This window comes from Ceratotherium simum, chromosome 9 (genome assembly GCF_057802395.1).
Source record: "Ceratotherium simum simum isolate JZ-2026a chromosome 9, ASM5780239v1, whole genome shotgun sequence".
Classification (NCBI taxonomy): Eukaryota; Metazoa; Chordata; class Mammalia; order Perissodactyla; family Rhinocerotidae; genus Ceratotherium; species Ceratotherium simum.
Window position 1 is genome coordinate 58529121 of NC_141908.1, and position 144179 is coordinate 58673299.

Here is a 144179-nt window from a genome sequence, read left to right on the forward strand (position 1 = left end):
AATGGAAGAAAATACAGAGCTTTAGTTTTAGCTATCATGCCCATTTACTCTAACCTGGGCCCATTTCTCCCCAGCATAATGGCTGCAGTCGCGTTCTCTCTGGCCTTGTCTCTGCTCGGTTATGCTGCGTCTGTGAGAGGATATGGCTCCTCAGCATGCCTTGTGAGGGAAGCATATGAGTGGGAAGCAGGAGTTCTCCTGTCAAATGCCATCTTGGCCTGCTTCCCAGTAGCAGCTCACGCATAGATAAGGCAAGTATTTCATCTCTCCTATTTTAATGGAGTTATTAAGAACTACTATAAACACTTCCTTCAAGTAAACTAAGAGAAAAAAAGGATAATACATCACCTTCTGTGTTTCTGATACCTTTACAGTTCTCTTTTTACACAAATGGGGTTTAATTTAGTTGGTCCTGTGCTCAGGAGTGGAGCGAGGGCAGACCACAAAGGCTGGGTCCAGGTTTGAGGGCTGGGTGAATGCTGACTCAGGCTGGTTAAGGCTGCTGTCTCCTGTTTTAGTGTGGAACCAGCAAATAGGCTGTGCAAGATGAAGGATACGCAATGCTGTGAGTAGATTTGGCTCCCAGGGCTCCTTTGTTCTTCAGGATGAATTCCCAAAATCTGGAGTCCTGGCAGACGTGCAGAGTGAGGAATCCACCGGGTCAGAAAATCCATAGGTGTGCTCACTGACTTTTCTTTTATAAAAGGGATGGGGAGAGTTAGGGCTGCAGGGGCCTAGCAGCCTACACAACCCAGGCCTAATGCCCAGGTTTTGGGTTCAGGATTTCTTGCTGCATTGCAACTGCATTATCACCCACGTCCTCCTCTGATTCTTGTTGAGCTAAAGGGTTTACTTGGGACTTCAGTGCAACCGGCCCGGCCGTGGCCTATTGCGGTTGTGAAGGACAAATAAAACAACAAATAACTGACTCCAAATTCTTTGTTATTTCCACCAGAGAAATCCTAAGGTAAAGAGTAGCAATCTGTCACAGTAAACATCTCAGAGCAGTTACCCCTGTGACAACATTTAAAGGCAAGCCTTGTTTGATGGCTAATTCAGAGATGTGATTCAGAGATCTGTCTTGATAATCTAAACTCTCTGGTTGTTCTAAGGGCTATTTCATCCATCAATTCCCCCATGTACACCCTACAGTAGACTTTTTCAGTGACTGGAATAATCACATCTGCCAGACGAAACCTTGGCTAATACTGGATAACACCTACAATTCTTATTACCCACCTTACCTTCTTTTCTGGGTTCCATGGAGACCCTGGCTCATTTATGTAGTTTCTCCCATTCTCCAGAATCAGGACTTCACCCCATTGATTTGATATTTTTAATTGATCTTTTGGATCATATTCATTCATATATGTACTAATTCATTTCTTCAGGATACAGGTATAAAGTGTCCATTATTTATCTAAGCGGTATTCTAGGCACTGGGGGAAACACAGAGATAAAAGATACCATTTTTACCTTCACAGTATTCACATTCTAGTTCGGAAGGCAGATAGAAAAAAAAAGAAAAAAAAAAAAACCCTGATTAGAGGTCTGCAAATGTTTCCAAAACTATGTTATATATTATTTTTAAATCATCCTCATTTTGGATGGTGTTGTATCCAGTCTCCAAGATGACCTCCAATGTCCTTACCTCCTGATCTTTATCCTCTTATAAGGCCCCTTTAATCAGTGCTGGTCTATGTTACCAACAAAATACAGCAGAAGTGACTTCTGAGGTCATAAAATGTATCTCAACTTCCACCTTGGTCTCTTGGATTGGTCACCAGCCTGCCACATATTATGAGGACACTAAAATGGAAAGATTGCTTGAAGAGGAATGGAGACCCCTGGCCATAGCCAGCATCAATTGACCAGTCATATGAGTTGAGCACCTTGGCAGCAGATACTCCAGCCCTAGTGAAACCTTCAGATGAGCAGCTCTGGCCAGCAGGTGATTACAACCTCATGAGCGATCCCAAGCAGAACTGCCAGCCAAGCCAATCCCAAATTCCTCATCTATAGACACCATGAGAGATAACAAATGATTATTGCAGTTTTAAGCAAGTAAGTTTGGGGTGTGGGGGGTGGGGAATTTGTTACACAGCGTTAGATAACTAATACAGATAGGCTATGCTTCTGTCTTCTATTATGAGTTTTTCTCCTGTGTGGATCCCTCTGTATATGTCTCCAACTGCAGCTTTCTCACCTTTTAAGGCACAAGAAAAATATTACCTATTCTAAGAATGCTTTTCTTAATTATAATGCTTTGCTTAGTTATTTTACCAATCTCAGATCTGTACCAGTTATTTGGCACACTAAAAATATTACAATTATTACTTGTCTATTTGTCACAATTATTTCTAGATTATAAGCAACCTAAGGACAGGCTGTGCTATATTCCAAGTTTATATCATAGCACTAGTCTAGGGTCTTACACATCATATGTGTGCAATAAATATTTGTTAAATGAATGATATGAGTGATCAATGATAGACTGTGGCATGTACACAAAATGCATTGTATTAATTTTTACATTTTTATGTTTCATTTCAAGGGCTCTTTTGTCTTTTAAATTTATTTTTCCTGTATCGAGGTTAGACTGGAGCATGAACCTCATCTATTATATCTTTTCTGCCTGCCTACAGCATCTAATATAGTGCTGGATACTCAATGTGTGCTCAATAAAGGTTGACTGACTAAGCATTTAATACCTTAAAACAGAAATTCAATAAATGTAGTCCCAGTGACCTGAAAGAGTAATGTTTCTCCTTGTGTGTCTAGTGGATTACCAAGGAGTATCTTAGAGCCAGGATTTTAGAAACAATTGTCAATGCCAAACTCAAGGACACAGCTATCACCAGAAAGGGCCTGCCTCAGAGAAAGATGATTCCCAAAGGATAACAAAGAGCTGAAGAAATCAGCCTGTACTCAGTCCATAGAAACCTAGACTCCTTAGATGTAAAGGACTCCCTCTGACCCCTACACCTGCCATGAAATCAAAGATTTCCTATTAGGAGAGTGAACATCCCATGCCAGGGCAGGGAACAGTCAGAGCCTCAAGTCAATATTAGTAACGAAGCTAAGAAGTATCTGAACCGCCGCAGTGAAAGGGGAGCTCTCCGCTGAGAATTCCTGTCAAAGCAACACCCACGAACTCCAGCGACAGTCTACTCAGTGGGCAGCGTTGACGCTGCTCACCAAGAGGGCTCCATGCCTCTTGCTTCTGGTGCTGCCCCTCAGCACATTGTCCTAAAGAGTCACCTTTACCCCCTAGGATTCAAAGCCCTTAGCTCAAGCCCTGCCCGTGACCGGCTTATTTCTCTTCATTTTCCTTCATCCATGCTGTCTTAACCTTGACTCACTGGTTTACGTCTCCCGGATGAATTTCCTTTCATCCACTCAAGTGCCACTTATGAACCTGTGAGTAATTCATTCATTCTCAGTTTCCAAAGTAGGAGTTTTATTAATTGGGGAGTAAATGCTGATATTATCCAAACTTTTAAATAAGGAATCAACTGACTTTTTATTTATTTATTATTTTTATTTTTTAGTGAGGAAGATTGGCCCTGAGCTAACACCTCTTGCCAATTTTCCTTCTCTTTTTTTTTTGCTTGAGGAAGAGTGGTCCTGAGCTAACATTTGTGCCCATCTTCCTCTATTTTGTATGTGGGATGCCGCCACAGCATGGCTTGATGTATGGTTTATGTTCGCGCCCAGGATCCGAACCCGTGAACCCCGACTGCCGAAGGAGGGCACACTGAACTTAACCACTACGCCACCAGTCCAGCTCTCTCAATTGACTTTTTAAGAGAAGGCAGCCTGAGTTCTGATGATGAAATTATTCTTCAAAGATACTTATTTATGATATTTGGTATAGTCAGGGTTATGGAAATGATAATATTTTTGTCAAATGAGAGAAAAATACAAAAGCGGAAGGAATATAATGAATATTCAAGCCTTATAACATACTAACATTTGCCATTCGGATTTTCAATAGTTTAATAGAGCACCAAAGCAAGTTTTTATTATTCAACATATTTGCCTCTGGATTATCCATCAGATATATAAATGCCTCTAATTCAATCATGTGTATCTTGTAGATATATTAATAACTTCACTGTCGATGGCTTTTGGATTTGTATTCAACTGTATATTTGTTATTATGAGAACAGTATATATATTTTTATAAAAAAAAGAGACAAAATTATTTAAAGTGGAATTATATCTGAAGGGAATGGAATAAAGTAAAAATTATTAATAGAAACAGAGCTTTAGGAAATACATTGATTTTAAAATTAATGTAATGGTACAGAAGGTTTTTAAAAATCTGTATACCCTACAAAGAATTAAAATGATTCATGGGCATCTTTTGGCTCTGAAACTTCTGAAGTTTAATAATTTAGCCTGAAAAATCCTTGGTATTTTATTAAAAAGTTCAATAAAGAATAGCAAATAAATAAAGCACGATCATTACAATCTTCAAGTGGTATTTGTTAAGCTCTTGTCTGCTTCCTTTAAAATCATATCAAGTACATAAGTAAAAAATAGGAGTGCATTAAAAATTGACCTTTGTGTAGCTTCCATGTTCATTCTCATTCCTGTCTTCATTTACAGCATTTCCTACCTCCACCACCACATTTATACAGCACCCTCCATGGGTCGACAATTGTACTAGTCACTCTAACGCATAATCTCAACTAACATTCCAGACAACCCATGGCTAAGTGCTCAGTATGCTGCAGATGGGGAAACTGAGGCATAAGGAAGTTAAATAATTTGTCCTAGATCACACAGTTAGAGGTGGCAGAGCCAGAATTCAAATCATATCTATTTGACTCCAAAGCCTGAGCTCTTACTCATTCTACTATGAGAGTGATTAAAAGTGTAAAGTCTCCTTCAAAAGATCTGCCCACTTCCCCAGCCCACACAAATCTCACTCCTTTTTCTAAACCAAAGCTTTTTCCATGTATATCATGTTTTCATTATATACTGCCTTATATTGTTATGTACATGTTTAAAGTGTGTAAAATTTGTTCTTCAACTAGACTGTAAACTTTATGAAGGTAGGCTTATGCCTAATACGTGCCATATTACTATCAAAAAATAAAAGATAACAAGTGTTGGCAAGGATGTGGAGAAAAGAGAATCCTTGCACACTGTTGGTGGGAATGTAAACGGGTACAGCTATTAATGAAAACAGCATGGTGGTTCCTCCAAAAATTAAAAATAGAACTGCCCTATGATTCAGCAATCCCTCTTCTGGGTATATATCCAAAGGAAATGAAATCAACACCTCAAAGAGATAGCTGCACTCCCATCATCATTGCCGCATTATTCATAATAGTCAAGACATGGAAACAACGTAAGTGTCCATCGATGGATGAATGGATGAAGAAATTATGATGCATATGATGGAATATTATTCAGCCTTAAAAAAGAAAGAGTTCCTGCCATTTGCAATGAACCTGGAAGACATTATACTAAGTGAAATAAGCCAGACACTCACTAATAGATAAAATCTAAAAAAATTGAATACATAGAAGCAGAGAGTAGAATGGTGGTTACCAGGGACCAGGAGGTGGAGGAAATGGGTGGATGCTGGTCAAAGGGTCCAAAGGTGCAGTTATGTAGGATGAATAAGTCTAGAGATCTAATGTACATCATAATTATAGTTAATAATACTGTATTGAACAATGGAAATTTGCTAAGAGAGTAGATTTCAGGTGTTCTCACCACAAAAAATGAGGAGATGATATGTGAGGAGATATGTTAACTAGCTTGACTGTAGTAATCATTTCACTATGTATATGTATATCAAATCAGCATGTTGTACACCTTAAATATATACAATTTTAATTAAAAATAAATACATACAAAAAGTATGTGCCATATACTCTTCCAATTTACCAAACCACTATTCCATACGTAAGTACTCAATAAATACTAGATGAACTGAATTGAGTGTGACCATTTAAAATAGATGTTGATGGTTAATAAGGTATTTAGCACATTTATCCTAGCATTGTACTAAATGCATATGTTATTTCATTTAATCCTGGAGGTAAATTGTGAAGTACATTTCATTATGTCCATTTACAAACGAAGAAATGGAAGAAATATTAAATAATTTGACCAAGGTCACAAAGATAACTAGTGGTAGTCTGGGATTCAAATCCAAATTGTCCAAAAAAAAAAAAAAAAACCATGTTCTCATCATCTACTACACTGTTACATTAGGACATAGCTAGGGCAAGTGATATTAACAAAAATATTTTTGTTTCTGGGTAAAAGGTGAACAAGAATTGATCAAATAGGAAATACATATCATTGTTATATACTATGTGTCTGAGTACATGGGATTGAATATCAGGGACACAACTGACTGATAATTTAATACTTATTATGGAGTAGGAGAGAAGGAGGTGGGTAGCAGAGAGTCTTTCTGGATATATCACTCACCTGGGGGAGAGAAAACTGAATTCAGTCAAAAATATTATCTGTAATCCTTCTAGAACTGAAGGCTGACATTTAAATAGCCTCTGATTTCACCTGAGATTGCCAATCATTTATATTGGGGAAGTAAAGTTACTTTTATTTTACTTCTACAACCTGACTTTTTGAGATGAATTAGCTTTAATATAAGAGATATTCAGATATTCCATAATCCATTGTTATTGCATTATTAAAAATAACATCTCAAATGTTCTCTTTTTGACCACAAATCTCTTGGGAAACATCACCTACTCTTCTTACCTCAAGTTTGCATTATGTTAAATATTTTATTCTTTCCCAGGGGTCAACCTGGAGCTATCCTTCACTTCCTCTTACTTTGTCCTTTCCTGATAGATGATTTACCCAAAAGAGATTCAATCAAAACAAGTCACAGGGCAGCAGGAGAGATGAAGAGTGTACAGCAAGCAACGACTGACCTACATTGTAATTTCTCATAAACCGATGACTCACTTCTGTTGCAAACGCTGGCTTCACTGAGTACTTCTGCTCTTCTGTCTCTATACCCTTGCCAAAGACAGCAACAATGGACTGGCAATATCTTTATTTGCTGGGAAGTAATACTTTTGATAGTTTACAAGGTGGCCATATCAATAGTTAATAAAGTCATCAATATCCAGGAGCAAAATTGTTTTTAGTGAATACAGAACTGGAAAAAAACTTAGCAGATTTTTCCTTTGGTCTTTTTAAAAACTGCATTTAACTATATATTCCTTCATGGTACCACTTCTTAAATGGTTAATATATTTAGCTGACAAAGCAAAAATATAGATCTATAAAGGATTATTAATGATGAAGAATTAGAGATACAGTAGGAAAAAGTGAGTTGCTGCAGAATGAGATACAGCTGAGCAAGGCAGAAATAAGAAAAGAGAAAAATGGTCTAATACTATAGAGGAAGATGGTTTCATTTCAAAGACAGGAGGAAAAAAATTCATTGCCCCAGGGAACTGACTAGAAGCACATCTTTATGTTCATTTTAGCATCATTTATAATGGTGAAGATTTAGAAAATAAATGATGAGCTGCTACGGTTCACTCATGTAAGAGAACACTATGCAGCCATAAAAACGGGTTGTAGAGGAATATTTAATGACATAAGAAAAATTCGTTAAATATTATAAAGAAATAAAAACCAGATTACAAAATGGTAGATACGGCATGATAGAAATTAGATAAAAACACATAGAGATACTCACATGCACAGACATAATATAAAGATGGGAAAGATAAGGACCAATGTGTTATCAGTACTTAGCTCTAGGTTATGAGCTTATGGATGATTTCAACAAGCTTTTCTTTACTTTTGTATTTTTCTCAAATTTTCTACAATCAACATGTAATATCCTTACAATTACAAAATAAGAACAATACATGGTATTTTTAAAAGAGAAGATGAAAATGAAGAGAACTTCTATTTTTGGCAATAAGGTGTATAGGGCTAAAATAAAAATAAAATAAAACCCCTCCTTTTAAAACATATTGCCAAGCTGGTAGAGATAGACCAAACCTAAAACAACGTCAAAAAGGAAATCCAGGCAATTAAGTCATGTGTCGCTTAATGATGGGACTACGTTCTGAGAAATGCGTCTTTAGGCGATTTCATCACTGTACAAACACCAAAGAGTGTACTTACACAAACTTAGATTGTATAGCCTACTACACACCTAGGCTATATGGTATTAATCTGTTGATCAAAATGTCATTATGTGGAGCATGATTGTACTCAACTGTCTTTCACTCTGAGGGATATACCAAATTCTGGCGAATTGAGCTTCAGTTTTCAGAGCCATGTAGAGCATCAGCAGTAAAGTGATGGAGCTGCCTACCACCAGCCCCAAGAGCTGACTGTACACATCTCTTCCCAACTTCATGTAGACCGACATTTCATTGGTAGTCTGAAACTGGCCACGTGAGTATGTGCAACGCAGATACAAATCTTTTCTGTGGAAACACGCTTATACCTCAGTCTTAAAGATTAGCACAAGTGAAAAATATTAGTTTACATTAACAAAATGAAAATAATACCCAAGAAAATAAGACAGTAAGAAACAAGATAGCAAAATAAGACCTGCAAAAGTTTTAAATATTTAAGCTAAGCACAAAATAGAAACAAATTTAATATAGTTAAAAAAATAAAAGAAAGAATTGTAAATATGAGAACAGAGTGAAAGTCTATTAAAGTAGAAGAAACAAACAGACTTGAGGGAAACAAATAGAACTTCCAGAAATAAAAAATCAAGCAATGGAAATTAATTCAGTGGACAAGTCCAGCAGAATATTAGACACAGCTGAAGAGAGCATCAGAAAAATCAGAAGGCAGATCTAAAGAAAGTAACCAGAATGCACCAAAAATTGTCAAAAAGTGGCAAATATGTAAGAGAGATTAACAGATGTGATAGAATGATTAGGGGGGACACGTGGTAAATCCATAAATAAAAGCATGGGAATGTCAAGTATTAAATTTAGGATAACAGTTACCTGTGGGATGGAACAAAGCATTAGATTACGTGGGGCATTTAGGGCTTTATAAATACTGGCAACATTCTTTTTCTTAAGATTGGCAGTGGCGATGGTGGTGATGGTGGCAGTGCAGTAGGGAGGCAGTGGCCTGGCTTAGCCTGGCCTGGTCTGTCAGGGCACAGGCAGTGATGGTGGCAAAAAAAAAAAACAAACTTGGCAGTGGGTACACAGGTGTTCTGTTTTATTGTTATTCTTTATGGCTTAAAATATATTATAAATATTCTTTTTTACGTTGTCAGTATTTAATAAAAAAACATTTTTAAAGTTGTCTGAAAGGAAATACTCCATAGTGTTAATTGTAGTTGCATTTGTGTCATGAGACTATGGGTATTTTTATTTTCCCACCTTTTCTGCTATTTGCAAATTTTCTTTCACGAAAACTGTATTAAATTTACAATGAAAATATAATAATAAATACACCTAAAAAAAAAAAAGCATATGGTTTTCCAACATGATAAATGCTTTTGCATAAAATAGAAAACTCAGATGATCCTATTATCTAGGATCTTGTCTTTTATTTAAAGATACATAGACAAATTTTTAAAATGCTACATACAGAAGTGGAAAGGCTCCTTTGGCTTCTGTTTTTTACTCTGGTGAGTAAAAACATAATACCAAGTTTCCAGTGAATCAAGGAAGCTTTTTAATTACTCTTTGGAACTTAAGCAGGATCTTAAACTGAGTTACTTCAGTTTCTTAATTATATTTAATGACAAATTAATTAGAGATCTGGAACTGGTAAAATTATAATAGACTGGTAAAATATAAAAGACTACTGAGATTTAAATTTGTTTCCAACAGAGTCTGTGGCAGAGATAAGACTGATTTAATTTTTCACTTAATGTATTTATAGAAAGAAAGGGTTAGAATAAGGCGCATTGGCAAGAGAAGCACTGACACCAGTGGGTTTTTAGATAGAGAATTTGCTTAGGCTTCAAAGCATTTTTAATAACTAGTTGAATAATCAAATCATAAAGAGGAAAGAAAAAGGATTTTTTAAAGTGCCGAATTTAACTTACTATAAAATTACAGTTTGCAATATCATGTAAGGGAAACAACGACATAAAATTTTTTAAAAATCTCATTGAAAGTTGCTTCAGTTTTTCTAACATAAACTATTTTTCTATTTTCTAAAAAAATTAGCTATCTTATAATATGCTTACGGGTGAATACTGTTTCCTATTTGAAAAGGGTAGCTTACCTTGCAATTTTTATCTTAACTATTTTTAAGTGGTCTAAATTAAGCTGTCATAAGTATTCTTTTGGTTTCCAGCTATATTTGGGTATAATCATATACAATGAAATGCACAGATATTAAATGTACAGTTCAATCCAATTTAATGAATACATATATCTGTGTAACCCAGACACTTATAAAGATATAGACCCTTTCCATCACCCCAGAACTTTCCCTTGTGCCCCTACCCTGTCAACCTGCAACCCCACACAACCACTGTCCTGATTTCTGTTATCATTGATGGGGTTTGATTTTTCAAGAATCATGTAATATTCACTCTTTCGTGCCTGGCTTCTTTCATTCAGCATAATTTCTAAAAAATTGTTTCATGCTTTTTATTTCATTGTATACCACAATTTTTTTATGCATTTACCTGTTGATGGCCAACTCGGCTGATTTCAGTTTTTAGCTATTACAAGTAAAGCTGATATAAATATTTCTGTATAAGGTATTGGTGAAACATATGTTTTAATTTCTTTTGGATTAAATACTTAGGTGTAGAATTGCTGGATTATAGAGTAAAAATATGTTTAACTTTTAAAAAAAACTGCCAAAGAGTTCTCCGAAGTGGTTGTACCATTTTATGCTCCCACCATGATCGTATGAGAGTTTTGGTTGATCCACTCCTTGCCAACATTTTATATTGTCAGTTACTTTTGTTTGAGCCATTCTAGTTGTATATAGGGAGCTATAATTTTCTCTTCTTGACTGTTCTTGTCTGGCTCTGATAGCAGGGAAATCTGGCCTCATAAAACATACTGGGAAGTGTTTCCTCTTCCTGTATTTTCTGAAATTGTGGGAAGTTTTATACTCATGTTTTAAATGAAGGTTTTGAGGTCTTTAACAGATATAAGGCTATTGAGTGTTTCTATATATTATCATGTTAGTTTTTGTAGTTTGTATCTACTTTGAATTTGACATTTCATCTAAGTAGTTTAACTTATTGGCCTAAAATTGTTTATAATATCCCTTTTTGTCCTTTAACATCTGCAAAATTTTTAATGATGTCCCCTCTATAATTCCTAATATAGGCTATTTGTGCTTTATCTCTTTCTCAGTAAGTCCTGTTAGACACTTATCAATTTTATTAATCTTTTCAAAGAACCAATTTTTGACATTGTTCATTTATCTGTTTTTGCCCATTTTCTGTTTCACTGATTTCAACTCCTACTTTGTTAGATAATTTCCTTTACTTGTGTTGGGTTTAATTTGCTCTGATTTTTCTAGCTTCTCAAGTTAGAAACATAGGTCATTTAATCTACATCTTTCTGTTTTTTCTAATAAAAGTATTTGAAGCTATAAATTTACCTTTAAGCAAAGCTTTAGCTACCTCAATTGTTTCTTGATGAAGTTACTTTCAATATAATAGAAGGTTCATGTATTATCATGGGGATTATGTCTAATATAAGTGAACCTTACCCTAAGCAAGTCTCTCAACTGTGAATCCTCTTCTCCCTCCTAGTGCCTCTCCACCGTCCTACTCTGTCACCGAGCGCCCTCCTCTAACCTGGCTTGTTCTCCAATCCCCTCTGCACACTGCTGAGACAGAATTCCTAAAACACAGAGCTGACTCTGTAACTAGCTTTGAAGCCCTTCAATGGCTCCCCACAGCGCGGTTGATGACGCTGTTTATGATCTGGCCCTGCAAATGTCTACAATCTCTCCATGCTAGATCACAAGATATGCAATTTTATTTTCATCCCATGACTCTTTTGAACTCTATTTTATTTAGTGGTAGAAAAGTTAATCTAGTCAATTTGGGGTAAATCCAGTGAAGTCATGGTTTTCTTGCTTGCCATTTTCTCCCCTGGATTGAGTTTCTCATTCTTTATTGTCATAGGTCCATCTTGGAACGTTTCACTTATCACCACTCTTCTACACTCCCAAATCCTGTGATGTCTGAGTTCTCGTCCAGCCTCTAATTGTGAGTTTCACACTGCATCTGCTGCTGTGCCTTCTTGTCCCTCTTATGAGGTCCCAAACCACAAATCCACAGGTTCTGTGTCAGATTCACAGAAAAATCTTTCGGCTACTTCCCTTTCCTGTCTGAGTCTTTCAAGGAATCTATAAGGCTTTGTAAGATTCTTTTGTCTATTCATTGTATTCAGACATTTCTAAAGTACTCACCAGTTCTGTGGTGATATTGAATTCTTTGGGGCTTGTCACCTTCCCAGGAAACACAAAAGGGCAGCAGGGTACAGAACTCCTTAACTCTGAGAATTTCAAATTTATATGGGATCCTCTGTTCCCCCTTCAAGTTCAAAGAATCTTTATCTCAGATGGGGGCGATAAAAACTAAGTCCGCCTCATCACATATTCTTCCAAATATCTCTGCCTTACTCTTGAACTACAGTTCTTGAAACTCAAAAGCCAAACTCTGGTTCTACTGGGGCAGCTCCCATTGAGGACAAGAGGTTGCCTGTCTAACGACTTAAAGGCTGAAAAGGGTGCAATTGGTAATAGAAAGTGACGGGAGGGAGGTGAAAGAGAGAAACATACCAGTTAATATTTCAAAACATTTACCACATAAATTCATTTTTATCCTTTTCAAATTTAAAGTGGTTGAGACCAGTAGAAACAGCGAGAACCGAGATAGCAGCATTTGCTGTGATACCACTAGGGGTTGGTTTAAAGATGTGCTTTTGAGCCTCTATCAGTAGAGCATATACTTGGGTAGGTTTTCCTATTGGGGCCACATAATTATGTTAATCATTCACCAGAGTGTCCTTCATCCTGCACCTCTGATCAGCAATACACATCAGGACAGTGGCCAAGAGATAGGGGTACAGTCTATAATGGTACAGCCAACAGAACTAATTGCTTATATAGCATTCGCCTAAAACCTGAGATTACAAGCCACAATTCTCTTAGAGTTAAGAACATTATAAAAATTATTGGCAGTCCCACTACATTGCAAAGAGATGCATGTCAAATTTTCCTGGGCTTGATTCTTTTTTTTTTTTTTTTTTTGGTGAGGAAGATTGGCACTGAGATAATATCTGTTGCCAATCCTCCTCTTTTTGCTCGAGGAAGATTGTCACTGAGCTAACATCCGTGCCCATCTTCCTCTATTTTATATGTGGGATGCCGCCACAGCATGGCTTGATGAGCAGTGTGTAGTCTGTGCCTGGGATCTGAACCCGTGAATCCTGGGCAGCCAAAGCGGAGTGTGTGAACTTAACCACTATGCCACCAGGCCGGACTCTCGGCTTGATTCTTTATGGTGTGATGGTGGCATAAGCTGAAATCATAGGGTCTGTAGGGATTGAGAGATCACCTTTAGATACGCCCAAAAGGGAGAGGTCTTTCTTTCAAAGCTTAAAGGAAAGGAGATTCCACAACCCTCACAGTAAATTTGTTCAACATTTCTCTGACAGGGAAGGCATTCCTTTAAAAAAAAAAGAATCATGTAGCTGCTAAAGAGCATTTTTGACTATTATCTTCTAAACAGAAAACTGTGATCAGCATGGTTTGTAAGGAAAATCTTAACATATCTGAAGGTCATTCCTGGAGCTTTCAGAGGCTGCTATAGTAAAACAAAACAAAACAAAAAACCAGATAATGACAAAAACAGTACAAAAAGCATTTTAAATATTTTAACATTTGTGAAGCTAAATATTGGGGGTTTATGTTGTAAAACTGACTACTTAGGAGAAAAGACTAGAAGAACAAGAAGAAATCTCCATCATTATTAAAAACATCTGTTAAGTATGTAATAGTATGTAGTGTTATACTACTCGCTAGGCAAAAAGTTCAGGGATCATTACTGTGTGTACCAGTTAGCTTTCATTGTGTAGCAAACTATTCCAGAACCTGTGGCTTGAAAGAGCAAACATTCATTAGTACTTAAAGTTCTGAGGGTTGGCTGGGTGGTTCTGGTCTATACTGGCCAGGTCAGGACTTGCTCATGTCCGGTGCTTGGCAGGCTGGTTGGTCTAGAAGGGCCTCACTTATACATGTGACAGTTGGCTCAATGCTGACTAGGAAGATGGCCACGGCCTCTCATCATCCAGCAAGCTAGCCTGGACTCATGCACTCGGTAAAGGAAGGATTTCCAGCATCAGGAGACGCCAAGCGCCAATGTGCAAGAATTATTCAAGCCTCCCCAGGCATCATATTTGCTAATGATCCATTGGCCAAAGGAAGTCATATACCCAGATTCAAACCTCTCACAGAGGTGTAAAAATATATTACTGATGTCAAAGTGCTGAAATTCTAACTAGGGTTCAGATAAAAACTCAGATTCGGTGTTGGGTATCTCTCTTGGTTCCAACAGTGGAGAAATAGATCACAGCTCTTAATGATAAGGGGCATGCGGAGAGAGATTAGAGAAATTCGTGGCCATCATGCAATCTCTCACATCATGCATCTTTGTTTATAGTTAACAAGAGGCAATAATTTTCACTATTTTTGAATTGGAAAGAGGGTCAAAAGCACAATTTACTATAGCAGATTTTACAGTTTTATATCTTTTTTCTTTTAATTTGCTTTTGCTACTGAACAGAAAGTGTGCAAATCCTAAGGATTTACAAGTCAATGCATTAGCACAAAGTGAAGACACTTGTGTAACTAACACCCATGTCTGGAAATAGGACAGTACCAACACCCCACTAGTCCCATTTATCCCTTCTCCCAACATCATCCCACTCTCCTCCCCAAAAGTAACCCATTATTCTGACTAGATTAGTTTTGCTTGTTTTCCTACTTCATATAGTTGAGATCATATAGTGTGTGTTCCTTTGAGTCTGACTTACTTTGATCAACATTTACGCCTTTTAGATTTATCCATGTTGTTGAACATAGCTGTTGTTTTATCATTTTCATTTCCATACAATATTCCGTTGCATGAGCAAACCACAAATGTATTTATCCACTCTACTGTTGACGGATGTTTGGGTTGTTTCCAATTTTGGGCTATTATAATGCTATTCTGAGCATTCTTGTACATATCTTTCGGTGCACATTTGTACACATTTCTGTTAGGAAGAAAGAAGATTGAAAATGTTCTCGGTGTTCTTACTGTTCAGGTATCTAAGTACCCAACATGCAGTACTCTTTTTTTTTTCAGCTTTACTGAGGTACCATTGACAAATAAAATTGTAAGATATTTAAAGTGTATAAAGTGATGATTTTACATACATGTACATTGTGAAAGGATTTCCCTCCATCAAGTTAATTAACACATCTCTGTTGTTGTTAGTGCCGTCGAGTGGATTTCGACTCCCAGAAACCCTGTGTACAGCAGAGCAGAACCCTGCTCAGTCTTTTTCTGCCACCCTCTCACCTTCTGGCACTTTCTTAGACAATGCTCTGCTGCTATTCACAGGGTTTTCATGGCCAATTTTTTTGGAAGTGGGTGGCCAGCTCCTTCTTCCTAGTCTGTCTTAGTCTGCAAGCTCTGCTGAAACCTGTCCACCCTGGGTGACCCTGCTGGTATCTGAAATACTGGTGGCGTAGCTTTCAGCATCACAGCAACAGTCACCACAGTATGACAACCGACAGATGGGTGGTGTGGTTCCCTGACCAGGAGACGAACCTGGGCCACAGCGGTGAGAGTGCTGAATCTTAACTACCAGACCATCAGGTCTGGCTTAACACATCTATCACCTCACATATTTACTTTTTTGTGTGTGTGAGAACATTTAAGTTCTACTCCCTTAGCAAATTTCAGTTATACAATACAGTGTTATCAACTATAGTCATCATGTTATACATTAGATCCTCAGACCTTATTCACCTCATAACTGAAAGTTTGTACCCTTTATCAGCCTCCACCTATTCAACACGCAGTGGCCACTGTTCTGTTGAGCAGCTAGGAGTGGAACTGTTGGCTCGTAGGGAACATGTATGTTCAAATTTGCTGATACAGTCAAACAATTTTCTAAACTGATTTTATTCATTTATACCCCCACCACTTCAATGCATTTTTTTCTCTTTAACACACTTTCATGCATACATTTTATCTTCATTTTGGTGTCTTAGGTTTTAAGCTAATGCATTCTTGCCTTCTACTTTCTCTTGCTCTACCTTAAAATACTTGCAGTTAGACTCCAATTGGGTTAGTAGTCGTTGAACCTCCCCTTAAAATTTCATAAAATCCCAAGAATCCCAAAGTATATCAAATCATTCTGCCTAGCAATAAATGAAAGTAATCTAACTCTTCCCCCATTCATTTATCAAATGCTTATTCAGCACCTAGAAGAGATTTTAGATTTGAACCTGGAGATACAAAGGCATGTGAAATTGAACTTCTGACCTCCAAGAAGCGCCTACAGCAGTAGATGACTCTCGTCATCAGTAACTGCCTGCTCCTCTCTAGGGCCTCCCACCTGTCCTATCACTTCCCCAATACTTGCCTCCAGCCTAGGTGAGCAAGGCGGGGGCTTTCATTAACCACAAACACAATTTTCCCTCCTCTCTTTTCCCTCTTTGGATAACTACCCATAAGAGCTTCGTTTTCTCTTTTTTTTAGACAAAAAATAATATTAAGGACACGAGCAAAACTGTTCACAAAACTTGAGGAATAGTGGCAATGTTTACTTTCCACATTTTTTCTGTCTTTTGAGGAAGAGTCTGTGCATGTATTTGTATATAATGGGACTTTCAGACTGCATTTATATTGTGTAAGGCGATTGCAAATGTCTGCAGTGTTCTGACTGTTCAGTATTTCATATTGTAAAATGATTGGGAGAACACATTAGTTGTTAAGGTAATGTGCTCAAGTATCTTTGTGGCTTAAAGGAGGTACTACAGCTCCCAGAACAGCTGCAGTTAGTCTTTTTCACTGGTAATATGAAACCAGTTCTTGTTTGTGAAGCGAATTGTTGCATCTGCACAATATATTTCAAAGCCCAAGAAGAATGCTGTAGGAAAAGTGACGTTCTGTTATTTATAAAAATAGAGCACTAGTAATAAAATTAACCTCATTTAAAATTACTAGTAATAAAATTAACCCCATTTAAAATTAACCTTATTTAAAATCACTAGTAATAAAACTATTCACATTTTTTAAAAAATTTTTTAAATTTATTTATTTTTCCCTCCAAAGCCCCAGTAGATAGTTGTAAGTCATAGTTGCACATCCTTCTAGTTGCTGTATGTGGGACGCGGCCTCAGCATGGCCGGAGAAGCGGTGCGTCGGTGCACGCCCGGGATCCGAACCTGAGCCGCCAGCAGCGGAGCGCGTGCACTTAACCGCTAAGCCACGGGGCCGGCCTACTATTCGCATTTAAAATCACTCATTAGATGTTTCTGTAAAGTATTAAGAGCCACCCAAAGGTCCTGTGTTGTATTTTTTCCACAGGTCATCTTTATCGGGTGTATACTTATTTCCATCTATACTCAAAAGGAAGGGCTGCAAGCAAACGTACAGCAAGGTGGGAAGCTGTCCTTACACCCAAATGATTCCAATCTGTCCATCAATAGGAATCACCCTGAATTAATACAGATGCTTTTAGTGCAAGTGGTACAAATCCAAATCAAAGTAGCTTAAGTAGAAAAGGGAATTCATTGGCTCATGTAACTGGGAAGTCGGGCTTCAGCCACAATTCAATTTATTTAAGGACTCAGAGTTGTTAGGACTCTCCTCCTCCATCTGGGCGCTGCTTGCTGTTGAGCTGCGCTGATCCTCTCTATTGCAGATCGGCTTTTTCCATGGGGCAGTGGATGCTCCAGCTTCAATAAACCCCCTTGTTGCTCTGTGTGCCCTTAGACATGGCCCTGTGTTTCATGCTCCAAATTGAAAAGCGACTGGGGAAGGACTCTGAGTGTCTCAACTTAGGTCACAGGCTCACTCCTGAACGAATTACGTTGCCCAGGGGATCAAGCCACTATGTATTGGCAGGTTCACCAGAATTATCTGATCAGAGAGAAGGAACAATCCTCAGACAAAAACAGTAAATGTTCAGTACAGCCCTCACAGGGGCTTCACATGTACTGGTCATAAAAATAGTGTTAGGGAAGGGAAGATCTCTGAGTAAGCAAAACAGGGTACTATAAAAGTATGGGACTCATAGGACGCCTAATTTATACCAGAAACTTGTTCCAGGATTTTTTCCAGGAAGGAAGCTAACTGGCAGGAGATTCAATCCCATTTGGCCAATCTTTTAGATCTCGTAATGCATGAAATTACTGATTAAATGTCAGTTAATTCACTTTAAGAACCATTTAACTGTCACTGAAGTGTTTGATCAAAAATTAAGGTGTTTGAATATTGGATAATCTAATTCTCTAATACAGGATTAAAAATAATGCAATAGTCACAGCTGGTTGTTTTCCATTCCTAAAATGTGTTCGTTATAATAAACAGCTACAGTGAGAAACCAGAACATAAATGAGACAATTATATTAACAAGCTAATCATGCTTCCATTTGCAGAAAAGCTACCTCTTAAAATGTCGACCAGAATGTCTTCCCTAGAATGCGATATCAAAATATTTTGCCAAACAAAAACAGTTGGAATACTGCTGTCCACCACTCTAGTAAATGGTGATTTCTTCATTTAAAACCAATCTTGCCCGCACAAAAATAAGAGGGCAGTGTAAGTAGACACAACCTTCTATGAGTGGACACAGTCACGTTCCCAGAACGAGCACTATACTGAAGAGTATTTCCTTCGTGCTAGGTCTACGGCAATGGTAGTCAACCAGAGACGATTTTGCCTCTGAGGGCATATTCGGTAATGTCTGGAGACATTTTTGATTGTCAAGACTGGGAGATTGGTGCTGCTGGCATCTAGCAAGGCCAGGAATGCTGCTAAACATTCTAAAATTCATAGGACAGCCCCCCACAACAAAGAATTAACTGACCCAAGATGTCGCTAGTGCTGAGGCTAAGAAACCTTGGTCTACAGCAAGGTGCAGACAGAAAGGCAATGTTTAAGACAAAACTCCCACCCCTGATGAACGTATAATCGACTTAGCGGGGTAAGATAAAAATAAATGATCTCACTGTACAATATACAAGTGTTAATTACAAGGCCTTTACCACGTGTGCCTTGAATGGCATCAAGCACTACAGAAGGAAAAGCCATTGTTGGGTTCTACGTCAGAGCAACCTTCATGTTAGTAGCAAGGTAGATGTGTGCTGAGTCTTGAAAGATGTGGATAGACAAACAGAAAAGGATATTTCAGGTGGAGGGTGTGAGGGGTGCAGAAATCCAGAGACGAGAAAGAGCAGTATCTTTTCAGGGTAGTAAATAACCAGCTTGGCTACAGCAGAGTTTGTGTGGTAGGGCAACTTTAAGAAAAAAGTGCTTTCACCTACTATGTGGGAGAACGTGGTGGATGGAGTCCTCGCTTTGCCACATCTTAGCTAGGTGGACACCATCGTATGAGCTATAAAATTGAGATATCTCTTACCTTACAGCTGTTGCTGTACAAATTAGGTACTCTAAAATGCATGCCTCACAGCAGTGCTCAAAGGATGGCACTTCCTAGAACAAACATTAAGAAAGACAGGTTGAACTTCAAAGAAACTAGAGAAACAGTCTGTGAATTTACATTTACCCTATAGGCTAGAGGAGGCACTGGACTTCAGTGTATAAGGGAGCGAGAGGATGAAATAATGCTTTAGATTAATCTGAATCTAGGTAGATGGTATATAGGTGGTCACTGCATTATTCTTTTGGCTTTTCTGAATATTTTTCAAAGTTCAAGTTTTTATTTCCTAAGCTTTATTTTCTGTTTTCCCTTGCAAGAGTTTAGGCTCAGTTGAAAACAGGTACCCTGTTTGTTTGCTCTTCGCTGTCTCCTCAGAACAGTATGTGGCACACGGTAGATGATCAATAAACTATTATGGAAGGGCAGCCACAAAGTAAAGAGGGCCAGAACTATGGTGGTGGTGGCAGTTTGAGTGGGAAGATAGGGACATATACCAAAGATTCCCAAAAGCCACGTTGATAGCATTGGTGACCAGCTTTGAAAACTCACAAGTGACCGGAGATTGGTGGAATCAATTGCAGTTAGAAATAGTGCAGAGCTGAGAAAAAATGAATTGTATTTTGGATACATGAAATTATAGGCAGTAGGCCAATGAAATGCAGAACTAAAACTTGACGAAAGTTTTAGCGCAATTCAGCTACAGGGGACTGCTGAGGTTAGAAAAATAAATGAGGTTTCTCAAGGAAGATGAAGGGCTATGACCTCTCACTACCATGAAGAGCAGAAACTAAAACAATGATCTTTGTATAACAAATAGTGTCATTTCAAAATTAAGTAATAAATAGTTTTTGAGGGTCTAGAGTAGAGTCACAAACTAGCTACTCAAAAGCTAATTTACCTGTAGATATTGTTTTGTTTGGACTTTTAATAAAATAATTTCAGGTTGTTTTAAAAAAAAATCACCGTCAACATTTAAAAACCAGAAGCTATATACACATGCTTATTCTTTAATTCTCTGGAAAACCAGGCAGATTTGTCAACTCCGGTCTTTTCTACAGGCACAACTGAATGGAGGTGAGGTATTGTTGCTGCCCTTCAACGACTCCAATTCACTACCTAAGTCGATTTGTCTCATTTGTACTATCCAGTTGGCCCCTGTAGACATTTGAGTTTGCAATTCCTGGTCTAGTGGTACTATGTCAGCTTTAATGACAATAATAACAGTAAAAACAGCAACACTGAGCACTTACTTCCAGGCCCTGTTCTAAGCATGCCACAGAGATCATTCACTATTTGAGGGAGTTACTCTTATACCATTTTACAGATGAGAATACTGAGACACAGAGGTTAAAGGACTTGCTAGAAGGTCAACAGCCAGCAAGTGGTATAGGTGAGATAAAAACCCAGACAGACTTAAATATGTAGTTAGCCAGACTTAAATATGTAGTCAGCCAAACAGTATTCAAATTAAATGGTAATAAATTACTCAACATGAAACTGAGTCTTTTTCTAAAAGCAAGCACCTCTACTTCAGCCACAAAGACTTGTATTCTTCTCTGCAGCGTACACACAGACACGCACACCCCATGCAATTTTGGGTAGCTGGGCATCTCCTTTTTCCACCTGTGCAAAGCTGGCCGAAGGTGAACTCCACAGTTTGATCCCTCCCCATAAAGCATGGCCTTTGGGTGGTGGGGAGGGCAGGTGGTGGTGGTGAGGAGACTGGTCCTCACTTTCATCTCCAGAAAAGAAAAAACGCATAGATGGGGCGAACTTCAAGAAATGTTATGTTCTAACTGGAGATAGCCAACGTACCCAAAGGTTTTTAAGGACATTTGAAAAGAAACATGTGGGTGGCTATAAATAGAAGTTGTAGAGCACATCCCAGGCTGAGGGGACATGAGATCAGAATAAGGAGAGCCAGGGAAACCACTTGGAAGTGTTTCAGTCAGGGTTCGGGAGTGTGTGTGAAGATGTCCAAGTTAAGGGAATAGGGTTTCCTGGAGGTCACACTGGGCACTTCGGGCTCTCTCCTAAACCGTCGGTGGACGTTAAACTTTGTTTGACTGAAGAAACAGTCAGTGGAATAAACACAGAACAGAATGAAAGAATCTGAGAGATCAGAAAGGGCACTTGACTACATTGGAAAAAGTGAGTTGGATTGGGAAAAAAAAAGCATCAGGGTTCTAAAAAATCTTGACACATGAAAGTATAAAATTATGAGGCAGACATCCATTAGGAAAAAAACACATCAGTTGAGTCAAAATGAAAATGGCATAAACAAAGCATTAAAATCAAGAATCAGAAATTCACTCATAACTATCAGAGGTAACAAAAACTTTTCCCCCTTTCTGACAACACATTTGGGAAATGTGAAAAAAGGGGTATAAAAAGCGGTTTGCTTGAGCTAAAAGAATATATACACCTGGGAAAGCACTATGCTAGAAGAAGAGTGATGGAGAATTACTCTTTGTCACACCTTGACTCCAGAAAAATCCATTCATTTTCTGTGTAGCTATTTTAACATAATTATTTTTTTTTTCTTACAAAGAACTATTACAGAAACAAAGCAATCATGAGTCAGTCAATGAGCCTGAATTTTCTTCTAAGTCTTTGCTGCATACTGGGAAAAAAGAAAACTAGTATTTATTGAATGCCCACTTTGTGCTCCATACTATTCTGGGCCTTTGACTGCATTATTTCATTTAATCATCACCACAACCATGTAAGGTGGGCACATTTTAAAGATGAATGTGAAGGTCAGAGGTGAAATAGTTTGTCCAAGTTCACACAGCTGCTAGGTGGCCGAGCTGGTACTCAAATACTTATCTCAACCTTCTTTCCATCCTCCAGCTGTGCTTCGGAATGAAGCTGATCTGGGTGAAAACCTGGTCCTGTTACTTACCAGCTTTGTGGCCTGAGCCTAATTAACCTCTCTGGACTTCAGTCTCCTCATCTGTAATGTGGGGAGACAAAACCAATTTTCATAGGACTGTTTTGTGAAAATTAGTTTATTCTTTCATTCATCTATTCAAATGACAGACCACGGAATAATGGAAGTGAAGCAATGCGGGCAGGGGGATAACTAATTATAACAAAGTCAATAGATCCAAAGTTTTGATAAAGTGAAAAGATTCCTAGAAGAGCAGTACTAAAGAAGGTGAACTGGTTGGGCAGTGGTCCAAGTGTGATGCTTAAAGGAGACATGTCAGAGGTAGTCTGGATTTTGAAGTCAACATAATGGGGATGACCAGGGGAGCAGGTGGCTAGGGATGTAGTAGGGATGGAAAAACCTTGGAGGCAAGGAAATTGAGAAACTGAAAAACAATGAGTAATGCATGGCAAATATCTGGAACTCAGCTGATCCTTAAGAAATGCTAATCCTAAAAAGTAAAAAACTTAGAAATAGCAAACACAGGCAACATGTTTCTTGTCCACACATTAAAATGATGAAAGTGAAGAATGTGCCTGAGCAGCAGACAGTGCACGTGCACACTCCTATTTGATGCTGTAGGCATGCATTGTGAAGGCACAGTCCAGTTCCTCACCCAGGCTCCTATGCACTGAGTCCTGATACGACTCACTTACACTCAAATGCTTCTGCTTGAAGGTGGTTAGGTGTTCCGTTAACTGCTTTTGTTAAAAGTAAAATAGTAAGGAGCCAAAAGAAAAAAAAAAAAATCCAAATAAGTATAATAGGAAATGTTAACAAAAATTTCCAGACCATATTTACTACAGATAAATGTCTATGCCTGAGTAGTTCCTTCTCCCTCAGTTCCGCCCACAGCAATCCTCACTTCTTCAACTACCTGGGCAAACATGACCTCATCAGAGACCTTCTCTACCTTCCTATGGACAATCACCCTCTCCCCATATCATATACTCTCTCCTTTCACTGCTTAACTGTTTGTTCATAGCACTTATCACCTCCAGACATGTTAGACATTAATTTGTTTACTATCTGTCAGCACTCTATCTCCAACCAAAATATAAGCCCCTTTGTTTTGTTTACTGTTTTATCTCTAGTTCCTAGAACAGGCCTGGGCACAGAGCTCAATAAATATTAGTTATCTTTAAATAAATAAGGTACTTTAATAACACTTTAAGGTCTTAAGTACTCAATAAAAAGAATGGTTGCCCATTTTTACATTTAGAAGAGAAATTATGAACTAAGGTTAGAGTGAAGAAAATAAACTAAAATTCCCAGTACTGTTTTTTCTTTTCTAACCACCCCTGGAGATCAGTGTTCAGTCACAAAAACAAACTCTCATTTATTTCCTTTAGGGCTCATAGCCCTAAAGGAGCCCACATAGTGCTCCTTAAATCCAATTCGCTGAGCTTCATAGTCCTGTGAAATGCATGATGGCCACGCTAGTCTCTTCTAATGACCACTCCCCACCTTCTAACCACCACAGTAGGAGAAAATGCTAAAAGAACTTTTCCAAGCTGACATATTCAACCAATACTTTTTTTTTGGGGGGGGGGGAGATAGGAGGAGGAGAGGATAATATTTCTTTATTTACACGGACTTTATTGTTACTTATACTCAAGTTTTTAAACCACAAAAATAGAAAACATTTTGAATCAGAGGCTGCCTGAAAGCCAAACATTAAGATGGTGGTCTCATCATTCCTGAACCCAGATATCAGCTAAAATGGATTTTATGTTCTTCGAAGTGCACAAGCACAAGTAGTCTATTTAGTAAGTAAGGTTAAATGCCTGTCAGCAAATCTAAAATTTCAGAGGCAATATTTTATTTCAAAAGTAATAAATAATATAGTCGCATATTAATTAGTGAGAGTTACAATGAAGGAAACGCTTAAAATTCTTATAAAAATTAGAATTATTTCATAGTTAGGCTGTTCACATTTCTCATGACCGTATGTTTTTCAATGACCTATTAATCCAATTTAAAAATTAAACACACATTAACTCACCAACAGTGATACAACTTCAAGGCTGAGAAAAAGCACTAATCACAAAGAACTTCAACATTAACTAGATTGCAGTCCAGAGAGAAGAAATGTCATCAATGAGAGAAGTCCTAATTATAAATAGCTGTGTATCTGTTTAAAGACTAACATACACCTAGCTTCACCAAAACACTTGTGAAAAAAAATTACACACACCTATTTTGTTCAAGACATAATATGAAACTTGAACTAATTCCTGTACTTTAAAAAAACGGTGACTCCTAAAAAAGGTTCATTGGCATCTCATAAACAAAGCAAAACTGTTAAACTGAAATGGTTCACCTATTTGGGTCTTCAGTTACAAATAAAAAGCCACTAATAATTCATTATAATAGTACTATAAATAACTGAAAACGTTATTATCAAAAAAAATTGTCAATGAAAAAAATGACTGATTCAATGAGCATTTGATCATTTTATTAACAAAATATAAGCAAGAATTACATCCCTCTCTGGTGAAACTTTTCAAATAATTTTACGTGGAGGGTCTTGAGATGTATCAGTTATAAAACACGTTAAAATGAAAACATTTTTTAAATGTACAAATACAAACCAGTACTTTATACAAGAATTCTCTATAAAGTTCGTCAATGTAAAAAATAATTTGTTTCAACTGAATATAAAGCATGTTCAGTTTCTGCAATTTTGTAGAATTATTTTTTTTGCTTTGTTGGAGACTTTTCTCTTCGCCGGTCCTGATTTTTCTTTGATTCTCTGGATTGTTCAGAGTATCTGCTAGATTTTTCCCATCGTCTCTCGGCACCATTCTGATACCTATCTTCGTCACTTCTAGAGCTGGAATGTTTTTTATTCCTTTCTCTTGACTTCGATCTATCTTTTCTTCTAAAATTTTCACTGTCTTTATTTCGGTGTCTGTGTTCATTTTCAGAAAAAGAATTTCTTCTCTCTCCTCTCCTCTTTCTGGGATCACCATGCTTATTTTCCAAATCTACGTGCATTTCTTGGTCTCTGTCATTCCCGACTCTACTGTAACTATTTCGTTCAGAAGGAACCCCCCTGTCTGCAGTGTTTTTTGTTACAGGATCCCTCCAACTTGGATCTCTTGAATTTTTATCTCTGTGTCTTTCTGACCTCCTTTCTCGTTCAGTGCTTGTTTCCTGGAGCCTTTGCTCTGGTTTTCTTTCTTCTTGTTTCCTATCATTTGTTTGTTGTTTCCTGATCAATTTATCAACTTCTTTACGTCTGATGTTCCCTTGTCCCTTCTTTCTTACATCTTTAGCTGCATGTGTAAAATGAAATATAGTCAGCTTCTATTTTAATCTAAATTTCATAATTTAACAATCACATTTATCGATAACATTGTAAGTTTACTAATTCAGATAAACTGCATGCAAAGCTAAACTGATTGAATGGGAAGTCTGATGACAGAATATTTTACAAAATATGTAATTTTAAACAATATACAATATATCAACATTAGTTACTAAAGTTCTATTTTGATCCTTAGACTCGAAACAGTAAACAGGAACTTTACACTATAGCAAATGTGGTGAAATTTTTTATGAAGTGACTAAAACAGTATGTTTCCACTTACGAATTTTATCCAAAAACAGAAATACCAGCCCATGTGCATTATGTCATATGAACTGTTATGTCAGTTCTGGTACATAATCAAAACACAGTGATCACACACGCCGGCAACATCATTTCCTAAAGGTGCAGGGAGCAGGATGACTGGGTTTGCATAACAGCATGAATATATAGTTTTCCAATAAAAACCTCTTCCTACAAAAACAACTATTCTGCTCTCCAGGGCTATCAGAGAAGCACTAACTGCACCAGTAAGAGAAGCTAGGTGAAGATATACAATCATAGGCTCTAGGAGAGCCATGACGGCTTAATTTCTGAGAAAACTCTTCTAAAAAGGCCTTGAACATTTAATTTTACTGATATAACCACAAATATAATTATTAATTACAGTGAAATAACTTACCATTTTAAGCTATAAAACAAATTTAATCACTTTATCTGTGTTATTTAGCTTGGGTACATAAATCAAAGGTGCTGAGATGACCAAAATTTCTGTCAAATTCATATATATATAGAAAGAAGAAAATATAGTGGAAAACTGCCTACCCTCATCCTACCTCCACCCAATCTCACTGTACCCACCTGTATTTCTTCCGCCAAATGCCTACGCTTGGCACGGTCAGTTGGTTTGCCCCTTAGGACGTATTTCTCTGGTTCCTATCAAGCAGCTCAGCTGAGCTGCAGCTATCCAAGCAGAAACCATCTGGCTCTGCACTAAATCAACGTCTCTCTGACCCTACTCTGCACCACTCTCAGTGCTTTGTTGACTCTAAAACCCGAGCCATATAATAATATGCAATTTCCTCTCTCTCTGGTGTCTGCTTTATAATTTGAGGGCAGTTCGTACTGCTTTTACGTTATTTTATGTTTTATTAATAAAATTGAAAGCTCTCTACTGAAATTGTATGATGAGGCAAATTAATTTTGAATCAGCAAGCTTCCTTCTTTCAGCAATTCACGCTGTGTTATCATCTGTTCTCAAAATGGATATCATGAAATAACAAACTCTTTAGAATTAAAAGAGGTGAATGTTAAATGAACAATGTCAGTATATTTCAATTCAAGAATAGACTTCCTATGAGCAAATGGAATCCTACTCTAATAATATAAAACACTGAGGGCCCCACAATTTTGGATGCTACATGGTACGTAATACACTGAAGTGACATAAGCCAGAGAACAAGAGTGTGAAGACTAGCCTTCCAATTTACTCAGGCTGCAGGGAAAAGTGCTGTCTCTCTGAAATATGCATTAGAAAACAAGAAACGACATGCATTTTAGACAATTAGACTATCTCTTATTCAGACTAAGACACTGTGATGCAAGACAGCAGAGTTGACCCTGGGGAAAACAACAAAGACCTCTTCAGAAAACGGCACATTTGAAAAAACTCCTTTACTACAGCACTTCCATTTCCAAGTAGGATGGAGACGACTGTGGAAGACCAGAGCTCCTGCTGAAAACGCTAGAAATGCTGGATAAAAATGTAAAATCTTCTGTTTAAAGGCACTAAAGATCTGGAATCTTGAGATGCTCGAAAGGAAGTGCTCAAAAAACAGATGAGGTTATGTCAAAAGAACACAGAAGTCAACTTGAAGGAACTCCTTATTGCCAAAGCTAAAACGATTTGAACAAAATAAATGACAGTATTAGACTTTAACACATAGAATAAGATACATATCCATAGTCCACACTGATATAAATACATAGTCGAATTAATAGATAAACGGGGGGAAAGAGACCACTCTTTCTTAGAGAAGAAATTCAGTTACTAAATGTAGAAGAAAAGAGACAAACAGAAAATCATCATTTGGCAAACACCATGGTAATAAGTGCTGCAGACAAGCTCCAAAGATGGATGCTAAAACTAGACAGTGAAAGTTAGGGGAGAAAGAGGAGATTTGCATACCATCAAATTATCTTCCTACAAAATATTAATTTACAGAGAAAAATAGTTTCCATGAAGAAATCCAGCAGACATCGCCTTCACCAACTGATCAAAGTTAATGTCAACAATAAGATACATCAATATTATGAACTCCTTGATGAGATACACCAAGAACACACAACTTCTATGGTATTCTGGTCAAAAATGCATAATCCCGTTCCAATTATGGGAAAACATCAGAGAGATCTCCATATTGAGGGACATTCTACAAAACAAGTGACCAGAGGACTTCAAAAGTGTCAAAGCCATTAAAAACAAGGCAAGCCTGAGAGGAACTATCACAGGTTATAGAAGAGTAAGGAGATATACAATTAAATGCAATTAAGATACTGGAACAAGGAAAAGGACATTAGTGAAAAAACCGGTGAAATTGAAATGAGATCTATTGTTTGCCTAACAGTACTGTTTCCTGGTTTTGATAACTGAACTATGGTTATGTAAGATGTTAACATGCAGGGAAGCTAGGTGAGGGCTCTATGGGAATTCTCTGTCCTATTTCTGCAACTTTCTTGTAAGTTGAAAATTAGTTCAAAATAAAAAGTAAAAAAATAAAGGCATCAGAAATGCAAATTAAAACCCAATGCAGGGGCCGGCCCCATGGCTCAGCAGTTAAGTGCGCGCGCTCCACTACTGGCGGCCTGGGTTCGTATCCCGGGCGCGCACTGACGCACCGCTTCTCTGGCCATGCTGAGGCCACGTCCTGCATGCAGCAGCTGGAAGGATGTGCAACTATGACATGCAACTATCTACTGGGGCTTTGGGGGAACAAAAAAAAGGAGGAGGATTGGCAGTGGATGTTGGCTCAGAGCCGGTCTTCCTCAGCAAGAAGAGGAGGATTAGCACGGATGTTATAGCTCAGGGCTGATCTTCCTCAAAAAAATAAAAAAAATAAAAAAACCCAATGCAATACTATTACACACCCACCAGAACGGCTAAAATGAAAAAGACAGTCAATTAGGAGGAAAGGAGCTACTAGAACTCTCCTACACAGCTGATGAGGGTGTAAACTGGAACAACCTCTTGGAAAACTGCTGTATCTACTAAATCTAAATATACACACAATGTACAACCCAGTGATTCTACCTCTAGTTACATAACCAACAGAAGTGTATAGACACCAAAAGATAATGTACAAGAGTATTCATGGAAACACTATTTATAAATCTAAATTGCCATCGAGTAAAAAGTATGTTAAGCATACTGTAGTATATTCATATAGTGGAAAACAATACAGCAATAAAATGAACGAAACATAACTAAATGCAATAATACAGATGAATCTCACAAAAATAATGCTGAAAGATAGGCCAGACATAAAGGAGTTCATAATATATAATTATAAAGTTAAAAACAGGCAAAATGAATTTATGGAACTACAAATCAGAATGAGTAGCTGCCATGAGGCAGTGGATGGGAGGAGTGGTAATTGTTGCAAAAGGGAAGAAGGAGGACTTCTAGGGAACTGGTAATTCTTGTTCTGGATGTTAGCTACATGGATGTGCTCCCATCGTGAAAATTTATGCAGCTGTACACTTATAAAGTATGTACTAAATGTGTGGTATATGTCAACAACAACATAAATCTTCACTATTCAAAGTAAAAAACTAAAATTTCTTTAAAATATGAACTTCAGGAAAGCTCCTGTAAACTAGTTTATAGACATTATGAATGGTATTTCAGTCACCACTCAAATAAATATTTGCCAATGAAATATCTTCATTTCTATGAAGAGGATTCCAAGGCAATCTTAGCATTACAAATGTTATAATTCACTACAGACTGCAGCAGTGACAGATGATCATTTATATTATTAATTGTGGCTTTTAAACAACTGAACTCTAAAATAAATAAGCAATCAAATTATTTTCTTCTCTCATTGTAAACATCACCAGTAATATACTTGTTAGAAAAGAGCACGATCCATTATAAATGAGTTTCAATACCTAGGGCAGAGCTCTGACTGCTGGTGGATGAAGTATCACTCTCTTCACTGGAAGACTCTGAACTGCTGTCACTGCTGTCGGAATCCGAGGCTGAAGAGTCAGACTCAGAAGAGGAGGACTCAGAGGAGGAGGAGGAGGGGGAGGATTTATTTGGCTCAACATCTGGTTTCTGTGCCACGATGACCTTTGGTGTATTTTTGAGATGCTCACGCAATTCATCCCTAATTAAAAATATAATCTCTGTTAGATTCTGCTTCAAAGGCAACTGTAAGATAATTCTGTAAGTTGAAAGTAAAATTCTCAAAATAATCCTTACGTTAAACCTCCAAGACCTATAGAAGTAAAGAAGTTGATGGCAAACCGAGTGTTTCTTGGATTATCTCGGGGTAATAACCCTTCAAAGAATGGCTGTAGGGTTCTAAAACAGAAAAAAAAAAATGAGCAAAAGAGAACAGATTGCTTAAAGATAAAAAGGCAAAAATCTTATATAGTCATTTTTCAGATTTTCTGTGTATTAAATTAGTAAATGAAATACCACCAAGGAAGTGATTTATATCATTTATTAGGCTAGGCTACACGCTATCTAAATGAAATGAGTAGGGTTGAGTCATAATTTACTGAACTTGATTTCTATAATTATACAATAGAGGAGGTTTCTAAACCGTTGTATACGCACACCACACACACACACAAAAAATAGAAATATGTATACAACATATCAAACATATATATCTATAAACATATGTATATACTGTACATGAATGTATATACAGAAATGAGAAAACCTCCTCTGTTTTACATATATACATGCATGCGTACACAGCACCGTGGAGGCAATGTTCGGGGGGAAGTAGTCAACAAAAGAGAGAAATCATGAAGACTGCATATAACTACTATTTCTAGGGGAAGGGTAACAAACAAAAGACATTAACAATACAAGGTGGTTTTGGACACGTGTTTTAGAGTGCCACACTGAATGACTAGTCAGCAGAGTCAGGAAAAATTGTTTATAGAAAAAGGTGACAGATGAGAAGAATGATTAAGAGTTTGCTGGACAGAACAAGAGAGAGGATTCCCAGCTCTGGAAACAGAGGTAAGGAAGCATAAACAAGACTCACTTGCTTAACAAGCTGGGCAATGTTGGTGCGGCTAGAGTGCAGCTTGCTGGAGAAGGAGTAGATGGGCCTGGTAAGGTGGACAGGGACTAATAAATAAGCATATAAAGCCAAGGCAAGTGGATGGAACTGCCCAGAGAGAGCATGCAGTAGAAGCCAGGATAGACTTTTGGCAAAGTGGAGAGGCAGGCTGAGGAGAAGACAGAGAATGAGAGGAGTAAGGCAGAATGAGACGAAAGTGAGGAGCCACAGTGAGCAAGTGGTCAACTGTATCAGTGAGGCCGAAAAGTCCAGCAGCATGAGGACTGAGAAATACTACTTGATTTGGCAGGTAGTCACTAAGAAACTTGAAAGGATGATTTCAGTAGTGTGAACGGAGTAGAAGCCAATGTGAGAGGCAATGGGCAATCTGAATAAATAGGAAATAAGAAAGCTGGGATAGGGATTATATAATAGTCCTGGAACAAGACCCTAATTCAGGGTAATAATCTGAACAATTACATGACTGATACTCATCTGTATATATTCACAACTGCCCACTGATAAAATATTAATTATCATTCTAAGGTTCAAAATTAGGGTAAAAAAAAAAAAAAACCTATGAATACTCATCACTGGAGAACTCCAGTAAGCAAGCAAAAGTAATTTTGCGTGTTCTAACTAAATTAAAAGAGGCATTAATTCTGCATTTTCTCTACTTGAACTAAAAACCATCATTAAAAATTGCATGTTGTCCTGTGCCACAGAACATAAGATTGAGAGTAGTAACTGACAGATGAAAAAAGTTCTAGGGGCTTAACTTTTGGTTTTATAACCAAGGGTGGACTTATGTGTCTAAAGTGGAAGAAAACTTCTGAGGACAGTAAGAATAAAAAGCGCTTCATGATAAACTTACTCATCCTTTAATCTTGCATTAAGTTTAGGAAGACCCATGTATTCACACAGTTCTTGGAAAAATATTTTAACAAAAATTCTACTGGATGATGTAGTGGTTTCTTCACTCAGCTTTATACATTCAAGAACCTGAAAATTAAAATTAAAAAGACAATTATATTTTGTTTAAAAGATAAGACAAAGTGACCAATATTTATAACTCTAAGTATCTTTTAAAATTATGATTTATTCTCATTTTCAATCAGAATTATATTGCTGAATATCTTCCCTTGAGCTGATATGTATTACTTCTTGGCAAAGTTTAAGACTTCTCTATGCTAATTTTCAAAATGTTAAGATGCTACAAAAATAGAGTTCATTTTCTTTCTTGAGTAATGTGCTTTTTATAGCAGGAATATATTCTGTCTTGAGTACATAATGCTGTAGCAAAGATTACTAGCTCTTAAACCTCACTCATCAAAATATGTGTGTATGAGGGTTTGGGGCAAAATGCCACTTAAAGCATTAGGCTATAGTTTGGTATAGCACACACAATACATGATAAGAGTAAAGACAGAAGGAGTGATGGCTTGTTCTGGTTTATAACATTGTAAAAGTTTCAGGTGTACATCATTGTACTTCTATTTCTGCATAGATTACATCATGTTCACCACCAAAATACTAATTAAACCCATCACCACACACATGTACCGAATTATCCCTTTCGCCCTCCTCCCTCCCCCTTTCCCCTCTGGTAACCACCAATCCAATCTCTGTCCCTATGTGTTTGTTTATTGTTGTTATTATCTACTACTTAATGAAGGAAATCATACGGTATTTGACCTTCTTCCTCTGACTTATTTCACTTTGCATTATACCCTCAATGTCCATCCATGTTGTCACAAATGGCTGGATTTCATCGTTTCTTATGGCTGAGTAGTATTCCATTGTGTATATATACCACATCTTCTTTATCCATTCGTCCCTTGATGGGCACTTAGGTTGCTTCCAAGTCTTGGCTATTGTGAATAACGCTGCAATGAACACAGGGGTGCATGTACCTTTGCAAATTGGTGTTTTCAAGTTCTTTGGATAAATACCCAACAGTGGAATAGCTGGATCATATGGTAGTTCTATCCTTGATTTTTTGAGGAATCTCCATACTGTTTTCCAGTGGCTGGACCAGTTTGCACTCCTACCAGCAGTGTATGAGAGTTCCCTTCTCTCCACATCCTCTCCAACACATGTTGTTTCCTGTCTTGTTAATTATAGCCATTCTGACGGGCGTGAGGTGATATCTCATTGTAGTTTTGATTTGCATTTCCCTGATAGTCAGTGATTTTGAACATCTTTTCATGTGTCTGTTGGCAATCTGTATATCTTCTTTGGAGAAATGTCTGTTCAGGTCTTTGGCCCATTTTTTAATTGGGTTGTTAGTTGTTTTGTTGTTGAGATGCATGAGTTCTTTATATATTTTGGAGATTAAGCCCTTATCAGATGTGTGGTTTGCAAATATCTTCTCCCAATTGTTAGGTTGTCTTTTCGTTTTGTTGATGGTTTCCTTTGCTGTGCAGAAGCTTTTTAGTTTGATGTAGTCCCATTTGTTTATTTTTTCTATTGTTTCTCTTGCCCGGTCAGATGTGGTGTTTGAAAAGATGTTGCTAAGACCGATGTCGAAGAGCGTACTGCCTATGCTTTCTTCTAGAAGTTTCACAGTTTCAGGTCTTACATTCAAGTCTTTAATCCATTTGGAGTTAATTTTTGTGCATGGTGTAAGGTAAGGGTCTACTTTCATTTTTTTGCATATGGCTATCCAGTTTTCCCAACACCATTTGTTGAAGAGACTTTCTTTTCCCCATTGTATGTTCTTGGCTCCTTTGTCAAAGATTAGCTGTCCATAGACGTGTGGGTTTATTTCTGGGCTTTCGATTCTATTCCATTGATCTATGTGTCTGTTTTTGTGCCAGTACCATGCTGCTTTGGTTACTATAGCTTTGTAGTATATTTTGAAATCAGGGAGTGTGATACCTCCAGCTTTGTTCTTTTTTCTCAGGATTCCTTTAGCTATTCGGGGTCTTTTGTTGTTCCATATAAATTTTAGGATTCTTTGTTCTATTTCTGTGAAAAATGTTGTTGGAACTTTGATAGGGATTGCATTGAATCTATAGATGGCTTTAGGAAGTATGGACATCTTAACTATGTTAATTCTTCCAATCCAAGAGCACGGAATATCTTTCCATTTCTTTGTGTCTTCTTCAATTTCTTTCAGAAATGTTTTATAGTTTTCGGTGTACAGATCTTTCACCTCTTTGGTTAAGTTTATTCCTAGGTATTTTATTCTTTTTGTTGCAATTGTAAATGGGATGGTATTCTTAATTTCTCTTTCTGCTACTTCGTTGTTAGTGTACAGAAATGCAACTGATTTTTGTATGTTGATTTTGTATCCTGCAACTTTCCCATATTCGTTTATTACTTCTAAAAGTTTTCTGGTGGATTCTTTAGGGTTTTCTATATATAAAATCATGTCATCTGCAAATAATGACAGTTTCACTTCTTCCTTTCCAATTTGGATACCTTTTTTTTCTTTCTCTTGCCTGATTGCTCTGGCTAGGACTTCCAATACTATGTTAAATAGGAGTGGTGACAGTGGGCATCCTTGTCTGCTTCCTGTTCTTAGAGGGATGGCTTTCAGTTTTTCACCATTGAGGATGATATTAGCTGTGGGTTTCTCATATATGGTCTTTATTATGTTGAGGTACTTTCCTTCTATACCCATTTTATTCAGAGTTTTTATCATAAATGGATGCTGTATCTTGTCAAATGCTTTCTCTGCATCTATTGAGATGATCATGTGATTTTTGTTCTTCATTTTATTAATGTGGTGTATTACGTTGATTGATTTGCGAATGTTAAACCATCCCTGCATCCCTGGAATAAATCCCACTTGATCATGGTGTATAATCTTAACGTATTGTTGTATGCGATTTGCTAGTATTTTGTTGAGGATTTTTGCATCGATGTTCATCAGTGATATGGGCCTGTAATTTTCTTTTTTTGTGTTGTCCTTGTCTGGTTTTGGTATCAGGGTAATGTCAGCTTCGTAGAATGAGTTAGGGAGCTTCCCCCCCTCCTCAATTTTTTGGAGGAGTTTGAGAAGGACAGGTATTAAGTCTTCTTTGAATGTTTGGTAGAATTCACCAGGGAAGCCGTCTGGTCCTGGACTTTTATTTTTGGGGAGGTTTTTGATTACTGTTTCGATCTCCTTACTGGTGATTGGTCTATTCAAATTCTCTACTTCTTTTTGATCCAGTTTTGGAAGGTTGTATGATTCTAAGAATTTATCCATTTCTTCCAGATTGTCGAATTGGTTGGCATATAGCTTTTCATAGTATTCTCTTATAATCTTTTGTATTTCTGAGGTGTCTGTTGTAACCTCTCCTCTTTCATTTCTGATTTTACTTATTTGTGCCTTCTCTCTTTTTTTCTTGGTGAGTCTAGCTAAAGGTTTGTCAATTTTGTTGATCTTTTCAAAGAACCAGCTCTTGGTTTTATTAATTTTTTCTATTGTTTTTTTGGTCTCTATTTCATTTATTTCTGCTCTGATTTTTATTATTTCCCTTCTTCTACTGATTTTGGGCTTTGTTTGTTCTTCCTTTTCCAGTTCCTTTAGTTGCACTGTTAGATTGTTTATTTGAGATTTTTCTTGTTTGTTGAGATAGGCCTGTATCACTATAAACTTCCCTCTTAGAACCGCTTTTGCTGTATCCCATAAATTCTGGCATGTCGTATTTTCATTTTCATTTGTCTCCAGGTATTTTTTGATTTCTTCTTTGATTTCTTCGTTAACCCAGTCGTTGTTCAGTAGCATTTTGTTTAATCTCCATGTATTTGTGGCTTTTCTGATTTTCTTCCTATAGTTGATTTCTAGTTTCATACCGTTGTGGTCAGAAAAGATGCTTGGTATTATTTCAATCTTCTTAAATTTATGGAGACTTGTTTTGTGGCCTAATATGTGATCAATCCTGGAGAATGTTCCATGTGCATTTGAAAAGAACGTGTATTCTTCGGTTTTTGGATGGAATGCTCTGTATATATCTACTAGGTCCATCTGTTCTAGTGTGTCGTTTAAGGCCAATGTTTCCTTATTGATCTTCTGTTTGGATGATCTATCCGTTGGTGTAAGTGGAGTGTTAAAGTCCCCTACTATTATTGTGTTACTGTCTATTTCTGTTTTTATGTCTGTTAATAATTGCTTTATATATTTGGGTGCACCTACATTGGGTGCGTAGATATTTACAAGTGTTACATCCTCTTGTTGGATTGTTCCCTTGATCATTATGCAATGCCCTTCTTTGTCTCTTTTTACAGTTTTTGTTTTAAAGTCTATTTTGTCTGATATGAGTACTGCTACCCCAGCTTTCTTTTCATTGCCATTTGCGTGGAGTATCTTTTTCCATCCCTTCACTTTCAGTTTGTGAGTGTCTTTAGGTCTGAAGTGTGTCTCTTGTATGCAGCATATATACGGGTCTTGTTTTTTTATCCAATCAGCCACCCTATGCCTTTTAATTGGAGCATTTAGTCCATTGACGTTTAAAGTAGCTATTGATAAGTATGTACTTACTGCCATTTTTTAACTTTTTTTTTTTTTTTCCTCAGTCTTTTAGTAGTCCTTCTCTGTTCCTTACTTCTTCTATACAGAATTGATGGTCACTTTAGTTTGACCTCTGTCTGAAAGCTCTACTCTTTAACTCCCCTCCTCCCTCCTTTTATGTTTTTAATATCATATCTAACCTCTTTTTTGTGCATTTGTATCCATTACGTTCTAATCATGGAAATAGATAATTTTTCCTATTTGTGGTCTTCTCTTTTCCCCTTAAATCAGTCCCTTTAACATTTCTTGTAGCACTGGTTTCTTGGTGACTAACTCCTTTAATTTTTGCTTATCTGGGAAAATTTTGATCTCTCCTTCCATTTTGAATGATAACCTTGCTGGGTAGAGTATTCTTGGCTGTAAGTGTTTTCCTTTTAGCACTTTAAATATATCGTGTGATGGCTTGTTCTGAATACTAAGACTGAGTAAGTCTTAAAAACTGAGCTCACAGAGAGATGTTTTAGGGCAAATAAAACCAACCTCAGTTTTTATGAGTTATGTGTTCCAAGAGCCCATTTGCTTCAACTGTTTAAAACTCTGATTTCATATTCCCAAGGAGAGGAAAAAAGAAGCAAAAAATTATTATGATTAGGCTCTTAGGTTAGGTTACAAAATGCCTATTAATGCAGCTGGACATACTTAGCACTTAAAATATTACCAAAATCTACCCAATGTTTATAAGTTCAATAATGTTGCTTCACTCTACCATTGGGTTGTGGTTCTACACAACCATCTATATGATCCTCTTCTTTCTTTCCTCCTGGATGTAATTTCTTTTTTTCTTTTTTTAAAATTCCTTCGGCAATCCTGCTTTTCTTATAACCTATCACTTTTTATGTTGTATTACTGCTATGGGTATATCTTACCTCTTCTCTTATCGTAAGAGAAGCTTACAATAAGCTCCTTGAAAGCAGGGACCATATATAATTCACTTTGGATGCCCACTCTCTCTCTCAGTGACTGGGCACATAGTTGGTGGCTAAATAAATGCTTGTTGAATGAACAGTGGTTGTACAATAAATGCCATCTTAATGAATCAATCCTCATCAAGAATATCTTTACTTGTTCTAACTACGACTAGAAACTCCTCTCTATTGCTCACCCAAGCTCAATGTCTGCTAAAAAGAACATCCTGGGCCGGCCCTGTGGCTTAGCAGTTAAGTGCGCGCGCTCCGCTACTGGCGGCCCAGGTTTGGATCCCGGGCACGCACCGATGCACCACTTCTCCAGCCATGCTGAGGCCGCGTCCCGCATACAGCAACTAGAAGGATGTGCAACTTATGACATACAACTATCTACTGGGGCCTTGGGGGGAAAAAAAAAAGGAGGAGGACTGGCAACAGATGTTAGCTCAGAGCTGGTCTTCCTCAGCAAAAAAAGAAGAGAGGATTAGCATGAATGTTAGCTCAGGGCTGATCTTCCTCACAAAAAAATAAATAAATAAATAAATAAATAAAACTGTTAAAAAAAACAAAAAAAGAACATCCTGCTAGGACAATCATTTTTCTCATGTCCTAACTTAACTCCCTCAGGAAATGGGCAGTAACTCAGAGACGCATGAGCCACCAAACTATTGGTGTATGTGGATATGAGTGTGCATGCACATGTGTGTATGCAGAGAGGATGAAAAATCTATAATATTTTCCCTGAAAACACTCCTAGCCATCACTATTGAAAAGTATTGTGATGTTTGGACTGTTAATATGATTCAGGATGGTATTTCTTACATTCATATATTATTCACTTGGCTTTTCGATCCCTTGTTATATGAACATAACCTCAAAGATAGCTGTTACAGTAAAAGTTTGCTATACATTTCATTTTAAAGTATATTTCCTACATAGGAGAAGTATGGCTATGTTATACTTAAAATTGATTTGAGAGTAACAGGGGATTAGGAAGGAAGTATAAATATTGACCCATCTACTTACACTCCATGGAAGTGAATCAGTGTATAACAGGTGAGCAAACATCTTAGCAACATTTCTCAATTTGTTCGTTTCCAAGCGATGGATGGTATCATATTGTTCTTTGAATATACTTTCAAAGGATTCCATGTATTCTTTTTTAAGCATGCAAAATCGCTAAAAATAAAAAAAAAACTGAGTGTCAACACTATTAAAATTGAATACGAATATCATTATGAGCATATTAAATCCTCCTAAATTTACTGAATCAAAAGTTATTAAATATTTTGTATATCATATCACTCAATCTTTTTGTATGGTATGATGGGATACTCAAAAAAGAAGTTAATATGTATCATCCCTATCTACCTGGGATTTATATGCTAAAACAAAATTATACAGGCAGCTGATCACAGACATATACATTTACATACTATACAAATCTATTTCTCTATGGGTAGAATTTGGATTTAAAAAATTATTTTTGTTCATGCTCCATCAGTGCTGCCTGAACATGTTCTTGACTTCAGAAACTGCTTTGAGATTTTGAAAAGACAGCATTTAATTGTCCTCTTTGGGAAATTGTTACAAAACACGTAGAAATTCAAAATGTTCTGGAAGAGTGATATGTAATGTTAAGGGACTACAAAAATAAAGTGAGAAAGGAGGAAGCTGCAGAGAGTGGGAAAGCTGAGGCAGGGAAGAACAACTTGCTTTTAGCAAAGATATGTTATTCTATTAGACCAGACCACAAAGCAGACACATTAATTCCCAATATTCATGTAAGAATTCCCTTAGTGATTCCATTAAATTCCAACAAAAAAAATGAGGCTGGAACTCACCCCAGCTAATAAGCCAAAAAATTTCTCATATGTCCTTTGTTGGGCACAGCAGTCAAGTATCATGTTGCAGAGTTCTTTCTATGTGGAAAAAAACTGCATTAATGATTCAAAACACGATGAATCCATGCTGCATGAAAATTTATCAATACGGCAGAGACAAGCTGAATCTTTAAATAAGGTTTTAAAAACACCAAATTTCCAAAACTTTGTGAACTTCAGTTATTAAGACAAAATAAAAAAATTCAATCTATGTTAAGTCTAGTTTTTTAAAGCCTTTGGTCTGGCTGACAATTTCCATAGTCATTTATGCTAATTAGATGGATTATAAAATTCTAAATTCATGTAAGCATGAACCACTTCAAGAATACCTAGTATAGGAAATATACATCAAGAGAGACTGAATGTACTATATTCTAAAAAGATTCTATGCAGAATTCTTCTAAATACAGATCACCAATACAACATCTAACAATTCAGTTATACATCTTCCAAAGTATTAAAGTCAATTATTAAGGAATATATTGAGTTAGTATGGAAAAGGCAGACCATGATAAGTCTTTACAGAAGCATAAATAAATGTGCACAGCTTCAACGTTAACCTAAATGACCCTCTGGTTGTTAAAAATAAATACATTCAAAAGAACAAAGAAAAAATACCTCTGTGGCTAAATTTTCTAGCCTCAAAATAAATGTTATGCGTATACATCTGTCTATAGACGGATCTATACGAGTAGATGGAATCATTCTATAACTGCTGGAATAATATATTGTCTAATCAGCTATTTACGTGCCTTGAAAACTCCTCTGTGAAAACTCTGTTCAACTAATAAATGAATGAATGAACCCAGGGTCAGGAAATACCATCATCACAAATGTTTATAATTAACAAATATTATTTATTAATTCTTGAAATACTTCTAATGAAATATGTATTGATTATAGCAATTTCACAGATGAAGAAACTTAGGGAACAGACAAATCAATGGAGACAAAATGAAAAAAGGTAGTAACTCATTCTCTACCCACTGCTCAGAATTGACTAAGTATCTTTCTCTACTAAACATTTCTTATTGGCAAGTTTAGAATTATTTTTTCCAAATATAGTAACCTCAATATAGTTGCTTTCTACAAATAGAAAGCAAGCCTATAAAAGTATAGTGTATACTCTTTCAGTTCATTTTTATTTTTATTTAATTTTCCCTTTATATTTTCAATTAGCGATTTTGACATTTTGTCTTATTTAATAACATGAGAGGCAACTTAAGTAAATATTGTAAATATTCTTAAAAATTAGGTCAATGAGTTCTTCCTGCATATATCTATGTGCAAGAGAGAGGAAGGGGATCCTGGAGAAGCAAAAAACAGACACTCAAGAACTATGCTGTCCAGCATGATAGCCACTAGCCACATTTAAATTTATGGCTATTTAAATTTAAATTATTCAACATTATATAAAGTTAAAATTTTAGTTCCTGAGTCACACTAACCACATTTTAAGTACTCAAAAGCCACATGTGATTAGTTGCTACTGTACTGGACAGTGCAGAATATGAATATTTCCATCATTGCAGAAAGTTCTACTGGACAAAGCTGTACTAGAAGCTGATAATCTACTTATAAAACAATCTACTCAACGGCCTCACTTCACAATATAGGGTTATTTTTAGATGCCATTATATTGCTAGGTTATTTTTTTTAAGATTAGTCACAAGTTACCTCATTAAATAAAATGCTTATAGAAGTATAAGTCCCGAAAAGATGTACTTAATCAAAATTTAATATAGTACTAAAAACTTAAAATGAGGTTTTTCTGAGTTATGCCATATTATGTATGTTAATTTGATATATTAAAATGGATCTTCAACTTTTTATACCAACATTATATTTTATAATAGCATAATAGTTAATCAGGTTTTAAACAATATAACATGGTAATATGCTGACAGCACTGCTAATAAAGTTAGCACTACTTGCAAACAAATTACTTTCTTCCCTAGACTAAATGCAATTACAAGAGTTATTTCCTGTGGCTTATAATAATTAAATATTTTAATATTTTAATTAAATATTATAGCGATTTTAGGAGAGTGTTTTGAGTGCACGAAAATAGATGCACTAAGACACTCTTCCAAATATTATCAAAATATGTTGAGGTTAGTTCTAGAACAAATATCCTCTGGATTAATATTAATAAAATCTATAATGACTAAATTATATTCCTCAAATAATGTGACAAGATCATACGTTAATTTCAGTTTCAGTCATAATTTTAAAGGTTAATTCACTAATTTCCTTCCAATGATGACACATCAAGTGCACCCAGAGTACAAATAGGTACACTATTACTAATATACCAATAAACAAACTTTAAGAGGGAAAAAAGAATTTTTTTTAATTTGAAAAGAGTAATTTCTTCTCAAAATCCCATACCACAGCATTGCAAGAATGAATCTTTATTCTAGAACAAAGGTTGGCAAACTTTTTTTGTAAAAGGCCAAACAGAAAATATTTTAGGCTTTGGAGGCCATACAGTCTCTGTTGCTGTAGGGCGAAAACAGCCATACACAATATGTCAACCAATGAGCATGACTGTATTCCACCATCAGTGGTCATGGCTGTATTCCAATAAATATTTACAAAAATGGGCAGTGGGCCTGGGCCACAGTTGGCCAATCCCTGTGTGGAAATTAATAAACAGAAATCTCATTAAAATGGAGCTGGAAGGCCAAAAGGGGCAGCTCTCATGCCCTATGTCGACAGCAGATCCCAACAGGAAGAAGGATTTCCTCTTCTTGCCCACCAACAGCTCAGCCAATGAGAGACTGTCACAACTCAGCCAACGAAAAGCCACTGTACTTTGAACTCTCAGTTCCTCCAATGGACTCTTTGTTTACCACAGCCCTACCAACTTCCTCTTCCCCTCTATAAAAGAGTTTCCTTGCTGCTTGGGACTTGCATGTGGCTTGCCATGGTTGCAGATCCTGAATTGCAATTCTTTGCTGATCCTGAATAAATCCATTTTTGCTGGAGAAATAACTGGCTATTTGTTTAAGGTCAATACCTGTAACAGATCATATTTAAAGCCTTACAACAAAGGATGTAGACCTAATGGTAACTTAGCTCGGATAGTTAAGAAGATCATTTAGAAGAACCAGAAACCAAACAGCCTATTATCATTGATACATTCACTCTGGCATCTGTGCTGGGTACCACATATAAGCCAAGGTGTGAAAAACAAAACCCCGAAAGCCTTGCTCAGGTTCCAAGGATGTAAAATATCGATGGGCAGGGAGCAATACATACAAGAATACAACTAGAAAAAAACGCCTAAAGGTGATCTATTCAATCCAGTCTTTATTATCCTTGGCATTAGGGTTCTATGATACTTCGAATAGTGAAGTATACTGAGTTAATAAGACTATGAGTCCTACAGGCTAAGAGGGTAATATGTACTCTATGGATCACTGAATCCCTGACACCTTGCAGAGTGCCCGACATATATTATACGTTGAATACATTTTGTTGAATGAATTAATGAATGAAAAAAAGATACAGATTCTCTATATCCAATTAAAGCACTGTAACAACCTGTACGGTGGTCTTTATAATTTCTACCACAAAAGAATGCTTTAGTGCATAAAGTAGATGGACCAGGTAATTCATTAAAGAACAAATTTCCTATTGTATTTAAGTCACAATTTGATGTACAGGCAACCACTCCGAAATATATAGAAAGTGTGGTGATTCAGAGACTTTCTGTCTTTCCCACATCCCATTCAAGAATGCAGCCGATTTAATTCACTGGAATGAGTACTATGTATGAAGTACTCCAGAACTCCTAACTTTAACTCCTAACTTTAAAATAACTTTATTTTAAAATTTTAGAAAATTTACATTAAAAAAATGAATATTTAGTACTGACTTATTGTTTCAATTCATGAAACCTATTAGCTGTCTTAAACATTTTTATAACCAATATATATATTTCCTAATAGAAGAAAAAAGTATTAACTTACTGTTTGGCTTTCGGGAAACTCCATTTTTAACAATTTGTGAGCACATTCTTCAAAATCTAAACTGTAGAGACAAAATGGTCACAATAGTTAGGTTAAAAACTTGCAGCATAAATTGTAGCACTCTTTTATATACAAGAATCTTAAAATAATTTCTTTACTATCATTTCATATTATTGTATTGTGTATATAAAAAAGACATAGCTCTTGACTCTACAAAGAAAGAAGTACTGATACATATTATGTATGACATGGATGAACCCTGAATTATGCTAAGTGAAAGAAGTCAGACACAAAAGACCACATATAGTATGATTCCATTCATAAAAAATGTCCATAATAGGCAAATCCATAGACACAGAAAGTAGACAAATTTTTATTTTACTGCTAAGTATTTCCACTTCTCTCTGATCCAAGTCAGGAGGAGGTAAAAGATGCTCCAAGAGCCCAGTATGACCTCTGGTGCTTAATCACCACTTATCTTGATTCATACCCAAACACAGGGCTTCTAGATTTTATAAAAACTAAGTATAAAATAGTAAATAACCAAAATCACTTACAAGAAAACAAATTTACTTTTATACAACCTTCATATAAGTTGCATTAAAAATACCTTCAATATGCTTCACCTAAGAGAATTACTGAACTCAGTGTGAACTTGACTCAGGAATAATGCTCATATATTTGCACTTTTTGTGGAGAGTACAAACCATCATTCTTTTGATAACAGCAGTATAAAATAATCGCCCACTGAAATATGATGATTATGAATTTAGTTTTATAGTTCATCTGTATTCCTCAGCTTCTGTTACTTATGGAGTTTCATAAGCACAACAGAGGAATAATCCAGTATGGTACAACATAATGGAATTAAAAAACGTAAAATGAAGAAAGAAATATATTATGAGCTTTTATAACAGGTAATATTACACAATATCTAGCATTAAGATTAAAATATTAAACTGTAGTTGATAAACTTCAATAATATAGCAGTACCAAAAAGTATTTAAAAAGATGTGACATTTTCCTTTCTAGCTTTTATTTTTTTTAAACAGAATTAGTACTTGAAAAAATCCTTCAATTTCTGAAAAACAAGTAATTGATGGAGAAATTTTACAACTTTCCTTTTATGTAATAAGTTAAGTATCAGGTGAGCTGTATGACAGTCTATTTTCCTTGTTCTTGTTTTAACTTAAAAATCTTTGGTGAGGGGCTGGCCCGGTAGCGTAGCGGTTGAGCGCGGGCACTCTGCTGTGGTGGCCAGGGTTCGGATCCCGGGTGCGCACCGACGCACCACTTGTCAAGCTATGCTGTGGTGGCATCCCATATAAAGTGGAGGAAGATGGGCACGCATGTTAGCCCAGGGCCGGTCTTTCTCAGCAAAAAGAGGAGAATTGGCAACAGATGTTAGCTCAGGGCTAATCTTCCTCACACACATACAAAAAAAAAAGTATTTGGTGATTTCCAACATCAAGATTATTCTGAAGTTGCATTAAATGTAAATATTAAATGAACTAAATTAGCTTGAGACTTTAGTTCTTATCTTAGGTTGCTAAACAAATGAATTCCAGGTTTAACACAAATTAATAGCGACTAAGGGAAAGGTAAAGAAAAAAGATTGTGAAGTGGGTTTTCAAGCTGTGTTTACAAATGGTTTTGTTGATGCCTCCAATCCAAAAAATTTTAAACTGGTGGGGACCTGACAGTCCCACCTCCCTCTAATGCTACAGCTTCAATAACACAAAATCAGACTGGAACATGACTTAAAAGCAAGACAAACAGAAATGTCTAATTTTCAATAGTGAAGACAATTATATAGTTTTATGTAAAAAGAGGATCATTTAAGGAGCAGAACAGTAAGGAGAAAAGAATACTGGTAAAATCAGTCAACAAGCCTAAAAGAAAAGAAATTAAAAAAAAATCTCCACAGAGTTCAATTGCCAGATCATAAGATTTCCCAAAGTGAACGGTTTGTATAAAGTGCTCTCACCACCATCTGACTTTATGATTATATTCCATTCTTGATTTTTAGCTTGGTATACTATAAACATAAGACTTGGAAAATACAAAAAATTGGAAAAAACAGACACTAAAAAAATCTGTAATCCAACCTCCTCTCAAGATAACCAGTGAATATTTTAATGTATTATTTCTAGAATCTGCCTGTTTATACAGTTAAGATAATACTACTGGCACAGTACTATATAGTTTTTTTCCACCTAACATTATATCCGACCACTTGCCCACATCTCCATTAACCTAATTTTCAATGGTGGCATAAACTGGACATTTGGATTATTTGTGTTGGACAATAAGATTGTCTTTTTTTTTTCGCACTTAACAATTCTGTATATAATTCTCTGTATATAATTCTCTGTCAATATGTATTTAAGAAACACAATAAAAAGAAGGGTCAAATGGAATGAGCACCTTACCAAAAGGCTTTCCAAAAAGAGTCTACCAATTTAAATCCCAACCAATAATGTTTACGTGTATCTTGCTAAAATCATCATTAGTACTGAGTACTATTGCTTTAAAAAACATAAAGTAAACCACTTCAGCTTTTTAATGACCAATAATAGTACTTATTTGTCTAGAGTGATATTTGTTTGACAACTAACATTTTTTTATGTCTTATAATCCCATTTCATGAATCTCCCAACCATGTCCTTTAAACACCTTTCTATCAAAGTGTTTGTGTTTCTTTCCCAAAATTGATATCAGCTTTTAAGTATAGTAACCTTTGTCATATATAAATTATTTTTACTAGGCATTTAGAGGCTGAGAACTCTTAACAAATACCAACACATAAGGCAATAGTTATTGCTACCAGGATTGGAACCACTATATAACAGTGGCTGTTACTTATCTCTTAATACTTTAATTTTTCAAGCCTTTTGTGTGATTCAGAGATTATCAAGGTTAGGTCAACTAACAAAAAAAAAGGTTTCTTTTAAATAATTCTTCAAAGAGCTCCACTATAATTCTTCAAAGTTAATGTTAATAGCAATATTAAAACAATGAATCTGTTGTTTACAACTGATTACTGTTGAATTTCTAAAAAACAACAAAGAAATGAAAGGCCAAACTCTAAGAACAGTTACCTATAACAAAAATTTTTCATCTTCCACCTTAAGTTTGTATGAAAAAATATTTAATAGTTTTTTCTTTCATGTGAAAAGCAAAAAAATAGATAAGAATAAGCCAAAAACATTTCTAACCAATGTTTTGCTGTTTAATATTTCTCTTTCTGAAGATGAATCTAAGCCAAAAAGTTTTCAGCCAGACTGAAAACAAGTTGACTCCTACTTATGAATCATTATTGCTATTACATCATACTAAATGGAAATATACAAAACCTAGTAACAAAACAAAACTGAGGAAACATTCCTCCTCCAGTATAAAATGCAAACACTGTGCCCACTAAATCAATAGGTTGATTCTCATACAAAACAGATGTACTAAGCATTTAACATTTTCATTTATTTCTCTTCAAAACCAAACTCACAGCCTTCAAAGGGAATACGTTTTGTTTTCCTGACATCATAGTACTTCCTACTTAACATTACTTCAAAGGAGCCTCAAAACCTTAAGATTAATTCCTATTTCCATTTATATTCATTTCCATCTGTAGAACGAATCAGTGTCCAAAAGTTATCATAACAGTGCTTCTCTGCTTAGAAGCAGAATTAGAAACCAAATTAGGAAAAAAAAAATATTAAATTTCCACTACACAATTACTGTGCTAGCTCTGTAATACAGAGTTGTTTTTAGGTTTGTTTTTTTTTGCTGAGGCAGACTCACTCTGAGCTAACATCTATTGCCAATCCTCCTGTTTTTTTGCTTGAGGGAGATTAGCCCTGAGCTAACATCTGTGCCAGTCTTCCTTCATTTTGTATGTGGGTTGCCACCACAACATGGCTGACGAATGGTATAGGTCTGCACCTGGGATCTGAACCTGCAACCCTGGGCCACTGAAGCAGAGCGCATGGAACTTTAACCACTCGGCCATAGGGCAAGTCCCTGAGGTTTTTATTAGTAATATTTAACTATAAGAAATGACATAGCTAAAAACAAACAAAAAAACAAACCATTTCATTATGTAACACAACCAAACCTTCCAAATAAGTAAACCCAATTTGCTTTTGAAGCAAAGAGCCAACAGTAGGGATCTATGAGTTTGGGGTTGGTATGGGGTAGATAGGTTGGTAGCTTGAGAGTCCTTGAAATGGTATCTACTTTTTTGCCATCAGATTCTAAAAATCCCATCCCCTATCAAAAATAAGGATCAACGGAGCTACAGTATCTTACCTTGACTGAATAGCAAGATAGATTGTACGACGAAATGAGACTAGATTAATTTCTGTTTTGTCATGAATAGTCACTTTTTGTCCTGAAAGAAATTAAACATAACAAAATTATGAAACTACAAAAATAAATGAAAAGAACTGAAAATGTATCTCATAATAATTTTTTCATAAATGCATTTAGAATCTACGAGTTTAATAATAATACTCTTTTCTATAGTGTAACTTAGTATTTGAAGAATTCAAAGTAACTATGTCAGGTCTTTGCCATATCTTAGAGTATTTTGTAAGTTTTGCTAGCTCAAAGAAGTCCAGAACAAAATCAGAAAAACTATTTTTGTTTCTTTGTCATCTGCTCATTTAGACACTATAAAAGGCTGCACTCATGCTGTTGTTTGGTAAAATATTATTTCTAGAGTTATGAAAAGTATCTTGATAATTTAGAAGAACTATAACTTATGGGCAGAAATTCAGTTTTAGAGAACAATGGGTCCTCATGAGAGGCTGGATGGGTCCAATATAAATATGTGTATTTATCAAAATCTTCTATCTAATACATGAAAACTTTCCTTTATAAGTATTTAATAGTTTTATTTGAGCAGTATTTTCACATGAAACAAAGAAATTCTAAAGCTAAATGTAGTACATGAATAGTTAGGAGATGTATTAAATAAGGAAGACATTGGAAAAAATTAAACTTATTTTTATAAAATATGTTATAGAAGAGCAACTATACTCTAAGACAGAACTAAAATACAACATGCCCTGAAAGGAAAAAGTATGCCATTAATATTTTCAAATACATAATACAAGTAAATAATGACCAGTTTTAACTCAGACTTAACCAAAGTTCTGAGCTTATTTTTCTGTGAAATAATGTAATCAAAGCTAAAGAGGAAGAACATCATGCCTGCTTCTGTACAAATATAGCTTTTGGCCACTCTGCTCTATTTTGCCAAAATGAATAGCAAATATCTAGTCACTCTCATCTGTCGCATCATGCCAGGGTTGCATAAATCACATGCACTCAACAGGAATGCACCTTTTTCATAGTTTATAATCAAAGGCATAAAATGTCAAATTAAAATTATGCTGATGTTAAAAAATGAATTTCCTTGTTTAATACTTTTACAGCAGGGTTTTTCAACCTTGGCAATCCTGACATTTTGGGCTGAATAATACTTAAATAATACTGGATAATGCTGTGGGGGGCAGTCTTGTGACTTACAGGACGTTTAACAGCATCCCTAGGCTTCACCCGCTAGATGACAGCAGCAACCCTCCCAACCCCCCCAGATTGAGAACCATTGTTTTAGAGGGAATTAACTTAATTTCAGAATATTTTACAGTATTATTTAAATAAGCTATACTTTTACCTTCTTCATCTTCTTCCCCTTCTTCCTCGTCTTCTTCCTCCTCCTCCTCACTACTTCCAGCATCTTGGTCTGTGTTTGAGTCACTATCCCCTTCATCAAGAATTTCTAAAAGAACAAAGGAAATTTAGGAAAATATTAATGAGCAAGTGATAGACACGCATCTCATTCTGAGAAGGTAATTCTCAGTTCACTGAAATCCAGTGGTGTAACAGTTTATCAGCCAACAAAGATGATCACACAGACCTCAGGTTATTACCTAAGTGGTCACACGGCATTAAAACTAATTTGATGAGAGAGAGTCATATGGAATTCTTCTGCCAGATAGAAAGTGGCCATGAAACAAGAAAGGGATAAGAAAAACAAAGAAAAAGTAAATGAAGGTATTCCAAAAAAGCAAGAGCAGTGGAAAAATAAATTAGGAATGGAAACTAGCATATTGAAGTCAAAATATTACTAGTTCATCATCAGAAAAAGACTGTCTATCATAAAAAGCTAAGGGTAGATATAGAAAAGAAGAATTTAGGCTAAGAACGTTCTATGAAAGACTAAAAAGGGAGAAGAAACAGTTGCATAATTTAGTATTCCACTTTAAATAAATAAGTAATGAGATTTTTATTAAAATGTATACCTATTAAATAGAACACTATAATCGATCTAAAGACTTTCCATATGTAAAACAGAAACAGAAGTTTAAAAGCCTCTAAGGAAATTGGTAAGATGAGCACTTTATTGCATAACTCACATTCAGAACTGGATGAAAATAGTGATGTAAATAAGAGACCACATAAAGCCAGTCATCATGTTAATAGTAACCAAATGATAAAAACTAAAATTATATTTTGCCCAATGGTGGGTGCTCTATTAGCCTGACAAAAGATTTTACAAACACAGTTAACACTTCACTTTTGCATTTCTATTATAATCAGAGAACTTTTAATTCAAAGTTTTAAGGCCAAGTCCTTTCTAGGAAAATTCTAATTTCTTTATATTTAACCAAGCAGTATACATCAGGAGTCATATATAATATTTAATATTAGCAGAGAACTTCATACTATGAGGAATAAATCATTTTACAAAAATGCAGAGTTGTCATTCAGCCCTTAGCTGACACACAAATCTCCTCAAGAATATTCCTAACAAATGTGACTTCAAGAAATAATCTGAAGTGTCTAGTTTATTATTATATAACATGGCTTAGACAGACCTTTAAAAGAGGGAACTATTTAGTATTCAAGAGTAGGAAGACAGGCCCTCCTGCTGTTTTCCCAAATGCTGTAAGACCTCAGGCCCGGGTACACCTGGGCCTCTCTAAGGTGCTAATTACTAAGGCTGTGCCCACTTCCTGCTGCGGCCATTTTTTTATGCCAGCTCTAGAAGAAAATTTTATGAAAGAATGAAGGTCAAATGAATTGTCTAGTCGTTTACATCATCCTCTCCTCATCTCTCCACTTTAGAATCTATTTACTGAAATCCCCTAGGCAATGACAATTGGATTTCATTAACTGAATGAAGCAGTGGTTTCAAAGTACATCTATGAGTCCCCTGCGGGATCAGTGGGACCTGTCAGGCGGTCCCTGAGGTCAAACTATTTTCATCATAACACCAAGGCATTACCTGCCTTTTCACTGTGCTGACATCTGCATTGATGGTCCAAAAGCAATGAGGGTTAAAACTGCTGTAACCTGAGCCAAATCAAGGCACCTAGCAGTCACTGTGCTCTTCACTGCCACATTCTTGTGGTAGGAAAAAAAGACAGTTTCACTTAAGAACGCCCTTGAAGAAGTAGAAAATTATTAATTTGATTAAATTTCAGCCTTTGACTATAGGCATTTATAATAATCTGAGTAACAAAATACGAAGTTCATATACAGTAATTCCGTTAAAGACAGATGCACGATGGTGATGGTTATCTCAAGGAAAAGCATTTGTGCAATTGTTTGAGGTACAAGATGAATTAGCTATTTTTTTCATTTTTACTGGAAAGAATGGCTGATATACTATAGTTGTTAGATATCTGACAGATATATTTTCTCAAATATAAACAAAGTGAGACTGTCGTTTCAAGGAAAATAACAGTATTTGCCACCATGATACAATTACGAGTTTTCAAGAGAAAATTAGAATTTTGGAAAACTTGTATCCATCCCTATCAGCTTGATAGCTTCCCAACACTTGCACTTTTCTGATAAGATAGGTGGTAATATTAATAAACATAATTTCTTCATATTGTATTAATGTGTTAATTTAATTTTGATGTTAATGTGGAAGACGTGAATAACACTTAGAAGACGTGCGTAACTCAGTGAATCAGTATCTTCCAAATGACCAATGTAACGTGTTACAAAGTCGTGCATGGGTAAAAGATCCATTCAAAGTGACAGGCCAATAAATTTTAACGTAACAGAGTATGAAAATTCACGGATATTTTTTCAAGTTTCACATTGCAACAAACCTTTTAAGAAACTACTAGCTATTAAATATTGACACAGTATTAAGGAGGAATACACACAATTATCTGAAAAGGCTATTAAAACACTCCTCCCTTTTCCAACTACATATCTGTGTGAAGCTAAATTTTCTTCATACTCTTCAACCAAACAACCTATTGCAATAGACTGAAATCAGAAACAATATGAGAATCCAACTGTTTCCTATTAAGCCAGACATTAAACTGTACAAAATATATAAAACATGCCATTCTTCTTAAATTTCTGTGTTTTGTAGTTACAATTATAAAAATATGTAACTTATGTTAACATGTACTAGGTTTATTATTATTTTGAAATAATTTACTATTTTTTATATTCTCAGTTTTAATTTCTAATAAAGTAAATATCAATAGATATAACCCACATAAACAAAAACTCTTTGGAGTCCTCAATAATTTTCAGGAGTATAAAGGGATCCCGAGACCAAAGAGTTTAAGAAATCCTGTACAAAAAGGAAAGTGCTACTTTCCCGGCATTGGCCAACTGCCGAGACCCTAAAGAAACGAATGTGGAATTCCCGAGTTAAAAAAAAAAAAAAATCGTACCAGGTATAATAAGAATTCCAAAAATCATTTAGCATCTTTTAGGGAGACTGTAGAAAAAAAAGTTCCTAAGAAAAGAAAATGGGTCTAATGAGTTCTCCATGTTCGGAAACTAAATTATAAGAGAAAAAGGAATCTGGCTGTTGCAGTGAAATGCCTCTAGGAAATCAGCATCTAAGGGGAGAAAACTACTTATTGTACCAGACTTTTAGGGTAATGTGTAGAAATGGAAAGTTGCTTACACTTTTATTTTCCACTTCAACATCCCACTTCTAAGCATGACTACAGCATAGCATGCAGACGATGACAGAGTTCTAGGTCTCTGCTCTCTCTTCCTAAGAAGCTTTCTGAGCTCAAGTACTTCTCAGGTAAAATCATAACTCAAAGGAAATAAACCCATAAAATTATTATATTATTATACAATACAATATAATTATAATAGAATTATATAAGTAGCCCTTAATATTAGCTTTGGAAGAAAAATAATGATACAAACGTGAAAAAAAAGTAGTATCAGTGTCTAAATACTTGCTCTGCGGCAACAGAAAGCAGTGTATTTTCTTTATCCTACACAAACAGCTAACATTTAATCTTACATCAAATGAGTAACTTGTTCCAGGTCACTTAGCTAATAATGGGAAAGACAAAATACAAACCAATATCTGTTCAATGTTAGTACTTACAATATATTAATGATGGACAAATGATAATAATCAATTTATCCATTTATTAAGCACCGATGCCGTATCTAGCACTGTGATAGATTTTATCAGAAGGCTATCAACCTGCTCTCAAGAAATAATAAAGTATAGCACTTAACAATAAAGTATAGCAGTTAACTGAATATTAAATTGGGTGGCAATTTAAGCAGTAATTCTTAAGTGGTTGTGAAGTTACATAAAGGCCACTAGTAACATATGAATATTTCTTAAGTGGCATGAGACTTAAGGGCTGAGTAATTTAAATAGAGGGTAAGATGATAGAGACGAGGTAAATAATTTAGAATGAAGTAACACCACAGACAAGCACCAGATAGAAAAATAACGCAAACAGTGAAGAGAATGGCTTCATAAGAGCAGAGACTTTATTAGGTGGGCGTCAGTGATCTATTTCTTTCTACCAGTATTATATAACTACATAAATTGCTTCTTCTTATCCAAAATAAATTATTCTATAAAATTCTACATACCCTTCTTAATAGCTTTGTACTTCTCTTCATTCTCCATAAAATTAGGATCCATCTTGAAAACATCTTAAAAAAATAAATTAAAAGTGTTTATTTTCTATATTTACATTTGTTTGTGCCCCACTTCCCAACCCCCGCCCCCTGACTTACTAAGAACATCTTCTGGATTATAGTCATCCTCTAGAGGCAGCATATGGGTGAACTGATCATCTTCTTCCACTAAGTCAAGTCCTTCTAGGATAACAGGGTGGTCCTTGAATCCATCCTTCCGTACTGCAAACATCACTTCAATCATATACTGAACTCTTTTGTCAATTTCAGATTCATGGAGAATGTTTCGAAGGCGTTCAAATATAGCTAAAGTTAAACAGAAAGAGAAGACAATAAAATAAGCAGTAAATGTTACAATACTCAAATAAAAGCTCAATATCAAACCAAGGATATATACTTACCATTAATTCCTCTTGGTGACACTTGTGTTAATTTAAGGCCACATTCCTTAAGAAAACCAATAGCTACTTCAACACTATCATCTGTGGGTCTTTCCAAGAGCAAAGTGAGCATCTCTAAGCATAAAACTTCATGTGCCTTAAATAGAATGAAGACATATAGAAAATGCTTTTACATATATTAACCTACTACTAATAGTAATTTAAAAAATTAGCAAATCTGGTTTCTGCAGTGATAATATTGTACATATGATGAGCAAAGTTTTATAATATACATAGAAATACTCCAAATATGGGATAAAATTTTTCTTTCACTTTCATTACACATCTGTTAAGAAATTCCTGATGATTTTTCCAAAAATCTTAATTTACTACACTGAATACAATTATTTGACTTATCACCAGAAGAAATATTCTTCTTACACTTATACATAGGAAATATATCCTCTACAGGAAGTGTCATAAATTAACCTCAAAACACGTTAAAAAATCATGTACTAATTTTTAATCTGAGATATGTTCATAATCACTATACGAAGAATGGTAATACAGTTCTTTTATTTTTTTCTTTTGCTAAGGAAGATTAGTCCTGAGCTAACATCCACGGCCAATCTTCCTTTTTGTATGTGAGCCCCCACCACAGCACGGCTACTGACAGATGAGTGGCATAGGTCCACGCCCAGGAACTGAACACAGTTCTCTGAAGCAGAGCATGCCAAACTTAACCACTAGGCCACCGGGGCTGGCCCAATATGATTCTTTTTATAACATCCTTCTCCACGACCACAACTCTTTATATCCATTTCCCAATTTATTCTATCAGCAACTTGGTTAGATAACAAATAATTCTTAAGTTACATGAATACTAACTTTATCAGAAAATATCTTTCTGGTAGTTTCTGGTATACAATGACCGTTTTTAATACTCCCTCTATTTTTTTTTTTTAATTAAATCAAACTCTTTATACTGGCTATAGTCAAAATTTAATATTTATAAACAATGCCAGGTAGAGTGGGAATAAAATTCTACTGAGAAACTTTGCTGTAAAAGAAAATGAACTTTGGAAGCATATTCAAAACACCATACATATGACTTTTTAGAGTCAGACTCTTATTTGAGATGGGGGAGAGGAAGTAAACCTCAACTCAAGAAAATGTCCTCTTCACATTGAGCACAACATCAAAAATACATACTGCTTTTATTTTGGGTGGTGGAGCGGAGGATGAACAGTCTTACATTAGTCACAAGATAACACTGCCCTGCACCACTGTTGGGAAGATGTAAAATATTTATCATTTTAACTGTTTCGTGGCAATGCCAAAAATACCTCCAATATAAGTGTAACATACATTCAAAAACTGAAATATCTGAGCTGTTATAGACATGTGAAATTCAGTTTCCATCATCTTAAGTAGCAAGTTATCATGTAATAAAATAATCAGGTTAAAATCTAAAAGGTTTATAAGAGTGAACACTGGAAAGAACTTCATGTAGGAAAGAATGAAAATATTACTTAATGTTAGAGAAATAAGATTAAGTGTGACTTAAAATTCTTCCTCTTCTGTATAGATGCAGTTAAAAATGATATATATTTGAAGGAAACCTTTGAGCACGAAAAAGAGCAATTTTATTATTTTCAAGTTTAAATAGAAGCTAAATCAAAACTCTCCAATAGTAGATGAATACAAAATAAACACAACTACTAAACAATAAAATGATAAAATTATTTGAATTTAAAATAGATTAAAGTTACTTAATCTACTACATTTTATAAACTGATTCTATGAATATATGACTATATATACTATGTAGTTACAGGGAATAGAATTTTTTATAGAATATCAGATATTATTAAGTTCTCACGAACACCAGGTACAGGGGAAAGTAATGGAAGAGATACCAACCTCATTTTTTTATATGATTAAATTACATTCATTGAAGGAATGATTTGCAGTTAAGTAACCATGTATAGTATTAAGAGTTAGATCAATGTGATAAAACACTTGTTCTGGGTTCCTCTTTATATCAAAGAGTATTAAATGCATTTATTATAGTTTTAACACTAACACATCATCCAATATACTTTTCTGAAGGACTATAAATCAAAACAAAAATAGCGAAGTGTCAGTGAAGTGACATCAAGTCTGTAGTCTAATGCCACTGAATGGCACAAAGTTTTGAAGATAATTACTTACCACATTTTGGTTAATAAGATGTGCTACAAATTTTGAAGCAGTCAGACAAAGTGGCTGAAAAGTGAAGGCAGAGACAAAGTTAATCTATAAACTAAAACCAGTTTTCATTTATCTCTAGAATCTACAGCTTACACACTATTTAAAATATGTAACATACAAGGATATTTCTTATAAGAAAGTTATAAGATAAAAACTAATATTTATGGCTAAATAGTTATAATTCAAGAGTTATAGCCATCACTTTTGCTGCTCATCATCAGAGGCCAGGGATATTTAATAAGAACACAAAAAGTTCTCATGAAATACACAGTTTTTAAGAATTCCTATGTAGAAATAAACATTGCTTACTATCGTTGATACTGGTTTATTAGTCTGTCCCTACGTGACAGTCTAGTTACAAGCCCAGAATATATACCTTATCATTTCTTCTATAGCCTTTTCGAAAATTAAGAATTAACCTCTTGAGGATTAATTCTCCAATTTGTGGAAATTTGGAGTTGATAATCGCCACTAATGCTGCATAAACATGGGTGAAGATTGGAGAAGCACTCTGTGCTTGCAAAACAGATCTGGACAGCAGGCCTCTGTTCAAAAAAAAAAGTCAACAATAATCACCAATTTAATTAGAAGAAAAAAAATACTCATTTGAAATCCAGCAACACTACTCCTCCGTAAATATCACAAAAACTAAATCAGGACTAAATTTCCACCACTTTATCTAGGGGAAGAGTTTGTCTCACTAGTAAATAAAAACTGCTTTTGAGAAAACAAAACTTCAATTGGCGCTTTTCTAAAATAGACAGATTTTACTAAAATTTTTCTTCAAAATTTTTTCTCTAAATATAATTTCTCTTTTCCTGCTCCTGTATGTTACATCTAATCATGAATTTGAGGTTTTTAAACTTCTTATATTAATATTTTCAAAAAAGTGAAGGGAAAAAAGACCTGCTTCAAAAGTACTAAACTTGGACTTAATGTAAAATTTCTAGTATGGGTCCATCTGTTATATAAAATTAATACTGATTAAAGACAAATTTGGGTGGGTTCCATTTTTAAGCCTATTTTTACTGAAATAAAAATGAAGATGTGGGAAACTCCTCATAACAGATAAAGACATAATCAAAGTGCTACAAGAAAAATGCTGAAACAATAGGAAAATAAAAGCTTCTACTTCTAACTCATTTTGAAATGGGCATGTTTCCACATGCATTTGATAAGGGGAGAGATACAAAGTGGGCTAATTGAAGAGTTACTTTTAGCAATGTAATCACAAATAATTATTGGATTGCCGAAAGGCAGGAAAACAATGTCTTAAGAGTCATCAGGTTTAGGTATGACAATTGAATCACTACAGTAAAAATGAGAAAAGAGAACACAGATTACAAACTGCAAGATCTTAAGCAACCCATACAACTTCTGAGTCTGCTTCTTTCTGAGTAAAATGGAAGAGCTCTCCCTACCTTTGAGGATAGCAGCTGCCTCTCGGTCAACTTTCTAAACCCCCACAACACGCTACAGCTTGCTTTATAGCTCCAATTGTTTTTTTTTTTTTTCCTTCTTTGGTGAGGAAGATTAGCCCTGAGCTAACATCTGTTGCCAATCCTCCTCTTTTTGCTGATGAAGATTAGCCCTGGGCTAACAACCGTGCCCATCTTCCTCTACTTTATATATGGGATGCCACTATATAGTGGTGCGTAGGTCCGCGCTCGGGATCCAAATCTGCATACCCTGGGCTGCCGAAGTGGAGTGTGCGAACCAAACCATTACACCACTGGGCTGGCCCCTCCAATGGTTTTGAGATGATGAATCAAGGTCATGTGAAATGACACAGGAAAACAGCCATCAGATTTTAAAATAATAAATAGAATATAGGATATTTCTAATTTCTGACCCTTTAAAATATCACAACTACTTAAAACCACACAGAAAATGGCTAAGTCATTCCCTTCTGCTTTTCTAAAATTTATTGCTGATCTTTCTCATTTCTTTCACATTCTCACTATGCTTTCCTTAGAAATTAAACTGGTTTGAGGTAGCTCTTTCATATATATAAATACAATATTCATTATTCCTCATGAGTTTAAATTATTGGAAGCATTCAGTAACAAACGTCTGTGCAAAAATCATTACGTGATATCAAAACTTCCCAAAAAGCAAAAACGCCACACAACCCCTAACAGTGAAGTATAAGTTATTTGTTAGTAGCTTACATTTTTACAAGAACTGCATTTTAAATAAATATTCTCAATTATCTTTGCAATAAAGTACCACAATGATTACCGTTCACGTAAATATTATGTCCCTTTGAAAAACCGCTATGAAATACTACAAATAAAATAGCTGATGCTTACCTTCCTCTAACTATATTTTCTTGAAGAAGTTCTTGAATAATAATACCTATATTAGAAATGTTGACTTTGTTGATAAGACCATTGATTGACTTCTTTAGGGCCTCCCAGCTCATCCTCTGGTATGCTAAGCTAAAAACAATTGATTTTAATAAAGATGAAAACTTAGTCAACAATCACTATAACAAGAGGTTATAATAACATAAAAAATAGCGTTCCTTTATTTTTAACATTGTTTTCACAAAATGACCCCAAAGTGTAGTAAAATATGACTATATGAATACACAGATTATATCCTTACCCATATTTGATGTTGTGTACATATGATGCTCATCTACAGACCACTTCTCTTTAATAACATAATAAGATCATGTAAGAATATGTAAGGATAATGTTTTGTTCTTATGTCCACGTACATTGTAATTTACAACATTTGTTAGTCAGATTTAACACACGTTTATTTTACATTATAACACTTCATTTACTTAAACTAGCCTTTAAGGGGAATATTTTTAAATAAAAGCAATTATTTTTTATTTTAAATTACAGTATGAAATACCCAAATATAAGCCATAAAAAGGAAATTTTTATGTCCCTTCTCCTAAAAGCGTGATAGAGAAAACAAAATTAAATGTTTTAAACTATCAAGAAATGGTAATAATTCCAAGAAAAGGGAAAGTCATATGAAACTATGGGGTTGAAAGACTGTTCTAAGTATTTTAAAGAACACTTCTGCGTTTAGGCAGTAGTCCTACAGCTGAATGCTAAATGGCTATACTGTTCTTTAACTTACATCTTAGGTACATTATTTAGCCTAACTGGGTTTCTTTAGGTTGAACTTGACAATATCTAAGATATTTTAAAGCTCTAAAATTCTATGATTTTTATAATTATTTCTCTGTGGAATATGATTTAAGCTGCAGGAAGTCTTAGCTTGTTTTTCTTCCTTACACCTCTCTGGCAGTCTAGCGAAGCTGATGGACTTTTTGGAATAACATACACAAATACACAGGATTACAAAGGATATCTACCATATTGAAATACAGTTTTCAAAGCATGAAAAGAACAAAAGTTTCACATAGTATTTTATGTGCTTCTTGATATATTAAATAACAAGAAGTGGTGATAGATCTAACAACTAATTTCCAAGTAGCAAGGCTAAAAACAGAATTTTGAGATATTTGCAAGAAATAATCTGTTAATACTGTTGTCTATTGTCTACATTCCCAGTAGAAACACACGCTAAATTGTAGTTAGAGATTGGTAACTAATAAAGATGCTATTTTTTTTTCCCATTCACGTTCAGGGACTGCCTGAATTCTATTCATGGACCTCTTAAAGGTCTGTTGGTTAAGAACCCCTACTCTAGAGCTGTATACCAAAGAGAGGCGATGAGACTAGTCTGTTCCGGTGGGGAGGGGTATTTTATCACACATTGTCCTCAGCAGACACTAAGGATAAAAGCAGACTGACTTCTATAGTTCATTGTATTACTGTTTCTAAATTCTCTATATATCATGTGCTACCTTACTGCCTGCACCCGAGGTGGACCACTCTCACTGTTGCCCAACCCTTTGGTAGGTCACTATCTCTAGAGATATGAGATACATGGCTTAACAAACGTCTAATCAATAAGATATTGCTGATACATAATCACAACCTCTCCTATTAAACTTTAGTCAAAAGCCTATAACAAGTACAAGTGTACTTCCTAACTAGGAAGCCTACAATTCACCTGATTAAGTATCTACTCAGGGCAGACTACAGACTTCTTTTAGAGACTTCTACTTCTCCTTGCCCCTTTTACATCCTGTGAACAGACTTCAACTGTAGATAAAATTGTCTTCCAGGAATCTGATTAAAATTCCACATACTGTTGACTCTCCTCTGCCCACTTTATTTAAAATAAACGAAATGAGACTTGGCTTAACAACAATGTTTCTGGTCTTTTACAATTAGGATTGCTTTGGACTAGACTGGAGAAAGTGAATAACTCTCACTAAGGCCACCAGTGCCTTCTACGGGAGCAGAATGCCCACATGATCATGAAGCTCCCACTAACCACAGAAGCCACTGCCAAATCCCTTCTCAACACAACACACCAGACATTACAACCAAGTGCTGGAATATGACACATAAAGAGAAACTTATTAGTTTTAAATTTAATGTCATCTAATGTCCCTTCTAGCTCATAATTTCTTTTAATTTTAAATCTTCATACTTTATATAGATGGCATTTTTACTTCAAGTTAATTCTTGAAACAAATTTAGATTTCATTTATATAAGGTTCTTAAGTACTTTCAAGTTGCTATTAAAATACCCATGAAAGACGTGGGAACACTCTTTCTTGGCTCACCATGAATCTGTTATTCTTAAAGTGTAGCTACCCTCTATCCCAATCTTTTTTACTAACTACCTGGCAACTGTAGTGACCAGTTCAATCTTGGAACATACTTTTCCTGGTTGTTATCTCATTCTACTAGAGAAAAAGGTCTTGAAAACTTAGCTGTATTTTTCTACATAGCTCTTTACGATCCCAATTATTTTGAAAAGAGAAGAAAAGGCATTTTGAGTGTAAATGTTCATAGGTGAATTTTGATTGTCTTAGTGTAGCAAAAAATTACAGTCTAAGAAGTTATGGTCTAAGAAATGGAGGGAAAAGAGAAAACTGTCAACTTAGTTTTATAGATTAGTACAGGGGTTGGCAAACTATACCCATGAGCCAAATGCAGCCCACAACCTGTTTTTATAAATAAAGTTTCACTGGAAATTTATAGCCACACTTGTTTATTTACATATTATCTTTGGCTGTATTTGTACTACAATAGCAGAGTTGAGTAGCTGCAATAGAGATAGCAGAATGCACAAAGCCTAAAATATTTACTATCTGGCCTTTTACAAAAAAAGTTTACCGATTCCTGGTTTGGTACAACTGAAAAGATCCATTTTAAGTCTAAAATATTAATAGTACTCTCGATTATCTATGGAAAATGGAAACTACTAAAGGCATGCAGGCAATTATGAAAGGAATAGTTTGAAAATAGTAATAAAAAGATCAGTTGCTCTTTCCTCAAACTTTTTAATTCATTCACGCAAAAAAATAAAGAAATTATGAGCTAATTCAGGGCAAATTTGTCAGGGCAAATAGTACGCAGAGCTCCAACAGAGTTTATGGAGTAAAGAAGGGAAGAAGTCTAATTTGAGGCCTCTATCATTGTGGACTAATGTAAATTCTCAACAGCCAAGGTTAATTAGACCACAGTGATTTTTTTCAATGAGGATATCACTGCCTTGTATATTAGTGATGTTGACATGCCTGTTTTTATCTGTAATCTGTTCTTGCATCATCCTGAGCTTTGCAGGAGGAATATACGCTCCACCAGTTCGTGTAAGGAGAGGATCCTGCTCATCTTTCTTCTTCTTTGCGGTAGGTTCATCCTGAGCAGAGGAACTCTGGGTTACCGATGGTTCTGGGCTTCTTCTCCTAGGAGATGGGGATTTCCGGGACCTTTTCCGATCCATATCTCTTTCTCTTTCCTTGCGTTTGTCATGGTCCCTACTTCTGCAATTTTTAAAAAAAAAAAAATGGAGAAAAGACAACATAAAATACATTTTTAAAATAAACTACGTTCCAAACGAGTGAGTCCCTACATGAGTCCCACAAATTCAGACAAGGAAAAGTGATTTGGAATGGAGAGGAAGTGCTTCACAGAGAAAAATGTAACTAAACAAGGTCTTCAAGGCTTGATAGGATTACAGTGGGGGCAAGGTGGGGTAGGGAGGATGGAGAAGGGAGGATGGCATTCTGCAGCTAGTAGAAGACAGAGTAACTACTGAAAAACTGAGCAAGGGTGTTCAGGCCAGAATGAGTAGGACAGTGAGGAAACAACAAAGAATCATGTATAATGGTAGTTGGAAAGAGGAGTTTGAGTCACACTCTAAAATCTTAAAAGGCAAGCAACAGACTTTAAGTTTTTTACACTGGAGGTAATGGGGGATCATTAATAGTTTCTGAGTGTGATAGTGACATGAAAGTAATGTTTTAAGAAGACAAATTGGCCTGTGATGTACATGATAAATTATATAAAGGAGAAACCAGAGTTTAGCTTCAATAATGGCAACTTAGGAGTAAGACTGTTATAAAAAAATGTAATCTTTGAAATTGTTTCTTGATGGAACCGATATTTTTATTAGAAATCACAGAATATCAGAAGCATCTGGTTATTTGAGACAATGTAAAAAAATCAACCATTTTTAGCCACAATAAGTCTTTCCTACTAATGTAGGTGAGTATCCTTTCTTAAGCTAACACTTTGAAAACAATCAGGCTATTGTTCTCTGACACTATCAAGAACTAAATGGAAAGAGTGAATCCTTGCTTTTTGCTAGCCTTCCCCAGAGAAGGGTTTGTTCGCTTACTGATTTTTACATATACTGCCTTAGAAACACAGATCATTCTACTCATGCTTTGTGCCACCATAAGTTATATATACAGTAAATAAAAACAAGTTTCATATTATCATTATATTAATGCAGGTGCCACATTACCAAGAAACCGCTGGATGGATTTTAGCTAAATCTAGAGGGTATATTTGAGACAGTCTATCTTAATATATTGTAATACAACCTTCATGCAGAGAAAAACGCAGTCAGTTTTGAAACTAAAGTATGAAGAGACTTGAGGGGCCAGGCCTGTGGTGTAGTGGTTAAATGCGCCTGCTCTGCTGCTGGCGGCCGGGGTTTCAGATCCCGGGCGCGCACCAACGCACCACTTGTCAGGCCATGCTGTGGCGGCGTCCCACATAAAGTGGAAGAAGAATGGGCACGGATGTAAGCTCAGGGCCAGTCTTCCTCAGCAAAAAGAGGAGGATTGGCATGGACGTTAGCTCAGGGCTGATCTTCCTCACACAAAAAAAATAAAAATAAAAAAATAAAGAGACTTGAGTGCCTTCCCATGACGATAGACAGTCTGTATATACTAAGAGCAAACAGAGGGGGAAAAATGTGGTTTCAAATAGAAACCCCAATTAGTCACAAAGGCAGGTGCTCCAAAATCTAGGCACTGATTTGCAACTGAGTTGCTTTTTATTGTGAATGTAACATGTTCCAAGAAAGGAACTACAACAGGGATTTACTGACACTGGTTATGATTCTTCTGAGGAACACCAGGTAAGACAGCTAGCTGGCTGATAAAATTGTGTCCTTACAATTAAAGCGTTTGTTCCTTTAGAGTGCAAAAGTAATAGAAGTAATAGAAGACTCCAATAGACTTCTTGGAGTCTAAATAGAATCATTTCCCTTCGAGTGCTTTTGTACTGTTAGCCTCTATATTCTACGTAACACACAGCCTGCTTACTTCACAGTGTGACCGTGTGATCAAATGAGACTTTATGTACATACACTGAACCAAACAGTTACAGTGAAGTAATACTGTCAGTGGTTATGAAAAAAACATGGGCTTTGGAGTCAGAATTGAGTTCAAACCCCAGTTTCATCATCCACCAGATAGCTAACTGCAACCTCAGTAAGTCAATGACTTCAAACCTCTTTCCTTATTTGTAAATTGGGAAAAATACCTAGTTAGTAAGAGTTTTGACAGTATTTGAGAAAGTATGAAGAATGCCTAGCTCACCAATTATGGTGGTAGTAGCTGTTCTTATTAAGGTGTTACTAACGTGACAGCAGATGAGCCTGGCTTTTGGACATGAATTTAATCTGACGTTTCAGGATTGGGTATATATTAGAAAGTAGGTAGTGAGCAGGAAATTTTGGCTGCAGATATCAAATAATGTGCTTAGCTCCAAACTGCAGAGGAATTTGATCAAAATTCTAGTGGGGGTTAATCTTGGTAGTCATGGAGTGGATAACACGAGAGAGATTAAAAAGAATATAGAACTTGGTCTATAATAAAACATGGCAGACAAGTTTTTGAAACTGGATGACTAATAAGGCAGGTAGTCAAGTGCTCCAAGACTCAAGTAAGAATAATTTATATTTAAATAAAAACTATAGATTGGTAACTTCATTCTTAATGTCCCTCTGCCATTATGCAGGAAAGTAAATTTAGATCACTCTATGTCATATAATAGAAATTACTTTCTTTCATTTGATAAGGCATCTCAAGAACTCACATAAGCCAACTCCTCACACAGTCCAGAATAATGAATAAGAGCTTGGGCTCTAGAATCAGACAGACTTAGACTTGCCACTGATAAGCTTCTAAAACACAAATGAGTCAACTTCCCTAAGCCTCAGTTTCTTCAGCTATAAAACAGACATAACAGTATCTACTTCATGTATTTATTGCCACGAGGAGTTAATTCACATGAAGCCCTTATTAGAAACCCTGGCACCTAAGAACATTCATTTAATTCTAGCTGTCATCATTATTGTTTTTATTATAAAGCACAAAGAAAATCTAAACAAATATAATTTTTCTACAGTTAACATTTGGAATACTAACCGTGACTCCATGCTACCGTCATAAGAACGCCCTCTTCTAGAATGCTCATAGTCTGACCTGCCGTAATCAAAGTAATCTCTGTCCCGAGGGGATCTTTCTTGGTCTGCATATCTAACACATAAATAAGAAAAGCAAAGTTATAAGCTGGAAACAACTACTCAGGACAGTCGCATACTGTTAACGGTAAAGCAGCTCTATGACTGAACAATGTCCTATGAAACCGGTCTGAACAGACAGCTCATTTTGTTGACTCCCATTGGTTCAGTGCTTATCAGAAAAGCTTTCGGCTTGTGCACAGCAACACAACTCCTGCAATTCACTGAACCAAACTGTTCATCTTGAGTCACACTGTCCTCAGTAACAGATATTATCTCCGGATGTCACTTACAGCTAGCACAAAAAAGGCTATCCTGCAAATGACTCCTTTTGCCTAGTTGGCTCATTTTATCAAAGCCCTGGACAAATGAGACCAATGGCATCGGGCGGCCTCTATAAAACCCAGTTTAACTCCACTCCAAAAAATTATATGCATTAGCTGTGATTCTTGAAACTGCATTACTGGATAGCAGTGATTATGGGTTGAAATTATTAGCAAACAAGGATGGACAGTATAAGATCTGCTATTTGACTCTTAAAAGCCAATAAAATCAGAGAACCTTAAGAGAAGTTAAATACCTACACAGATAATAAATATACATAGTAACAGTCCATACCTTATATACACATCTATGATTAATTTATACATACACATATCCATGTGTGTACCTGTGTGTGGAGATTTGTTTTTTTATATAGGGAGTAAGTGATTGATGAAAGGTAGTAAGTAGTTGCAGACCAAGGCAATTAACTTGATGTCCATAAAGCAAAAGTTTTTAGAGACAGGAGAGTAGAATAGGAAGAAAGCAAATGGGGGGTAAGAAGAGACTAGACAACTGAAAGAAAAGTTTAGAGGATGCCTCTCCCTTCATAAATTATTTTCAACGGTCATAGCTAAGTGAAATAACTGAAGTCCTACCATGAATGCATGATGAACATTAACCGGAACATTTCTAGATGTTTCATCTTAACACGATTATGCTAAGGTACAATATATACCTAAATATTCTGATAACTATAAAGGGTTATGAAGTGTAAAGGATAGCAGTAATAGCAAAGGCAGCACTTCAAAATAATGTGATTTCAATTCAGTTTTCCATTTTATAAACTTTGATTCTACTTAGTATTTGAGATATTAGAACTATGCCCTCTCACCTAAAAAATTACATAAAACCTAGATTTATTTACTAGAAACTCTAGAACAGTCACTCAAGGACAATTCATCCTCGAGCCCACTCAAGTCATATTGTTTATAAAAATCATCAAAAAGCTGTTCATCCTAAAATTAGGAACCTAAGAGCTAAACAATTTTTAAAACTTATTATAAAAAATTTAAATTGCATTTGGAACACATAAAACTACTTACCTGTCTTCTGGAGAAGAAGTCCTCTGATATGAATTATAGTTTTCCCTTCTGTCATGACCAGAAGAATGCTTTTAAAGGGAAAAAAAGAGGGGGAGGGGGCATTTAAAAATTATGTTAAAAAACATATGGACAATGAAATATGTATTTTGGAAATTTGGAAGAACTTTAGAAATTATTTTAAAACATTTTTTTTTTTAATCATAAGAATAAATGTTACCTAAACAGTATAACAGATAAAACAAAATTTTCAAGCCATCTGAGGTAAATGTCTATGGCAGATACCTGTTTTCACTATGAACCAAATACTTTTTTTAACCAAAAAGATTCAAGGTGGAAGAAAATAATTCTCAAATTTTCAATGCCACAATCGATATTTTATTCCTATGTAATAAGTTATATAGAACACCATTTTTATATAGGCCTTCTGGTAAAAAACAAGACCAAGGGCCAGAGGTTTTCTAGCAAAAGCTCACTTTTGTGTTATGCTCAAGTCTTACAATACTGCACGCACCTCCTTATCTCCTTTGGCTTATAAAAACCACAACTTTAGTCTCAGTTATTAAATCTAGATAAAATAAATAGCTAGAAGAAACTGAATGAAATATATTTATGAAAATTCATTTTTGATTTCAGCAAACATTATTTGAGTGTCTGATAAGTAGGGCACTAAATGAGGATCTAAGGATTTGAGAAACATGACTCGTAAGATATAGCTCCTATGCCAGATCCTTTGAAAAATAACAGACACACAAATACATAACTTCAATGTAATATGTGATTGAAGGGACATGTGACATGAGACAGAGATACGAACCATCCAGTTTGATAACTTAAAAATCTACATACAGTTAAGAAGCCAAAATATTTATCTGTATAAATAGGTCAATTTTTTCATACCACTGGTCAACATCATATTGACAAGCTTCTTTTTTTTTTAAGAAATAAAATAATTTTGGGCCAGCCCGGTGGCGCAAGCAGTTAAGTGCACACGCTCCGCTGCAGCGGACCGGGGTCCGCCAGTTCGGATCCCGGGTGCGCACCAACGCACCGCTTGTCGGGCCATGCTGTGGCGGCGTCCCATATAGGGTAGAGGAAGACAGGCATGGATGTTAGCCCAGGGCCAGTCTTCCTCAGCAAAAAAGAGGAGGATTGGCATATGTTAGCTCAGGGCTGATCTTCCTCACAAAAAAAAAAAGAAAGAAAGGAAAAATATTGTTTTTTTAAAGTATCTTAATCTTGAAATCTAAGGAAAAGTAAATCAACTAATAAGTAACTTGTTCTGCATACTTACACGCTTGCTTTCTTAATGGGAAAAAGATACATTTAAAAATAGAAAATTATACTGTACAGACATCTAAACAAGCTCCAATTTACTCTTATTTTACGACTATCTAATAAACAGCAGTTTGAGTCTAACATTCTCACAAGTAACTGCCAAACAGTCTCATTAACTACTGAAGTTTTTGAATAGTATACACAAACTAGACTAATCAATGTAGGTGAACAAGCATATGATCAAATTTATAATTTACAGTAGCCATAGTTTGGCTGTTATTTTACAATTAATGAAACCATCTTAAAATCCCATTTCTAATGTGTTTAAGAAAGTTTTAAAAAATTATTTCACTTAGCAACACAATGAAGTAGAATTATTCAATATCTATGACACAGGTTTCCATAAAACTTGACATCAAGATCCTAAGCCAAATATGGAGCACGAGATTCATTCAATTCATGATAACATCAAACCTAGTATATACTGATCACCTACTGTAAGACCTAGCCCTTCCTGTGTAGACACTCTGGAGGACACGAAAGATAGGACAAACCCTCTAGGAACTTATGATTTTGCAGGAGAGAGATGGTTATAAAGATTTCCACAATTAAACATATCAGATTATATGTTCCTGAGAGAGAGAGAGAAAAGAAGGAGAAGAGGAGGAGGAGAGAAGAGAGAGAGAACAATAAAACTGCATTGTCTACTTTTACTTTCACAAGCGCCACAGTTATTATGATTACATTAGAGAGAAGGCCTCAATTCTGTGCTAATGATTTTAACACATCTCTGTAACATCTGTTGTGATCAAGAGGGAGAAACCAAAAATACCGAAGTCGTGAATCAGGATTTCATAAATATGGTCAAGTTAACAAATGACTGGCACACATAGGAAGTGCTAACAGGAAATCTTGAGTCGGGAACAGTCACTGTGGTACAGAGTACTGAGGGATGACAGCGGGTAACAGGGCACTTAAATTGGGCTTGGTAGATGAATAAGATTTCACTAAGTGAAAAATCATTTTGAGGTGTGATCCAATTAATAATAACCTGAATTTCCCTATTTCCTTTATCATAGGGTTTTAGATTATAAATCAGAGCACTAGTTGAAAATAACAGATTATCAAAATTACCTTTAAAAATTCTCTAAATTATTAATTAAGCAAACAAATATGGTCACCGTGCAGTCACCTGTAGTCTCCAAGAATGTAGAGAGAGCAGTACGAGGAGGTGAGAGGAGCAGGGAGCCTGAGTCCAGAGGCTCTGGGCATCATTAGGCTCAGGGAACAAATGTTCAAGAGCAAGGGAGAGAAGCGGCTGAAGAGGTGGGGAGCTTGCTTCTAGCTAGCTAAGGAAGCTACAGTCAGGCTCAACGAGAAAACAAGGGATCCTCAACTGAAGCCTCCTGAACCCAACAGATGCGTCCTCAGAACATCAAGGGAAGTTCTGGGCTTCACCCGAGGTCAGAATGGGCCCAATCCAGCTAGCAGACCTGCTTGTGGCTAACAGGATGGAGAGAAGGAGGCGGACTAAACTGAGAACTGGCTGGGAGGGCCGAGCCACAAAGTGTGAAGGGCATGCTGACAGAAGACACCCACTCCTAGGCTGGGGCGATGTCACAGAGGCCCCATCAGGACCACAAGAGGGAAAGGTGGAGAAGCAGAGCCTAAGAGGAGCAGAAAGAGGATTCTCAGAAAGACGAAACACTTCTCCCTCTGTGTAAAAGGCTTCAGTCTAGATCTGAGTGCTCTTGTCCAACACGGCTCAGTCACGAGCCAGTGCCACACGAGCCAGTGCCACACAAGATGTCCTTTTCCTTTATGGCCCCAGCTCCTAACACAGTGGGCCAACTACTAGGCCCACAATTAATTAACTGTTTATGTGCCACTGGACCAATGAGCACACATCCCAAAGAGGCGACTGTAGAACAATATAGCAAGGTATCCATTGACAGATGGGGCTAGCTTCAGAGACAGCGAGCGGCCTGCCAAAGGAGACACGCAAGCACAGGCCGGATGTCTACCTAGCAGGGAGGCTGGAGAGTGTCTTCTCATATTCAGTAGAATTTAGAAAAGATGGCAGCAGAGCCTGCCTCAGTCTGCAAGTCTATCAACTCAGTTTCCTAAGCACTTACCTGCACCAGGCCTTGTACCCGGTGCCTGCTGTTAAGGAGCTCACAGTCTACTGGTTCTCCTTAAAGGAGATTTAGGGGTGCAGAGCTGGTGGAGGAAAGGAAGGGAGAAGTGCCTGGATTTATAATTAAATAAAAATACACCTTCCCCTTTACTGACTGTGAGACCCAGGAAGGCACGTGCCTGCTTGTACACCCATGCAGTTGAAAGAAAAGGAAGCAGAATGGTGTCCTCTCCTGCTAAGTCCACTCACAGGCAGAGGAGCAGTTTTGAAAGCAGATGGAGTTACTGGTTCCTGTTACTGCTCTGTCCTCATCTCCTATTATTCTCCCTTTCCCATAACCTGCTCCACCCACACTAGACTCTGTGCCTTTGCACTTGCTGTTCCCTCTGCCTAGCACACTCTTCCCCCAGACACCTGCATAGCTAACTTCCTCATATCCTTCAAGTCTCTGCTCAAATGGATACCTTTTCAGTGGGCCCTCTCTATTAAAAATTGCAACCCCCAATGCTACTGATGAACCTTACCTTATTTCTTTCCTCCATAGCACAAGTCTAGCACTTAACACTCTAACATACTATATAATTTACTTATACGTATTAAGTCTATGATTTATTTTCCGTCTTCCCCCACTAGAATGCAAACTCCATGAGAGCAATGATTTCTGTTTTGTTCACTGTTTTACCCAAAGTGCTTAGAACAGTCACTGGGACATAGTAAGAATTCAGTATTTGTTGAATAAATGAATGTATAATGACTAAAGTAAAGGACAGCACAGATTAAAGAGCTCATTTAAGCATATGAAACATGCAACAAAAGGCTCACTTGGAGACAGACATGCAAGAACGGTGCCCAACTGAGGAAGGAAATAGCTGTCTTCCATTTCATGCTCAGTCAGGAAAGCATGCTCTTTAAGAACGGTGGATTTCCTGCCCTGTTATTTATTTTTCTTTTGCATGTGCTCACTCACAGGCACTTTCTTGATTCATGTAGGCACTGAGGTGTATGTGTGTGTATCTGTACATGTGTGTAACACACACACCTGTATGTTCTCTCAACTGCCTTCTTGCACACTATTAACCCCATCTGACCAAGTATCTACATTTGAAATTGTGTAAGTTAGATGCGCATATATATATAATGCCACTCCACTGTCTGGTTCTAATGTCCTAATTATATAAATGCATTTTTGTTTAGGTAATTGATTACAAGTTTACGTTCTTTAAGTATCAAACACTTACTTTTACCTGTGCCACACTACTTTTCATCTTTTGTTGCCAGTTGATCCGATAAATCAAAGACTCTTTAAGCTGGTCCAACTAACAAGTACCAAATGGTATGAATTCCTTGACAGTTTACTTTTTCTGTCTGCAAGCGTCACCTATAAAATATACCAAAGAAAGCTTTGTTAACACTGATAAAATGTATGTGAAATAACAACATATTATTCACACACAATGAACATCTGACCACGTTATTTTTCTTAATCAATAGGCACAGATATAATCAATAATTAAATAAAAATTTTAAAAATCCTTAAATAGTTCCACATAATGTATAAAGAATACATATTAGGAGAAAAGACTGAACAAGAAAGCAAATAATAACAAGGTCTTATTAAGTACCATAAAGTACTTTATTCTAATGACTGAGAGCAACAAAAGTTAACTTAACTGATGTCAGATTACTTTATTCAAATTGTTCTCAGTGAGGGAGACCTACACCTACATCATAAAACAGTATTGTAACATTATAAAAAACAAGTGAACAGAGGAAGCCATTACATAAGAGAAACTCTATACAAACTGAGTATAAAATAGCCAATGTTTCTATATAAACTAAGAATGAAATAGCCAATGACCTTGTAATAATGATCACTCAGAAGTAAACATACTCCACATGGAAATACAAAGTGCTAAACTAAAATAATCAGGTCTTAATGTGATCTATTAAAGGCACAAGACTTCAGATATATGGACGTATGAGAAGTAAATATTTGGCTCAGAATAAACCTAGTCATCAACATTAAATGCTGAAATAAAATGTCTTTCAATATCCATCTGATAAGTAAATTTTAGGAATTTTTGAAAAATGCTGAATTGATAGTTCAGACGAAACTGCCATTCAAGTATTTTATTGGAATTACACACCTAATGGTTTACGGAAATGGCACATCTAAATGGTTTATGCTTTATGGTATGGTCTAAGGTAATAAAATTACAAAAATAAAATGAAATAGAAGAAAATAAAAGAAAAGAGGTAGAGAATATAGAGAAAGATCTGTGCTCAGTACCAAAATAATTGAATATGACTAGGAAAAAATTTTAATTTGAATGCCAGAAGGGATGTTACAGATTATCTGGTCCAATTCCCTCTTTTTAAAGATAAGAATACTGAAGGTCAGATAAGTCATTTCAATGTCTTAAGCTATAATACCAGTTCGTGGTGGACCTCTAACTGGAAACCTAGCGTAAGGACACCCAATTAAGTATTCTTCTCACTAGCCCACACACACAAATAATCTCAACACTATAAAGTGATGTAGAGCTGCTATCATTTAATGCAGATTGGGATGTACACAAATCATTAAGTCAAGAAAAGTTTCTATTACAATGGTTAGCAGGGTGTCAAGGTTAGTAAAAGCAATATACACAAGATTCTTTACAAATTTATCAATCTATAAAATATAATTGCAATCTAAAGCACCCACCACTTATGTATTAGCAGCTGCAGCTAAAGAGACTGACGTCTCTGGGGGACTCCCAGAGGGGAGACAGCCAGAGAAGGGGAGCCCCACGTGCTAGATATAAACTCTCCCAGATCTCTGACTACCCCTGAAACAACACATGTACTCGAGTCCTGCTAAGGATTAAAGAACTGAACTGGGATGTGAACAGCTGCCCAAGAGACAGAATTTGCCATTTAAGTCTAATCAAGTTAACTGCCTAAAAAGTCACCACTCCTCAGAGGAATGTAACAGAATCCACAGTCTTAACATAATGGTAACAATGTTCAGGATACAATTAAAAATAGCTCAACTTATCAGAAAACTAACCAGCCCAATCTTAAGAAAAAAGACAATCAAAGGAAACCAACACTGAGACGACCCAGATGTCAGAGTTAGCAGACAAGGTTTTAAAGCATATTCAAAAGTGCAAAGGAAAACATGCTTGCAAGGAATAAAAACACAGAACATTGCAGCAAAACAAAAACAAAACACACATACAAAACCCAAAAAACAAAAAGACAAAAAAGAATCAAATTCTAGAACTGAAAAATATATGAAGTGAAAAATTTACTGTATAGACTTAGCAAAATGGAGATAAAGCAAAGTAAATGAGCTTGAAAGATCACGAGAAACTATCCAATCTAAACAAAGAGACAAAAAATTTAACAAACAGTACCAAGGACATGTGGAAAAACATCAAAAGGCCTCATATATGTATAACTAAAGTCCAAGAAGCAAACAGACAAAGAATGGGATAGAAAAAATATTTCAAGAAATAACAGCCAAATTTTCCCGAAATTTGGTGAAAGATATAAACTTACAGATTCATGAGGCTCAGAAAATCCCAGGCAGAATAAATATAAAGAAAACCACGCTTACACACATAGTCATATATAGTAGTCAGTTATCAAACTGCTGAAAACCGAAGAGAAAGAGAAAATTCCGAGAGCAGCAAGAGAAAAAACCAATATATTTCAAACAGGAAAATAACAATTCAAATTACTGCTGACTTCTCATCAGAAACTAAGCAGACCAGAAACAGTGGAAAAATCTTTAAAGTGTTGAAAGATAAAACATTGTTAACCTAGAATTCCAGCAAAAATAATCTTAAGAATGAAGACAAAATAAAGATATTTACTGATTAAACACACAAACAAAAAACTAAGAAGATAAACTAAGAGAACATATCACCAGCAGACCTGCACTACAAGAAATGCTAAAGGAAGTTCCTCAGGCTGAAGGGAAATGATACCACAGGAAAATCTGGATTTTCAGAAAGGAATGAAGAACACTGAGAATGCTAACTTTCTCAGGAAACATAAAAGACTACTTTTTCTTTTATCTGAAATACATATGTTTGTTTAAAGCAAAAATTATATCTTAACGGGATATAGTGCATATAGATAGAGTCCATAGGATAAGTATGGCATACAGGATGAGGAACCAAAATGAACCTACATTAGGCAAGGTTTCTAAATTTTTTGTGAGGTCATACAATATCAACTCTAAAAAGCCTGTGAAAAGTTAAAGATATATATTGCATTCCCTAGACCAACGACTCAAAAAATAATGTAAAAAAATATAGCTAGAAAGTCTAGAGATAAATTAAAACGGAATTTAAAAAAATATTTAAATAATTTTAAAAGGCAGGAAAGAAGGAACAGGAACAAAAACCAGAGGGGACAAATAAAAAACAGACAAGAGGGCCGGCCCCGTGGCTTAGTGGTTGAGTGCGCGGGCTCTGCTGCTGGCGGCCCTGGTTCGGATCCCCGGCGCGCCCCGACACACCGCACTGCTTCTCCGGCCATGCTGAGGCCACGTCCCACACACAGCAACTAGAAGGATGTGCAACCATCACGTACAACTATCTACTGGGGCTTTGGGGAAAAAAAAAAAAAGAGTAGAATAAAATTAAAAAAAAAAAAAAAAACAAGATGGCAGATCTAAATCTAACTCTATAAATTACATCAAACATTACAGAACAAACACCTCTGATTAAAAACAGAAGCCACTCCCCCCTCACCTGAGGCGACACAACCCTGAAGGCGCAACCTTGTCTTGGGTGGATTTTGGGCCCCACTTTCCTCCTCAGCAAGATGACTCTGACATACACACAAATTACACAACTCGGTTTTCAAAAGTTCTGTTTTTACAGCTAAAAATGTATAGAGCCATAAAACTCAAAATTTTACTCAACTAACTTTTGCCCAAAGTCAATGGTATTTTTTTTTACCTGTACTATCATTACATCATTTCTAACATATCACCTTTATCACCCAGCATTGCCTATACGTACACTCATTCAGCAACAAACAACATTTACTGCACTTCTATTATTTTGCCAAGCATCTTTCTAGGCACTGGGTAGACAGCAGAGAACAACCCTATCAAAATCCCCTGCCCACGCAGAGCTTACACTCTAGTTATAAGAAGGAAATCTATAATGCTTAGCAAAGCACTAAGCCATTCACGCAAAGTGGCTGTTTGGGCTTTTAATGCACATGCCAGTTTCAGATCATTACTTAATAGTATAAAACTGGATCCCTAAGTCACTATGTTAAAAATAATTTGGGGGCCAGCCTGATGGCATTCGCAGGTTCGAATCCCGGGCACAAACTGATGCACCGCTCACTAAGCCATGCTGTGGCAGCATCCCACACATAAAATAGAGGAAGATGGGCATGGATATTAGCTCAGGGTCGATCTTCCTCAGCAAAAAGAGGAAAATTGGCAACAGATGTTAGCTCAGGGCTAGTCTTCCACATCAAAAAATAATAATAATAATAATTTGAATTATGAAAACTTGCATGATAGGAGAGTTACTTGTACATATACTGGGGCCCACCTCACTTACTACAGCAGAAGAGGTGGGGGGGGCAGGAAAGCGGAACGCCTAAGCATGCTGGGTTTATGAAAGCATCCCCAAGGTAATTCCAATATCCAACTCTTCCCTATGTCTCCTCAGCTTTCCAATTCTGGATGAGAAACCTTGGTTCTCAATTTGTCTTAAATCATAAGTCACTCAGGTAAAAGACAGAGACTCTACAGCCCACCTACTTAATAGTGAAGAACTTAGACATAAATCATTTGGAAAGGGACATATAAATTCCAAATGTGTTAATCCTTAATAGCTCACTGGTAAGAAGCACATACATGCATGTAAAAGAATATCAATATCAGTCTTTTTTAAATCTGAGAAATTCTGGGCACAATTTATAGGGAGAAACTTCTCACTTGTAATGCACTGACCACACAGCACAGGTTCTTTGGAGTTTAGGATATAGGCCATGATAATTACAGCAATACTACCTACTGCAATATGATCACAAACACAAATATAAGCACAGAAATGGAGTCATCCAGATGACAAAATACGTTCATAAAATGCTTTTATTATCCTTAAAATGAATATAAAACATGAAAAATTGAGAAAGGGAAAGAAGAGAAAAAACCTCCAACAACAGAGAAGTTCAGCCCTCCTAGGTAAACTAGATATAAATTTGATAATGATAAATGTTTCAATGATTACATACTTTTCAAGTTAAAAAAAAACTTTGATATACAAAGACTGAAATAACGTCTATAAAATATTTTTTGCCTGTAAGTTTAAATATGCTTATTAATTGGTGAGATCTGAAATATACTTTATGGAAAATTAAAAGCCTAGAGAACTGTCAATGCCCTTACTATCCATAATTTATTCTCACTCCCAGGATAATCAGTGACTAAGTCCTTACAAAACTGACAACGGTATTATACCTCAATAGATGATTCCACTCTCCTCTATTCTAATAATGTTGTTATATAAATTAATCAGAGTCACTTATTATCCACAGGAGTTTCTGCTTCTTCCTTATATTCACCTAAAGACCCCTTCTATAAACTAACATCAGGAATTGAATCACCCAAAAGGAACATCAAAAGAATCCACGTAAAAGACTCTACCTAGTACTCTTTACTATTTACAGAGAATAAGCTGATGGATACTGCTGCCTTCATCACCACCACACATCACCTGTGACTGACCTCCAGGACTTTTTTGGTCCAGAAGCAGCAAACACTGAAGACTATTTCTGTCTAAGACCATCAGATCAAGGCCCTTCTTCCTCTGATGCTAGAAGCCAGTGACTGTCATGCATATTTTTGTTCTTGATACTCTTGGTTATATATTCCCCTCTCTGCTCATTGAGGCTTCTAAATCAGCACTGTACAGAACTTGCTGCATTGATGGAAGGGTTCATGTTCTGCATTGTCAATAGCCACTACACCAATACAATAGGCACTGGCCACATGTAGCTACTGAGCACTCCAAATGCACATAGTGGAACTGAGAAAATTAACCTTATTTGATTTTAACTAAGTTTACATTTAAATATGAAGAGCTAGTGGTTACCTTATTGGACAACACAACTGAAAATGATTAGTAGTCACTCCGGCCTTTTTGTCATGGTACTCCCAAGATCCTTGTTATTGACAGTCTCCAGATATGGTACTAATTAATTCTTCAGATACCAGCAAAGTAAAATAACTCATATCCAAATTAATGGAAAAAGTCATTTGGTTATTTTCTATGGAAGATTCAGATTATGGGAAATCAGGGAAAATATAATAATTTTCCTATGTTGTAATCACCAATGTGTAATCTCCAGGGCCTTAAATGCTGCTATGCAGCTGCCATGATATCAAATGATCATTTAACATAAACAACAAAAGAACTTGGCACTAGAGATACTATTACCATCACAAACTTGACAGGCGATCATGACCCACTGAACAACAGTGCAGCTATGGATTGATCACAACTCCTGAAGACAACGGTCTATCCTTCAGCATAGGATGAGTAACCAGAAGGGGTACTAATAAAATGAAAAAACGGCTCTGATGGCAGCTATGAGGGGAGAGCTGACAACTGAAACAGAAACCGCAACTTGTAAAATGGATTCCACTAATTTGCAAAACAGGAAAATTATGCCAGTCTAAGTCATGATGTACATCATGGACTATCTAAGGTCAAGTTACTTTTTCCAGTTAGTTCAGACCAATCTGTTCCAAAGTAAAACCACAAAATGATGTCTGCATGGACTCGTGTGTTCTAAAGATATGACCATTTACTGTTCCAGCACCTCTCTAGTTTACAAATTCTGCCCAATCCCTACCAAGACCACCCAATGACTACCTCTAGTCTCACAAACTCTCTAAGCACCCTTCCTTAACCCCCACTTTTTGAGACACCCCATGATTCCCTATAGTATGCTTTCTCTCTTGCTGCAGCAAATTAATAAACTTAACTTTAACTACTAATTAGGTAAGTTACTGGTAATTTTGCATTGGTGGGTTTTAACACGCAAGACAAATGCACCAGTTTCTCCAACAATTTGATGGCATGGGAACAAAAAAAGAAAGAAAAAAGAGAGGGACAGTTGTTATAGAATAAAAGACTTAACAGACTTAACAAATGTAATGTGTGGACCTTGTTTAGATCCTGAGTTGAACAATCTGCCCAACTCTAAAATGGGATGTGTTTATACAGCAGAACATATGTGAACTTGAATTAAGCACTAACTCAATTGACTAATACCCAGCCTTCCTTCTAAAAAGGATATGGGCTGAAGTTCTTATCTCTGCACAGGGGACAAAATAATGGAAGAGAACACTTTCCAATCCAGTAAGATTGTGAACTTGCTGACAATTATTATCATATTCACAGCATGGTTTTTGGGGTAGAAGAATGAGAATAGGGTGGGATTTGGACCCTCACAATTACTTAAATCCTTATAGATAACATATTTTCTACCCAAGAGAACTTATCTTAATACGTACTTGAAATAAGACTTATTTCAAAATCACCTGTTACCTAAATAGTGTGCCCAAGTTGATAATGGAGATAATCTAAGCTTTAAAGCCAATAATATACAAACTTTTTAAAAGCATTTTCCTCAACTACATAACATGTATTTCATTGAGACAAGTCATTTTAAAATAATAAGATGATGAGTGTCCCAAAGCTGATGTGCAATGGTGAATGCAGGCTAATATCACTGTTCAAAACAGCCAATGGGAGGACTGTCAACATATACAGTCGCTCTGCAACAAACTAATTTACCATCTACACCTATAGATTCTACAGCACATTACAATTGATGGTGCTCAGGGCAAGCTGCCCCAGGAAGCACCACTCTGGTATGCAGATTATTTCGAGCTGAAGACAATAAGGACTCAGAGAGCTCAGGAAAAATATTTGAGTTTCCCCTCCCAAACTGCCTAAAGAATTTAAAATCAAAAAATCTGTTTTAGGAAGGGATTATTATCATGACTGCTATAAAAGATAATTTAGGATAGAGGTTACAATAGAAAAGGCACCAACAAGCCCATCTTATCGGGAGTTCTGTCTCTCTGGCCACATTCTTTGGATGGCCCTGCGAGGAGTTGTCAGACAATCATTTACAAGGGAAGTCTCCATTTGTAAAGGTATCTCCCTCTCTATATTGGGAAAAGGGGGGGGGGTGAGCTCATTTCTAGTAACTTATCAATGTGGAAGATGAGGCCTTGGGGCTGTATAATAAACCTTACTCTTGTTTACTGTGCTTTAGTGGTAATCTCCTGTAACTGACTCCCCCCACCCCCAAATCCTCCTTTGTCATTGGCTGAAAATGATATTTAAGACGAGAATTTCTGCTACTGTGTTGAGAAACGCAGTGTCCCTGCTTTCTCCCATGTATACATGTTATTAAACTTGGTATTATTTTCTCCTGCTAACCTGTCTTGTTGATTATTTGGCCAGCCAGAAGAACCTTAAGGGAAAGGGCAGAGGGAGATTCTCCCTCTTCCCCCGACACAATCATGTTCCTGAGATCCAGAGATAAACTAATTAACTACATTTCCTGTTTTAGAAGTCAGAAATGTGTAGTTTAGAGTAAGATAACAATAACAACAGTAAATAATAAATTATTGCAGCCACAAAGACACTATACTAGGTACTTCATTTATATATTCTCATTTAACCCTCATAATTTCCCTGCTGTAGTGATTTTTTAGGCTTACTTTTCAATGGGAGAACTCAGGTAAAAAGAATTGAAGCAATGTGTCCAAATAAATTATTGCCAGTAAATGGCAGAGCTAAAATTCAAAGGGTTTATCTGATACCAAAACCATCTGACACTGCATCCCAATGAAAATGCCAACATTAATAAACTGATGCCAAATTGGTAGATTATAAAATGTAAACAGACACAGTCTCTACTGTCCAGAAAATTTTCCTATCCTAAACGGATTCGTTCTTCTAAAGTTTCAGATAGCAAAGATTTTGATGTTAATATAATGAGGCCCTACTTCTTTTTAAACATGCATAATAATTTTAAGGATTCCTTTATTTAATTAGCATACCTAGAATTCACTGTGACCAGGTACAACAGGAGCAAATAAATCACCTGACTCTATTGTGCAACATTTAGCATACTCCTTGGCTATCCTTCTTGGGTCTTAAACCTAGTTTCTGTTTTCAACCTACCTACACATACACACACACACACACACACACAGAGCAATTTTTTATGTATTTTATTTCAAATTACCTTACTTACTTAAATTTAATGAGTTTTCTTTCTGATCAGTGTCATCTTTCCCCCTTCCACCCTTCAACCATCATCACCAAATAATTTTCTGGCAATCAACTACAATCTGTTACATTTTCAAGTGCCAAAATGTAAGTGTGAAATGGACAATATTGTAAAGTAGATTGCTATTGCAGTTCTAAAAAAAATGCATAAAGTATTCCCATCGTCCAGATTTATACAGAATATGCCTGTAGGGAAATTCTGAGAGTTCAACATGTGCGTGCTTGATACTTAGACTAATTGGAAATTCCTGCAATGAGAGCAATTTATCTAGAGTTTATGGCTCTCGTTGCTCTTCTTAGCATCACTATGTGGATTTTACAATTATTAAATTTCTCTCTCCTTGTCACAAGTAAGCAACTCAGCAAAACCACACCTGCTCTCCCGAGCAAGGAGAATATTTTATAATAAAGAGATGTAGTTTAAAAATGATGATTTTTCCATCACTTTCAGCAAGCATCAGAAAACAAAATATTGAATAACATTTGAAAGAAGCACTGTAGACTATTAACTGGAAACTATGAAACTGTAAATTCTGCAATTATCTCAAAAATTCAGAAAATGAGAAAATATTCAACTAATGGCTGAAATACACTGCTTTCTCGATTATTTCAATAGAACATTTCCACCATTGGCCCCTTAGGTGTCCTCAACCCATGTTGGAGGAACTCACCGAAACACAGTATCACGAAATTGTTAAAAGAGAGTCAACAAAGTGGATTCCCTTTAGTTTGTTCTTCTGCATTCTACCTGGTAACAGCAGGCTTGGTAAACCTCAAACATTGTAACAGAGTGAAAAAAAACCAAACAACTTTAGTTGCCCAGTGGGGAAAATCATAATACTAAACAGTATTCAAAATAAAAACTAGTTTAAATCCGTTCTAAATGCAAAAATGTAATGGAGGGAGGTGGTAATGGGATCCTCAGGAAAATCCCCAAACAGAACGCAAGCAGCCCCTGACCCTTCCAAACAGTGATTGTCCTTCTCAGGGACCAGACAGGAATAACAGACTGGCCACAGTTCTTAAGCATTAATGACAAGAGTGCTATGGCCTTTCCCTATCTGTACTCTTTTGTTTAAGAAAACTGCTTTCTTATTTTTTTCTTGCTGTTTTTTGGATATATATATACTGGTGAGAAATTTGCCCCATGATATGCCATATAAGGAACAACGATGTTGTAATTTGATTTCATCATGGGTTCACAATTTCAAGAAAATAAAAGGACCAAAACACTCTTACCCCTTTCAGGAAAAGTCCAAATTGGAACTCATCATTTCCTCCATCCCACCTCAAACCAGCTCTTCCTCTAAGATATTACCTACAAAGCTCGCCAAGTGGCAATTTCCTTTTCCTCATTCCCAGTCAGTTACCAAATCTATAGATTCTACCTTCTCAGTTAACAGAGGTAGAATCAAATCTGTCCCTGCTTTTCTCCCCCATTCTCTCTGCTCTTGTATATAGAAGGTAGAGGGAAGGGTCCGTTTAGGGAAGATCCCATAAAAAGACTTAGTTTCATTTTAGAAGGCTGCAAATTGTTTCTGCCCTCTCTAGCAAGATTTCTCAGGTCTTTATCTCTAGGCTATAAGAACTTTCCCAACTTGCTCTAAAAATATAAATTACATATGTATAACACTAACTAGCAGCGTTCCATTGTATTCCACCCACGCAGGGCAAAAGGATCCTTTACATATCTGCAAACTTGCCCACAGGGAAACCCAGGCCTTCAAATTAAAAGCACATCCCACTATGTTATATTCAATACTATTCTATACTTTTCCAAATTTCCTTCTTTTAAGTTTTTAAATGGAAATTTTGTCTCAATGCCTACTGTATCAACAATCTGTCTCCATACATTATTCTTTAATAGAACAGTTCTTCAGTAGCAGTCCCTGTAGTTACTGAACAGAAACAAATCCTAAGGGACATCTCTGCTGTTACTACACCCTTAATCACTTGTACTTAAACCCTCCTAGGCCCACCTCATCTTGCCTTAGCTTCCCCATACATTCCTTGGTTCACAGCTCAGATGCCTGGTAACAGGATTTAACTTTTGTCACCAAACCCAGCATTTCATTCATTGAACAAATATTATGAGTTTTCTTGGTCTAGTGATTAAGCTAAATTTATAACGACAAATTTCACAATAAAGAGAAAACAAAACCTTAAATTTCAAACTGATACCATAACCCTCACCACTTAATACATGCCTTGTGGTAAAGAAATAGCTCCAGTGCTTCTAATCACCCGCTGAATGCTTCCTCCTACATTCTGTCTTCAAGTTTGTATTTGTGCAGAAATCTCCTTTGTGAGGTTATAAAAATTGAAAAATTTTGTACAGGAAAACAGAACTAAAAAATGATGAGGCTGGAACCATACTGATACTCATATTAAACAGTGGTTCAGAAAAGCACTTACAGAGAAAATGAGGAAGTGGGAGGTTAAGAGAAAGAGCAGAATGGTCACAGTCTTTTTCTACTTTTTTACTTTACTCCCTATTCTTTGGAAACAAATTAAGGATAGAAGGTTAAAGGCAGTGTCTGTGTATGGTGGGGTGATATACATGTTAACCTGCACACAAGGCATTGAGGTCTGAGAGGTGAAGTTCCCATCCTCAGGTAGAGAAGAAAAGTCTAAGTGCTACAGTAATGTTATCAAAACAACACTAGTGGAAAAGAGGTGCAACTAAGTGGGTCTGGGACATACAGAAAGAAACAGGTGGAAGCTGAATTCTGAAGGACACGTAGGGAAGGAGAGAAAGGTCATTTCCCACATGTAAAGGGGGAAAAGGTCATTCAGGCAATGAGATCAACATATGTAAAGGCTCAAAGACATAAAAGAATCTGGGGGACTCTAAGTTGTTTGAGTAAAGGGTACATACAGAAGATTGAACAGAAATGAGATGGAACATGAGGGATGCATGAAGCTAAAACCTGGAAGACCTGGGATGAAAACACTGGATCCTTTAAGTTCTTGGTCACTGCTATATATCCAGAACCCAGGACAGTTCCTGCCACTTATTAGGTTCCTATTCCCAAAACTAAATTAAAAAGGGTGTGTGTGGACTTTTGATAATTATTCCTTTTTCTTCCTCCATAGAACTCCCTATAATGATATTCTGATGACTTCCTTACCAAGGCAGCCTCGTCCTACCTATCAACTCCTACTTCTAGGAACCAGCAAGCTGTTTGTCACCAATTGTATCAAGACAGCACTATCAGGTGACATTCCCCATCCGTCTTCACCCCAGGTTAACCTGGAGAGCAGTTTGAACTAACCTCCCTATTGAGATGAAAAAAATACCAGTTCCTTAGCCACTTAGTGAACCACATTCTGTTTTAAAGACACTTGGAGGTATTGGACTCCACAGAAAAATTTATGAAGTAGCCCCTGGACACACAGCACTACATTCCACTACAGAGGCTCCTGTCACCAGGTCTAGAATAAAGCTGACCTTAACTATCAGGGAAGGACTCACAGGATAACTTTTCATGTGGAAGTGCTGAACTCTGTCTAGCCTGATCCATTTATGAATTAGGCTTAAAGTCAGGTTAAAAATGAATCTCCACTGGGTCTCTCCCTCCCATTAGCTAACCTATTCTATAATCACAGGAACCTTTATGTCCCCAGGCCAAGGCAGCCCATACCACCTTGTTGGTATGTGTTCACTGGGAAAGATTTATTACCTTGACTATAATAGCAAAGGCCTGCTTTAATCTATTGCTTCCTCTCCTGATACACTATTTTTTTAAAAAAATGCTTTGAAAGTGTGCACTTTGTTGTAGGCATTGAAATGTCTCTTCCAATGTCCACTTGGGAAATGTATATACTGAGATAAGATATTTAGGCTACAGGTTTAGCAAGTCTGGAAGTATGCTGAAACTAATACTCCAGAGAAACTAATATGCTTTGTTCCACCACCCTCCCATGCTAGGAGTCTCACACTTAAACAGAAAAGTAGAGAAATGCAACAAAGAAGCCCTGCAAGTCATCAGCAGGATCAGCTATATTACCAAAAACCACTTCATTCTTAAACTAGCTCTAGGCCAGCGATGACTTATACCAAGATAAGGAATACACCAGGTACTACAAAATTTAGTCTAAATACAAGTGGGCAATAAACAGAAAATGTTCAAGTTAAGGCATGGGCATTATAAATACCCAATGTTATCACTGTGTACTCTCGTAGGTGGTCTCAGGTACAACCAGCCACTGCAGATCACTTGGCAACGTACAATCATCAGGGAGGAGAGTTAACCTCTAACAATTCAGCAGCTGGGAAAACTGATCGAGCTAAAAAGGCTGGTTTAGGAAACACAGTTAAGTAGTTTAGGAAATGTCAGAATTCCAGAAGTGATTGGAGGTAAACTATCCAAAGCAGGGAAGGATGTGGTGGCATAGTAACAAGGAAATACTGGCTGGCCAAAGATCAAACATTTTGGAGCAAGGAAAACAGCAAACCTGATCCTGGGGGTGGGAGTGAACCACAGTAGATCAGAAGGGGATGGGCTAGAACAGTGGCTCTCAAACTAACTGGCATGAGAATCACGTGGATGGTTTGGTAAAAAAGAAACTCATAGGCACCCCATTCCCCAGTTTCTGATTCAACAGGCCTGGGGTGGAGCCCAATAATTTACATTGCTAACAAGTTCCATGGAGACATTGGTGCTGCTGATTCAGGACACTAGATTTGCAGAACCACTGGACCAGGGTATCGGATCAACGTTCTCAGCCTCTGAAGTCTCAGGGCCCCAGCCAAATGAGGTGGGAAAGGCTCCATGAAGGCGGCATGGGCACTTAAAAGTGGAAGGGCAACATTCAGAACCAAAGAACAAGAACTGAGACTCAGAGAGAATTCATCAACTCTTTCGCAGTAGTAACAATAATATAATAGCTAACGCTGTATGCCAGGCACCGTGCACAGTGCCTTATATGTATTTTTCTTCATCCTCAAAACAACCCAGGTAGGTAGGTAGGTATTACTATTATCCACATTTTTCAGATGAGGAAGCTGAGACTACAGATGTTAGGTAACCTGCCCCAAATGACAGACTTATTTAGTGCTGAACCAAGACTGGCATCTTCGCCTTAGTGGTCCATCACTCAGCACCAACAAAAGCAGGTCTCCTCCCACAGATGCTGCCTTGAGCAACGTTCTTGCGATCAAAACCACACTTTTAATGCCAATTCTAAATTCGCTTTTCCATGGTAGGATGACAATTGGGGTTTACTCCCGAGTTCACAGGCAATCCTAAAACAAACCAAATTTAAATATAGAAAAGGGAAAGGCAGGTTAACTTCCCTTCTGAAGCCCAAGTCTTCTTGTTTATCTATTTCTAGCCTGTAGACACCGAAAAAGGCAAAGGGAACTCTTATCGCACTTTCAATCACCTAATTCCGGCTTCTGGAACAGCTTTTCTGCAATTTTTTCCTTCTCTATTTACCTCAAAGATTTGTTGTGAGAATTAAGTGAAAATTGGTAAAGCAGTTTTCGCAGTTAGACCCAGTGAAATTAACTATTATATTACCGTTATATGCAAGTGTATTGTAGGATCCGGAGCTCAATACAGCGGTGGAGACTGAAGACCCAAGTTTGTAAGTTACCATCGTATTGGAGGCAGATCAATTTAGGGAAGGACAAAGGATGACAAAGGAAGAGCACACATAATGCGGAACGAAGAGTTCTCAGGACTAACCACTAGGAAGCATCATTATTTACAGGACAAATGAATGAAAAAGAAAAGACTAATGAAATTTTAAAGAAGCAGTCACAAGGATATTATGTCGGAAAGAGGCGCAAGAGCGGAACTTGCACTATTTTTTAATCAACTACAGTTCATTAATCCCATTCCCATGACCTGGGGCCGGGCACTAAGAAAGGGGCCTTAAGAAGCCCAAGTGGAGGCTCTAAGCGATCCGCGCCCGAAACACACCGCACACGAACGCAGAAAGGATCGGTGCTGGATTCAAGCAACAACGACACTGTGTCGAGACAGCCCCAGGAACCTCACTAGGAAGCTATCTGTCCGCGCAGGCGGGAAGAGAGTTCAGCGTCGCCTCCCCACCGCTCGGACTCCTCCGCCCGACCGGCTCTCACTCCAACCCCGCGGGCCGGCGCGCGGCGGGAGGAGAGCCTCGCGCACCGCGGCGCTGCCCAGGGCCATATCAGCGAGCCCGTACCCACTCCTTGGCCCCTTTCACTTCCCACCCGGTCCGGCAACCCGCCACCCCCACTCTGGTTCGCTGCCTGCCGCGAGTCTACGGAGTTCGGTAATTACCTGGAGCGCCACCGCACCGCCATTACACCGGAAGCACGTCACTTCCCCTTTCCGGGCCCGGCAGTAGGAGGAAGGCGGAACGTGAAATACATAAAAACCTGACGCTAAATTGGCTTTGATACATTATCTTATTAATTTATTTTTAAATACCATATCGTAATACCAGATTCATAGCAGTCGATCCGTCCACACTTTCTCCTTTCCAAGACGGCGACGAAAGATAAGTCGATACGAACTACAGAGTCCAGCATGCACCGACTGTGAGGACGGAGATGACGTAAGCAGTTGTAGTTGTAGGCTGAGAACGCCGCAATGTACCTCGGGAATTGTAGTTCTTCTGGACAAGCGGCGGAGCGTGTATCCAGGCGGCTCGCCGGAAACCTGGTAGTGATTAGCGTTTAACGCAATTTACTTTAATCTAAAACTACTTCTCTATAGTTTGCAAGAAAGTAGACCTTAGTAGTCACTTTTCCTTAAAAATTTTAGGAAGAACAGACACCTTTTTCGGACTTTTTACAATAGTTAGACCAAGAATCTATATAAGCAAAAATGTTACCGAAGGTGAAGTGCCTACTAATTTCGGAGATTTCAAGCACAAGTGCATGAATGGGAGAATATTGGAGTGAAGTAATGACGAGACGCTAATTCTGTAGAGATGATGATGCCTGTTTTAGGTTAAGATCCAGCTGGCGAGACATCATGAGGATAAGGAGATTGCCTGACTGGCTTGGAAATAGCAGTCTGTACTGAGATCAGAGTTAATCAATGAAAGTGTTTTCTTAAGCTTTAGTTTTCAATAGTAACAAAACCTAAAATTTATACTACTTGTTACTGTTTTGGGAACTATTTTCTCCTAAAACAACTGTATCTTTATGTTCCCCAACCTTGTATACACCAGGCCTGGTTTCTCCAAACACTTCTCTATTACAATTTTAGGGTGCTGGTGCTACCAACCTTTTCCTAGTGACAGAAGAGTGTAATGATTACAGATAAAGACACTGGAGCTGGACTACTTTTTAACTTGGGAATCTATGACGTACTCATGGACGATTGACCTCTGGCAGGTTACTTCACACTGTGTGCTCATTTCTTGATCTGTTCTATAGGAATAGACACTGCATAGATTGCAGTTGTACCAATACAGGGCACAGGAGGTGAATCTGGTAAACATTTGTATGCATATCTGAAAAATGCACAATACCACCTCTACAATTATCAATAGAAATAAAGTTAGAGGACCTAGAGGAGCTGGATGTTGCTGGAAAAGATGAGGTTTGCCATTTGGGACCTCCAGAAAGCAAACAGTGAGCTAGAGCTAAGACAGTAAAAAGGTGAAAGGAAAAGGGAGGAAACTGGATGGGCTAGGAGTAGCTCTAGAGCAAAGATGAAGAGTCTCATACTGAGATAAAATAGCTAGGCCCTTGTAACATGGCCTTGCTCAGTCATTAGCTAGAACCTTCCCAAGAAGAGTGTGGCCTTGACTCAAAAGCTGAAGTGGACTTGAAAGTGTTAACAGTTGAAGGTTGTCACCTAACCACACTCCTCACAGCTGGGCAAACAGCCTGTTGATGAAGAGGTATCTGAGCAGCACATCTGTGTGTTTGTCACAGTGGACCCCTTGTACCATGTAGATCCACTGTCTGTACTCATTCAGGGTTCCGGTGGCCTCTCTTCCTGAAGAGAAACTTAGAAGAGAGAAGTTAGTGGGACAAACTACAGTCCCCATCTTTGCAGTTGGTCCTGAACCACAACTGCATTCATTGCCTCTCTCTACTATTCATTCTGAATTCCCCTCACTCTCAGCTACCACCTCTGCTGGTCTTCATAATTAAACTGGTGGTGTGAAAACCTTAATTCCTGAAAATTTGAGCCCCTAGTAATAATCTCCTTTTCAGGCAGGTGTTGCTGCACTTGTCCGTTTACAGTCACTGTTGAGTAAGGGAGAGGTGCCCAAGTGGATCATTCAAGTACCACATATATTCTTATTTGCTATCATTTTGTAACATCAAGCCTACCTTCTGATGATTAGAGTTAGCTTATCCTGCCAAGATGTTGACTCCTCTTCTTGTCTGCTCGTCCCTGAACTCAAGAAGTCCTGAATGCCCAGGCAGCAGATAAAGTTAGCTCAGTAGGACCCTTGCTGTGTCCCCTAGCAAGAATATACCATTTCAGGAGACTAGGATCTCTAATTCCACAAAGCTCAGATTTGCAGGAATGGGAAATGCTATGTGCCCCAATAGGTTGTTGGGAATGATGGTAAATGATGCTATTCCTGTTTTACCCCATTTTTTCCTGGACCCATGTGTTGTTCCTATTGGGGACCCTGAGCCGTATCAAGGTCTACTGCATCCTGGGGAACAGCACCTCATCCTAGCGGAGTATTGTGTCATAGCAAGTGCTTGAACTTCACCCTCAGCAGGCCATTCCAGTGCTCTCTTAGGCCACCGGCCTCTGGGACATGCAGCATGTGGTACAACCAGTGGAACTCATGGTCATGGGCGCCCTCCTGCACCACCTTTGCTGTGAAGTGATTTCCCTGATTGGATGTTATACCGTGTTGTATTCCGTGCCTGTGGATCAGGCATTGTGTAAGTCCCCAGATAGTGGTGCTGGATGGAGACTGGCGGGTATAAAATGCAAATACATACCCAAAATAAGTAATCTATTCCCATTGATGGAACTGTTGCCCCTTCCAGGGTGGAAAGGTCCCAATGTAGTCAACTTGCCACCAAATAGCAACTTGATCTCCTAAAGGAGTGATGACGTATTGGGAGCTCAACATTGGTCTCTCTTGCTGTCAGGTTGAATTTTCAGATGAGGCAGTAGGTAGGCCAGCTGTGGTAAGTGGGCTCCATGCTGATGGACCCATGCACAGACTCCATTTTTGTCAGCATGGCCACTTTTTTCATTTGTCCATTGTGCCAGCACTGGGGTGGCCACTAACAAAGACAGGCTAACGTCAGCTAGCTGAGTGATTTGGTCTACGTAGTTGTTTAGTGCTTCTTTCATAATGTATACTTTCTGGTGGACACTGATGTGTGATAAAAAGATCTTCACACTTTTTGCCCACACTGATATGTGCATCTGCATTCCTCTAACCCTCTAAGACCTCCTTGTCTGCAATCTCTTTCTTTTCAGACACCTGACTAACCAGCCAGGCTATTGCCATTGCCTGTTAGCTGGTTTATATTCTAAAGTTAGGCCACTTTTCCTTCCACACAAAGTGGATGACCACAGTTTTGGGCACCGCCCAAAACTCTGCCCATTAGAAAGCTTGTCCCTCTCCTCTGTCTTCATGGCTGTTCCTGAGTGAGGCTTTGATGTAGCTGCTGTCCAGTTTCAGCTTTCATCCACGTTCTTAGCCAACCCATCTGTAAACTAAGCTTGGCCATTTTTCTTCCTTCAGCTTGTTGTTTGAGACCCCACCCCTTACTACGGCCATCAGTGTGAGCTGAGAGAGGGGTATTGATGAAACTGTGATGGGTGACATCAAGGTCTGCACTATCTGCTCATGTAGATTATTTGTACCCTCTGGTCTTCTTTGTGCTTCATCCCAAATGTAATATTTTCATTTTACGATGAATTGTGACTGGGCCCCCTCCGAAGTTATGACATGGTAGGTTCAACGAGACACATTTCATTTTGTATCACTTAGTGTCCCCATGGTCAAGCATTCTCTCCTTACCAGGAGGATGCCAAGAGCTGTTTTTCAAAAGTTGTGCAACCTTGATCCAGCACCCCAGGAGCCTGAGCTGTAATTCTCCTTCTAAGACTTCTATAAACTCCATACTGCATCTTCTTCCAAAACTGACACCTCTAACACCATAGGATCTGCTGGATCCATTAGCCCAAGTGTCAAGCAAGGCTGCTTGCGCCACACTCAGACCTGCTGCAGAGCCCTTTGTTGTGCCAGGTGGCAAAGCTGGCAGCTTTTTATGTCATCTGGTATATGGGCCAGAAATATATTCCTAGGTGTGGAGTATATTGCTTACAGAACCCAAGGCAGCCTCCAAGGCACTGTGCTTTCTTCTTTCTTTTCGGGGATGCAAGAGGCAGCAATTTGTCTTTTACTTTGAAGAGGATGCTCTAGCACTCCCTAGAACACTGGGCCCTTAAAACCTTTAATGAAGGGACATGTCTCTGATCCTTCATAGGGTTCATTTCCCACTCTCTGGAGGACAAACCTCCAGCATGCTAGCCACCTCTTGCTCAACCACCTCTCACTCAACCTCATGCATGATGTCATTGGTATAATGGATCTATATGATGTTCTACAGAATTTCCAGATGATCTAGATCTCTTTGGACTATATTATGAAAGAGATAGAAGAGTTAACATAGTCCTGGGGCAAAAGTGTCAATGCCTATTGTTGTCAGTTTATTTCATGTGGATGTTAACAATTTCTAATTGTCTTTCTTGACTGGATAGAAAAGAATGCATTCTCCAAATCAGTGGTCACATACCAAGCACTTGAGGCCATATTATCCTGCTTTAGGAATAATACTATCCTTGGCATGGAAGCTGTAATTGGGGCTGCTACTTGGTTGAACTTGCAGTAGCCTGCAATCATTCTGCTAATTCGCTTTCTGCAGAAGCCAGACTGTCAAATTAAATGGAGATGTGATGGGAAGTATTACTCCTACATCCTTTATGTCCTTAAGGGTATCATTAATCTCCACCATTTCCCTGGCATTGTGATATTGTTTTAGATTTACTCTCTCAGCCAGGAGGAGTTTCAAAGACATCTGCTTGGCCTTCCCCCACTATGATAGCTCTTACTCCATGGGCCAAGGTACTCCATCTGTGAAGTCAGATCCAATTATACACTTGGGACTGGGTAAATGACCACTGAGTTGATCTGTGAACCCAGTGGACCCATTGTGAGCCAGACTCTGGCCGTAACTCTGTTTCTTTATTACCTGGCCTCCATATGCCTCCATTCCAATAGGAGAGACATGATGTTGTTTCAGATCTTCAAGTATCAGTCTCAGCTGTGACCCTGTATCTAATAGTCCTCAAAATATGTGGTTACTCCTCTTTCTCCAGTGTACAGTCATTCAGATAAGTGTAAGTGAGTCCCTTTGGGGAAGGACCAGGGGAATCGTTACAATCCGTGCTTGACATGGTGTTGCAGGGTGCTTCTTCCTGAGACCCAGCTGAATCTTTAGTCACTGGTTTGAAAACTGGTACAGGTCCAGGAACTGGGCAAGAGATTGTGACTTTTTATTGGAGCAACCGCTCTCAGCTTCCTGCTCATTCATTCTTTCTTTTAATTATGTATGTTAAGCAACACTCTCATTGGTTGCCCATATATTTTGCCCTAGTGACACCATGTTCTATTAACCATTGTCACAACTCCCTTTTAGCTGCTGCTCCAACATTCTGGTCACTATGATAATTGTGATCCCCTAGCTTCTGAGGGTTGAGTTTTGCCTCAGCCTCTATTGCTTCGAGGCCCCAGTATTCTCACTGCTATTAATGAGCCAAGTTCCATGGCAGCCTCTCCTATAGTCAGCCCTGACCTATAAAGAGGAGCCAGCACTGGACATCTTTGTGATGCTGGTGCCCCTCTTACTAGCACATTCCTGTTGGCCTTGGGGAATGATATGTCCTCTGGGGCCTCCTCTGGAAAATAATTTTCTGGTAGGTTTTGTGTCCTCCATAATATATTCACTCCAGCATGTCCACTTTCCTGGCCTTTTTATTTCCTTTCTCCAGGATCAGCTATGGCAGTTCAGGCATTTCATTTTCCTCAGCATGAAGCATCACTTTCTCCAGGTGTCTAGTAGTCACCCTAGCAGCAAATTTGCTCCACCCACTTGGATCCTTTCCAGAGTGTTTGATCCTATATTCCCAGAGAGCGCCCCAAAGTTGGTGAACTCTTCCTAGCTAGTACTATGTTCCAGTGCTCTCTACCAGTGAAAAGTTTTAGTAATTGCACTGCCATATTGTGCCAAGGACTAATTTTACCCCATATACCACCTGGAATGGGATGGGTATATGAATCCTTCAACAGTCAGGCAGTGAGAGATCCAGTCTCAAAATCCCAACTTACCATTTGCTTTTTGGGGTCATTCCTGGTACCGCTGTGTTAGTTGGGTCCTCTGAGAAGTGGACGCTGAGTTGGAGACAGGAGTATAAACGGTTTATGGGGAGTAACACCTGTGAAAGGAAAAGGCAGGAAGCAAGGTTGAGCAGGAAGCAAGGTTGAGCAGGAAGAGTGAACAGCCCACGATGCAGATCTGACAAAAGTCTCTGAAAGCCCAACAGAGAGGTCCAGAGTGAGGATGACCTATTAGAAGACTCTTGGCTGAAAGTCTATGCCTTTGTAGCATGTCTTGCTTGGTCATTGACTGGGGCCACCCCATGGAGAGCATGACCTGCACTCAAAAGCTCAGACCAACCTGAAGGAGTTAATAGCTGACGGCCACAAGTGCTTTCTTGAAGAGAGATCTGAACATCTGAAGGGTGCGTTTCTATATCTGCCACAGTAAGTACTGGCACTGGAGAGATGCTAGAAATAATTAGATTTGATTGGTATGCCATTCTGATATTATTGGTACTGTAATAAATTGACCACAGAAATTTAGTTTCATTATTAAACAGGTTTCTGTTTCTCTCTGAAGTTTGCCTGAGGCTCTAGTTTAGGCAACGGGCTAGTGATTGTGTCTTCAACAAAAAAACAGTCTCAGAGCCCTATGGATAAGACTGCACTAGGTACTCTGTGCTATGAGTATTTCAAAGAACACCATCTTGGGTATAATCTTCCAAAGTAACATTGCTTAGGAAACTTTTAGACTGTACCAGTAGACCAAGTCACGATTTCCAGGACTCTTTTCTGTCCAAAAGCAGACGTACTTCATCAAGGCTAACTGCTTGATCCAAGGCCTAGTGAAATAAGAATTAATTACAGTGGACTTAATAAACTAATGAGGGAAATTTTAATATGGTCATTTATTCAGAATATTTTTGGCATTATTTTACTGTTCTATTTTTCAAAGATATATGAGAGAACCCTTTCTTTTTCTTCTGAAGCTGCTTCAGATCTTCAATTTAGTGGACTCTGCCTTTGGGATCTGATTCTCATTGACACCTAAGAATTGAGAACATATATTTTTACTGAGTCTTCTTATTTTCAAAGCAATATAACTTTTTATCAATAAGAATATTTCCTCCTTTTTTACTAGGGTATAATTGGACAAATCAATTGTGCAACAAGGTCCTACCTGAAGTGTCGCATTTCAGAATAATTCTCATTTAATCATGTATCAACAAGGGTTGACTTTATATGTGGAGACCAGCTCATGAATGACACTAGCTGTTGACTTTAGCTGTGAAGACCAGCCAGCTGAGTAAAGACTATTGCCTTGGAGATCAGAGGATCTGGGAACACTGCATTGATTTAAGGGTCCTCACTAATCCCTTTTCCTATAAAGCCCAGATGCCATCTTGGAGAGGAGGTGAGGTAGGATGGATCTGGCATGCTAGAAGATTTACTTAAATGCTTGAGCATTACTTAGGTGTTTTTTTTTTCAGGGGAGAAGGGCAGTACTAACCTGCGCTATATCTTAAAATGTATAAGGACTGTTAAGGTTGTCACTTTGCCAAAAAAGGCTGCTACTGGTATTTTGCAGAAGAAGGAGGTAGGGATGAGGAGGGGGCAAGGGGTGCTAAGTGTCTGCAGAGCTCTAGGAAGAACTGTCCCACCCAGCATGCCACTTGAGATATCATGAGAAATACAGAAAGGGGTTGTTTGAATCATACTATCCATTTGCATTTAGAGGAGTGGCTTAACAGTTTTGTTGTTTTTCTTCCTACAACCCAGTGGGTAGGACTCTGGAGGAAGATATAGTTTAAATCAAATAAAGAATTACTTTTGGAGCCAGCCCTGATGCCCTAGTACTTTAAGTTCTACGTGCTCTGCTTCAGCAGCGTGGGTTCAGTTCCCGGGCATGGACCACACCACTCGTCTGTCAGTTTCCATGCTGTGGCAGCGGCTCATGTAGAAGAACTAGAAGGAATTACAACCAGAAGATACAACTGTGTACTGGGGCTTTGGGGAGGGAAAAAGAAAAAGAGGAGAAGATTGGCAACAGATGTTAGCTCAGGGCGAATCTTTCCCAGGAAAAAAAAAAAAAAAGAATTAATTTTGCTTTCCGTATCCAGTTTATGATGTGGTTGGCCTGTGACAGCTATACTTAAAAATATAGTTAATCCAAATGCAAAGTAATTATAGCCATATTTTTAAAAGCTAGAAGTATAGATTCCTGGAAGAAACAAAAGATATTCTTTAATTGATTTGCTTTAAGATATGTTTTTCTCCTGGGTGCCTAAGTCTCAGATGATCATGTTAGTCACACTGAAAAGCTAAAGCTTTGACCCACTGTTGTGTGACTCAATTCATATCATATTTTGAACATTTTAATGAGCCTCCAGGGTTTATGTAACCCACATGTAATAACTTAAAAGTGCTCTTGGAACTATTTCTGACAGTTTCTATGAAAACGCTTTAATTGGAGTAGCCAACAGCTTTTAACCACCACCAGGAATGTTTTGATATGGGAGGTGGGTGGGAACAAAAACAAAAAATCTACTGAAGAAGAGGGTTCTCTTGCACCCCCCAAGCCCACCCCCACCTGTGTTTATCTTTCTGATGATATTTCCAGAAAGCTCTTCTTTTCAGACAAGTGTTCAAGTGTCCAGAAGGCAAATGATGCCTTTTTCTGTAAGTGAAAGCAGAAGCAGGAGAAAACACTTGACAGGAGACAGAAGGTGGCGATGAAGAGGAAAATGGGGTCTAAGAGTAGAGAAGAGCAAAAAAGGAGCATAAAAGCAGTGAAAAAAGAGAAAGTAGAGAAACGGAGAGAAATACATGAAATGGTAACAAAAATGGATATTTATGAGTCATAACCCAAAAGGAATTATCAATAATTGACCTTGTGGTACAAGCAAGAGGACAGGGAATCTTCTTTTAGTAGAAGAGATGGAGTTGATGATGGCGTGTGCTGTGTGCTCGAATCTCAGAACTACCTGGGCCATTGGGAAGCAGGATGGAGCACACTAGGCCTGGCTGCAAATGGTGCCCTCAGTGAGAGAAGCTGAGAGAACCAATCCCGAGTCCTAGGGAGCAGTAGAGCATGCTGGCTAAAACATCATGTCCAGAGCCAGATCATCCGGGTTTAAATTTACCAGCTGTATTATTTGTTGTCACATACCAAATTACTGTAAAGCTTAGTACTTAAAACAACATTTATTATCTCACGTTTTCCACGAGTCGGGAATCTGGTGCAGCTTAGTCAGGTCCTCTGGCTCAGGGTCTCTCACAAGGCTGCAGTCAAGGTGTCAGCCAGGGCTTCAGGCATGTCAAGACCCAACTGGGAGAGGATCTGCTTCTAGGCTCATTTGCCTGGTTGTTGGCAGGCCTTAGGTCCTTGCTGGCTGTTGGCTGGAGATATCAATTCCTTGCCAGTGGTGTGGACCTCTCCCCAGGGCAGGCTGGCTTCCATCAGAGTGAACAAGTGAGAAAGGGTGAGAGAGGACACAGCCTAATCTCAAAAGTGACATCTCACTACTTTTGCCATATTCCTTTTGTTGAATCAAGTCACTAGGATCAGCCCACACTCAGGGGGAGGGGATGACCCAAGGTTGTGAATACCAGGAGGTCATCTCAGAGGCTGCTTTATCACACCACCTAGGTAACCCAATCTACCAAGCCTCAGTTTCCTTCACTCTAAATTGAGGATAAATAATAGCATTTCCAACATTAAACAATACAATAAACAACATTAGAGTTGTTTAAGGATGAACTAAGATGTTGTATGTAAAATGCTGAACATGGGGCCTTACACAGAACAATATTTTTGAAATGTTGACCATTTTTTCCTCCCAGGTATTTCCTTTTCCTTTCCCCCAGGCAAGCAGTGGGTTTCCTTCGCTCATTCCTCAGGAGAGAGATGTGGCAGAATAAGAAGAAGCCTGCTGGTCTTCCTGGTTTGGTTTCTAATAGCCTAGATCCATATGGAAACAGAAAGAAGTGAAGACCAAATATATGGGCAAAACAGTGGGGAAAGAGCAGGTCCCAGAAGGAAGAGTGGAGTGAGCTTTCTCCTGCTTAAATCAGGCATAATATATTAAAAAGTTCTTTGTTTTCTAATTCTTTTGAATAAGCAATTTGGTGAAAATTATGGACATTTGAATAAGAAATGCAGTGAAGGAAAATGGCCAGACTATATTATGAAGAGGGAAGGTCTCTACAGTCTCATTTAGTCCTGGAGCATGTGGTCTGTAATCCTGGGGTTAAGTAGAATGACAGTAACCTGAAAAAGCAGTAATGCAGATTTCACTGCGTGAAGATGAGGATTATATTGAGTTAAAATTTGATACCACTTGGTAGTATTTTAAAAGTCATATATCCATAGTCAGCAAATTAGTTAACATTATCTTATACTGCAAATATTGTATTATACCCTGAAAGCTTTGCTAGGAAAACTGCTGACTGTTTGGATGGCTTAAGAGTCAGTGTTGGGACAGTATTGGAAAATTAAGGAATAAAAGAAATAAAGGCCATTTCTCATGTTTATGTGTCTGATGAGTAACTAGGAATTATTACTAAGCACAGGCCATGGTAAGAGGCATGATGAGGAATATGAAGTTTAGAATGTTGTTCCTTCCTGTCAAATTTTCTATGTAGTTGAGAGTTTTTGTGAAAGCTGATTTTCTTTTTCTATCTAGTTGAGAGCTTCTGTGAAAGGCCTGATTTGACATAATGTCTTTTGTCAGGTTTCCCCCTTGATTTCTGAAAATCCACAGGTCCTTGTTCCACAAACCTGTCCCAAGAGACAGGATATCATAATGGTTAAGGTGACTGGCCCTAAGGGAAAGGTGACTGCCAGAATTTATACCTTGACTCTGCCACTTACTAGCTGTTTTATCTTGGTCAAGTTACTTAGCATCTCTGTACCTCAGGTTTCCTACCTATAAAGCAAGAATAATAATTTTACTTAGGGGCCAGTCCCGTGGCATAGCGGTTAAGTGCACGCGCTCTGCTGCTGGCGGCCCGGGTTCGGATCCCAGGCGCGCACCGACACACCACTTGTCAGGCCATGCTGTGGTGGTGTCCCATATAAAGTGGAAGAAGATGGGCATGGATGTTAGCTCAGGGCCAGTCTTCCTCAGCAAAAAAAAAGAGGAGGATTGGCATGGATGTTAGCTCAGCTTCCACACACACACACACACAAAATAAATAAATAAATATTAAAAAAATAATAATTTTACTTATATCATATGATTATTGTGAGAATGAAATGAGATAATCTGTGAGAATACTTAGAACCTCTTAATTCAAATGTGTCTGGCTCAGTAAACATGAGTGCATTATTATTAGCTGGTTTTTGCTCACTTTTCTCCACAAAATCACTGCTTCAAGCTTTTCTGCTCATCACCATCTTATAAACACTTCTTCTAGTGGTTGTTCTCTTCCCGTTCTAGTTATGCCCCAAAGACAGATGTGGCTCCTAAACCTTAGTTGGCTCGAAACACAGCTGTGGCATTTTATAAAACTTTACTGAAACGTGCAAGAGATGATAATACAATTCAGAAATGGAAAACCTAAGACGAAGCGTCAGGTGCCATTTCTCAAAGAGTCCATTAGTGATGATCTTCCAAAGGGCCTCCTTGGCAGGTGATCTTCATCCTCTGCCTTGCTGCCATGGTCCAGGGCTTGACTCAATTTCCCCAGATAGATGTCCCCTCACTCCTGCCCTCCCTCTTGGGGTCCAGGGCACCCACCTGCTCTGTCTCCAACTTTCTCAAGGAAAAGCGAAAACCAGCCATCATCATCATCATCTCTGCAGAGATAACACATGCTCACAAGGAAAATAGAACACATTCCTTTCTCATGGTCTCAAGCGTCTCCATTCCCACTTTCTCCTCTGCTTTGCATAAATGAAAGGCTCATAAAAGTTTATTGTCCCAAAGAGCTGTCTTTCCCTCAAAATAAATTTTCTGCCACCCCTAGAACAATAGGCATAAATTTCAATCTGATTTTACCTACACCAATCTCCATCCAAAAAAACCTCTTTATAATCTCTAACACAATTACTAAATTAATGTTTTCAGTACAGAGGAAAGTGAAGAAGATATTGAATCAAAATGATTGGGTTGCTAGTGTGGGCAATTGCACACACAAAAGCTCATTTCTGCAGAAGACCCTTTAATAAACTATATACAGTGTTGCCCAACAGAAATGTAATGCAAGCCACATATGTGATTTTAAATTTTCTAGTAAGTAAAGTAAAAAAAGAAGAGATAAAATTAATTATGATATTGTATTTTGTTTAACAAAATATGTCTAAAATATTATATTTTCAATATATAATCAATAAATATATTAATGAAATAGTTTACCCTTTTTTCATACTACATCTTTGAAGTCCAGTGTGTATTTTACACTTAAAGTGTATATCGATTTGGACCAGCTACATTTCAAGTGCTCAATAGCTACATTTGCCAGTAGCTAATATTGGACAAGATAGAGAACATTCCTCAGAATTGCCCCTAACAGGACAATGTGGTCCTTCACTGACTGGGAGCGGCTCCTGGGGGAGTTAACTTCTGGCAGGCCTGGCATTCCAGCTGAACTTGCTCCTGCAGCCAGAGCAAGACCTCAGGCAGAGAGATTCCTGTGTTCACGTTAAAAAGCCATTAGGGGAACAGTCCACCAAGGTGCAGGTGACCTCTGTAGAGGCCAAGGGATATGGTCAAGGCAGCAACGGCATTCACTACAACCACTTGAACCAGTAGCTGGCACCATTCTGTTCAAGACGAGGCCAAACTGGTTACAAAATTAGGACAGTGTATCAGGAAAATTACTAAACAAGTGTTCTTTTTTCTCTTCAAAAAAAAGGAGGTTGTTTGCTCATATATGTGAAATGATAACGTGCTAAGTTTGTTTTCCCTTTACTTTCTATTTCCCTCGTTTCAAGCCTGCAGATGTCGAGACCACCCTTGTCTTTGGACGGTTGGTGATAGTTCTGGAAATAGAAGCCACGTGTCCTAAGACTTTGCTGGCTTTTGTTTTCTGAAGGCAGGCACCTCTGGAGGGAAGTATGCTGTAATGCGGGGGAAGAGAGTCTCACATAGTGAGAGAGAGAAACGCTGCAGGGACAGAGGTGGGTGAGTCTGCAAGCAGGGGGACCTTGGGCCTCATTCAATGGTAGTGCCTTGGCGTGGCGGGGAGGTAGGATGGCAAGATTGCAAGAAAAATGACTGCTTGCACACTTAAGGTGGTAGGACCCCAGGTTAGCAAAGAATTCATTGCCTTTAAGCCTGGCACAGAAGTGACAGTTATCATAAGTCAAGTACCAATGGGCATCTCTGCAGTGATCCATGTGGACCAAAGGCTGGACGGGGCCTTCCTCGAAATACTGCTGTGGGTGACACTCCTGTACATTTGCAGGGCCCTGCACCCTAGTAAATTTGCAATCAGTTTTTTTTCTAGACTAGTTACTAAAAGGTGTCAATATTGTCTCTAAAAAGATTTCAGGAGGTTTTTTGGAAGTATGGGCAGGATTTCTTTGAATCCCAGTCTTCATCAAATAAGTACAAAATTTTCCCTTTCACACACTAGGTTATATCTGTTTTTCTGGCTTCCTGTAACAAAAGAGCATTTGTGTTTCAGATAGTTGATATTCTTCATACATGCACATATTTTATATGAAATTATACACTCCAAAAATAAGACCTGGAGGCTGTAGCCAAAAAATAGCATGCATTTTAAGTAAATTGAGTGAATATTTTAATAGAAACATCCTTATTATTGCTGCTGTTTATGAATTCTGAGATTTTATTTTATTTTACTTTCATTTTAAATACACATACTTTCAGGCTTATAGAAAATTTGTAGGAATAGTACAATGAATTCTTATATACCCTTAAGCAAGATTTCTCAAATTTAACATCTTGCCACATCTACTTTATCATTCTCTTTCTCTCCCTACATACACGCACATGTGTGCGTGCACACACACACACACATACTCTTTCTTTCTCATATATATAAGAATCATTTGAGAGGAAGCTGTAAAAATGATGTCTCCTTACCCTTAAATATTTTAGCATTTATTTTCTAAAAATAAAGATATTGTCTTATATAACCACAGCACTGTTAAAATCAGGAAATTAACATTCATAAAATACTACCATCTAATCTAATCTAAGTGGCAAATTTTGCCACTTTCCCAGTCCTTGATGGCAAAAGGAAATCCTAGATCACACGTTGCTTTCAGTCATCATCTCTTCAGTCTCCTTTAATCTGGACCAGTTCCTCAGGTTTTTTTTTTTTTTTTTTTTTGCCTTTTATAACATTGACATTTTTTTTTATTGCAGTCACATTGGTTTATAACATTGTATAAATTTCAGGTGTATATCATTATACTTCTATTCTGCATAGATTACATCATGTTCACCACCCAAATACTAATTACAATCCATCACCACACACATATGCCTAATCATCCCTTTCACCTTCCTCCCTCCCCGCTTCCCATCTGGTAACCACCAATCCAATCTCTGTCTCTACGTGATTGTTTGTTGTTGTTTTTATCTTCTACTTATGAGTGAAATCATACGGTATTTGACCTTCTCCCTCTGACTTATTTCGCTTAGCATAATACCCTCAATGTCCATCCATGTTGTCACAAATGGCTGGATTTCATTGTTTCTTATGGCTGAGTAGTATTCCATTGTGTATATATACCACATCTTCTTTATCCATTCCTCCCTTGATGGGCACTTAGGTTGCTTCCAAGTCTTGGCTATTGTGAATAATGCTGCAATGAACACAGGGGTGCATGTATCTTTATGCATTGATGTTTTCATGTTCTTTGCATAAATACTCAGCAGTGGAATAGACATTTTTTAAGAGTATGGGTCAGTTATTTTGTAGAATGCCCTTCAATTTGGATTTGTCTGATGTTTTGTCATGATTAGATTCAGGTGATGTGTGTATTTTGATAGAAATGCCACAAAAGTGATGATATGCTTTTTTTCTCAGTGCATCACATCAGGAGGCAACTGATGTCAGTTTCATCGAGAAAGTCTTATTATGAAATAAATATCAGCTGAACTAAGTCTACCCAGTCACATAGTTGATTTACATTATGGTGTAGTTTTGTTTGTACTACCTTTAGTTGATAACAAACAATTCATGCACGCATAGCGTGCATTTGTTGATTATATTGCCAGTGTCCATTTCTCAACTTGTCCCCTTCGCAATAGCCTTTAATTTTCATTTTGGGGTTGCATCTCAACCTGAGGAAAGCAACTCCATTCTCTCACTCTACCAGAGGAGCATATGATCAAGGTTAGGTCAGTAAAAGCATTGCATCCCTCCAGAGTCAGTATTGTTACAAGGATGGGATGTGACCAAGGCAGTCTGATTATAGTGAATCTTGAGACTTTTTATGGGAATGCTGGGGCAAAGATGCTGTTTCCTTCTGGACAACATGGTAGGAATGTGAAGTCTGGAATTACTGCAACCATTGTTACTTTGGGGGCCAACTTGAGATCAAAACTGCCCAGTGAAGGAGGTAACAGTTGAATAAACTGAAAAGAACAGATCCACTATTGACTTTACAAATGTCTCAATTAAGCCTGACCTGAAGCCTACTTAAGAACTGTTTAGCAGCAGTTCTAAACCAAGGTTTCCTATCCACTATGGGAGGAAACATGTGAGAGTATCTTTGGTTGTGAGGGATGCTCTTGTCAGAAGGCTATTGCTGCAGGTGCAGTTCTAAAGCCAGGGATGGTAACCGTTTTGTGATGTAAAGAATAGTTATAAATAAAGAATTGTCCCTGCCAAAATGCCAGTAGCCATATCGTCTTGCCAATTGAGAAACACTTTCAGTTTTTTAGGTTTGGATTGGAATTTTTACTTATTTTGAACTGAAGATATTCTACCTTGCAGGGATGCTATTCAGGAAATACATATGGGTACCTCTGAACAGTGGTTTTATAACTAGCGTCTGTTTTGATGGTTGGGGCTTATTCCATCCCACTTACTAGATGTTTTGCATATTACCCCAGCCACTAGACCCAGAATTCTCTGCTCTAGGTCTGCTATGTCTGGGGTGAGACTTAGTGCTGTTAATATTTTCAATTCCCCCTTCCCCAAATCTTAATTGTATCTGCAATGTCCATATGAAGGGACTTCTATCTTGGTTTCCTGATTTTGCACTCCAACCGCTCTTCTTACTGGCTTGACTCCTAGGCCCTTCCTAGGCCCTTGGCAATTCCCTCTTCCCAGAAACTGGAGCCCACTCACCGACATCATGTTAATGATTGGAGGACTGTTTTGACCAGGCATCCAGGGAGTACTGCATTTTGCCTGTCTCTCAAAAATGCTCATGGAAGACATTTTTGTAGCTGTGCCAAACCACCAGCTGAGCTCCCTTGGGTATGATGCCATCCTTGACTGACCGTGAGCTTATCAAACACATCTGCATACTGGGATTTGGCCTGATGACTGCATCCCACTAGGAGACCCAGTCCTACAGTACATTTACTTCTTCTCACTCCAATGTCATCCTGCTTCTTCAGTCTTCGCTTCACTATATCTCATGTCTGAACCTCACAGGTAATGACAGTCTCTTCAGGAATTAACTAGGACTTTCCACCCTCTCCAAGCCATAATCATCCCCTTATTCTTCTTCAGACATAAAAGAAGCAGAGAGATTCTTGAGTGGTAATGGGTACTGATAGTATATTAAACTATATAGTGGAGATTTAAGACAATTATCCATGTAGAGAAATTTACATTCAAAAACTAATGGAGGAAAAAGAGGTAAGGTTTACTTTGTTTATAGCTACTAAAATTATCTTCTTATGTTGATTTTGTCACTGGATGAGGGGTTCCTAAATATTTGGTGAGGAAGGGTTGCTTTTAGTCTGAAGTATTTTTTTTTTCAGCTTTATGGAGGTATAATTGACAAATAAAGTTACTATAAGATATTTAAAGTATACAGCTTGATGATTTGATATAGATATACACTGTCAAAGGAATCCCCACATTGAGTTGATTAACACACACAACAACTCTCATATTTACCTTTTTTTTGGTGACAGCATTTAAATTAGCAAATTAAATGAGATTAATTAGCAAATTAATCTCAGCAAATTTCAATTATACAATACAGTATTATCAACTATAGTCACCATGTTATACATTAGACCTTATTCATCTTATAACTGAAAGTTTGTACCCTTTGCCAACCTCTCCCTATTTCCTACTGCCCACAACCCCTGGCAACCATTTTCTACTCTCTGTTTCTGAGAGTTTGACTTTTTTAGATTCCACATATAAGTCATACCATGTGGTATTTGTCTTTCTCTGTCTGGCTTATTTCACTTAGCATAATGCCCTCCAGGTTCATCTATATTGTTGCAAATGGCCAAGTTTCCTTCTTTTTTAAGGTCGAATAATATTCTGTTATATACATATGCTGCATTCTCTTTATCATTCATCTGTCTGTGGACACTTAGGTTGTTTCCATGCCTTGGTTATTGTGAATAATGCTGCAATGAACGTGAGAGTAAAAATATCTCTTTGAGATAATGATTTTGTTCCTTTGGATATATACCCAGAAGTGAGATTGCTGGATCATATGGTAGTTCTATTTTTAATTTTTTGAGAAACTTCCATACTGTTTTCCATAGTGGCTGTACCAGTTTACATTCCCATCAACAGTGCACAAGGGTTCTCTTTTCACCACAGCCTTGTCAGCATTTGTTATCTCTTGTCTTTTTGATAATAACCATCCTTACAGGTGTGAGGTGATAGCTCATTATGGTTTTGATTTGCATTTCCCTGATGATTAGTGACGTTAAGCATCTTTTCATATACCTATTGGCCATCTGTATGTCTTCTTTGAAAAAATGTCTATTCAGGTCCTTTGCCCATTTTTTAATTGGATTGTTTGTTTTTTCGCTATTGAGTTGTATGAGTTCCTTGTATAGATTGGATATTAACTCCTTATTGGATATGTGGTTTGCAAATATTTTCTCCCATTCCATAGGTTGCCTTTTCATTTGTTGATGGTTTCCTTTGCTGTGCAGAAGCTTTTTAGTCTGATGTATTCCCACTTGTTTATTTTTGTTTTTGTTGCCTTTGCTTTTGGCATCAAATTCAGAACACCTTTGCAAAGTCCAAAGTCAAGGAACTTACTGCCTATATTTTTTTCTAGGAGTTTTATGATTTCAGGTCTTATGTTCAAGACTTTAATCCATTTTGAGTTGATTTTTGGGTATGGTATAGGATAGGAGTCCAGTTTCATTCATTTGAATGTGGCTATCTAGTCTTCCCAACACCTTTTATTGAAAAGACTATCCTTCCTCATTGTATATTCTTGACTTTTTTTGTCATAAATCAATTGACCATATATGCAATTGTTTATTTCTGGACTTTTAATTCTGTTCTATTGATCTATATGTCTATTTTTATGCCAATTTCATACTGATTTGATTACTATAGCTTTGTAATATAGTTTGAAATCAAAAAATGTGATGCCTCGAGCAGTGTGATGCCTCAAGGTGTTTTGGCTAATCAGAGTTTTTGGTGGTTCCAAACAAATTTTAGGATTGTTTTTCTCAATTTCTTTGAAAAATCCCATTAGAATTTTGATAGGGATTGCAGTGAATCTGTAGATTGCTTTGGGTAGTATCGACATTTTAATAATATTAATTCTTCCAATCTATGAACGTAGAATATCTTTCCATTTATTTGTGTCTTCTTCGATTTCTTTCATCAAAAATGTCTTAAAAGTTTTCAGTGCATAGATCTTTCACCTCCTTGGTTAAATTTATTCCTAAATGTTTTATTCTTTTTGATGCTATTGTAAATGGAAATGTTTTCTTAATTTCTCTTTCAGGTAGTTGGTGTATAGAAATGAAACATTTTTGTATATTGATTTTGTAGCCTGCAACTTTACTGAACTTGTTTATTAGTTCTAACAGATTTTTGGTCGAGTCTTTAGGATTTTCTGTATGTAATTTAAGGTCATCTGCAAATAGAGATGATTTTACTTCTTCCTTTCTGATTTGATGCCTTCTATATCTTTTTCTTACCTAATTGCTCTGGCTAGTACTTCCAGTACTATGTTGAATAAAAGTGGTGAGAGTGGACATCTTTGTTTTATTCCTGATCTTAGAGGAAATGTTTTCAGCATTTCACTGTTGAATATGATGTTGGTTATAGGCTTGTCGTATAGACCTTTAGTTTTTTGAGGTATGTTCCCTCTATACCCACTTTGTTGAGAGTTTATCATGAAAAGATGCTGAATTTTGTCAAATGCTTTTTCTGCATTTATTGAAACAATCATATGATTTTTATCCTTCATTTTATTAATGTGTTGTATCACATTGATTGATTTGTGGATGTTGAACCATCTTTGCATCCCTGAAATAAATCCCACTTGATCATGGTGTATGATCCTTTGAATTTATTTTGTTGATATTTTGTTGAGGGTTTTTGCACCTATGTTCATCAGGGATATTGGTCAGTAATTTTCTTTTCTAGTACTGTCCTTGTCTGGTTTAGGTATCAGGATAATGCTGTTCTCGTAAAATGAGTTTGGAAGTGTTCTCTCCTCTTCTATTTTTTGGAAGAGTTTGAGAAGAATTGGCATTAGTTTTTCTTTAAATATTTGGTAGAATTCACCAGTGAAGCCATCTGGTGCTAGATTTTTCTTTGTTGGGAGGTTTTTGATTACTGATTCAGTCTTGTTACTAGTAATCCATCTGTTAAGATTTTCTATTTCTTCATGATTCAGTCTTGGTAGGTTGTATGTTTCTAGGAATTTATCCATTTCTTATAGGTTGTCAAATTTGTTGGTGTATAATTGTTCATAGTAGTCTCTTCTGATACTGTGTATTTCTCTGGTAACAGTTGTAACGTCTCCTCTTTTATTTTTATTATTTATTTATTTATTTATTTTTACCACAAAACCCCAATAGATAGTTGTATGTCAAAGTTGTACATCCTTCTACTTGCTGTATGTGGGTCGCGGCCTCAGCATGGCTGGAGAAGCAGTGCATCGGTGCACGCCCAGGATCCGAACCCAGGCCGCCAGTAGCGGAGCGTGCACACTTAACCACTAAGCCATGGGGCCAGCCCACCTCTTTTATTTTTAATTTTATATATTTGAGTCTTTTCTCTTTTTTTCTTGGTAAGTCTAGTAAAAGTTTGTCTATTTTCTTTATCTTTTCAAAAAACCAAGTCTTAGTTTTATTGACCTTTTCTATTTTCTTTTTAGTCTCTATTTCATTTATTTGCACTCTAGTCTTTGTTATTTCCTTCATTTTACTAACTTTGGGCTTAGTTTGTTCTTCTTTTTCAAATTCCTTGAGGTGTAGAGTTAGGTTGTTTATCTGAGAGCTGTCTTTTTTCTTAATGTAAGCATTCATCACTATAAAATTCCCTCTTAGGACTGCTTTTGCTTCACCCGATAAGTTTTAGTATGTTGTTTGTTTCCATTTTCATTTGTCTCAAGAAAGTTTTTGAATTTTTCTTTGACCAATTCGTTGTTCAGGAGCATGTTGTTTCATCTTCATATATTTGTGAATTTTCCAGTTTTTTTCTTGTAATTGATTTCTAGTTTCATACCATTATGGTCAGAAAAGATATTTGATATAATTTCAATCTTAAATTTATTGACTTGTTTTATGGACTAACATATGATCCATCCTAGAGAATATTCCGTGTGTGCTTGAGAGGAATGTGTATTCTACTGCTGTTGGTTGGAATGTTCTGTATATGTCTGTTGGGTCCATCTGATCTAATGTGTAATTTAACTCCAATGTTTCCTTATTGATTTTCTGTTTGGATGATCTGTCCATTGTTGAAAGTGGAATATTAAAGTCCCTTGCTATTATTGTATTGCTGTCTATTTTTCCTTTCATATCTGTTAATATATGCTTTATATGTTTAGGTGCTTCTATGTTGGGTGTATAAATATTTACACGTGTTATATCCTCTTGATAAATTGACCCCTTTATTATTACATAATGACCTTCTTTGTCTCTTGTTACAGTCTTTGGCTTAAAGTCTATTTTGTCTCATATAAGTATAGCTACCTCTGCTTTCTTTATCTTTTCCATCCCTTCGCTTTCAGTCTATATGTGTCCTTAAAGCTGAGGTGAGTCACTTGCAGACAGCATATAGGCGGGTCTTGCTTTTTATCCATTCAGCCACTGTATATATTTTGATTGGAGAATTTTAGTCCATTTATATTTAAAGTAATTATTGATAGATATGGACTTTAACTCTTGCCATGTTGTTAATTGTTTTCAGGCTGTTTTGTAAATCCTTTGTCCTTTCTTTCTCTCTTACTCTTTCTTTTTGATTTGGTGATTTTCTGTAGTGATATGCTTTGATTCCTTTCTCTTTATCTTTTGTGTATCTACTATAGCTTTTGTTTTGTGGTTACCATAAGGCTTACATAAAATATCTTATATTTATAACATTCCATTTTAAGCTGATAACAACTTAACTTCTAATGCATATGAAAGCTCTATATTTTTACACTCCCTCCTACATTTTGTGTTTTTGATATCACAACTTATATCTTTTTACATTGTGTATTCATTAGCAAGTTAATGTAGTTATGGTTATTTTTAATACTTTTGTCTTTTAACCTTTGTAGTAGAGTTAATAGTGATTTACCTACCTCTGTTACAATATTATAGTATTCTTAATTTAACTATATATTTACCTTTACTGAGTTTAATATTTCATATTTTTTCGTGTAACTGGTTGGCATCCTTTTGTTTCAGCTTGTAGAAGTCATTTTAACATTTCTTGTAATGCTGTTCTAGTGGTGATAAACTCTGTCAGCTTTTGTTTGTCTGGGAAAAATTCTATCTATCTCTCCTTCAATTCTACAGGACAACTTTGCCAGGCAGTGTATTCTTGGTTAGCAGTTTTTTCCCCCAGTACTTTGAATATATCATCCCACTCCTTTCTGGCCTGCCAAGTTTCTGCTGATAAATCTGCTGGTAGTCTTATGGGGGTTCCACTGTACATAGCTATTTGCTTTTATCTTGCTGCTTTTGAGATTCTCTTCTTGTCTTCAGCTTTTGACAGTTTAATTATAATGCATCTTGGTGTGGGTCTCTTTGGATTCCTCTTATTTTGAACTTTCTAGTCTTTCTGGATCTAGATGTCTGTTTCTTTCCCCAAGTTAGGAAATTGTTCAGCCATTATTCCTTTGGATAAGCTTTCTGCCCCTTTATCTCTCTCTTTTCCTTCTGAGACCCCCTATAATGTGAATATTGGTCCATTTGATACTGTCCCATAAGCCCCTTAATCTATCTTTGCTCTTTTTTATTCTTTTTTCTATTTGCCCCTCTAACTGGGTGAATTCCACTGCCCTGTCTTCTAGTGTGCTGCTCTTTTCTTCTGCTTTATCTAGTCTGCTGTTGAGCCCCTCTGTTGGAATTTTCTGTTCAGTTATTGTATTTTTCAGTTCTGTGCTTTCTGATTGGTAATCTCTTATATTTTCTATTTGTTGAAATTCTCACTGAATTGTTCTTCTGACTCAGTGAGCATCTTTATGATCAGTATTTTCAACTCTTTATCAGGTTAACCACTTATCTCCATTTCATTAAGGTCTATTTCTGGAGTTTTATCTTGTTCTTTTGTTTGGAGCATACTCCTTTGTTTCTTCATTTTAGTTGACTCTCTGTGTTGGTTTCTGTACATTAGATAAAACAACCACCTCTCCCAGTCTTGACATGGTGGTATCATATAGGACACCAATCTTGTTAATCTTGTTGATCAGCCCAGACAAGCTCTTCATTTCCTCTCAAAGCTTTGTGATTGTCCAAGCCTCCTTCTTTGTTCTTGTCGCCTCCCTGTAGTTGAGGGTGTGCCAAGACCCATCAGTGTCTCAAAGAGGATGATCACAGTTGGCACCTAGATGTAGGCTGATTAGAAGCTGGACCCTCAGGAGCTGGGAAAGTTTGTACTTTCTCCCTTCCAGGGAGAAACTGGGGGATCAGCATTTTTGCCTGCTCCCTGTGTGCTGGGCTCAAGTGGATAGCTGTGCAGGGGTGGGGTGTGCAGACCCATTACGAACTGTCTCTTTGTTTGCTACAGTTCTGTGGGACTTGTGAATGCAAGTCCTGTTGGCTATCAGAGCCAAGCGATCTGGGGGCTCTTCTCTCAGGTGTCAGCCACAAAAGTTGGGGTGCCAGCTGTGTGTGCAAGCTCTTTGCAGGGAGATACTAGCAACTTGGATTTATTGTTGGAGCAGGCTAGAAGAAGAAGGCAGGGGATGTCTGCTGACTTCCCCAGTCTCCTTGGATGATTGCAGCCAGGCCTTAGATATGTGCTAAAGTTAAAAGCTTAACCCTCAAGCATCAGCTTTTAAAGTAGGTAGGTAAATTCCTTTCAGGGAAAGACTGGAAGATGAGCGTTTTTTCCTGCTCCTTCTGTGCTAAGCCCTTGTGGGGGATAGCTAATTAAGAACGCTTCTTTGTTTGCTACAGTCCTGTGGGACTTGTGAATGGAAGCCGCATCAGCAGTAAGAGCCAGGTGATCTGGGGACCCGTCCTTTGAGTGGCAACTGTAAAAGCTGGAGTGCAGACATCTGTACAGGCTTCTTCCAGAGGAATACTAGTGACTTGGAATAGGCTGGAGGGAAAAGGAGGGGAAGGTGTCTGCTAGCTTTCCCAGTCTCTGGAGATGATGGCAGCCAGTCCCTAGATACATGCTAAATTAGAAACCTTGCCCTCAGGCAACAGCTTTAAAGTATGCGGATAAATTCCTTTCAGGGAAAGATTGGGAGATGGGCATTTTTGTCTGCTCCCTCTGTGCTGAGCCCTGGGGGATAGCCAGTTAAGAACTGCTTCTTTGTTTGCTGTACAGTCTTGTGGATCTTCTGAATGCAAGCCACATTGGCTTTCAGAGCTAGGTGTTTTGGGGGCCTGTCCTTCAAGTAGGAGTCTTAAGTTGGAGCACTAGATGTAGGGTCCAAACCCTTCCTCCTCAGGGAAAAGCTGGCAGTTAGGGGTTCCCTCCTGATTATATGGCACTGTGCCAGAGGTAGGATTTATGGTGAGAGTTTCTCAGCCTTTCCTGCCTGTTTCAATGTGAAAATTTTCTCATTTGCCCAATATATAGGAGTAGCTCAGCTAGTTTCTGGATCTCTTTCAGAAGGAATTGCTCCATGTGTAGCTGTATATTTGGAGCATCTGTGGGAGGAGGGGAGCTCAGGAGCCTCCTATGTCACTATTTTGGTCAGTTTCTGTTTTGATTATAGTCTCTTGAAATATTGAAGTCACCATGATTGGAAGCAAGGAGAATGTTGACAGTGAAGTGGGTGCATATCAGAGGAACATGGACCCTGGCATCCTGTTCTGCCTCATCATTATGTGGACCTACCATAGAGAGGAATCTTGGCAAAGAGGAAGGTAGCTAATGGAAAATTATTTAAAAACCTGTCAGATGTAACAATGAACAATACAAAAAAGGATATTAAGAAAATAATTCCATTTACAATAGCATCTAAAAGAAGAAAATTATTAAGAATAAATCTAGCCAAGGAAGTGAAAGACTTGTACAATTAAAACTATAAAACATTGCTAAAAGAAATTAAAGAAGATGCAAATAAATAGAAAGACATCCCATGTTCATGGATTGGAAGACTTAATATTAAGATGTCCATAGTACCCAAAGTAATCTACAGATTCAATACACTCTCTACCAAAATTCCAACTACTTTTTTTTTGCAGAAATAGAAAAATTTATCCTAAAATTTGTATGCATTCTTAAGGGACTTCAAATAGCCAAAACAATTTTGAAAAAGAAAAGCAAAGTTGGAGGACTCACATTTCTTTATTTCAAAACATATTACAAAGCCACAGTAGTCAAAACAGTGTAGTACTAGCATAAAGACAGACAGCTAGACCAAAGGAGTGGAATAGAGAACCCAAAAGTAAACCCTCATGTATATAGTCCAATGTTTTTTGGCAAGGGTACCAAGACCACTCAATGGGGAAAAGACAGTCTCTTCAACAAATGTTTTTGGTAAAACTTGATATCCACATGCAGAAGAATTAGTTGGACTTTTATCTTTCACCATATACAAAAATTAGCTCAAACTGTATTAAGGACCTTAAGGTAAGGCTTAAGACTATAAAACTCCTAAAAGAAAACATAGAGGAAAAGCTTCATGACATTGAACTTGGCAATGAGTGCTTGGGTTATGACACCATAAGCACAGACAACAAAAGCAAAAAAGGACAAATAGAACTACATTAAACTTAAAAACTTTTGTGCATCAAAGGGTGCAATAAACAGTGAAACAGGAGCCTACAGAATGGGAGAAAATATTTTGATATCATATATCTAATAAAAGGTTAATATTCAGAATAAATAAAAAACTGCTGTAGGAGCTGGCCCAGTGGCATAGTGGTTAAGTTTGCACACTCCACTTTGGCGGCCTGGGATTCTCAGGCTGGGATCCCAGGCACAGACCTATGCACTGCTTATCAAACCATGCTGTGGCAGGTGTCCCACATATAAAATAGAGGCAGATGGCCACAGATGTTAGCTCAGGGCCAATCTTCTTCAGCAAAAAGAGGAAGATTGGCAAGACATGTTAGCTCAGGGCTAATCTTCCTCACCAAAAAAAAAAAAAAAAGAACTGCTACAACTCAACAATAAAAAATCAAATAATCTGATTAAAAAATAAGCAAAGGGTTTGAATAGATATTCCCCAAAAGAAGATATACAAATGGCCGACAAGCATATGAAAAGATGCTCAATGTCACTAATCATCAGAAAATTACAAATCAAAACCACGATGAGATATTACCTCACACCCATTAGGATGCCTATTATAAAAAAAAGAAGAAGAAAATAACAAGTGTTGATGAGTACATGGAGAAATTGGAACCCTTGTGTGCTGTTGGCGGGACTGTAAAATGATACAACTGTTGTGAAAAACAGTATGGAGATTCCTCAAAAAATTAAAAATAGAACTATCATATGATCCAGCAATCCCACTTCTGGGTGTATATCACCCCAAGAGAATTGAAAGCACAGTTTTGAAGAGGTATTTGCATACCCATATTCATTGCAGCACTATTCACAATGGCCAACAGTGGAAGCAGCCCAAATGTCTAGCAATGGATGAATGGATAAACAAAATGTGGTATATACATGCAATGGAATATTATTCAGCCTTAAAGAGGGAGGAAATCCTTTTTTTTTTTTTTTGGGTGAGGAAGATTGGCTCTGAGCTAACATCTGTGCCCATCTTCCTCTATTTTGTATGTGGGATCCTACCACAGCATGTTTGGTGAGCAGTGTGTCAGTCTGCGCCCAGGATTTGAACCTGCAAACCCTGGGCCACTGAAGTGGAGCACACGAACTTAGCCACTACACCACTGGACTGGCCCCAGGAAATCCTTTTTACATGTGGTCACATGTTACAGCATGGATGGACCTTAAGGACATTATAGTAAGTGAAATAAGCCAGTCACAAGAAGACAAATATCATATGATTCCATTTATATGAGATATCTAAAGTAATAAAATTCATAGACACAGAAACATAATGGTGGTTACCAGGGGGTAGGGGGAAGGGGAAATAAGAGTTGTTGTTTAATGGGTATAGAGTTTCAGATTTGCAATATGAAAAAATTCTGGATATCTGTTTCACAACAGTATGAATATACTTAACATTACTGTACTCTACACTTAAAAATGGTTAAGATGGTAAATTTTATGTTAATGTGTTTTTATCACAATTTAAAAAGAACTTAAGAAAATCTATCAGGTTGTTTTTCAAAACCCATTTATTGATTCTGATGTATGCTTTGAGGATATGCCACAGATCATTTCACAAATCAATTTGACTATAAAAACATCTGCAAAACTTTATCTGATTCCTTCCTCCACTGTTAGGAAATCCTTAATTTCTTAATTTTTCCTCCACTAGTAGTCCTTAATTTTTCAGAAGGGAAAATGTAAACACAAACAAGCAAATACCTTTCTCTTCCACATGGTCCATTTCCAGACTGCTTTAGAAATTGACTTAACTAAATCAAGCCCCATCTCTCCCTGACACTAGTTCTTTTAAGTTTAACTTTGAAAGGGCCCAGAGAAGGTATATGCAAAGGTCAGAATCTGTCTTTCTCACCACACCCCATTAGAAAATTTCTATCACTAGGTATATGTCCTTCCCTTATGGGTACAGTACAGTTTCATAAGAGTTGATTTGTGAAGGAAAGTGAAGAATAGAAAGAAATACAAGTTGCGAGAGATCTGACGTATGTCAACATTTAGAAGGCTTCTCTCAGCTATTCTGTTAACATGTTTCTTGACCGTATTCAAGTAGCTTTTTCTTTATTCTACAGCTAAAGATAAGCTTGTCTTTCTTTGGTTCCTTCTTTTGGTTCTTTTCTGCTTTATTGATTCATTCATTAATTGAGTAGGCATTGGGCACCTACAATCATCTTATGGGTTTCTATTAGGTCTTTAATTCTTCACAACATCTCTGTGACATAAGGCAGTCTGTAGATGTGATGCTACACCAGAGAGGAAGAAATGACCAGGGTTATCTACTACCAGCAAACTTGAGGGCCTATTGCCTATTTATTATCACATGTGCTCCAGATTTCCCTGCTCTCAAGTCTGTTCTTCTCAATTTGCACAGGGAGCTTTATTGGAACTATTTCATTAGATATCATAAAAGGTTAGAGAGTAGGAGGGAGTAGGGAGGGTCTATTTGTAGTCTACCAATAGTGTCTGGTCTACCTCTGTTATTTAGAACAAACAGAGAATGAGTCTTCTTAGTTGCTAGGGATCAAGCAACATTTCTTGAATGGTCCAATAGTGCTATCACTGATATTGCCATTTTATGTTGAGATTCCAGAATATTAAGGTAGAAGAGTTTTTTGAGTGACCACAGTTGCTAGGCATAATCTTTTTTTCCCCATATAATATTGTTATGTATGTGTAATTTATCATCCTCTTTTATACAGATAGGAAAACTGAACTTGGGCATCTTGTTCAAGATCACACAACGAGTAAAGACAGGGATTCAAACCCAGGAAGTTCTGTCTCCAGTTTCTCTTAGCTTTCCGTCTTGATGATGGCCAAATTTAAAATGCTAAATAGCTACAATTTTCCCTCAAGAAGGAATAATTTTATATACCACACCAATTTCGCTTCAGGCATTCAGAGATTGGCACTTTAACTCTTCTTTCTCAACACAAAGACATTTTCTCTTAGTAAAGACATTTGCATGAAATGAGCTAATATCTTAGTGGTTTATCTGTTCACATTTTCCTTATTCTTTACCTGGAAGCATGAGCCTCAGTGTGTGAAAGATGACAAAAAAAGAATTAATAATCAAAACCTGTAGGAGAAAGCTGGAGCAAAGAGTCCCTGGAAACCAAAATGTGTTGCGTGCAGAGGAATGACACTGAAGTTAGTAAGGCTTTTTTACTGACACACACAGTGCCTGGGCCTGTGCCTGTGGTGAGGGTCATGGTAAAAACAAGGACGTGTTAAGTCTTTATTAGCCTCCAACACTTACTTTTGGAAATCCTACCTTATTCATATCAAACCACTTAAATGTACCCACATGCCACATTAAATGTAATGTCTGTGCAATGAACAAAATTTAAATGCTTTTTATAGTCTTGTTTTTGAAATTATTTAATTTATGTTTAGCTCCAATTTCTAAAGAATCCTCCTGCTTACTCGAGAATTATTTTGACATGAGACAAGCTAACCTAAAATTTGCTGTCCAGAGTAATTAAATTGTTATGAATATGAAATTTAATGGTCAATGAAATAAACGTAACATTTCTTTTGTAGTCATTTAACTATTTTGTCTTGTGTTTCAAACTAGAGAAATGCTTTTTTAAAAGCAACTTTATTGAGATATCACTCACATACTATAAAATTAAAATGTACAATTCATTGGGTTTTAGTACATTCACAGATATATGCTACCATCACAACAGTCAATTTTAGAGCATTTTTATCACCTCGAAAGGAAACCCCATGTACTTAAGCTATTACCCTCCCAACTCATTTGTTCATTCTCTTCCTTCCCTCTCCAGCCGTAGGCAACCACGAATCTACTTTTTATCTCTATAGATTTTTCAATTCTGGATATTTTATATGAATAGAATAATATAATATGTAGTGTTTTGTGACTGGCTTCTTTTATTTAGTGTAATGTGTTCAAGGTTTATCCATGTTGTAGCATGTATCAATAGTTCATTACTTATCATGTTGTATAATATATCCATTGTATATTCTTTTGGGTATACACAAGGTGTAGAATTCCTGGATCATATGGTAACTCTATGTTTAAACGTTTGAAAACTGCTAGACTCATTTCCAAAGTGGCTGCAGCATTTTACATTCTTACCAGCAATGTATGAGAGTTCTGATTTCTTCACATCTTTGACAAAACTTGTTATCATCTGGCTTTTGATCCTAACCTCCTAGTAGGTGTGAAGCGGTGTCTCGTGGTTTTGATTTATATTTCCCTGATGATTAATGGTGTTGAGCATCTTCTTATGGGTTAATTTGGCCACTTATATATCTTCCTTGGAGAAATGTCTATTTAAATCTTTCACCCATTTAAAAAAGTTGGATTATTTGTCTTTTTATTATTGAGTTGTAAAAGTTTTTTGTATATTTGGGATACAAGTCCCTTATCAGATATATGATTTGCAAATATTTTTCCCCATTTTGGGGACTGTCTTTTCACTCTTTCAGTGGTATCCTTTGAAGCACACGTTTCTGATTTTGATGAATTTCAATATATCTATTTTTCTTTTGTCGCTTATGCTTTTGATGACATATCTGAGAATCCTTTGCCAAATCTAAGGTCATAAGACTTACCCTTTGGTGTCTTCTGAGAGTTTTGTAGTTTTACAATTATGTCTTTGATCATTTTGACTTAATTTTTGTATGTGGTGTGGAGAAAGGGTCCAGCTTCCGTCTTTTGCATGTGACTATCCAGTAATTCCAGCACCATCTGTTGAGAGACTCCCCATTAAATGGTCTTGGCACTCTTGTCAGAAATCAGTTGGTGATAGACACATGATCTTATTTCTTAGCTCTCATTTCTATTCTATTAATTTATACGTCTGTCCTTTTGCATTACCACACAGTCTTGATTACCATTGCTTTGTAGTAAGTTTTGAGATCAGAAAGTTTAAGTCCTCCTACCTTGTCCTTCTTTTTCAAGATTTTTTTGTCTATTCTGGGTCCCATGCAATTCTGTATAAATTTTAGAATCAGTCTGTCAATTTCTACAAAGAAGTCAGTTGAGATTCTCATAGGCATTGTGTTGAATTTGTAGATCAATTTGGGGAGTATTGCCATAGTAAGTCTTCCAATCCATGATCATGGGTGTTTTTTCTGTTTCTTTAGATCTTACTTAATTTCTTTCAACAATGTTTTGTAGGTTTCAAAGCATAAGTTTTGCACTTCTTTTGTCAAATTTATTCCTAAGTATTTTATTCTTTTTGATGCTATTGTGAATGGAATTTTTTTATTTTTATTTTCAGATTGTTCATTGCTAGCGTATAGAAATGCATTTGATTTTTTATGTTGTCCTTGTATCTTGCAACCCCGTTGAATTTGTTTTTTAGTTCCAGTAGTTTTTTGGTGGGTTCCTTAGGATTTTCTACATACAGTATTATGTCATCTGTGAAGAAAGACAGTTTTCCTTTCCAATCTGGATGTCTTTTATTTCTTTTTCTTGCCTAAATTGTCCTGGCTTGAACCTCCAGTACAATGTTGAATTGAAGTGGTGAAAGTGGCCATTTTTGTCTTATTCTGATCTTAGGGGGAAGGCAACTAGTCTTTCACCAGGTTGAGGAATTTCCCTTGTATTCCTTGTTTGCCATGTGTCTTTATCATGAAATGGTATTGGATTTTGTCAAATGCTTTTTCTGTGTTTATTGAGATAATCATGTGGTATTTGTTTTTCATTCTATTGATATGATGTGTTACATTAATTGGTTTTCAGATGTTAAACCAACTAGGCTTCCTGAGGTAAATGTCACTTGTTCATTGTGTAGAATATTTTTTATGTTACTGGATTTAATATGCTAATATTTTGTTGAGGATATTTGCATCCATCTTCATAAGAGAAGCTGGTCTGTAGGTTTTTTTTTTTTTCTTGTGATGTCTTTGTCTGGTTTTGATATCAGGGTAATACAGGGTAATGAGTTGGGAAGTGTTTCCTCTTCTTCCTGTTTTTTGGAAGAGCTTGTGAAGAATTGGTATTAATTCTTTAAGTGTTTGGTGTAACTCACCAGTGAAGCCATCTGGGCTTAGGCTTTCCTTTGTGGGTAGTTTTTTGGTTAATAATTCATTCTTTTCACTTGTTATAGATCTATTCAGATTACCTCTTTCCTCTGAGTCAGTTCAGTAGTTTATGTCTTTTTAGGAATTTGTTATTTCACCTAAATTGTCTAATTTATTGGCATACAATTGCTCACAGTATTCCTTTATTATACTTTTCATTTCTGTAAAGTTGGTAGTAATGTCTTCTCTTTCATTTCTAATTCTAGTAATTTGAGTTTCTCTCTTTTTTGTTGGTTAATCCATCTAAAAGTTTATCAATTTTGTTGATCTTTATGAAGAAGCAGAGTTTTGGTTTCATTAATTTTTCTCTATTATTTTTTATTCTCCATTTCATTAATTCCTGCTCTAATCTTTATTATTTTCTTCCTTTTGCTTTATTTAGATTTAATTTGCTCTTCTTTTTCTAATGTTTTAAGGTAGAAGTTTAGGTTTTTTATTTGAGATCTTTCTTCCTTCTACATATAGGCATTTGAAGATATAAATGTCCCTCTAAGCACTTCTTTAGCTACATCCCAAAAGTTTTGGTATGTTATGTCTTCATTTTCATTCTTCTCAAAATATTTTCTGTTTTCCCTTTTGATTTCTTCATCGACCCATTGGTTATTTAGGACTGTGTTGTTTAGTTTCCACATTTTTGTGATTTTCCCAATATTTTTCTGTTATTGATTTCTACTTCCATTCTATTTTGATTGGAGAACATATCTTGTATTACTTCTACCCTTTTAAATATTTTGAGATTTGTTTTATTGACCGGCATATGATCTATCCTGGAGAATCTTCCCTATGCACTTGAGAAGAATGTATATTCTGTTGTTGTTGGGTGGAGTATTATATAGATATCTATTAAGTCTAGTTGATTTATAGTGTTGTTCCAGTCTTCTATTTCCTTGTTAATCTGCGTAGTTGTTCTATCCATTATTGAAGGTTGAGTATTGAAGTCTCCAAGTATTATTATTGAATTGTCTATTTTTCCTTTCACATCTTTCAGTTAATAACTCTTTTATAATCTCATTTTCTAAGGCCTTAAGATATTACAAGCCAAGATCACTGTGCCTGTGGTGTGCAATGGGAAAATGGTACAAGCTGAAAAGTCTCCACTGACAAGGCCTGAATATTTCAACAGATATGAACGTATTTTGTCAAGATTATTTGCTACTGAAACCTCTTGATTTCCAGTGATCTAATGTCCAGTGGTGAAAAAATTCTGGTTGCAAGAAAAAGAGAAAGAGAAAGGTTTACCAAAAGCTAAAAACAAGGGGAAATTGAATTTGTGAACTAGGGGTAAAAAGAGAGACTGATTCTTGCTTAAGTATTGTGTGTGGGAGCAACAAAGCAAGAAAGGAACAAGAAACAGTGACAGAACAATGTAATTTATTGTTAGGAAAAAAAGCTAGATAATTCACTCAAAAACTATATTTACTTCCATCAACCCACATACCTTCTAGTCACTATTGCTGTGCTTAGATTCTCAAGAGATACAATAATGAAAAACCCCTGGTCAAAGGCAATCTTTGTTCCTAAACAGGGCTTCTATCCTGTTCTACCTTTTCCCACTTTTCTTCCCAGATGAATTAGATATAGATACTTCTTTTATGATAATCGCTTAAAATTACCATAAGACCCAGGTCTGTGAATCAAGCTTAGTCCTTTCTTTCTATGGGATAGTAACCTTTCTAACTATAGTCAAAAGTGTCCTAAAACAAAGGCTGGATCACCAAAGGTTTGCCAAAAGAGAAGAAAAAATGCAGGATGTAATGTCATATTTATATGATCCTTTTAATTCCATCTATAAAATGTTTCATCTACTTATGCTGGGGAACAGGGTGGGTTCAAGGCATCATATCATGGTGGCCTTACCGTGTGCCATAACATGACAGAACCTTTGCTGGAGGCATTTGGAGTGGCGGTGCTGCTGAAGATTGCTTTGCCACTAACTCTGGCAAAAGATCTTGTGGAAAAATACTGTGGATCCCATGAATTTGTTTTTAATTTATTAGTGTTTAATAATATAACTAGAACCGGTGATAATAATGCTTAACGGACTTTAGCTTCTTAGTAATAAACAATTTTTTAAACTACAAAAAAGAGTCTAGTAAGAGTAGAATGTATCACGAGTTAAGTTTTGATTAGAAGTTAGCATGGTATAAGGACCTAGGTAATGAAAACTTTCTCGGGGTGTGCCAGTCAGAGGAGGATACTACATGGGAGTAGCCAGCCCACCAGGAGGCATTAAGAAGGATTTGAGTGCTGAGGGGTCTTCACAAAGAGACAGAGTGTAGAGTAAATGATATTTGGAGAGGACCAAAGAAAACTTCTACTTTTTCCTATATTTCCCTACAGCAAACTCTGCCCTGTTGACATCAATCTGGGCATCACCAATTTCTGGATCTTAAGACATATAAAAGTCAAAATGTTATATATTAGCTAATTAATTTTTAAATAACACCATTTATTATTTTGGGATGCTTTGTCAGATTACATCAAGACATGACAGCAAGTCACGGTGGACATTTATCACTTTTAATGATCCAAATGAGCACTCCCTGTACTTCCCATACTGTTCCCCAGGGTTACTCAGAATAAGTCCTTGGGAATGCAGAGATTCTATGGATCACTCACTTTGAGTTGCTTGTAGGACTTCCTAGTTTGAGAAATAAGCCTTTAGAAACTTAGCAATCTTTACAGACATTTGTAATACCAGAATGAAGCAAAAATTCTAGGAGGGAGTGTCCTTTTGGGGACTTTCATTGTATACAGAGTCACCAGAGAGGTGATATTGATCATGGAGGTAAAAATAATTCCCAAAGCTCTGTTTCTGAAGCTACAAACTCTGCTAAAACAGTTTGTCCCATATCTAGGAGACCCCAAGTAATGAAAAACCAGGCCTCTGGGCATTGCCTCTAGAGTCCTAACCTACATTAAGACTGAGGGAGTTAAAGATTATCACAGGAAGTGTATGTGGAAATGTAATATTGTGTGTGTGTATTGGAAGGAAGAAGCGAGGAGGAAAGAAAGGAGGGAGCCAGTTCCAGATGTGGTGTGACTTCAAAGCTTGAACCTTTTTCTTCAGCAAGTTAGAGCCAAATCCTCAATCTCAAAATCTCAAATGCCCTTTGAGTCACTTGGGACCATGGTTAGAACATCAAGAATAAGACACAGGAAATCCTCAACCACTGCACCTGTTCCTGCTTCATTCCTGTTTCCACATATCCAATCCATGTAATGAGGGATTATCTTTATGCTGCATTAAGGCCTGGAGTAGGTTTAGACCTGAACTTCCTTCACTCTTCCACTCCCAGGCTTTTCATCCCATTGTCCCTTTTAGATCTCTCCTGATTTTATTCTTCCAAAGGCAGTAAAGAGAGAACTGGTCCCTCTGGCTTGATTTATAATCCCTTTGTTTCTCCCTATAAAGATCAAATGGAGGGAAAGGACTTTGATTCTCTTTAAAAATCTACCCTCTCCCCTCTCACAACTCTCTTTCCTCCTAATCTGCCCCTACAATGATGATAATATTGAATACCAGAGGATCTGGTTTTAACGCTGATCCAGAGAAGGTCTTGCTCTTAGACTTGGATGAGATCAAGTGAGGGCTCTGCAAGGTCATATCTCTATTGCCATAGCAACTCAGAGGAGAAAGTTGTTTCAAAAATTAACAAAAAAGCAACTTGGGGGTGATATGTTTTTTCCCATATTAGAATTTTCAGTAAATCAGAGTATTTATTCTTTACAAATGAGAAAATTCTCAACCAGATTAAGAGAATTGCCTGAGGTCTCAAACTGGCACAACTCAAGCTTCTTGACTGGCCTAACTTTTCCCACTACACCATGGCTACTACTTAACAGTTTATTTTATTTTTTATTTAATTTTTTTTTAAAGACTGTGGCCAAGGGAATTTCCCCACCATAATATATAAAGTTAGTGTGATTCAGGTTAGAAGAAAGAAGTCTTGGGAAAATTTCACAACAGAAAAAGAAGAAAGAAAGAGAAAAAGAAAAAAAAAACGTAGAATAAGTATTATATATCGAAGACTATTTACAGTAAAGAGCCAATAGATACCACATGGTTGTTTTAGTACATATAGATTCAATTTAAAGATCTACAGGGACTTACTGAAAGAAAAGTGTTGTCTGTCATTGGATTAGAAGAGAGCATTCACACAAATAAGGGGTGTCTTTGTGTATTCAGTTTCTTTTGATCTTATCTTGGTTTGTCCATACCTAAATGAACAACTTCTAGAATAGAGTGTAACAAATGACAACGATGATGAAAAAATGTCCCCCTAGTCAGAGAAGTTTGGGAACACTGCATCTGCATACTTTGCCTCTCTTCTCTGCTACAACCCACTTCCCTCCTTCATCCTGAATTGCATCCAGAAGGGCAAAACCAATATGTTTTCCCACTAATTGTACATATGTGTACCACTTTCTTTATTCTCTTGCCAACACTGGGTACTATCAATCCCTTTATAAAATTTTGCCACTCTAATATGGTAAAATAAAACCTTATTTTAATTTGTGATTTCCTGATTACTAGTAAGGTTGAGTCTATTTTCTAATAATAGTAATAATAGCCAACGCTTATTGAGTGCATATACCATGGCAATTATTTGCTAAATCCCTTAAATGAATTGTCTCCTTCACTCCTGACAGTATCCCTCTGAGTTAGGATATCTGATCATCTTCACTTTGCAGATGAAACTAAAGCATAGAGAAATCAGTGACCTGTCCAAGGTCACACAGCTAGGAAGTGATAGCCTAGATTTGAATCTGGATAGTCTCAGTCTAGAGCCTCATGCTTTTAAGAATTAGATTATGCTACTTTTTTTCATATGTTTATTATCCACTTGGATTTCTTCTTATGTGAATGATCTATTTTTCATGTCCTTTGCCTTTTGTTTTATTTATGTAACCATTTGATGATGAAAGTTCTTTACCTAAATCAGAGTGATGCTTCTTGTATTTCCAGCGCCTTGGACTTACAGTTGGTCCAAAGACCAACTTGTAGTAAGTCAACAGGAAATAGCTTTAGTAATTTTTAGAAATTCTCCAGTTTATAAAATTATTATGTAACAAACTATTAGGAACTATTTTGTATGTTCTGTTTTGATAATGGAGAAATTTCTGTGTCTTCATTACCAATGCCCCAAAATAATAATTTATAATGTTTGTTATGTTTTAAAAATGAATATTTAGTGGTTGGGCCTACTTAAGACATTCTTAAATTAAGCACTTAAAAAAACCGAACTCTTAATTTTATTTTTCCAAGAAGATGCGGTTGCCGAGAATATTTTGATCTGTGTGAATATTGCACAATTTTAATTGGTAGAAAACATTTGTGCCAACCAAGTTAAAAATTGCTAAGAGAGGCGTCCAAGCAAAATTGTCAATCTGAGATGTTGACATCCTTTTTTTCCTGTTGAAATAGTGAAGGTCACAGATTCCAGTTAATACTTTTGGTTAATTTTACAAAAATGATTACTACAGACCAATTTCTACTTGTTTCTCTTTATTTTTCTGGGTTCATTTGTTCATGGGTTAACAGAGTTTTTGCCTTGCAGTTAATTTCAGTTATTTAATTGGTTTTTTAAAGGAATACAGAAAAGTTCTCTGCTTGACTGCAGTAACATAAACCAGCCAGAATAAACACACACACACACACAGCCTTGTGTTTGAAGCCAAATGAATATTTCAAATGTTATTTTCAGTTGTTTGAGTCTAGAATTATATGACAAGTGGAACTATGCTATTAAGGCAGGAAGTAGGATGAAACTATTGCTAAAATAGTGGCTAACTATGGACATTTCTGTGGAAATGCTTAGTTCACATCACTGCTATGATGTTTACAGAGTACCCACCCATGAATACAGGTGAGAGACCATGAAAGATTTGCTTGGCTGACATCGGCAACACTGGACTTTGGCCCAAACAGATGATGATCTCCCATTTCTCAGAATGGCCACGCAGACGTAGTCCTCTAGGCTAAGGCTGCCCACTTCCTTCTATGTACTCTAGTCTAGGATCTTCTCACCTTGTGTCTTTCCTTTACTCTTGCTTTCTCAAAATCATCTCATCTTCTCACTATTTCTTAATGTAGATTCTATGGAAACAGGAGAGGAAAGGTTAAAGAAAGGTGAGGGGAGAGTAAGCCTATAAGCCACTGAGGCAACTGCTGTTCCCTTTCCTGCCTTGTTCTCTTTCAGCCCCACGGCTAGTCTCAGATTGTTAGAATATTTTCCATCATCTCCCCAAACCTACCCCTTTCGCCATTCACCTTCCTACCAAGGGACTGTGCCCCATACGGTCTTATGAAATGCTTCAAGATTCTTCTGAATACAAGGCAAATTTTACTACATAAACCTGCCCTCATCACCTGTGTCATCTTTATCTTTCCTACTAGAGTTGAAGCGGTAGAATGAGAAAATAGACAAACTAGGTATGTAGTAAGCAATCTTTTAATTCACATTTTTATTTACTTGTTTATTTTTTTTAAGCTTTATTGAGGTATAAAAATTATTAAGACAAATACAAATAAAATAAATAAAACTGTAAGATATTTAAAGTGTACATAGTGGTGATTTGCTATAAGTATACATTGTGAAAAGCACATTTTATCTTTAAGTCATATATCATCTCTAACTATTTAAAGTAAAACTGTGAGAAAAACCACCAAAATAGTTCCATGCTTGCTTTAAAGCCAAGAGAATAGGATAAATGCTATGAGATTGGTATGTTTCTCATTTGGCCAGAGAAAAGCCCTAGATGGAAGCAAAAGATGTGGTACTAAAAGTAGAAGCAGCTTGGCTAAGTCTTGAGGCTTTTGGGGAAGGTGGTGACAGGGCACTGGCCAAGATGGTGGTCTTATTTATCATCACTCCCAGGATCCCCTGACTCCAGTTCCCAAGATCCCCATCAAGGCGTATTCTACTGGAGTCCCTCCCAATGCTATGAGAATTGCATCAGAAACTTGGATCTGGGAGAGTAAGGAGACGGTCTTACGGAGCAAGCTGTTGGAGCCAAAGCTGAGTTTACTCTGTTGATGTGTTTTATTTGGCCGATATGGTGTTTTATTTTTTTTTTCTTTGAATTTGAAGGCTTCCAGGTGTGGAGTCTTCAGTTTACCATTGTCCCCACCACACAGTGTTATTAAATACACAACAGTTTTAGTTATTTTTGTTGGCTGCCCAATCTTGAAGACGTTTATGATCCTGATTACAATTCCAAGGCTGGAAATGGAGTATGGGGAGGTGTATTCTTACTTCTTCCCAGGGCTTATTTGGGGTGAGGCCTTTTATGGCTCATTCTTGGGGAGAAGAGGAAAGGGCTGGCCTGATGCCCTATGACTGTTTTGTTTGTTTGTTTTGTTTTTAATTTTTTAAAAATTTCACCTCCAAAGCTAGCCCCATAGGCTGCATTCTCCAGCACTGTCTACCTTCTTTCACACACAAGCCCTCAGTTTGCTCTGTACTGACAGTGTTCATGCTGAAATGCTGGATGTAGTTCCCTACAGGAATATACAGGTACATGTGTGTATTTATTGTTCTTTTGAAAAATCAATAACAACAAAATAGAGCAAAACAAATTCTGACTCACGCACCCACATAACCATGACCTTGGTGATTTCTTTCTCTAGCAAAAATATCTCAGCTGAAAAGTTCATTTGTTGAAAGTTGTAGTTTTAAGTTTAATTTAGTCGCGTGTTAGTAAATGAAAATACAATATTTATTATTGTCTTTCATGTATTTCAAATGTATTTCAAATACATGTCTTTTTTCTTAATACATTGTCTATAATTTTTCACATAATGAAACAGAAAAGTATTACTACAAGGAATTTCAGACCTTGACCTCACTCTTAGTGTAACTGGCAATGCAATCTATTTTCTTTTTACTACTGGTTTCTACTGGTAATTCTGTGGATAGTGTGCCTACCTGGCTGTAGAGAATCAAAAACTGAAAGGACAAAAAAGAACTTAGAAGAGTTTAAGAAGAAGAGTTTTTCTCCTTTCCTGTAATTTCCCTGCAAAATCAACCAAGCAGTGAGCTGTATTAACTTCATTTCCAGTGAGTAGTGGGAGAAAGCTGGACACAGACTGAAGAAAATGTCTAATAGAAATAAAGGAACATGTCTATTATTTGAGGTAAAAATTAAATTTAATCGAAAAATAGTGTGCTTTTTGTTGCACCTGGGAATGTTATTCTATAGAAATCAGTAAGAACTGAAAAACTGTTAAGGTAGTAAATTTTATGTTATGTGTATTCTACCACAGTAAGAAAAATTAGAAAAAAAAGAAATCAGTAAGAAGTGAGACAAGTTATGAATTGTGATTTGATAGGAGAACTTTAGTTTCTGAAGATCACAAAGTCAGTATGAACATAACTGTTCAAATAAAGAAGCTAATTAGCATGTGTTCAAGTTCTTCAGTGTCAACTGCAATTATGTTTGGATATTTTCCCCCTTTAAACTATGATAGCTTAATCAAAACAGCAGGAACAGCAAAGCAAAGGAAAAAAAACACAAAATTTGTGGCAGAGAATTTTCTTGGAAATTGATACCTTCCACTGGCATCCTGTGCAATTTGAAAGCAAATGTTTTAATTGGATGAAAATCAATTATACATCCATTAAGGAGCTGTCTCAGAACATTGTATCATTAAGTAATAGCAGTTGCTGATTTTTCTTAAGCGCAAGTGGGAAATGTGAAGAAACAATTGGAGTAAAGGAGACGTTTTGGAATGATGTTTACCTGTAAAACCTGTTCTAAAGTTGTTATTATTCTGTCTGGCTCATTTATTGTACTTTTTGGGATTTCAGTGGTGTTTGTCAGTAGAGAGAAGAAACTAAGACCAGGAGGAACCTGGACGGGAAAACGGTCTGTCTCCTGGGTGATGGTTCTTAAATTTCTTGTGGGCTACAAATCCTTTGAAACTTTGATGAAAATTCATTTGTCTATGCCTCAAACTATCTATACATAAAATTAATGATGAGGGTTCATAGACTGAAACTCATCCATGAATTATCCAGTGTTCTGCGGACCTAGAGATAAGACCTTTGCTTTAAGGTCTGCCTTCAAGTTAGGTAGTTAGCAGTCTGATGCCCAGGGTAAACTTTGTCTCAATGGTGGTCCAGTCTGGAAGATGGTAGGCAGCAGTAGGAGGATTTAGGCAGTGCTGACATGCAAAGCTGGGGAGGCGTCATAAAGAATTCTCTAGATCATCACATTATTCCAAACCAGGCTCCAGACTGCAGCTAAAAAGGGCTCCATCTCTCCGTAAATGAGCAGTTTCAAATTGTTAACCTGGTTCACAATCCTTATTGAATAGGACAGCCCTAATAGCAGGCTAGAGTACTAAGCAAGCAATTGAAGCAAGTCTTCTAGTCTGGGTTAACCCAGTAGGGATTTCGATAGTATGTAGTTTGCTTCATACTATGAAGGTATGGTGCTTCCCAAACACCATACCTTTAGCAGTAAACTAAATTTACAAGCATCAAGGGGATTCTTTTTGTATATCATGCCCTGGTTATAATTATGTTAGGAATTTCTGAACTGAAATCTGTGGGTAAAGAGTATTATAGACTGTAGTTGATATGGCTGAAAATCTGAGGAAGAGTTAATGGTGCCTGTACGTTTTATTTCTGGACGTGAACCTGGACTGAAGTATATAGAAGGTGTGGCAATAGCATTTACCCTTTATAGAGAAAGCCACACGTAAAGCCACTTCGTATAGAAATGGTATCTTAAGCACCGCTGTTCTCCTTGGGTGAAGGGCGGATTAAAGCTCATTATATTATGCTGTTTCCTATCGAACTCTCTATATCAACCCAGTTCTTAAGCATGACCTTATTTTTTCTCTTTTAAGTCAATGATTGAGCCTGTGCTTTAAGGAGAACATATTTATTATTTGGTATTTTTTCCTCCCTCTTAATGGCTTTCATCATCAGACTCATCCCCCTGAGCACGGTCTGACTCAGTGTGTCATCTGGCATATCCACACCTGCCACACTTCAGACCTGCTCTGTCATGCATAAAAGTCCAAGCAACATGCTGTTTAAATGGAACCATGCTGACAGTTTCCGCTTATTCAAATAACATCTGTGAGATTTGCATGGATTAACATTCAGATGACAGAAATATAGTTTTTATTCAAATGAAGAGATAAGGACTCGTTCTTTTAACTAGAGAAGACCCGCATCTCCTCATTGGAATGGATCAGTGACTGTTATTTTACCAAAGGTCTTCCATCTAGCCTGCCAATACATTTAGTCCAGGGTCCTAGTACCTTTATAAAGAAAACATTACTGGACATGCAAATAATATTATGTTTCTTAATATTGGGAAAATGCACTTAATTAAAAACCTCACTAAGTATCTCCTCTGTTCTCTGCACTAGCAGAATCTACTTTTGAAATTGCTAGGTTTGCCCAAACTAATCCACATACTTACTTCCTTCTTCAAGAAGATGGGCTGTCAAAGGCTATATAGGTTAGAGTGACAGTCATCTTGCAGGGATTGATTTTGGTCAGTCAGATAACTATTACGTGCTCTGTGACCTGAAGGAGACTGAGGAGGATGATGAGAGGAGATGGCGGTGGGTGTTAAGATGCAGAACACAGGGGTGCCTATAGATTCAGTCTATTGTGGGAGTTGATTGCCTTAGTTCCATGCTGGAGTACAGATGCCTCGCAGAGAGCTGCCCATGAGCAAGTGTAGACCTAAGGACAATTTACAGAGCACCAGTCATAAAGAAGATGCTTTAAGTAAGCTTCTTATTTATGTAGCATAAGCCAAGTAGTCTTAGAGGGTGAGTTGCTTTTTTATTATTGTAAATGCTGAATCATAAATATAAGCCTAGACGTAACCCTAGAGTCTAGTTTCTTGAACTCTTTTTCCCAGGCCAGCCCTAGAAAAAATTGGGAGGTAGAGTAGATTAGTGTCCGATGCCTTCCTGTTCTTTGTTTCCAGCCCCCAATGCCCTCTCCCCTCAGACACACCCTGCACCTCAAGTCTCTTTTCTTTCTTATCCCCATCAAAGCCTGTATCTTGTTAAAAAAAAAAAAGAATCATATCCACATCTGCATTAAGCTTAAAACATAAGTGATTGCTGACTTTTGCTTTGCCTGAAACAAACAAAAAACTGAACAAAATACATGAAACAGTGGTTTTCAAGACATCAGATAATGAAGGACAGTAATCCCTGAGAAACAGGGAACAAATGAGGTGCACCCTATGATGGCCCCAACACGGATAGAGAGACACTCAGGCCGCAGTGTGCTGGAGGGGGAACCCAGGTGTAGCCTGGACTCTCTCAGTTGGAAAAAATGAGGACATTTTTAGTTATCTCTATGACTGGGATGCTGTAGACCTCTAGTGGACAACAGTTGATAGAACAGTCCTGAATAACAGAATTTTCCCAGCCAAATTGTGCAAGTGCCACTGAGAAACACTGATAGGTGCTCTCTGCCAAGAATGCTGAGGAGGGTTAGGGAGTATCCAAGACTCTACACTGTAATGACCCTGGGATGCTGAGGATGGAACAGTTTCTAAAAACACGAGCAGCATACAATTAATTCTTTAGTTTAAGAATTACTCACAGAAGAAAATATTATGACATGGTATGTATTTCAACCAGTCTGAAGGCTTCAGGGAGAATTTTCTTTGTTTAGGATGTTGTAAAAACCCCTAATCCTGAAGTGCCCTTTCATTAGTAATACATCCTGATCTCTTTTGAATTTCAATTTTATCCTGGCATTGCCTTTTGTGAACAGGTGTCTTTAAATAAAGAAACATATGGTTTTAATGTGGGTTCATGAACTGAGTCGCATTCCTGTGGATGAAATGACACTTCAGGTGAAGTGCAGACTGCCCACCTCAGAGCACTCTAATCATTAATTATAAGTAAATATCTTGCCCTCTTGGTGATAAATGAAAAGAAACAACTCTTCCTATTTAATGACTGTATTAATTATGAAAGAAAAAACATAATTATGCTGGAAAAACAAATCTTTACTTTCGAAGCATCACATTATTTTGTCTTACAGTTTATTAACGTAGATAGAAATCAATACTTGTGTGATAACAGATGATTGACATATTCAACAAAATTACTTTTATAAATAGCTTGCCTTTGCTGAGCAGAGTTGAAGATAACTGTTGGTTAATAGGCATTTCACTTCCTTCCCTTGATCAATGCTCCTTGAGTGTGTTCTGTGGAGAGGAATAGTGCCAGGTGCTGAGACACAAGGTGAACTCGCTTCCTTCTTTAAATTGCTGTCAGTTCTTAAAAATGAAGTGGTCGGGCCTGGAGAGGGTGCTTCTCAAATGGATTTGGTCTGGAAAGGATACAGGGAAAGAATCAGTGTGGAGTAGAGTGGGAGTTGGGATCTGGGGAACAGCTCTGGCACCAATATATGACCCTGAGCAAATCACATTACCCACTGGGCGTGAGTTCCTTCATCTGTGAAGTGAATGAATTGCTCTTTGATCTCAAAGGTTTTTTCAGCTCTAATTTATGAATGGAGGAGCTCTGCTCTTTCCCCAAGGGATAGGTCTTCCTCCCAAAGCAAAGTTTATGTGCTAAGCAGAGACCATACTTTACCCTCCCCCGATGATTCTTTCCCTGAGACACCCTGTTGTTCAGAGCAAGATGACAGAGTGGCTGAAACATGGAGTATTCATTCTTTTCTCCTGATCTTTTTCCCTTAGGTGAGAGTCATGGTTGTCCTAGATCCCTTAGGAGACATTTTAGAAGACTGAAGCCTCATCAGTTCTGATGATTATTCATTCAGTACAGTGTACGGACAGGCCCAATGTTCTTACATAGGTAATTTATCTTAATGAACTCTGATAGTCTGAACTGACCTAACTTAATATATATGTAGCTTTATTGAGTATCTTTTCTATTATTCTGCATTATCATCAGTGCCCTATAACTATTAATATAAAAGCTTAGAAAATTGCTTTCAGAATTTCATCTGTAAGCATGAAGAATAATAGCATTATTTATTTGTCATGGCAATACTTTGAACAATGCCTAGGACACTGGGAGCATTCAATAAATGATAGCTGTTACTCTTTTTCTGGTTACTGAAGTTTACAAATGTTTCAGTGTTTGGTAGGACAAGCATCCTCTCATTATTTCAGTTTTCAAGAAAGGATTGGCTATTATCACTGACTTGTCTTACAGATGACCTTTAAAATGCTTTCATCAAGACCCAAAGGGAATGAGGGAGAAAGAATACCTCTGCCATCTTTATGGTATAAGTTTCCCCTTCTACTTCAGTTACCTAGTGCTATGAAATAAGCCACCACAGCACTTAGTGTCTTAAACAAGAACAACGTACTATTTCTCACAATTGTGTAGATTGACCAGGCTCAGTTGGACAGCTCTTCTGCTCCATGTAGTGTAGGCTGAGGTTGCTTATGTTGCCGTATTCAACTGGGAGCTCTGCTACGGCTGGGCTAGAAGGTCCAAGAAGGCCTCTCTCATGTGTCTGGAGCCTTAATGCTCACTGTTGCCAGGATGCCTCAGGTCTTCTCCGTATAGCCTTTCTCTCCAGCTAGATAGCTTGGGCTTCCTTCCAGCATGGCAGCGTGCTTCTAATACTGCAGAGGTGGAAGCCACAGGTTCTTAATATCTGGGCTCAGGGTTGCACAGTATCATTTCCACTGCATTCCATTAGTCAAGGCAAGCCACAAGTCTAGCCCAGTTTCAAGGTGAGGAGAAACAAATTCCACTTTGTGATAGAAGAAACAACATACACATCCAGGGAGGAGAGAATTTGATGGAGTCTGGTGATGGGTTGGGACCAATGTTAGCATGGTCAGCAGTCAGGAAAAGAAGCTGGACGTGGAGCAAAAGAGAGGGAGGACAAGCTGGAATTAATTGAAACCTCTGTATCTATCTGTCACTGCAAATGACTGTTATCAGCTTCAAAGAGCAAGAGCTGCTGATTCACTTCCACCTCCTAAATCCCATTCAAACATCTCTTTTGGCTGATTCTAACTCAGAACCATACAGAAAAGAGGAATCTGGGAACACACCAAGCTAACTAAGCTGAAAATAGAATGATCCAGTACACTATTCAGGAACATGGTTTATCTCTCCATTCATTCCATGTAGTGAAATGAATTTATCCCATGTAGTGTTTTTTTTTTTGTGTGTGTGTGGAAGATCAGCCCTGAGCTAACATCCATGCTAATCCTCCTCTTTTTGCTGATGAAGACCGGCTCTGAGCTAACATCTATTGCCAATCCTCCTCCTTCTTTTTTTTCGTCCCCAGTAGATAGTTGTATGTCATAGTTGCACATCCTTCTAGTTGCTGCATGTGGGACTCGGCCTCAGCATGGCCAGAGAAGCGGTGCGCCGATGCGCGCCCGGGATCCGAACCCGGGCTGCCAGTAGCGGAGCACGCACACTTAACCGCTAAGCCACCAGGCTGGCCCTGTAGTGGGTTTTTTCATAGTTTTGTTCCTATAACTCTATTTTATTCACACGTGTTAAATGAGGTTTTGTTGTCTTTACTGCTTTTGTGAATGGCATTTTTTTTTTCCTATTTTTTGTTGATTGTTGTTAGTATTTATATAGTGCTTTTTAAAACACATCTTTTACATAGGGTTTTATATAGTATTTATATAGTGCTTTTCAAAATATGTTTTTTAACTGGACAGATTATTGAAATTCTCATAGCCTTTTCACCAATACAATTGTATTTTGTAGACAAATGATCACATGCAGACATTAAAAGTTTCATTTTCTTCTTTCCAAAATTTATAACTCATAGTTTTTTAAGTCTAGATACACTGGTTAGCACTGCCAAGGAGGCCCTCAGCTTGAGATTTATACTTTATATGGCTCCACATATCTAAAGAATACACTGAAATAAATTTATTAAAGTGCCTGAGTGTCACTGCCACTTGCGATTCTATACTCAATGCTGATGAAGTACAATCTGTAACCTTAAACATCTGCTTTTTTGACTGACACCATTTGGGCCCTAGAGAAATGTTTCTCCCTGACTCTTGCCCAATGTCCTCGAAACAAAAGCCAATGAAAGTTTTGGGGATTGTGCCACTGTGAAGGTTCGTGGATTGTGCCACCGCCGACATTGGTAATGGACACTGTTTTGGAATGCAGGAAGGCTTTGAACAATTTTAGTGCTTAGGTCGTAGAAAAAACATATTAATTAACTGGAAAAATCCTTTCTGTCATGTAGCATGGATGAAAAGAGTTTTGTAAGCATCGATTTTCTTGCTTCTCTTCATGTTCTAATTCATAGCTCTGGAGGTAGTTATGAATTGGAACAATGTTTGCCATGGTGCACTTGGCAGCTGTGGAGTATTTTACAATATTAAACAATTCATGTTACTCTAAATTTTGTATTTATGTAGATATAGATATAACATGTGAAAACTAATACAGTACTTTATATTACTGTATGGATCTGATGTTGCTTTAATGGTGGTTAAAGCTGCAATGTAACTGTTAAAACCAATATAATGAAAATAAATATTTTGTAATATTTTCTATAATGATAATTTACAATATGTGACCCATTACAGTGTTTGAACATGATATGGAGAATTTGTGGACATTTCTGAATCCAAACATTGCTTTAAGGTTTTTATTGACACTTCCAGTTGCTGCTGTCATAGCAAAATGAAGTTTCTCCAAATTGAAATTGTCAAAAAAATTATCTAAGATCTACAATGATTCAAGTAAGATTATCTAATTTGATGTTATTGTCAATAAAATACAAATTATTTGAAAGCATTGACCATAACAATGTTATGATTTCATTGAAATAAAGAGAATGAGTTTATAGAATAAATCTGTAATAATTTATAAATTGTGACATAATTAAAGATTATAAGTACACTAATAATTAAATCCAGCTGTCTGATATTTTGATGACTTTTAAGTCATCAAAAATCATTGGTTTACACATAGTTTTAAAAATTTTTTATCATCAGGGCTGGTAAATAGGTGGACTCAAGAAACAGGTTCTAGGGGCTGGACCAGTGGTGTAGCAGTTAAGTTCGTGTGCTTCGCTTTGGCGGCCCGGGGTTCACAGGTTCGGATCCCCGGCGCGGACCTACGCACCGCTCATTAAGCCATGCTGTGGCAGCATCCTGTATATGAAATAGAGGAAGATGGGCACAGATGTTATCTCAGGGCTAATCTTCCTCCCCCTCTGCCCCCAAAAAAGAAACAGGTTCTAGATCACAGATGCACCTGTGAGTCGCCTTCAATACATGGACTGCGATGCTATGTTGGGGAGTACCCCAAGATGGTGACCTCACACACCTGGAGAGCTATATTTGTCACGTTATGGGATAGAACATATTTTAACTGGCAGCTTTTCAGCTTGATTTTTAACTTCCAATTACTTAACCTGTGGTACATTGGCCTCATTTTGTCCTCTTGTTCCAGAACCCAGAAAGATTAGAGGAAAGCCTGACCAAAACGATGTTAAAGTTGTGATAGTTTTAAATCCCTGTCTTGAATCTTAATTTAACAGAAAGGCTTCTATTATTTCATAATTTCATTTGATGCTGGTTATTCTGCTACTTGAATTTGTTATTTGATTAATTTCTTAGTCAGCAGGATTATTTCCTTGAGTAAATGTTTCAGGAAGAGTTCATAATTGTTATACTTTCTGTATTGAGGAGTATCTGGGCATATCTTTTGGTGCCCTCTCCTATTCTCTCTCGCTTGTCTATTTCATTCTTATGTCACTACCTTTTCCTTTCAAATGTTTCAATTGTTTTTATATTTGAAGAGGATATATGGATACAAATATGATTTTTTCCTATTTCATTCAATTCATTCAATAATTACTTACTGCGAGCCTACGATGTATAGTGTAGATAACTTGATTTCTCCTTGGGTTTTTATGATTTTGATTGTTGAAATTTAAATTCTTTTCTACTTACTATGTTCAGCTCTAACTTTTCTTCTGAGTTGGAGGAGAATTTCTCTCGCTGGTCTCATTCATGTTTGTGGTATTTCTGCAGTATACAATCTGCTGTTTGCTCTCATCATAATGTTTGTAATTCAGCACTTGCTTTTCATTTAGATGCAGTTTTTCCTGGTAGCAGAGTCTTCTCTCTTTATAGATGCATTGCCCTCTTAAAGATCTTAAAGAATATACATTGATATTTTAATTATTTTTTAAAAATAAATTTGTTTCATAGGAGAATATTTGCTTTATTCCTTACTCATTCAACAAATATGTATTGAATGCCCGTTATGTCGTAGGCATTGTTTTAGGCACTGGGGATATATTAATGAGCTAGGGAGATTTTATATTAATATGTGATATATCAATGAGCTAAAAGGATTGTTAAATCCCTGCCCTTGGGGAGCTTACATTCTAATAGAGGAAGAAATGTGATCAGCAATGAATGTAATTTTTTGAAGATCACGGGATCATTCACATGTTTGATGACTTGCTGGAAAGACTCATAGGACTCAGAGGTAGTTGTATCTGCCATGGATACACATCAGGGTCTCCAGGGGAAGCAGACACATCAGGCAGAGTCTGGAGTTGCCCAGGCACAGCCTTCCAAAGTTCTCTCTCCCAGGGGTTTCAGGGTGGGAGATGGTCATGTCACATAGAACTTGCGTCTTCCTCCAGCAACATGTGTGTAATGGTGTGGTTTCTGCCCAGGGAAGCCCACTCGAGACCCAGAGTCCAGAGTTTTTATTAGGGGCCAGTGACGTAGGCACTCTCTGCCTATGCAACCAGCCACATATTACGAAAATTCCAAACTCCCAGAAGGAAAGCACGTGTTCATCATAAATCACTCGGTTTTCACAAATAGCCTAGGCAAGCAGAGCTCAGTGCCTGAGGCATACAAACCAACCTTATCAGTTAGGAAAATGGGAAACATTCCAAAATTCAACTTCCCAGGTCCAGCCAAATGCCAGTCCCCCAAGCAGGCCCTAAACAAAGAAATTTTATAGTTTAATATAACTTGATAAATACCATAAAAAAATAGAGCAGGGTAAGGAGGATTATGGTTGCCAGGTAGGGAACCAATGGGTAAATAGATTATAATTTTAAATAGTTAGTCAGGGAGGGCTTCTTTGAGAAGGTGACATATTTGAGCAAAGGCGTGAAGGAGCTGAGGCAGTGGGCCCTGTGAGTAGCGGGAGAAAGAGCTGCATTAGCCATCTCACAGAGGAACACCCAGTACAAAGGGCCCATGGCAGGAGGGTGTGTATTAGGTTCAAAGAACAGCAAGGAGAACAGTGTTGCTGGAGCAGAGAGTATGGAGTAGAAATTAGGAGAGGTGATAGAAAAGGCAATACTTGGATTTTCATTTGCTGAAGATTTTCATATACTATTTTTTTGTTTGCTTATCCTTACATAGAGATTTCTATTAGTGGGAATTACAATTAGTTCTACCAGTTTAATGGCCTTCTAGTCAAAATTTTAGTCCCAAACAAAGAGGAAATTTTATATTTTTAACATTTTTATATTGATAGATTAAAGGTTTTCTTGCCTAGAGAATAGGGTGGAATGGGGGTGGGGACTGTTTATAGCCAGAGGCAGTAACACAGTGATTGCCTAACTTTTATGGCGAATGAGATCTCTTTCTTTGCCTTCCACATGTGGGGTCTGCTGCTCCTTCTGCTTATTCCCATTGCTCTCTCTGGAATTTGTTCTAACCTTGGCCTTTGCCCCCCAAAGCTGTGGCAGGACTAGTCCTCACGTCAAGCTCATGAATTAGGCGTGTTTAAGTCAGATCAGAGTTCTAGTTGCTTGAGGAAAGCAGTAGATCTGGTCTGGGAATGCATTTCAGATCTTTGCTTATTGTGTTTCGGTCTGGGGTTAGCTAGAACAGAGACCTCTTTCTCTAACTGGCAACAGAAGCTATTGGAATCTCTCATGACAAATCCCTTTCAAATTTGGAAATTTGTGTTTTAAGAGGGCTTTTTGAGCTAGGACTGGTAAGTAGGTAGAACCTAGAAATAGTCTCAAGACTAGGGATGTGCCTACAAGCCTCCTTCAATAGATGGATTGTAATGCTGTTTTGGGAAGCATCGTAAGGTGGTGTCCTCACTCACTGGGAGAGGGTGTTGTGATTGATAACTGATGCCTGCTGTGGCACAGGGGGAACAAGTAGACATGCACCTTCCATGTATTTGGCATCTCTGTTCTAGATCTGGTGAAAGAATGACTACAATTGCAGTTGCAAGCACTGTTAAAAGCAAATAAAGGAGCTCTTTGGGAACTGGAAAGGAACGTTTTCTGGTATCCCTCAAATGGTTCCATAGAGCCACCATTACATGTAATCTTCAAGTTGTATATAGTAAGAGCAGCAGCATAAGCTTTCTTGCCGTTAGTTTGGAAAACCCAGGTTTCATACAACTGGGTTCTGCCATCCTGTAATTGGGAAAGAGATCTAAGACCCACTGCAGGCCTCAAAGAGAGTCTGGTTTACACTGGTATGTAAGAGATCTAGAAGATGTCATCAAAGACCAGAAGCATGGCTGGGATTTGTTCTAGTTGTCTATAGTTAGAAGGCACTTGCAAGAACTTTGAGTTAGAGAGAGAACATTTCTGGGATTAGATGTTTATGGAAACTTAAGTTAGTGCTTAACTCTTAGGTAACTCTCTATATGTGTCCTAAGTTACAAGCCCCATAAGGGTGGGCACTCTGTGTTACCTTTAGTCCTAAGCCCTCTGTGGACCCTCAATACACATTTGTTGAAGGGCAGGATCTTGTTGGCCAATCCTATGACTTCTAAAATCCAAATTAATCACTTGGTTTGGGCATTTTTTTCACATAACGAGCTTAGAAGTATGCTATGGAAAGACTGTTGCTCCCAGGTCAGTCTTTTGAGGCACATTGATAAATAGCACAGCACCATTATTTTCAAGTCTGAAGGCCTTCATCGGAAATCTCTGGAAAATGATGTATTCCTTCCAAGGAAGTTATGAGGGTTAAATGAGATAATTCAGTTTCCAAAGACACTTTGCTAGAACATAATAAATGTGAGTTTCCTTTTCTCCTTTCAAATATGACAACCTAAGAAAAAATATAGCATAATCTATGAGACGAGAATAAGGTAATAAAATTCAAAATGGCTTTGAAGTTTATTAAAGTTGAGTATCCTTGCCTAGATATGGTTTTGCTTTTTTGGTTTGAACGTAGCTTAAATCAAGCTAAGAGTTAATCCAAACAACTTTGTCAATTAATTTTGGCACAAATAGAGCTAGTTTGCTCGTTATGTTATTACTGTCTGGAATCCTGTTTTCTAGTTTAGTTTATGACTCTGGGAAAAGCTTTTTGGTCTGATCTAATGTGCCTTTTGAGAACTATTAGACTTGAGGGGATTTCAGAGAATAATTCTGTGAATTTGACTATTATTTTACATGTGTATTACTCTCCAAAAATGAAGACACTGGTACATATTTAAATCCTTAAGATTGTTAGAATTATGTTCACTATCCCTAACATTTGCAGGATTATCAGGAGATTATGATAGTAATGAAATAAAGTTCTGTCAGTTTTTATGTTATAGATACCATGCCCATTTCTTTACTGCCAGGTAGGAAAATACAACATAAGCTGAATGGCAGAATTGCTATCAACATTGCGTACCCTCTGAAAGAATATTTTTAGTCCTTGGAACTATCATTTGGACTAATTTTGACTGAGTTACTGATTTGTATATGTATCAGACAACAAGAAGTGAACTATCAAGAAGAGAGAAAAGGAGAATTATTCAGCTTTAATGAAGCTTATTTCCCAAAATTTATAGTTGTCTCCACAGAAGTTACGTTATGGGGGAAAAGGCCAAAGTTAATTCATGAATGAGAAATTATAAAGTCTGCCAAGATGATATTACTGTTTCATAAATAAAGTACTAAATAGTAAAAATTTAAAAATTTTATTTAAAAACTACTCCCTGGATTTTTTAAGCTTTAGCATTTATTTCCAATCTGACATTTTAGCAGTTTTGGTACTTAGTTGAGCTCTAAATTTTTTTTATATTTAAAAATAATGTTCTTCTTTTCTTCTTTTTTGAATAAGCCTCTGGCAACATCAGCCCGAACAGGAAAACAGCAGAAATAAATTGACTTCATATTTAAAAATCTCAAAGGACTTAAGATACTCACAGTTGAAAAATACATTAAAAGAAGGAAGTATTTTCTTCAATTCATAAAAATGGCCGGTTTGAAATTATGCTTTTAAGAAATAATTTTAATACTCATGATGAATGTGAAACATATAATTGAATGCAAAATTGATATTCTATTAGAATATCTAGAGACTTCTTAAAATGATTGCGAGATTATCTAATAGGATCTCAGTGTTTTGCATTAAATTTCTGGAAATTTTAATGAAAAGGTCAGAAATTGCGGTCAGAAAATCTTTAAAGCACACACGATTTCCATTATGTTATGTTATAAAGCTTCGCAAAGCTGTCACACTGTTTAAATCTCCGTGAACGGGCTGGAGCCAGCTAAAGTCAGAGTTGTGAAGTATCGTAGGTGAAGTTCATATTTACTGCCCAAGAATTAACATATTTGGTGCCCTTTTTACATTTTTGATGTGAGTACCTCTCAATTACCATTTAATTATAAACATGCAGTGCTCATATATAGCCTTCTATATCAAAACATGTATACAGATAAAGAGTAGATAAGAGATAGCTATAAGTTTATTTGAACAAGTAAACTGGGGATTTTGTATGCCTTTGAGAAATTAAAAAACGTTTTCTTTGCTGCTGTCAGTGATCACAGAAGGCGGGTATCTAAAAATACAAGATGCTACACTTTGCATCAAGTTGATAGCTGCTTTCATAATATTGTCATGCATTACTGAGCCAAAGAAAGGCCTTGTACTTTACCTAGTCCTTTATTTATGGAAGTGATGGCAGTGGGTGGTTGATGGGTGGAGATGGAGTGGACCCTGAAGCCCAGAAATGCAGTTTTCTTGGCCTCACAGGTGTAGTGTCAGTGGAAGATCGAAATCCAGGCTGCCCGAATGCAAGGACAGAACTCAGCCTATGAAAAGCAGCGTATCATGCACCGATCAGGTGTATAGGCCCTGGAGTTAGACCTTCTGGGTTTAATTTTGGCTCCAGCTCAGCCCTTGCTATTTGCTTAACCAATGCCTCAGTAGCAGTACCTACCTCCCAGTCTTAATGAGAAGACTAAATGAGCTAAACGAAGCTTAAGATAGCCTGGCATGGTGAGCTCACGATAGATGTTAATAACACCAGTTGCCTTGAGGAGGCTGGTCTGCTCTGCCCTGTGACTTATATATTAGAATCATTTCAGTGATTAGTAGTTTCACCCATGCTGCAGTGTTATATGTTTTACTTTTTCAGCCCATTAAGAGAGGTTATTCCTAGTGACCTATGACTTGACCCATGAATAAAACGCCATTAGACCCACCGTAAAAAGCATCCGATTAGATATCTCTGGTACTTCTATATATTAAACCGAAGTTTATATAAGTCAATTCTTTCAGCATAGAGTAGAGAGTTCTTTGGAAGGATTCTTGCTGCCCGTTTCCAGGGAAACAGCCATTTAGTTTACTTGATATTTCCTAAATGGACCCTATTAGGATGGTGAAGTAACACTTGATTTTGTTTCTTTTGCACCTACTAATTGCCGCTGCTGTGGAAACAGCGGCATACTCCCTAACCTGCTTCCAGTTGAAGAGAGCTTGAGTAGCTGGGACTAGAACTACATGTTTGTTCTTTCTATTCTGGTTGGCAGACATTTCACCTCTACGTGTGTGTTAACCCATAACCTTCCTGTTCTAGGAATTATTCAAGTGTTTCCCGAAATGTAGTACTATGATTTTTTCCCCAATGTCTGTGAGTTATAGTTGACATGGATGCTAAATTGTTTTAATCTTGACATATTAAAAGACGGTCCATTGTGCCACCTCAGCGAATTGCGTTACTCATCTGACAGAGGAATTTTTTAAAGAAATACTGCCCCCTTGTGTTGCAATACGTACACTATTGAATGTGGGTAATTTAAGAAAGAAAAGCTTCTAAATTCTCTCAATTCTCCTTAGGCGTAGCAGATCTCACTTAGAAAGAATATTATATAATGTGTAATGTGTATAATACTTTTTCACACATTAACAAGTTGTAACAGAAAAAAACAGACAGGATGCCTATTTCTTTTATCTAGTGTTACAAGGAGCAGCATAAAGGTTGCGTTTTAGAAAGATTATAACCTATCTTTAGTGAAATTTCTCTGTGTCTTTGTTTTGGTCGTCACACACCGTTTTACATGGAAGAAATACCACTACTGTATTAATTGATTTGTAATAGTGCTTTACAGGTGACAAACGACTTTTTCTCATGTGACCTCATTTGGTCTTCAAATCAACTGTGTGAAGAGAGGTATTACTATTATTCTTCCTACTTTATAGAAGAAAAAAAATGAACATAAGGAAAGTCGAATAACTTACCCAAATTCATACAGTTAGAAAGTGTAATTGGTAGGAACATAAGGAAAATAATGTACCCAAACTCGTATAATTAAGATCTTCTGACCTTAAAAGTGGAGCCCTTTCTACTAGAAAGCACTGACCACTAAGACGTTCAAGTCAGCATAGCAGTCATACTGCTCAAACTGTAGAATGAGAGTTTTCATATCATTAATCCAACTGAAGTTCTGTTGCAATGTCATACCTCCATGTTCTGTACTTATCTCTTTGTTTTATGAAACAGCATTAGATTGCTATTCATGTCATTTGGTAAATTTAATTGATGAGTTAGTCAGCATTGTGCAAGAGTGCCAAAAAAGAAAAAAAAAAATCAAATGGGCTTGCCTGTATTCTGTAACTGGAAGTATATTTTATAGTTCAAAAAAATCACTTGAGGTGAAGAAGTTACTCAGAGGGAATGTACCTGTAAAATATGCTAAGATAACACACAAATCAAGTATTATGTAGCTAAACATTTTTTTTTTACTTGAACAATTAATAAATAAATTCCCATAGTTACGCTTTTCAACAATATGAGAAAAGGAATTAAGAAGTTAAGGATCTTTTCTCCCTGCCAAAATACCATTTTTTTTCCCCAGAAGCAAATCCTGTTAGCAATGTGGTATATATTCTCTAGTCTGTTTTCTATCCATTTACATCCAGTTGCATGTGTATGGACAAATGTATTGTTTTTTGAGGTCGTGTGTAGGATCTGCTTGTAAGTATTCTGTTTACTTACTTTTTTCACTTAAAAATACATTGGAGATCTAGGGGGCCAGCCTGGTGGTGTAGTGGTTAAGTTCAGCATGCTCTGCTTCAGTGGCCCGGGTTTGTGGGTTCGGATCCTGAGCACAGACTTACACCACTCATCAAGCCATGCTCTGGTGGCGACCCACATACAAAACAGAGGAAGATGGGCACAGATGTTAGCTCAGGGGGAATCTTCCTCAAGCAAAAAGAGGAAGATTGGCAACAGGTGTTAGCTTAGGGCCAATCTTCCTCACCAGAAAAAAAAATATATATATATATATTTTTTTCATCATCTCTCATATATATATATATATATATATATATGTATGAGATCTTTCCACACAAACGCATATAGATCTTCTTTACATCTTTTTAATTGTTGCAAAGCAATTCATGGTATTACTATAACTTAATTCTTGCATTATTGGTGGTCCTTTAGGATATTTCTTATTTTTCACCATTACAAATGATACAAGAATGACTTCTTTCTACATGTCTCTTAGGGCACATTCATGACTGTTTCTCTAGGATAGATGCCTAAAATGGGAATCACTGTGTCAAAAGGTATATAAATATTTAGTATTGATAGATACACTAGCGTGACCTCCAAAAAGCCATTAACATGTTTATATTTTGACAAAGCATGCAGGAGAGTGTCCATTCCCACCACTCTCCTAAAAACTAAATCATACTAATATTTTATTTTTTGCTAATGGGTTGGGTTAACAATTCTATTTCATTATGCTTTTAATTTATATTTTCCTGATTACTGGTGAGGTTGGGAAACTTAAAATCTATTTGTCATTTTAATTTTTTCTTTTAAGAATTGCTTGTTCATATCTTTGTCCCTTTACCTGACTTTTTTGTCTTTTATTTATTGATTTGTTGGAATTATTTTATACTTAGATTTTAATCTTTTGTGTTTCATATATTGTAAATACTTTGTTTGCTTGGTCTCCCTTCCTTCCTTCCTTCCTTCCTTCCTTCCTTCCCTCCCTCCTTCCTTCCCTCCTTCCTTCCTTCCTTCCCTCCTTCCTTCCTTCCTCTCATTCACTCTCTCCCTCCTTTCTTTCTCTCTCTTTCCCCTCTTCTCCCTCTTTCTTCTTTTCTTTCCTTCCAACCATCCGTTCTTTCTTTCCTCCCTCCCTCCTTCTTTCTTCTCTTTCTTTCTCTCTTTCTCTTTCCCTCCCTTCCCCCTTCCTTCCTTCCTTCCTTCCTTCCTTCCTTCCTTCCTTCCTTCCTTCCTTCCTTCCTTCCTTCCTTCCTTCCTTCCTTCCTTCCTCTCTCTCTCTTTCTTTTCTCTTTTTCTCTCTCTCTCCTCCTACCTCTCTTCCTTTTTTTCTTTCTTCCATCTTTTCCTTCTCCCTTCCTTCTTTCCTTAGAGTGAAGGATGCTTATTAGGGAATGTTCTCAGCATCAACACCTGCAGAAGGGAGGGGAGGCAGCAAGGATGGCTGGAGGGGGCTGATGAGCTGCAATGCACGTCTAATGACAGCCTTGGCTGACCCCACTGGAAGCTAAATGCCTGCCAGAGTTGTCCCAATTTTGTCCAAAATGACTGAGCCTTTATACCCCTGCCTTGATCAATCATCAGATGTGGGCTGCTCTTTGACACTGAGTAAGGTGCTTCTCTTCAGCTGGGGAACTCCCTGGAGGGGCTAATAGATGAAGGCTGTCTGCTGACAGCTCTCCAGCTGGTGAAGCCACTAGCCCTTCTTTGAAAGGGACACTGCGTGGTGCGTCACCATGTCCACCACTGTTTCCTACATTCTTAGCACTTTCTCTGCCCACCATTCTGTCTCATACATTCTTCTGGGGACATTTGTCTTCTTGAAGTGCATCCCTTAGAATTTCCTGTAGTAAGAGTACGTTTAATTTCTCCCTATTCTTAAACTGGGTACAAAAGTCTAGCTAAGTGTTTCATGTTCTTTCTTCCCAACACTTTGAAGATATGATTTCATTATCTTCTGACTGCCATTGCTACTATTTAAAAACTTCCTGTCAGTCTAATTGTCGTTCTTTTTTATGTAATCTCTTTTCTTTGTGGCTGCTTTTAAGATTTTTTGTCTTTAGTATTTTGCTTTTTCACTCTATTATGCCAAGTGAATTTCTATTTATTTATTCAGCTTATGTTGTCCTCCCCACATCTGTGTCATCTCCACCTAAAAAAAATTTCCAGACATATGCCACATCTTTTCATTCTTTTATCTGTGCCTTCTATTTCTTGTCTCTCTGTCTCTCTTATCT

General features: G+C 37.2%; 1 protein-coding gene across 7 annotated transcripts; it reads right to left on the bottom strand.

Annotated features, from left to right (window-relative positions):
- Positions 1-25022: 25022 nt before the first annotated feature.
- On the bottom strand, positions 25023-86493 carry CWC22 (CWC22 spliceosome associated protein). 7 transcript variants are annotated; one of them, XM_087435452.1, is made up of 20 exons: positions 86475-86493; positions 70935-71074; positions 66285-66352; positions 64823-64933; positions 61676-61921; positions 58362-58490; positions 56426-56594; positions 56011-56064; positions 53818-53953; positions 53516-53722; positions 53369-53431; positions 49149-49253; positions 47777-47858; positions 43469-43529; positions 39453-39530; positions 38635-38787; positions 32075-32202; positions 30381-30482; positions 30065-30285; positions 25023-25862 (listed from the first exon to the last, which is right to left on the bottom strand). In XM_087435452.1, the coding sequence occupies exons 2-20, from the start codon at positions 70959-70961 to the stop codon at positions 25276-25278; spliced, it is 2727 nt and encodes a 908-aa protein (XP_087291578.1). In that variant the 5' UTR covers positions 70962-71074; positions 86475-86493; the 3' UTR covers positions 25023-25275. The 7 variants fall into 7 exon arrangements, with proteins under 7 accessions (XP_087291578.1, XP_087291579.1, XP_087291575.1 ...); XM_087435453.1 differs by lacking the exon at positions 86475-86493 and adding an exon at positions 86312-86425 and having other exon boundaries at positions 70941-71074; XM_087435449.1 differs by lacking the exon at positions 86475-86493 and adding an exon at positions 86312-86425.
- Between the last annotated feature and the right edge of the window lie 57686 nt (positions 86494-144179).

Excerpts from the sequence above, each read along its gene's own strand:
- CWC22 (XM_087435452.1), bottom strand. The coding sequence starts at position 70,961 with ATGAAAAGTAGTGTGGCACAGGTAAAA. Across the intron at positions 38,788-39,452 it reads TTTTTGGCTTATTAGCTGGG|CGATTTTGCATGCTTAAAAA; the intron begins GTGAGTTCCAGC and ends TTTTATTTTTAG. Across the intron at positions 32,203-38,634 it reads CTGATTCACTTCCATGGAGT|GTTCTTGAATGTATAAAGCT; the intron begins GTAAGTAGATGG and ends TTTAATTTTCAG.